At 38.8% G+C, this 144,179-nt stretch overlaps 3 protein-coding genes across 5 annotated transcripts; all 3 read right to left on the reverse strand.

The window, feature by feature from the left end:
* Positions 1-14,343: 14,343 nt before the first annotated feature.
* Positions 14,344-68,000, reverse strand: atp9b (ATPase phospholipid transporting 9B). Of its 3 annotated transcripts, XM_074686777.1 has the most exons (31): positions 67,900-67,973; positions 67,390-67,460; positions 63,999-64,172; positions 59,806-59,956; positions 58,916-59,029; positions 57,330-57,438; positions 56,697-56,755; positions 55,414-55,465; positions 53,159-53,253; positions 50,181-50,261; positions 46,725-46,800; positions 45,298-45,374; positions 39,322-39,482; positions 37,376-37,518; positions 35,558-35,670; positions 33,470-33,718; positions 28,650-28,811; positions 28,005-28,097; positions 25,435-25,518; positions 24,054-24,224; positions 23,854-23,952; positions 23,667-23,756; positions 23,215-23,359; positions 21,888-21,952; positions 21,558-21,713; positions 21,254-21,318; positions 21,006-21,114; positions 19,915-19,972; positions 18,868-19,071; positions 16,427-16,459; positions 14,344-16,041 (listed from the first exon to the last, which is right to left on the reverse strand). In XM_074686777.1, the coding sequence occupies exons 2-31, from the start codon at positions 67,395-67,397 to the stop codon at positions 15,905-15,907; spliced, it is 3,333 nt and encodes a 1,110-aa protein (XP_074542878.1). In that variant the 5' UTR covers positions 67,398-67,460; positions 67,900-67,973; the 3' UTR covers positions 14,344-15,904. The 3 variants fall into 3 exon arrangements, with proteins under 3 accessions (XP_074542878.1, XP_074542876.1, XP_074542877.1); XM_074686775.1 differs by lacking the exon at positions 67,390-67,460 and having other exon boundaries at positions 67,900-68,000; XM_074686776.1 differs by lacking the exons at positions 16,427-16,459; positions 67,390-67,460 and having other exon boundaries at positions 67,900-68,000.
* Positions 68,001-68,850: 850 nt separating this feature from the next.
* Positions 68,851-79,177, reverse strand: sall3b (spalt-like transcription factor 3b). Its single transcript, XM_074687189.1, has 4 exons — positions 78,325-79,177; positions 70,846-73,788; positions 70,413-70,756; positions 68,851-69,673 (listed from the first exon to the last, which is right to left on the reverse strand). The coding sequence occupies exons 1-4, from the start codon at positions 78,404-78,406 to the stop codon at positions 69,281-69,283; spliced, it is 3,762 nt and encodes a 1,253-aa protein (XP_074543290.1). The 5' UTR covers positions 78,407-79,177; the 3' UTR covers positions 68,851-69,280.
* Positions 79,178-133,398: 54,221 nt separating this feature from the next.
* On the reverse strand, positions 133,399-137,592 carry galr1a (galanin receptor 1a). The gene is made up of 3 exons (XM_074686975.1): positions 136,861-137,592; positions 136,537-136,602; positions 133,399-134,485 (listed from the first exon to the last, which is right to left on the reverse strand). Exons 1-3 carry the CDS (start codon positions 137,515-137,517, stop codon positions 134,135-134,137), a joined length of 1,074 nt encoding a protein of 357 aa, XP_074543076.1. The 5' UTR covers positions 137,518-137,592; the 3' UTR covers positions 133,399-134,134.
* Positions 137,593-144,179: the final 6,587 nt, after the last annotated feature.

Consider the following 144,179-nt stretch of genomic DNA (forward strand, 5'->3'; position numbering starts at 1 on the left):
TTATAACCTTAACAATGCCTTTGTTGGAAATAGCCAGATATTAACAGCTAGCTCTTACATTGAAAGGAAAACGGTTCTTGAGAACCTGGGCGCCATTTTTTGCACACAGTGGGACACTTGGGTATTATTTCAGAAATGGGGCGTGAGGCTTAATGGGTATGCACTTAAACCTTTCTTAAATTATCATCATTTATTTTTCCGAAATACATAGAACAGGTATGAGATGGTGTATCTTCTTGATATATTAAACCCTCTTTTTTGTTTGTTGTCTTGTTTGTGTAATTAAAGCTATAATTTAATTTCTTAATAATATCACAATAATTTTTAAAATTAACACTATTAATACAATTATTATTATATTATATTATATTATATTATATTATATTATATTATATTATATTATATTATATTATATTATATTATTATAGATAAAAATGATAATAATAATAGATTGTACTGTTTTTGTGTCATTAATGCTATATCTTATTTTCTCAATAATGGTATAACACTAATTTTTTAATTATTTTTTGTTCTATTTATGTTGTGTCCAATTATATTCAGTACAAACATAATAGATATTAATAATCATAATAAAATTATTATTACTATTATTACTATAATAATAATAATAATAATAATAATAATAATAATAATAATAATATAAATGATAATAGTAATAATAAAGACTTAATGACAATAATCTGACCATTGTTAAAACACATGATTTATAGGAAAAGTCACCCCTTGTATAATGTGTGCAGATAAAGAAACTAGCTATCGAGAAAAAAATCTTTGTACAAGTTGTAAACAAGTTTCATTTTGTTGGAAAAATCAGCATTTTAACATTGGTATCTGCTGGGTTTCCTGAACTTATGGAGCCAGCCTCTAGTGGACACTTGTGGAACTGCAACTCTTAACTTTGTTCGTTTTTGTTTAATGTTTCGTGGACAGTCCCCTTTAATTCACTATGCAGTAAAAGAGGCAGCTTTAGCCTGCACGGCTAATTTCCAGCTGTAGTCCCCGGCCAGTTGTTAAATAGGCAGCCTACAAAGTAATCATTAAAAGTTAAGATACAATTAAATACAAAAGAAAATACATAAAATGTATGGTTATAAAAGGCCTAAAACAAAAGGAAGAGACATACAACTTATCACACAAAATGAGAACAGACATAAAGCAATTCATTCATTAAAAGGCAGGACTGAGACAACAAGGGGTGAGGAAATAAACATGGAGGCCACACTCAAAGCAAGACATTATGTTAAGGCAGGCAACTTAAATTGATTTTTCAATGCTGGAAACCGCTGCTTGGTTGCCTGCCTTGAATTTGTTTTGTCAGCTATAACCACACCCATTGATGATGTCACAGGACACGTTCAACTTTTTTAAAACCAGAAAGGAAATTTAAAAAAATCAGACTCACTTTCCTCCTCACATCTGAGGTTAAGGCTGCTGTACATAGGAAAGTTGTCGGGCAACTTCGATGAGCAGAAGTGAACTGGGCTGAGAGGTTTTACTTTAATCCAACAGGAACATCTTGTTCCCAGGAAACATGTAAGCAGACCCTGTGGCACACTCTTTTGCTCGTCGTTATTGCCAAAGTTCTTCTATTAAATTAAACGGTTTAAGATGGTTTACATGTGAAAATGTGTTTTTGCCATCACAGAGCTGTCATATTCTAACAGGAGAGGGTTCCAGTGCCCACATACAAGTGAGCTCCTGATGATGAGAGCGAACAGCTGCAGCCTCACGAGGACAACACAGACTTGAGACAACGTACTGTACTCTGCATTCTTTATGTTGCAATCTTTTTGGCTTCTGAGTGGCACAATCACATTGTTCATTTAATCAAGCTGTAGATCATCCTGTGTTCGAGAAATACTTTCTTGACCCCACGTTTTTTTGTGCGGGTAGAGTTGCTAAACTCTCCCAAAGTTTAGTTTGAAACATCATCATTTCTAAAACGTGGGAGTGTTGAAGTATCAAAAGCTGGGGATGGTCTCACTTTCACAAAGCCACACTTTTTTTTTTTCACGTCTGCCATCCCGTAAGTCACCTCTGCCAAACTTTGTGAATACTCTTTTCGGTATGACGTGGTTTGGCCACAGCGAGGTGGAAAAGACCTCAACTCGCTTTTCTTTCCACATTTCTAACCCTCAAAATCCAGCGTCTGGCTTTATTTGTGTCTGAACAAAAACACGATGGAACATTTGGACCACGTTGTTAGTTATTCATAAACTGAGAAACAAGCGGCCCAAAATGCTGCCTGCCTTTCCCACTGCTGAATCACCTGTTTGTTTTGGAAAAATGGATCGGAGGGAAAGAGAAAAAAAATATTACTGTAGTTCTTTGTGTTATTGAGGCTGCTCACACACCCCTCTGACCATATGTGCACACTGAACCGCTATTTTATAAAGTGTTTCTTGATGAAGAATAATAAAACATTAAAAAGACTCTCTATGGCCACAAGTTGAGTCAAGCCTGTGACCAGAAATCTGGCTTCAGGAGACATGAAGCAATCAACCTTTACTGGCAACTGAGACGTCTGAAATAACTCAGTTTATGGTGGCCTGAATAGGACGGCAGGATGAAAAGAAAGGCTGTTCAGGCAAAAACGGGCATGTGGTGAGGATGTAATATATCACAATGCTAAAAGACTTCATGAGTAATGTTGCTCTGGCAATTTGTGAGATCTAAAAATAATGTTTTTTGGATCCAGAAAGCTCGAAACGTGGACAAAATGAGAACTACAGATGTACAAATATTCACTGATTGTACTCAGTGTCCATTTTCACCTCTACGCTCAGCAGTATTTTAAGCCTTGTTACTTTAGCTGTGATGCATTAAAGGGGTATTATTGATAAGTTTTGTATCTAAAGTAGGTCACAGCTCTCCCAACAGAAAAATATAATCAGCCTAAAAGGATGGGATGATGTGTTTTAAGAAAAAACAGATAACAGAAAGAGGAGGAAGCTTGATCACTGAGAAGAAAAGAGGCATTGACTGAATGAAAAGTCCATGACCAGGAGAAGTCACTGGCTGTTTGCTGTCTTGGTACCATTAAACAGTAATATAATGGTGAAAAGGCCAATTTTTGGCCTGAAAGAGGAAGCAGAGATAAGAAAATACTTTTTCGACCAGATTTTCAGCTGCGCTTATTTTGCCCATGTTTGTTATTAGAGAATATTCTAAAAGTTAAATTGTGGTCAGAGGATGGCCACACAGTTTGGGGTTAATGTTGCAGCCAATGTTCCACCTCCTTTGCTTTTAACATGATGTTTCTCCATGGTTTTCCTGCATACAGCCACTTTGAGGCAATGTTATTAGGACTACAAACATATAACCAGAGCAACTTCAAGACCAAAACATCCTTTAACCCCAAATGATACAGCATCTTCATGCTGAATCTAAACAGGAAGATCTCTCAAGAGTTCACATGAGATTTGTTGCATTTAAGGCAAATCTTGCCATGTAACATGACAAAAACAATGAGCAAGAGGAATTAAAACCAAGCGACAACCTTCACTTTTGAAAAAGTGAAGCTGCAGTAGAATGAGGAAGTGCCAAAACTGCAGTTCCTTAAGTGTCCAATTGAGGCTGCTTTCCAAAAGAAAACCCTTCAAAACTTAAAGATGCTTTGAGGAGGATCTGTTTTAATTGACCTCCCTCGCCATCTTGTGGCCCGGAGTCTCCCTACACTGCCGTAAATGACTCTTAGTGAGGCGTGTGTTTGTTTTGGAATTAAATGGAGATCAGATCAAAACAAATTTTCTTTTAAGACAACTTTTTACTGGATACAGCGCACCAAGGTAAGGGACTTATAAGTAGAGTTATGTAGCGCTACGGTTTGAAACGCGACATCAAGCAAACGTTGTAGCAGCCGACTAATGTAACCTCATTTTATTGATAGACTCTTAAGTTTGAACTGACCACTGCAGAATAACTGCTGACTGTGGGCTGGAATGAACATTACCACAAACAGTTTAGCCCCTGTGTTACAGAGTGATACAGCCCAAACTAAAGGCTAATTAGCCTTTAGCTCGGGCTATATCACTCTGCGTTTATTGTTCTTCTGCTCTTCTTCACTTTTTCTGTCTGACAGTTAGGCTCCTGTGTCCACCATCACTACAAAATTGATCATAGAAATCATTTTCAGCAGAGAAAAACACAGATCTCTATGTTTTATCTCTTCTCACTTCTAAACTTTGTCACCCAGCATGGTGTTGTCATAGAGACCTAGACGTGCTGTAAATCAATCTGGTCCTGGACGACCCATCCTGAAAGCTAAGAAGTAGCCATTCAAACTAAGCTGTAACCAGCAATGTTGGTGCTGATAATCTCCTTTATAAGTGTGGATTATGATCACTTTCAAGCTCCTCACAGCCCCTTTAAAGAAAAAGCCAAATCATACTGCAGAATTTCACATTTTTACACCCCAGTACAATTTGAGCTGAACACATTCTTGTGTTGGTGCCTCAAGTCCTCGAGGCCCAAAGCCTGAAGACAGATGAGCAACCAGAGAGATATTCAAGTTAGGTTCACAACACCTCCTCTACAGTTAGCTCTAGCGTCCCGGAGCAACTCATCTCGTCCATCTTATTCATCAGCTGAACACCCAAGTTAACAACCCAACCCAACAGACCAAGTTAAGAAACAGGGCTGGTCTGGGATATGGTGTTTAGTGTCTAAACAACTAAGAAATGCCTCTATTGCTAGTCAGCAGTCTGACTAGTTTAACTAGTCAGTTAAACTGATCATCAATATTTTCATTATCTCAGGCCCTGTATTGTAGTCTTCTACAACATACAGAGGTTGTACCTCAGGTTTATGGCTACTGCAGTAATACTAAGATGTTCTACTACCTGGATGTAAACAAGCACAGATGAGATTCTCTTTTAATATTATCAAACCTTTATTTAACCAGGAAAAAGACTAATTGAGATTAAAAATCTTTTTTCTAAGAGTGTCCTGGCCAAGACAGTGGCAGCAAAGTCACATTTCCACCACAGACACAAATACACACTAAAGTCTTTCTGTAGATCATTCCAGCTAGTGGGCGCTGTAAACTTGACTTATAATGAATTTGTATGTATGTTGTATCTGGTTAAACTGGCAGATATGGAGGAACCAGTAACTAGCGCAGACATGTGGATGTTAATATGGAAGGAGGGCTGAAGGCTGGTGGTGCTAGCTCTGCTAAGGTTAGCCAAACTCAGAAATCCAGTGTAACAATGTTTATCTACAGACTTGATCTGTAATCTCATGTTTAGTTATGTGAGATGTGTGGCATGAAACATTGGCTTCAGAACATCTTTACTCTTCATCACAACTGTGCAGGGCAGGGAGGTGACTTTAATTTTAGCAGTGCATCTGTTTTGATGAGCACTGTGCATAATCAAGCACAATCAGCAGCGTGGTGGACGTGACTCACAGGCAGCCACGTTGTATCTGTGCACCAGGCAACAAGACCACAACCTTAACCCCAGCTCTTAGCTGGTTTCTAGATTAGCTGAAGATGAGCTGGAGTCATTCCTGATATGTTAAACTGCTATCTCTGGGCTTCATAACGCCTCTTCAGAAACCAATGGGTGATCTCACTGAGACTATCTCCATGTGTTATAACACAGTTTGTGATTCAAGATCAATAGAAACAAATTTAAAGTGAAGGAGTGTCTGATGAAAGCTTTGGGAGTGAGGCCACATGGACGGAAGTGAATGACTCCACACTTGATCAGTTTTTTTAACACATGTATTTCTCTCCTACTTGATAATGTGTGAACTTTTGCACCTCTGCTGTTTGTTGAATCACGAGTATTAATCTTCTATATTTAGGTTCAGGAGTGAATGTGCTTCTCGTGTTCCTGTTGTTGGGTTTCTCTTGTTGTTATTCAGCCTGTCAGACCAGTATTGACCCCCTAACAGCACCACACCCACCACACCACCGTCCCCGCTCCCTGTTACACTCAGACTTCCTGTCTCCCGTCAATGTTCCCCTTTTTTCTCGGCCGCTCTGACGGAATCCCCTGCTCTGTTTCCTGTTGTGAGCGCATGTTGCTAAGAAACAGCCGGAGGGAGGAGTTCGCAGGAGGCCGGGAGGTTCATTTTCTCTCCCCTAACGGTCCTAAAACTGGAGCACAGCGCTGAGCCGCAGCACCCTGAGGATCACAGCTCTTCACGATCTGTCAGCTGGTGGTCAGGCTGCTCGGGCTCCACGTGCCAGAGGTTGTCTGCGTAAATCAAGAGCGGAGTGAACGTAGCAGCAGGGGAGTGTGGTTACCATAGACCAGTTTGTTGCTGTGGTACACACTGTGGCTGGCCGGTGGAGCAGCTGATCACATGGGGAAGTTTGGGCTTAGATTCATTTAAAAATACACCCTTCAGCTTTTTCTACAACCTCAATAAGTGCACAAAAACCCTGCTTCCTGCTTGGCCTGTCAGGATTCTAATATGCAGAACCACCTGTTCCCTATACGTTATCTCTTACATTAAAGGTCCCATATTATGCAAAAATCACTTTATTAAGTCTTTTAGTGAAATTTGTGGGTCTTTGGCTTTCCTCCCAGCCTACAAAAAGTGATATTCAATGACAAAACCTGCACTCAGTAGTGCTTGTGAATGTAAAATCCTGACCTAAAACAAGCTGATTTTGGGGATTTGCCGACGTCAGCGATTCCCTTTTTTGACCAATCAGGAGCAAGTCTGACCTGATTGGTCCACCAGAGCAGATACCCCTCCCCGCCCATTTACCTCCCTGCTGCTTAAGGGGAGGAGAATGTCAAAGTTAGAGAGCCATCACTGCTCTGTTTTTGACTGTAAACAGTCACATAGTTCCATGCTTAAGCTTCCCATCTCAGAAGAAGACAAGACTAAGCTGCTACAGTTCATTTATCAAGGAAATGTGCCAGCTACACTCAGTAAAGCTGTGCATGTGTGTGTTTGTCACTTCACGGCCGACTGCTTTTCCAACTTTGGACAGTCCAACAGAGGGCTAGCAAATAGACTGGTCCTGAATCCAGGCGCATTACCAACCATCCACCAACAAACTTCAGACCCTGGAAATGTGAGTATTTTAAATGCTGTGTGCTGTGAAGCAGATGTAAGAGCTTTTCCTCAGTGTCCCCCCTGTCTCTGTGTTAGCTTCAGGATGCTAACTTTAGCTGCGGTTAGCCTGTTGTTTTAGCCTGTAATGTTACGGTAAAGGAGCTTCACTGTTTTCTAAACATTGTGCACTCGGAGCTCGTTGCACCGCTCTCAGTGACGCTAAAGAGCGGGACGGTATCAGCGGTGGCTCATTTACATATGAAGGCCACGCCCACTAAATCAGAGCGTTCTGAACAGAGGGGCTATGAGAGCCTGGAAACAATGCTGCTGTGCTTGATTTATTGGCTTTTTGGACCAAAACATGTTACTACCATTTCATGAAGACATCAATGATCCATATTAAACTGCAGAAAAGGAGCAGAATATGGGACCTTAAATAAAAGGAGGCTGTCAGTGTTTTTCAAACTGGACTCACGGATGAGAAGTAGTCTCATCTTCCTCATCCTGTAACTTTACCTCTCTCGGCTGTTTCTTTATTCAGACTTGGAGCTGTGGAATTTTATAACAAGCTCCGTCAGACGGAGAAAGACGGCAAAAGCCACTTAGCTGCTCAGTAACAAGATAGCATAATGGGATAATGGCAGGTTTTTCTCCAGTGTAGAAAAAAACTGAAAAGATGTAAAAGAAAAAATACTAATTCAACATTTAAATGTTCCGTATGTCTAAGATTTCTGCTGCGTAAGTGTTTTCTATCCCATGGCGTTGTTTTTTTGAAGGCCTCCGAATTAGAGCGTGTTTTGTGATATCGCTGATGTTTTGAAAATCTTAAAACTGGAGCGTCCATGTAATTCAGCGGCTCACACAGGAAGAAAATGCTGAAAGTTTATGGTCAAGCAAAGCAGGTTTTACATGTGTGCGTTTTACATATATGAGCTGTGAGCTTCATGTATGTGAACACATTTGACTGTCAAAGCGCCTCAGAGAGAACGAAACAAAGACCACTCACACAATCTCAGTCTGTGCACCAATAAAACATAACTTGTGTCAAACAGAAGGCAGAAAAAAGTGATTTTATTGACTGTTTTGAGGATTTAGATTTGAGCTTGGCCCGTTGTTGAAGCATAAGTTGCATTCATAAGAGTGTTTGTGGTGACATTATGAGGAGAAATCACACTCTGCACTCTATTAATCAAGTGTTTTCCATCAACCAGAGACGCTTGAGACCAACTCTTTAACTCAGTGTGTGTCGAGCTGCTGCCGAGGCATGTCAATAGTTACTGACGCCAAACTAGATGATGACTAAATGTCAAAACCAAGAAGATCCAAAGGACAAGAAAATAAGAGAGCTGGAATAAATATGCAACAGGTGGAGGATAGTGTAAAATAGATCTGAGACACGCTAGAGTTTAACACCTTTCACTATCTAGGACACCATCAGCTATCATTTAGCTTCTGAGAGGTACATCCAATTTTCAAGGCTTCCAGTGCAGCCAGACCAGTGGATGTGCAGTTTGAGAGTGATAAACAGGTAGATGATCAAAACACAGCAACACAAAAACCTATAAAAATGGTTTTGTGAAAAAAGTGTGTTCCAAAGCGGACACTTTTTTTCTTAAAAGATATATTTTTGGGGCTTTTGCTCCTTTATTTTGAGAGGACAGGAGGGAAAGAGACAGACGTGTGGGGAAAGAGGCTGCAAGGGTGCACAACTAAACCACTAGCACAAGCCTGCGCCTGCCACCACTTTTTGTTCATCAGTTGGATCTGAAATTAATTTGAGTGTCTAAAAGTAGAGATGTTCAATAGCATTTTTTTTCAGTATGAGTTCTCCCTCACCAAATACCGATACCACCAGTACTTTTGATAAGATTTAAACTCACAGTGACAGATCGTTTTGATCAAAGACAGCACAGTCACTCTACCAGTGAGTCCAAAATAAAACACAAATAACTCCCCCTGAGTTTACCATTTGTTTTTAATAAATTCACAAAAGTGCAAAATAAAACTAACAAATATCAGAGTTTTGGTATTTTATAAATAAACTGAAGTGCAAAATGAAATAGTTTAACTGTTAACTCTCCCTGATTTATTCATGTTGTCTAGATAGAACCTGCTGGGTTAAACCGCAGCAAGTAGCAGCAACTACCGGTGAAGAGGAATTACTCAATGAGAGATTTTTTTGTCTTAAGTATCAGCTGCTGGTATCGGCAGCCATTACAAGTACCAAGGGATGGGTACCTTTCAAATTTGAAACGATATGGTACCGATGCCCTGGCACCCGGTATCGGTTCTCAATGGTACCAATTTTTGGTACTTTTTGTATTCATGTGGAAAATCTCAACTTTCTTTAATTTAACATATGTAATCTTCAATATATAACCTATCAATGCTGTGTTCATGTCCAGCATGGAAAATCACCTACTCCTCCACTCCCTCACAGACACAGTCGGTCGGTACCTATAAAAGTACCTAATTTGGTGCTCATCCCTACGAGTACTGATACTCTGAAAACAGGCTGGTATCACCCCTATACCCAATAATGATGCCAGTACTCACCCATCCCAATCTAAAAGTTTTGTTTGAACCGTTTTAAAATCTCAAATGTTATCATGTTCCATTGTGGGGGCAACATAAGTGACAGCTGTCACTCTGTTTGAAACTGGCCAATGGAGATGTGTGTTATATGTTTTAGCTTAGGCCCCGCCCACGAGTTACAGCATTTCAATTTTTTTTCCTTTTTTTCTTTTTTAATTTGGCTTTTATGCTTTAAATCAAAGTAGAGAGGACAGTGAACAGAGCAGGAAACAGGGACTCGTGAAGCGGGACCTAGACCACTAGACCAGGGGTGGCCAGCACACAGCTAGCAAGTCGCATGTGTCTCTTTGCCAGACAGTAGCCACGGTTACATGAGGAGTTTTTCGTCTTTCCGAATGGAATCTTTCTGAATGACTTTTCTGAAAACAATAGTAAAATGGAAAGGAATATTCCAATCTCTGGTCTACATGCGCCGCTGTAATCAAACAGAATAGTCAATGGGGCATGCGCAGAAAAACGTAAACATCACGTCATTTATCAAAGATGGAGGACGACAGTTTGTTTATCACAGTTGTTGGGACAGTTGCTACACTTTTATTTTTCTAGTTGCATCTTACGTATTATCCGAGTATATGCTGAAAGAACGCACCCTGACAACTTTCCATTTGAGTGGATACATGATACCCCAATCGGTTTGGGGAAAGGAATATTCCACCCCTGTGAAACCAATGAAATGTCCATTCGGATTGGCATTTTTCTTTTGGAATGAGGTGTATACAAAGGTTAACTTCCTTCTGTTTGAGTAAATAAACCGAATGCAAGCAGAATAATTGGGCCCATGTATATGTGGCTAATATGCGCCGCTTCAAACCATCCATAAAAAATATCATTTTATTGATTTGAGTGGTGGTGTGCAGATCAGTCTAAAATACTAATATTTATTGATACCATTGGAATCAGTATAGTTCAATACTTGTGCATCTGTGTTTTAGAGAAATCCCATTTATTTTTATACATTTAGGCCTGTCATCCACACAAAAACACAGCTTTATGTAAATAAAAACAATGTTTTCTAAAACTCCGGCTAAAGTGAAGATGACAGTCTTTTCAAAAATGAAAGGAGGGGGGTAATTTTTAAAAATACCAGGCTAAAGGGCGTAGATGGTCTAGTGGTCTAGGTCGTGCCACCATGAGGGTCTGAGTCCAGCCTGTGGCCTGTTTCCCACATGGCACTCCCCACTCTTTCCCATTTCCTACTCCATCCACCGTCCTTTCCTATCACATTAAAGGCATGAAAAGCCCAAAACAATACCTTAAAAAAAATAAAATACCAGGCTACGTGTTAACAAGGCACAAGACCACTTCTATGATGTTGCTCTTTGTAGTCGCAGGGTATTTGTTGCAGTTCTTGTTATATAAAAGCTAAAAAACTTTATGAATGTTGTGTTTTATGGTCTTTCAGTTTGCCCTTTACTCCAAATGTCCTGTTGGCTGCTATAACAAGTAACTGTGTGGCATTTATTCATCCGCTCAGTCTGAGGTCTCAAGCCTGACGAAGGCTTTTGAGAAGGTTTTTCTTCATTATTAAGGCTATAGCTGTTTTTAAAGCACTCTAAGGTCGAGTCATAAAAAGATCCATTTATTCTAATCATCTGATTTTTTCCTATAAATTTCTTTACATAGTCAGAGAAGACCCAGACTGATCTCACAGCCGTACACTGTCTCATCATGAAACCATAAATTAACACACAACATGGACATGATCAGGAGATCACTCCAACAAAGGCCGACTGTTCTCCGCTCCAACAATAAATCATTAGTCACATGAGCATTAGCTGCCCCATCAGAGCTCCTCATGCAGCACATTAACTGCAGCTGGTTTGGGAAACACACCGCAAACATCCCCTCTCCACACACACACACAAACACACATACACACACAGACTGTAGGAAGATTTAAATATGATGTTGAGTAACACACAGATTCCCCTCCCTGCTGAGCATGTGCAGCTCTAAAGAGGAAAGGAGCAGATGAAAGAGAACAGCCCTGAACATGTAGAAGCCATCAGACCATCACATCCATCACTGGGTCAGCGTCCTCCGAACAACTTCCTCCGCTGTGGGAGGAATTGATAACACATTGTCTGTCTGCTCAGTTACTGCCTTTGATTACACAGCAGAGCGTATCTCTTTGAACTGTGTTCACTACACGCTGAGCACGCTGAAAATACAATCAGGAGTAAGTGTATGTTGGGCTGTGTCTGTCTCTCTGGACTGAATCCTGCTCTGAGACGTCTTTGGTGTTGGATTCAGATTTGTTGACAAAAAATGGTCCAAACTCAGAAGTGTTTTTGAGTCCTCTTCTTACAAATCACTGTACGCACAGTTTCTTTTTTTTTCTTTTTACAGCTGACCCGTGAGAGACAAACAAGTCTTTAAAACCCACAAAGTCACATATACATTTCAAGCTCCCACCCATTCTCACACAAACACGACTGTTCCTCCTTTTTTTCAATTATTTCTGCCCCTGGTGTTGGCAGGCGACACGTCAACAGACGTATACGTAAAGAACAAAAAACACACGGCACACTGTTTAAGTTGAGTTTGCTTTTGACATTACATTTCTGTTTTAATTTCATCTTTGGTTTCTAATGTGCTCCCTCAAAGCTTGATCCCACAATCCACCAGGCTCAACATGAAGGCGTTTGTGCCTCTTCTGTCAGAGCATGTGTCGTACAGGAGAGGATGCCAGAGGAGATGAAGCTCATAAAACCAGTTTTATCTTTTAAATCTCATCTAAAAGAACAATTTTATGAACAGGCTATAAATTAAACCCTATTGATCCTGATTGTATTGCTTATTTTACCGAACACCTGTTTTTCATCCCTGACTGTTGATGGTATTTTAGTGGCAGCTTACTTACATACAATCCATAGTCTAATTTTAAAGAGGCTGTGAGGAGTTTGAAAGTGATCTTGAAAAAGTCTCCCTTCTAGATATATGTCTGGTCATAATCTAAACTTTATAATGAGATTATCAGTACCAATATTACTGGTTACAGGTTATTTTAAATGGCTACTTCTTAGCTTCCAGTTTGGATCGTCCACGACTGAATTGATATACAGCACATCTAGGTCTCTATGACAACACCACGCCGGCTGATAAAGTTTATTTGTGAGTAGAGATAAAAAACAGAGATCTGTGGTTTTCTCAGCTAAAAACTACTTCTATTACTAATTTTATAGTGATGGTGGACAAAGGAGCCTAACTGTCAGACAGAAAAAAGACAAAAGAGAAGAAGAAAGCTAAGTGAGAGAGTGATACAGCCTGAGCTAAAGGCTAACATAGGGGCTAAGCTGTTTGTGTTAATGTTCATTCCAACCCACAGTCAGCAGTTATTCTGCAGTGGTCTGTTCAAACTCGAGAGTCTATCAATAAAATGAAGAGTGAGGTTATGTTAGCTCTGATTGGTAGATGACTACAGGACATAGCTAACCAGGATTTACTAATGTTACACATGTCTTAGAGCACCGTGCTACCAGCTGTGCAAAGTATAGAAGGCTACTAAACTGCGTACAAACTGACAGTGTTTACTTGTTGTCACGTTAGCCTACAGATACAACGGAGCTGACATGTAGCGGGCTGCTACAACGTTTGCTTGAATGTTTCAAATTGTATCGCTACGTAACTGTACTGTTATGTCCCTTACCTTGGCGTTGTATTCAGTAAAAAGTTTTCCTGAACAAAGAAAATTTGTTTTGATCCGATCTCCATTTAATTCCAAAACAAATACACCCCTCACTAAAACCAATTTGCGACAGTGTTCGGAGACTCCAGGCCACAAGGTGGCAAGGGAGTGCAACCAAAACAGATCCTCCTCATAGTATCTTAAAGTTTTAATGGGTTTTCTTTTGGAAAGCTGTCTCAAGTGAACACATAAGGAACTGCAGTTTTGGTAGTTTTGTGTAATTGTTTTAAAAGTCTCGTTCAAATAAAGTTGTATTTGTATTATCATTAGAGTGGTCTGAGTTATCAGGTTAATACTGTGATGATGTTAGTTTTTGTTTTACTTCTTTTCTTGTTTTTAATTGTTGTTTTGTCTTTTACAGTTCCCTATAGTTAAGCTGTCACAGTAAGATCTGCTCTCCAAAACAAATGCATGCCTTGACTACAGTGGGTGCTAGTGCTTATGGGGAACAGTGTTTTTATCCCAGAAAACCACTTGCTTTTCCAGATAGTCAAAAAACAATTCCTAGGCTTTTCAATCAACAAGTTGGAAGTGATATGTCGTAGTTGTTAAACAGAATTAAAATATCACTAAAGCAGGCAAAGTTTGACCTGCCACCTTCGAGCTTAGCACACAGGTGCACCTATTTAGGCCGCAGTCAGCAGGTGAGCAAACTGCCTGTCAACACTGTTGCTTGACATTTTTAGTATCAACATAAAAACAGTTTGTTTTGAACTGAATTTTTCAGTTTAAATTCACACTAAAAGTCTTGAAGAAAGTTATTGTGCTGTAATCTTTACACATATATAAATGCTCAATAAAAAATCAGATGTGTAATACACTTTACTTCAGGCAAAAATCTGTGAAGGTCAGTATTTTGACTGGATAAAACAGCCTCACTGTTACTGACGCCATGACCTGTTCTGTTAAGGGTTTGGTGTCTGTCTCCATCTAGTGGCCACATGATGAATGACACCATGAAGGGAAAGAGAGTTTCTGTATGAGCATTACTTATAAACAGACATACTGACTCTACGGCGTCTCCTTTCCTTTTATTATTCATTAATCAATAACAACATTATAAATAACAGACATTGTAAGAAATTGCAGTGGAAAGCATGATACAAGGAAAAAAACGACACACACACACAAACACACATACACAGGACAAAGATCCCAACAGAAAACACAGGAATCAACATCTGGAATCCTCTTCATCTAAAAGTTGAAACTCTAAATGCAATTTGCATCAAAATATCAGCCACTCTTTGCCTAATCACTACATCCAACTGCTTTAACTCTCATATAGTGCAGCTACATTTTACAGCACGGTTTCCAACAATCAAACTAACTTTGTTTAGGAATGATCAACCTGAGCTTAACTCAATTTAAGGTAAACTACTTCCCGTTTCCTTCATTGTTTTCTTTATAGATCAGTTTAATCATGGAAAGATTCTTTATTACTGAAGTGAATGATAAAACTCATTCCTCCTTCAAAATAAGAGCTGAATATCAACGTCCCACCTATCAAACTAACAACCTACCTCGACAGGCCCAAGTCACATGGAGGCCCAGAGGAGTCATATTGTCAATAAAGGCCTAGAAATACTCAGCGGGAGAAAGGGATTCAGGGTCCTTCGTGTGACTTTTAAAGTACTTTTACCACCAGAGGAAAGTTTTTTAGACAAAGAACAGCAGGATTCAAGTGTTCAGAAACTCAGATCTAGCAGCAGAGGGAACAAAAACCTCTGATTGTTTGACATCCAGAGCTGAAAGATGCTGCTTCAGTACAATACATCAAAATGAGGCACAAGCTGAGCTGTGAGGTCCTGACAGGAGGACTCGCAGCTGCAGACAGACATCAGAAAACTATGCAGAAAACCCAAGGCCAAAGAGTCTGACGGCAGAGTGAGTACTGATGCTATGGAGTGCTGGTTTTATAATACAGAGATAACATACTGATAGTCGTTTACTGTGTTGTTAAGCAGCAAATGCACATTTTAAAGCAAGTTCCAGCATTTTCTATGTGACTGTCTGAGTAAATGCACATTTAAACACCATGTGTGACAGCAGTATGAAGGCTGTATGTACAGTTTCATCAGACCACATTAAAACACAGATTGTTTTCCCCCCTTTAAGCAAAACTGCTCACAGATGCAGGCCAGCAGCTTTAAATACCCAGAATAAAAAACAACACTTAAAAAAAGTTCACATATAAAAAGTTTAACATCGAAAGTAATGCGTCAGAAGAGTATAAAATGACATATGAAGCTGATTTGTTTAAAACAAATAAAGGCAGATTGACCCTTTTCCAACAAAACGGGGTCCAGTGTCATTGGTGCCATTTTCTCCCCATCCTGTGACTTAATACATCCGTTTGCAGTCTTGTTTTATGTGCTCTGTTTTTTTCAAGTTATCCCAAGTCTCAGTGACAAAATTCAACTTTTTTTTTTACTATTTTCCTCTTTTTTTCTCGATCATTCCAGTGGTTCGTTGACCTCCCCGAAGGTCGTCCTGTCCGTAAAAAAAGTGCTGCAGATAGAAAAAGCTCAGAGAAGCAGGAAACTACAAAAACAACCCCAAGTTTAATCCAAGCACGGCTCACGAGGAGAGTTTGGAGTAGCTCGGAGGTGAAAACTTGCGCTTCAGGTATTTGATGATGTAGAGAGGAAGACAGCTGACCAACGTGATGGCCGACACCTTCCAGAGGAAAGGCCAAGTCGTGATGAAGGACAAGTCTGGAGGAGGAGAAGAAATTATCTTTAGTACACTTTTCTTCATAAGTGGGAGCATTTAGGAAACTCATGCATCAGATGAAACTTCTTTCAGTAGATATATAACAAAAAAGATGACAAGCAGTTGAGAATTTGCAAAATATCAGATTTGTTCGCAACATTTTGCAGTATTTGAATTCATCACATTGTGAAATAAGAAACAAATGGAGCAATGAACGATCAGACACACATGACACAGAGAATCAAGACCTGCAATGCAAAACAAAACACAACTCAAAGGAAAAAGACAAAAAGTTGACACTTTCACATATCACAGACGCAGAAATCACAGGTAAACAAAGACGTTTTGAGGAGAAGGTCGACGTGAACAACCAGGCTGCACACCTACCAAGAAAAGCTCCAAACGACACCCTGCCTATGCCTGTGAGCGACAAACAGACGCAAAAGAAACGCAGCAGAAACTGAGTGAGTGCAGCACAAAGGTTAGCAGTGAACAAAGAGACAGAAACAGAGAAACAGAGAGAGAAAGGGATGAAGCAGTAAAAGCACAGAGGGCTGGAGTAGTGCAGCTGAGGTGCCAAGAAGTGTTACAACAAAGGGAAGACAAAGCAGGTGCAGTGAAGACGACTGGAGTCCCTTGAAGTCCTCAGCGTATCTAACACTGGACTTCAGGAGTGCAACTATCTTTGACCTTCTCTCATCTTAACAAGAAGTGGTCAGAGCTGCAGAGGATCAATACCTCAAAGTAGAGCTGAATCAGTCATTACTCAGGTGGTTTTCTCATCAAACTGTCACAGTTATTTAGAACAGCACCACATATATATGAAACCCCAAAAGATTCATAATTTAAAAAAATAAAAACAATATTTTGAAATAAATACCATTTTGATAAATAACAAAAAAATATGTAACATGACCATTAAATTGTAAAATATGGCATGATATCATGAAATATGTTTTATTATTCTTTAATTTTAAATTATTGTGATTAAATATTTCATAATTATTATTTTAACAATTTCATACTTTTTAAAATGACTTTTTATCTATTTTCCAAGCTTTTATAAAATTAAAAATCAGTACTATCTGATAAAAGCTTAAAAAAATGAATAAAAAGACATAATTTTAAAAAGTATGAAATGTTAAAATAATAATTGTGAAATATTTAGTTATAATAATTTGATATTAAAGAATAATCAAACATATTTCATAAAAAATGCTTTATTTCACAGTTTAATGGCCATATTATATATTTGTCTGTTATTTATCAAAATGGTATTTATTTCAAACTGTTGTTTTCACTTATTTAATTATGAATCTTTCAGGGCTCTATAAATATACTGCTTGTTTTTTAGCTCTATGAATAAGTAATGGGAACTTTTATATTTTCAGATGCTTTTTAAGACTTAAAAAATTGTTGGATTGATCTTCTTAGTGCTGGAGAGTCAAAACAAGAATTTTTTAAATTTTCTTTTCTAGTGTATGTGACACTTAATTATCCTAAAAATCAATTCCTAAAGAAAAAAAACTCAAGAGAACAAGTTTTGTGCCAAAAACAGTGTCCTGCAATAAATTCAATTCTGCCTCAAAGCCCCAGTGAAGAATTTTTAGCCTGTTATAATTCAGACTGAAACTTTAATAGTTTTAACCACTGCCACAGGGTAGGTGAGTTAAAGCTCCTGTAAGGAAATTTTTACTTGTTATAAAACAGACTAAAATAAACACTGATGCTTCCGTATGACCTACTAAAGTAACAAGATCATACGTAAGAAAACATAATTTATACTATTTTTTAATGGATGTAACTACTGTTGCAGGGTAGGTGTCAGATGAAGCAGGTTAAAGCTCCTGTGAGGAGATTTAATCTGGTTATAAAACATACTGAGACTAACTGTTTCACATCTTTATGACCTACAAAAGCAAAATAGATCATCAGCAACGCAACTGAAAATTTCTGTTTTGTAGTTTTTAATAGTCTGTAAGGGGGTAGGTGTCAGACCAGGACGTAAACAGCAATCTAAAGAAAACATTTATATATATATTTTGATCCCAAATACTCATAGTGAGTGTTATTTCTGACTGGTAAAAGAGATCTGGAAAGAAAAAGAAGTACCACCTAGCCCCACAGGGTGGCAGCGAATCAATGTAAACACAAAGTTCCTCAAAGGAGCTTTAAAGCACAGTGCTAAAACAGCCTACTTTTTTTTTTTTTAATAATTAAGGGTGACATTTCCATAGTGGCGTATTGCATTCACCATTTTTTTTTTAAAATCCCTGTTTTTACAACATAACTATCTCATAAAAACAGGATTTTTTTAAATTTATTTTTGAATTTCCTGTTTTCACGAGATACTATCCGATAAAAACAGAAAATATTTATTTTTGGTAGTTATGTCATAAAAACAGGAGTTTTTTTAAGTGAATGCGATACGCCACCGACTTCTCATTACAAACACAAACGACTCATGTATAAGGCAAAAGATAAGAATTATCAATGTATTCCAGAGGGGATTCTGTACAAATTTTAAAGTGGAATTCAAAGAAATAAAAAACAAAACAAAAAAAATCAGAATTACTCATCCTGGGGTCCCTGTAAAACTGAGAGGTCTGTAACGCCACATTATGTAATAACACCCCAATATGTAATAATGTAATTAATTTTCATTTCAATGCGTAATGACGCCGCATTTCGTTGGATGTTTTCCCTTCTTTGTATTTCTCACTTTTCTTGTCCCTTTTTATCTGTCCTAGTTGATTAAAGCTAAAATGCCCCCTAAATTAACTTTGACAGAAACTAGAAAGATATAAAAAAAAAAAATTGACACCTACCGAAGTATTCGTTGAGGAAGGCGAGGGAAGCCAAGTAACACCCGAGGCTGAAGAACTCTGCGACAACCATGAGCCAGTGCCACGTCCGGATGGTGAGCGCCACCATCAAAAGTTCGGTCAGGATAAGCGCTGTGAAGGAGATGGCGACCACGTGCACAAACTCCGACTCAAACAGCACCAGAGCACCGTACATGAGGATACCACCTGGTGGCGCCAGAGGGAGCAAACCGAACAAACGACAGAACCAGAAAAGTCATGTTTTTTGAGTGTGTTTCAATGATTTCCTGCAGGAATGTTTCTTTATGGGATCTTTTTTTAAACGTCTGACAGACTCAGAAGTGACACTGAGTTAAGAATCTGTCTGTCTGGAGACAATCTCTAATTCAATAACTTTATTCATAAGGATCAGATGCACAATGAGCTCCAGTGTCTCATCTTTAAGCATCCAGACATCTTCAGGCACCGCCTTCATCTTGATAACCCTTTAATTCATCATAACTCCACACTAATTGAGCCTAATGGCCTATAACTGATCACATAAGTGCTTTTTCATACTGAACTCATACAGCACATTCCAGAGAGGCAAACTCTGTAATAAATGAAGCCAGATTGGTGCCTAATAAACGTCTTCATGTTTCTTTTTCTCCCCCTCAGACCTGGTTTTGGCCTTTAATTAAAAACCTGGAGCTGTCAGGAAGCCACGCTCGAGCAGGAACATAGATCTTTCTCACACGCTGCATGGCTTAGCGATTACAGAAATATCGATTTACTGGACAGACAAAAGGCTGCATGTAAAAGCAGAGGGCGGTCGGAAACTTAAGATACTGAGAAAGTGACTGTCTGGGAGTTTGAAGGGGCCCGGGGACCCTGGTATTAGACTCAGAAGAAATGATGAAATGGAGGTTGAGGACTTGCTTTGACAGTCTACAGCACATGATGGGTCTTTTGTTACAGATACAGTCTAGTCGAAGGCGCACTGAGTCATTTTAATGAAGTGATGTAATAAAAAACTGGTGAAACATAAATAAGCTCTGGAATGAGTCTTACCTTGATACACACTGATCAAAACCCAAATGAGGAAGGTTTTGAAGGACAATGAACGTCCCTGGAAGAGAAACAGAGTCCAGTTATGAGCAGGTCAAAGTTTCTAGAAAATTTAGAAGTGAAAAAATATGTTGTTCAAAAGAAGTTAAAGGTCTCATGTTATGCAAAAATCACTTAATTAAGTCTTTTAGGGAAATTTGTGGGTCTTTGGCTTTTCTCACAGCCCACAAAATGTGATATTTAATGATAAAACCTGTATTTAGTACTTGTGAATGTAAAATCCTGACCTGAAAGGAGCTGTTTATGGATTTGCCGACATCAGCGATTCTCCACCGAACCCCCTCCCTGCCCACTCCCTTCCCAGCTGCTGCTCCAGCAGCCATCACTGCCATCACTGCTCTGTTTTTGGCTGTAAACAGCCACATAGTTCCATGCACAAGCTTCCCATCTCAGAAGAAGACAAGACTAAGCAGCTAGAGTTCATTTATCAAGGAAATGTGCCAGCTACACTCAGTAAAGTCCGTGCATATGTGTGCTAGTCACTTCACGGCCGACTGCTTTTCCAACTTTGGACAGTACAACAGAGGGCTTGCGAATAGACTGGTCCTGAATCCAGGCGCATTACTAACCATCAGCCAACAAACCTCAGACTCTGGAAATGTGAGTATTCTAAATGCTGTGTGCTGTGGAGCAGATGTAAGAGCTTTTCCTCAGTTTCCCCCCTGTTTCTGTGTTAGCGTCAGGATGCTAACTTTGGCTGCGGTTAGCCTGTTGTTTTAGCCTGTAAAGTTACGGTAAATGAGCTTCCCTGTTTTCTAAACATTGTGTACTCGGAGCTCGTGGCGCCGCTCTCAGTGACGTGGAAGAGCGGGGTTGTATCAGCGGTGGCTCATTTACATATGAAGGCCACGCCCACTAAATCAGAGCGTTCTGAACAGAGGGGCTATGAGAGCCTGGAAACAATGCTGCTGTGCTTGATTTATTGGCTTTTTGGACCAAAACATGTTACTACCATTTCATTAAGACAGCAATGATCCATATTAAACCGCAGAAAAGGAGCAGAATATGGGACCTTTAAAACAGGGGAGCTGTACCTTTGTGAGGTCTTTGTAAAGCTCAGGGTAGAGAAGAGCCATCTCAGGCTTCACGTCTTGGTCCAGAACCAAAGAGAACACAGGAAACATGGTGTACATGGTGGCATACCTTCACACAAAGAAGCAGCGTTAAGAAACATGTTTAAGTGATACAATGAAACTAGAGTTATACTTTAATACTGAAAGAACTGATATGGACTCCTTCCTTTTCAAACAAGACTAACCAGACTTCAAGATGAGGAACTTACCCAACCATGAGGAAACCCTGGTACAGTGGCACAGAGGCAAAGTAAAAGACGGAGGAGAAGACGGCCTGAGGGAGAGGAAACAAAGTGAAACTCCAAGTTATTCCTAAATTTCTTCAGCCACGTTGTGGAAAATTGTCTCTGGTCTCACCACAAAGAAAATGAAAATGATTGAAACCAGGCTTTGAAAACAAAACATCAACAAACTTTATAAGACACAGATGATTGTTAAAAGAAGATTCAGTAAACAAGTTTTCAGTTTGACCAACATAAGATTGTTTACTCAGTGGTTAAATGACTTCAGTACCTGCATGGTGGAGATGATCATTCCTCTGTGCATGACGAACTGACCCAGCGCGGCTGAGCGCTTGTAGCTGTTCCTGCCGTGAACCATGAGCAGGCGGCCGATGTGCTTAAACTGAGTGATGGAGAAGTCTGCAGCCAGGGACGCCTGCTTCCCTTCCTGTGGGTACATCAGAAAGAGATTATAGGAATCACCAAAAACAATAATAAAAGCAAGTTCTCAATCCTTTTATTGATGATAATGCCAGGAGTGAACTGGAGTGGGCCCCCAGTGGGAAAGATTTAGATTTCACATTCACAGATAATATGGAGATTATACTAAGAGGGTCTTTACCTTTCCTTCAATTCCAATCCCGCAGTCTGCAGCCTGGATCATACTGACATCGTTCCCTCCATCACCTGTCACCACAGGAAACATGTACATTGAGAAAACTGCACATAACCGTAGATGGTATTCATGTGGTTTGACACTGTGGCTGGTTCAAAGCTTGTGCTGATTTTCTCAGTGAGCTTTGACTGCCACCTTGTGGACACAGCAGGTATGGTACATAAGTGTGACTCAAAGGATCATTTTTACTTTCAAAACTAACTAAAATTGACTGATGATGACATGCAGAGGTTGCTTTTTAAAGTCTGTATGGCCTTGACTTTAGAATACTACCATGTTGACTTTCTTAAGTTTGTTGACAGAATCGATTTCAATCCAAAATGCACCTTAAATTAATACTTTCCAAATCTAAGAGGAGATTCTTTTCATCTATTTTTTTAGGCTTACAAACCAAATTTGCATCTAACCCTGGGACATAAATACTTCTTTTGAGACTAAGCTTTTAATGAAATGAATAACAACAATTTAATGTCGAAGTAACAGTATGCACATGAATGTTTTGTTGAATTTTCCCTGTTCAAAAATAAAACTCATAAAACTATTAAAATATCTACTTGTAAAATTTCAACAAAAGAAACCACAAGTTTCTCAGAGCTTGTGAAAAATTGTGATTGTATCGGCTATTTTTTACATTCAGCGTATGTTCTCAACTCTTAAAAGTCAACAAACCTATGCGCAATAAAATGAAAAGGCAAAACATCTTAATTTTCTGTGTGGGCTGTTTCTTGTAGGTTTTACATCATGTTGTGTGTTGCTTCACATCATACTCACTTATACTGGATCAAGTTCCCAAAACACTCGCTGTGAATCACCCTGCACTGGTTTTGATCTTAGATAAATATGTTACCAGGTCCTTTCTTCTCCAAAGCTGCATGTTTTTCCACAAAATCTGCATTTTGGTGTCCGAGCCTTTTAGGAGGTAAGGGAATGCAGGTGACAGGTCGACGAACTCCTGATGCCACATCTTTATTTTTTCTTTATTTCTACTTCAACTCTATTTTTTATATTTTTGTAATATTTAGTGTGTCTTGACAATAATTGTACAGAAAGAGTGTGGTTAACTGGAGTCAAATTACTTGTATTCTAGAGATACTCGGCAAATGAATTCTGAAGCTCGTGCCAGCTAATCAGAATGACAGCGTCTACACGAAACCATGAAGCCGGAGTTTTCCAAAATCTTCACTTTGCCGGAGTTTTCAGAAAACATCGGTTTTAGTGTCGTAAAGCTGCACTTTTGTTGTATTTTGAGACATTCTCCTCTGTGGATACACACCTATGGCGCACGTTCTGTTGGCCGTGTGCTGCTGCAGGAGCGTGACGATCTGGGCCTTCTGGGTCGGGGAGCAGCGACAGCAGACCACCGCTGGACACTGACACGCCAGCTCCACAAACTCGTGCTCGTAATACCGCAAACACACCTGCAACACAAACACACACAGACAGAGGATCAATGACTGGATGATAGATGTGAAAACATGACCTGCTCCTCCTGCTTCGCTGTTACAAACAAGTTCAAATTGTTCTACTTTCTGCATAAATGAACAAAATGCTTTTTGATTTACTTCCTCTCCAAATCCTAAAGGAGCTTCTCTGAACTCTTCAGTATTATTTTTGGATGAAAAGTACTTTTTATTCTCTCATTGCATGTTTGGCTTCACCCTCAGCATCATCTGCTGCAGCAGGAAGTGTCACAGTGTTGTGTTTTGTGGTGTTGTGTTGTAGTACCTCTAAGGAGTCTCCAGAGATGACCAGAGCGCAGTCATGTTTCCTTCTGAAGGCGTTCAGCTCCAGATGGGCCTCTCCTCTGTTTGAGACCTGCTCGAGAGGGAGAATATGAAGGGTTTTTATTGTCATGTCTGAAAGAGTAGAGGCTTTATGATTTTACATCAGGGAGACAGAGGAACAAACGCACGGGTTTGAAGACGTGGATGTCTTGGTTTCTGGAGACTAAGTGGGAGCTTTTGGCGATGCATGTGGCCGTCTCAAGTTTGTCTCCTGTCAGCATCCAGATCTGAGCAGAAAACATGAGAAACAACCGTTTTTTTCAAATGCAACAACAACAACAAAAAAAAAAGTTATTATTTTAGATAAGTTTGTATTTCCTTTTCTCACCTTGATGCCAGCATTTCGGAGCAGCTCCAGTGTGGGTCTGACGTCAGCTTGCAGCTGATCCTCCACACCAGTCAGACACAGGAGCTCCATCTCCCTCTCCAGACTCTCCACCACTGCTGCAACCTTCAACGCACGATCATGGATGCTTAGCTTGGCCTGGTTGTAGCGGCTCTGCACAAAAAGAAAGAGGAGGGAAAAGGGAGATGGAAGAGGAGATCATATCAGAATCAGAATGGGGAAGAGGTGATTTAAGTGACTTTGAACGTGGCATGGTTGTTGGTCTGAATATTTCAGAAACTGCTGATCTACTGGGATTTTAACCCACAACCATCTCTGGGTTTACAGAGAATGGTCCCAAAAAGAGAAAATATCCAGTGAGCAGCAGTTCTGTGGGCCAAAATGCCTTGTTGATGCCAGAGGTCAGAGGAGAATGGACAGACTGGTTGGAGCTGATAGAAAGGCAACAGTAACTTAAACAACCACTGGTTACAACCGAGGTCTGCAGAAGAGCATCTCTGAACACACAACACGTCCAACCTTGAGGCAGATGGGCTACAGCAGCAGAAGACCACACCGGGTGACCCTCCTGTCAGCTAAGAACAGGAAACTGAGGCTACAATTCACACAGCAACACCAAAACTGGACAATAGAAGATTGGAAAAACGTTGCCTGGTCTGATGAGTCTGGACTTCTGCTCCACATTCGGATGGTAGGGTCAGAATTTGGCCTCAACAACATGAAAGCATGGATCCATCCTGCCTTGTATCAACGGTTCAGGCTGCTGCTGCTGGTGTAATGGTGTGGGGGATATTTTCTTGGCTCACTTTGGGCCCCTTAGTACCAAGTGAGCATGGTTTAAAGTCCACAGCCTACCTGAGTATTGTTGCTGACCATGTCCATCCCTTTATGAGCACAGTGTACCCATCTTCTGATGGCTACTTCCAGCAGGATAACGCTCCATGTCATAAAGCTGGAATCCTCTCAGACTGGTTTCTTCAACATGACAATGAGTTCCCTGTACTCAAATGTCCTCCACAGTCCCCAGATCTCAATCCAGTAGAGCAGCTTTGGGATGTGGTGGAACGGGAGATTCTCATCATGGATGTTCAGCTGACAAATCTGCAGCAACTGTGTGATGCTATCATGTCAATATGGACCAAACTCTCTGAGGAAAGTTTCCAGGACCTTGTTGAATCTATGCCAAGGATTAAGACAGATCTGAAGGCAAAAGGGGGTCCAACCCAGTACTAGCAAGGTCTACCTAATAAAGTGGCTGCTGAGTGTGGTTTGATATTCATCACAAGACTACTTACTTTAAACATCAAGGGAAGACAAAATGGGAACATTAAGGGCAAAGGGCAGTAAAGAACACAGTTCATACCTCAAAGTCCTGATACTGCTCCTCAGACAGAGACTTCTTGGCCACAACCAGCGTCCTCAGCCCTTCCCTGGCCATGTTTCCGCACTGACACACAGAAAGGAAAGATCAGTAAACTAAGAGACACACACTTTGTTTTGGCTGCTCGTCTTAATCTTTATTTCAAGGCTGAGTTTGAAGATTCTCCATGTTTAAGTGAATGTTTGTTAATTATAATAATACAGTTTAATTACAGGGCAGATCATCTCTTCTATGCGAGCAGCTGCAGTATAAGAACACCATGTTCAGTGCCGTCAATAGCAGCATATTGTTACCAACACCAAAGAAATCAATGGTGAATAACATGGCCTGAGGAGGATTTCAGAGGACACAGTAAAACAAAGGGATGGATGGCAGTTTATTTTTGATATGAAACACCAATGGGGCGGATCTGTCCTGTTGATTGGTTATTGACGAGCAGAGTAACCGTAGCGCCGGCTGATTTGACAGCGGGATATTAGAGCCAACAGGACATCATTAGCACCATTGTTCAAGAATATGACATACTGTAATTACCACAACTTTATGTAGGTCACTAATTAAATCAAACGCTGCCCCCAGTGCTAAATGACTCAATAATGCCAATATAATTATGAACATACGCACACAAGACCTTCAAACACCAGGCCGGCTGCAGATCTCTGCATGAATGTCCTGATTACGAGAGGACGAGACCAGAAATGATCAAAACATGCACTGATGTGGGGACTATACTTTACTCCTTTCATAACAGCAGGAATTTTCCTACTTGTTTTTTTAATATTTAATGAGAAGATTTATGATCTTTCTAAAAGATACTTTAACACAAGATGTTACCACACAGTCCTATAAAACAGAGGATTACTAAAAAAGTTTCTTTTCATTCAGGGGGTTTTGGAACTTCTGAAAAAAAGTGTATTATCTTGTGCAGAAGTTAGAGATCAAATATCTTGTTTGCAAAAGTTTTTTTTACACTGTGAGCACAATGTTATCAACTGCTTTGGTTTATGATTTAATAGCATTATTCTCCGGATATCTGAAGGTGCATCCCATGTTTTGGTCATTTGAGAACATCAAATCTTTTCATTATAAATGTGAAAGTTTAAACTGAGTGAAAGTGTTTTTTATCCATGAGGTATGTTTGAGAGGAGTATCAGATTTATAACAAAACACAATTCATCAGTTCCACTTTAATGTTCCCCTTGTTCACTTTGATGTATTTTAGACACTATTTGATCTCCAAACTATGAAATCTGGGGATTTGCTAGCCCTGTCACTTAGGGATGGGTACCGAATTGGGTACTTTTATAGATAAGCCGCGTTTCCACCAAACAGACCGGTTCGGTTCGTCTCGGTACGGCACATTTTGTGGCATTTCCACTGACTTATCCCGGGACACATCCTCAAATAACCGAGAGGAGCCCATTTTTTGGGACCCTTCCGTATGGGTGCCAGACTGAACTGATCCACTCTCAGAAGGTGGAGCAACACACTGCAGATTGTTCATTGGTTAAAATCACAGAGAGGACGAAATGCTGCATGTCTTCCATCTTTGCTCTTTGTTTACTGTGTCGCGTTTTTCTTCTTTGTTGAATTTATTAGCGGGTTAAGCTGTGTCTCGCTGCTACGGCGTCACGCTATTGTTTAACAGCTGCGGCTTCCGGCTTACACGCCGCTGACCACGAGAGGGCACAGTTCGCTGTGGAAACGCAAACAGGATCAGGCTTAACTGTACTAAACTGTGCCACTTGGTGGAAACACGACCATAGGTACCGACTTAAAATTTGTCAAAAGTACCAGGTACCGAGTCACGTAAAATCGGAACCTGATACCATGTTTAGGTACCTAAATGCATCCTTGAGACTGTGAGGGAGTGGAAAAGGAGGTGATTTTATATAGTAGTTTATATAATACAAACAAATATGTTGAATTGAAAAGAATTTAGATATATTACAAAAATTGATATTTTTTACCACATCAACACACAAAAGTACAGAGAATTGTTTCCATTGAGTACCGATACTGATTGCCAGGTATCAGGAATCGGTACCGTATCGTTTCAAATGTGAAAGGTACCCATCATTACTGTCAATACTATTTTTATATCATTTTGAGACTTCTAAATAAAATTCAATTGAACAAACTGCACCCCATCACGATGAAAGGGCTATGCAATGGAAAAATTTAAACACCGAGACTTTTTTCAGACTGAATCCTGAAAAAGGTTCATGGTTTTTGAACTTAAACGATGGTTTGCATCAATCAAACCAGTGACATGTTAAGAGCAAGAGCAGGGTAACTAGAAGTCTATGTATTTTAACATCTGTATCACCTTCAGTGTTTGATCCTATCCCTCTTTCTTTCATGAAACAGTAAGACAAACCTCTGTATTTATAGCATACTGTATCCTGCCAAAGTTGTGAATTTCAGCCGTTTAACAAAGTGATTGTAAGGATAACAGTGTAGATAACTGATGTTTAAAATCAAGTTTGAATAACATAGAGGAAGTTTTGATGGATCATCAGTATGTTGTATATAACAGACAGATCTCTCACCTCCTCCTCCAGCCAGTCGTTATACTGGACGATGCTTGCCATGGCAACATCAGCACCCTTCATGTAGAAAGTGATGTCTCCTGTTGACTCCTCCTGAAAAAAAACCCAAACATTTGTTGGTTTCCTGTCCACGACTGCAGAAACATTCATTTTTACACAAACATGTTAAAGATGAATGACACAACAGCTTGTTTACATGTCAAAGAACTCAGTTTTATGAGGAGTTTAGTTTAGAATAAAAAGGGAATGATAAAATGATTGATAGCTCTGCTGACCAGTGTGGGTCCTGCTGGGCTGAGTTTCCTGTACTAGCTAAATAAGAGATGAAACAATGAGAGTAAACGTAACCAAATGTAACTAAGCTTTTCATAACGATTTGTTAATTACTTAGCTACAAAGAGCCAGTTCTTTTGGTTTTCACAGTGCAAAATGTGGGAATTTTGGCTTCATTTTTTGTTTAAAAGAAGGAGGTAAAGGCATGTCGCCCATCTATATATACACTCAATATTATCCTCATGGGTTTAACAGCAACAAAAATGAATTCATAAGCACGTTTGTCGTTGAATCATCTGTTTGATAATCTTAAAAGTCCCACACAGGAAGCTGAATCCACACATTATTTTTGTTACACACGAGCTCACACACCCTGACGATGATGCCCATCCTCTTGCTCTCTGAGGTGAAGGGGAAGATCTGCAGGATGTAGAAGGAGAGAATCTGTCCTGAGGGAGTCTTCAGCTGCAGGGAGGTCAGGTCTCTGTTCACCAGGGTCAGACCGACGCTCTCCGTCCAACGCACCAGCTCCACCTGAGGAACACACACGGATAAATCTCTTACTGAAGCAAAGATCACAAACTCTGGGACCAGTCTCCACCTTCAAAATGAAGCCTTTTCTATTCTTTTTTTTGTATATTTACTGTTACCACTCAATCCAAAAACAGTCCCAATCAAAGGCTGCCAGATCCAGAAACTGATGGAATATTAGTGAAGTTTTGGTGTGAAGACAAGTCATGAGAGAGCTCAAGTATCTCCAGAGCTGCTGCGCTCTCCTCCTTCAGCTCCTTATAAGTGTTTTTCTGTTTCTCTTTCCTCTTTCTCTCCTCAGCAGGAACTGCGGCCCCCGAGTGAGCGTTCAGCTGCACACGACTCAATCCTCAATGGGTTCATTTTCAATTTGCTCACTCAAAGCTTGTTATTATACTCTGACCTACAAATTGGAACTTCCTGTTAATACCCCATCATTTCTCCTGCTCCCCCTTTGAGCTCCGTAAAAAGGCCTGCCTGTATTTACTCAACACACATCTGTGTGTCATTATTCTGGTGTGTGTGTGTGTGGGTGTGTGGACACATACACCATGAGCTGTAGATCCCAAACCTTGCTCCTGAATCTATTTTAACAGCTCTTTAGAAAAAACATATAAGCTTTAACCAACTCTGACTCAAATTTATGTGAATATTTACATTTTCTGTCAAGCGCTGGACTGTGCATAGGCTACTTGTGTAAAGCTAAAATCTTACAGCTGATGACTTTAAATGAGTGGATTTATCATGATGTAAAAATGTGAAAGTTTGAAAAACACATTTTAGGACATAAATCGAGATTAAAGTTATGGAAAGCTTCAGAAAGGACAAAAATTAGTGCATAAAAACTGTTTTCTTATCACAGCAGTATGAAGATCTGTTCACCTTGTAGCTGCTGTGATTTTTATTTGCTGGAGATTCAAGAGAAAGACTTTCATCAGGTCTAATTAGAATATTTACAATGCAGTCTTCCTGGATGATGGTGCTTCTGCTCCCCCTCAGCGATACAGCCAATTGAAAATGATGAAGCACCCACTTTCCCGGACATGGCAGTCATTAAGGACTACAGTCAAATGCTCTTGTCTGTTATTACGAGGGTCAAAGGTCACAGGAGGACTCTGTTTGCACCTCGACTGACCAGCAGGTCAGATGACCCCTGTGCTGCCCTCAGCGGCCGGCCCACTTCATCTCCTTAATGACGGCTCATTACATTAGAGAGGCTGAGCGGAGAGCCGAGGCCAAACAAACTATCACTGACAGATGTACAGTGGCCAAGATCTGAGGCAGCACAGTGTGTGTGTGCGTGTGTGTGCGTGTGTGTGTGTGTGAGACAGTGAGGGAGAGAGGTGGATAAAAAGGACAGAGAGAGAACAAAGAATGAAGCAGAAAGGAAAGGGAGAGCTGGAGCAACAATCACAGACCTCTACCTCTCAGCGCCTCGGAGAGAAAATTAAATATTGATCAATTGTGTGAGACAATGTAGAGGGAGGGAGATAGAGCAGAGTGAAGAGGATGATAAATAAATATATACATCGACACAGAGAGGAGGACAGAGAGGCAAAACTGAGAACTCAGATTTATCTTTCCTCTTTTTTTTGATCGTTTTTTTGATCACTAAACCTAGGGATGGGCACCAAATACGGTACTTTCATAGGTACCCACCGAATTCAGTCTGTAGTACCAGATACCAATTCATATAAAATCAAACGGTATCATGTCTAGGTAACTAAAGGCAACCTTGTGACTGTGAGGGAGTGGAAGAGTAGGTGATTTCCAAGCTGGTCGAGAACACAGTTTTATAAGCATTTATATTGAGAAATAAATATGTTAAATTGAAAAATTTTGAGATTTTATTATTAAAATGAGTATTTATTTCAACATATATACAAAACTGTAGGGGTGCACTGATCACAATTTTCTGGCCAATCACCATTCTTTATAAAGCCAGATCTGCCGATACCGATTTTTATTTTTTATTTTTTATAACTGACAGCATATACCTTCAATGTTCCAATCTTATTTTTTTTTTAAATGATTGAGAAATCCCTGTGAAACAGTAAAATCTTTATGTTTTCACCATTGACTGTATATAGAGTGGACAGCGTGGCTTCGCCATTTATCATTGTACGGTTTTGAAGCCAAAACTCCCCCGTCACAGGCGCAGCCATTGAAGCAGACTGTGAGGGATTCTGGGAGAATCTGAGTGGAGCCGGGTGACAAAAATAATAATATTTTTCTTTCTTTCAAAACTTTAATCAGTTCCCGACTCTACCTTCCGACATATTCTACGACCCTCGAAAAAATACACAAGAACGGCAGCTGTCAATCATCATTAAACGTAAAGTAAAACCTTGTTTTTAACCTCTTATAACTAATGAAAACAAAACTTTTCAAAAAAAGAGGACTTGAATACAAGGCAGCCAAATGATATCTTCAAATCATCACAACATTTAGACGTGAGAAACATTTCTATGAGGTGTAATATTTTTTTAAAGTTTGACCATACCCCATCTGGAATGACTGGGGAGCTGGATTTCTTTTTACTTATACTGCGGCCAGCCACCAGGGGGAGCAGTTTTCCTGGCGACCTCACACATTGTTTTACAGTCTTTGGTTTTAACTTAAACAACCAATGAGGTGTTCTGAGTTTTAGGTCTCAGAGCAAAAAGCGCCAAAGGCTGTCTGTCAGACCTTCCCAGAGGTATATAAGATCAGTTTCACATGTAAGGATGGGCCGATCCACAATCCCCCAAAATTAAGGAAATCAGCACCGATCAATTGGTGCATGTCTACACAACGATGCAGAAAAATTGTACCGTATCGTATCAAATGTGAAAGGTACCCATCCCTAGCTGAACCTGGCAGCAAATCAGATACAAAGAAACAAGAAGCTTTGTTTGTCACGTTAACTGTCGTAACCTAAGTATACATTGGAAGATAAAATATCCTTCAATACATTAATTCTCTCTTAGAATTCAGTTCATATCAACTTTTTATGGATTTCCATCTTGTTAAATTCTTGAGTGAGATTAGAAATGATGTAAAATCTCCTCAGCAGCGCCCTCACTCATAAAATCCTCCAGCTGGAGGCCTACATGGAGAAACATCCCGAGGGAGGAATAGACAGCGATGCCTTTGGGGAACATTTCTGAGCTGCATTCCTCATTCAGCAAGGGCTGTAAATCCTCACAGAGCAAATACAGACGATAAAATAGTTTAACCCTCTGAAAAGTTCACGACCTCTGACTTTGTGTCCACTAAATGATCATCACGACAAAGCTGCATTATTTTGGGTGGCCGTTAAAACATTTAGATAGAGATGAAACTGAAGAGAAACACACACTTGGTTTGGTTTGAGATGATTTCCCAGAAGCAGGGGAAGTAGTTTGTGAAATCATCGCTGGATTTTATCCAGGTGAGACACTTAAAGTGACAAAAAGTGAGCAAAGCTTTAAAAAAGAAAAGCACTTGGCAAAACTCATCAGTTTCTGAAGCTTTGATTGTTGTTTCTTGGGGTTTGAGGTTCATCCCTCTGCGCAGGAACATATCATAAACTAGGAAAGCACTCAGAGAGCGCAGACCTCCGCCAAGCATATTGTGATTGTGTCACAACACTTAAGTCTTACTTTAATGTTATACTCCCTTTCAGCAGACTGTCTGCTACAATTTGGTGTTAGTTGCAGGTTTGTATGATAATTTGTTACCTGAAAATTATGATGACCCAGTACATATTTCATATTCAGGATCTTAGTATCCAGAATATTGCCAGGATCTGGATCGTACTTTTACGTCTGTCAGAAATTATGGTGACCTTGTCTTGTGTATTTTTGTAAAGCAATCCAACCATTTATGGTGGAGTTATTTACACATATGGTGAAAACGACCCTATCGCACAATGATTATGAATCCTTTAAAAAAAGTCCTGGATCCAAATGGTGATCTGGATCACCTCAAAAATTTGATCAATTCTTCCTTATCCCATTTTGAACATTTCCTGAAAATTTCATCAAGATCTGTTTGTTACTTTTTGAGTTATGTTGTTCACGGACAAACAGAAAATCTCTCCTAAAAACACAACCTCCTTGGCGGAGGTAAAAAACAAGAAATAATAAATAAACTGGCAAAAAATGAAATACATATATATATATATATATATATATATATATATATATATATATATATATATATATATATATATATATATATATATATATATATATCTTTGAAAAAAGTTCTGAAAACATAAACAAAATTTATGGAAAACCTTTTTAAACATGTAAAATATAATTTTAAGAGCCAAAATCCCAATTTTGAGGATATTCACAGGCGTTTTCAGCAACATGCTCTGTTCTGTAAGAGCATTGAAACCACTCAAGTCTTTTATAAGAAACATCTGATTATAAATCCAATTCTAAATCAAATTAATTTGCCTTTAACTCATGTTCTCTATTATAGATTAAAATCATCTGATAGTCACAGCAAACTATTGAATAGTTCCTGTTCCCCTTAAAACATAAAGAGAGATTCAATAAGTGACTGAATGGTTAGTGAGATGAAATATGTCACATGAACTATTTAATTCTTAATCATTAAATAGTTACTTTAATATTCAAAAATCACAATTACTCGCTGTCTTCTATTTATTTCTGCTGTTCCCTCCTCACCTCATCAGGACTAGAGGCCTGGTAGGTGCGGTTGTCATCGCTGAAGTCCTGGTCGGCCTCTGCAGACTCTGTCTCTCCGTTGACACCAGCATGAGTCTCGTAGACAGGAGTCACGTTGTGGCACAGAGCGATGGCCTTCACTGCCTCGTGGATGCGACTGCTCACGCTCTTTCGGACTTTGGGACCAGACGTTTGGGTCTTTCTGGATGGAGTGGAGCCGCTGGTGCTGCTGGAAGGCTGTGAAGTCCCCTGATGATGAAAATATAGAAACATGAAGTCTGTAATTGGTTTCGGTTTGGATCGCCTTGATTTGGATTCATATAGAGAGCTTCTTTGTTATGCATCTTTTTTGACCTAGAAATTGAACATCAGCTGTTAAATCTCTGCAGTGACACTCTGAGTACAGGATCCGTGCACATATAGACATCTAGATTGCTCCACATGCATCAGATCCAATCTGACACTCTTTTCAGGCTAAATCACACAGCGAGGGATCGCACTGCATTACCATCTTTATCCTGTCGTATCTGGTTTTATGTGTTCCCCTTTCTGACACCAACATCAGTTTAACTGAGTGGTAACAAGCGAGCGGTCGACACGGGTGATTTTCTCCACTGAAGTATTTGATTTTAGTTTATTATTAACCTTCAATCAAACCAGGCGGGAACGAGGAGCGATGAGGAGTACAGTGAGGATGTAAGATGACAATCTTTATGTGGAGTGACAGAAAGATCGATACACATTTCATTAAGTTGTATTGTTGTGTCGTTGAACGCGTTTGGTGTCAGAGCTGTGGGGAGAAGATGTTACTGAATGAAGAGCAGAGATATCAGACGAAAGACATGTGAGAGCTGCTGTGTTTGCTGCTCAAATATCATTTTATCAAGAAGTCGAACAGTAAAATAAACCAGAGATGAGAAAGTGATGCTGCTTCATCACAGAAAGAATGTTTTTGAGCAGATTTTAAATACTGAATACTGAAGTAAATATGTGTGTGTGATTACTTTTTGGTGGCCCAATCACAAAACTGAAAAAAAAACGTACATCTTTTTCTAAATGGAGAGGAACAAATCCAAATTTATTAGCTGATTCCTTGATCTAGCTGTCATAATGTTTCAAATATATAATTAAAAGCTTTTAGTGATAACAGTATCTTGTCAGTGTTGCAGTAAGGAAACAGCAACACAGTCACAATCAGCTGCTCTGCTCTGCTCAGCTTTGACAGCACAGCTCTAAACAGATGAGTCATTTTTCATTAGCTGAGATTACACATCAGGGTGTGAGGCAGATGGTTCGGAGTCGAGCAGCTGTTTGGAGCCGGCTGAGTAAGAACAATATCATTCTGTCAAGACTGCAAGCCAGATCTGAGCCACCCAGTGAGGAAAACACTCGCTTACAGCACGAGGAGGAGGAGGCGCTCAGGGACGCTGCGTGATGAATGAACAACATGGACTTCTTCCTGGAAAACGTAGCCTTTAGTTAAATATAAAAATGGATCAGACTGATCTACAGAGAGGGGAGGGGGGAAGCAGTAAGAAAACACAGAGCGACCTATGATACATATTTGTATCTCAGTGGACCCCACCTCTTTTGGGACAAACTTCAAGATTGTAAGTGGCAGGTTTTACCTTGTCTGTCATTTTTTTCAGCTACATGAAAGACAAGGCAAACTTTCAGTCACATTTCGTTTGCATCTATGATCAGGGTGTTATTACGTGAACAATAAAAATTACAGAATTACAGAAGCTTCCATAAAGAAGCTAGATTGACCTGACTGGCTTTATTTACTTGTCCATTTACTGCATTCATTAAAGTCCAGCAGCATTAAGAAGAAGGTGGACAAGAAATCAGAAACATGTCTGAGTTTAAGTCAATATAAAGCTTCTAAAATGCTCAAAAACTTGAATTTTAAAGCCTCTGAATTGTACGATCTTCTCTGTTTGACCCTGTATCTAAAAGTCTGTTTGGATCACAGTTGCATTATCATCTGGGGGATTTTGTATTCCAAGTTAAGATAATAAGGATTCACATTTTCTTAATATAAGACTAATTTACAAAACACAGTTAAGAAGAGAAAATTAATCTTACAATTGCATATGACTGGATTATGTGGCTCTGGATCTCATCCATGGTGTCGGTGCCGTAAGATACGGTTCCCAGGTGAAGCCGCTTGAAGACCATTTCATTCTGTGTCAGAGTGCCTGCAGATCAGAGGACAGATTATCAATCTTATTTGTCTCATTAGAGCAGAAAGCAACAGTCAAGAGGTTTGAGGTAGATGTTGATAACTTAATCATTGAGGTATCAGGGGATCATAATTATATGGTTTTGTCAGATTCAAAAGGGTTTATTATAACAACTGTATAAAAGTCCAAAACAGAGTGAAAAAAACTGAGCCTTGAAACAGGAACTTGACAGTGAAGTGAACAAAAGGTGTAGATTGGACACTGTTGACAACAGTTTTTCACATGTTGAGCCACATATGAAAGATACGCATGAGCAACTGAGTCATATCAGCCAAAGCACCAAACTGGCTGGCTAATCTGCAGAACTCACTACTTTTTTGTTATAGTTTGTGCGTCTGAAGTCATATTCTGTTCAGTAAGTGAGAACTTCAGACACAAGGGGACTCAAGATGATCTATCTATCATCTTGAGTCATCATCATCATCATGTGCAAAGTGTCAGGTTTTTGAGTCTTTCAGGGGAAAAACATCATGTTTAATATTACTGAAGCGCCACTCAAGTGGTAGCTCATATATATTTGGAGCCGGTTGTTTTATGGCTCATTTGTTGGCCATTGACACCAAACTGGGTGCGTGCAAAGCGATGTTTTTATTGTTTTTTGTTCCCTTTTGTGTCCTGAGATCCTACTTTTAACCATGGTTGCATTGTTTACACATGAGTTCAGCTGTTAGCAGCTCATAGCATGTTGATGCTAACCAGTGCTAGGACCAAAGTTCCCTGCAAGCTGAGGAAAAGGAGGCAAGGACAACGTGCTGGTGCTGCTATCCTGTTCATATATTCTTCAATTTTTGCACTTTACACTTTCTTGTATTGCTGCTGTGACTCTGATTTTCCCTTTAGGGATGAATACAGTACATTCTGTTCTATTTAATTAACAGCCCTGAGTGCAAATGCTTCTCCTTGAATACATCATGGGACCTGCATATTGATTACATGTTTAGACACCTAAAAATAGGATTCAAAAACTATGTTTTCAAAAGAGTGCACTGATTAATGCACATCTGTAGCCAGAATGAGAGCTAAGAGAGAGATTATTGATGATGGTGAGATCCGAGCATCTCACCTTCAAAAAACATCAGGACCAGGAGGTTAACCACTCTGATCTAGAATTGATTGTTAGTTCTTCTCTGTGCTTTACCTCTCAGCCAGGATAAATAGGCTCTGAGAGCTTATCTAATTTTACCTGGATCAGCAGGCGAAGACAAAGAAGCATGTTAGGACCTCTGCAGGAGTTCATCACTCTGACACACTGTGTAGCATTAGCAAAAGCTGCTGCTTGCTATTAGAGATTAAAGAAGGCAAAAACTTCCCCCTTAGCCATCAGGACATTTTTTTTCTTCTTTTCTTTTTCTTTTTATAAACTTATTTAAATGATGATGAACACTCAGTTTGTATGTTTATTGACAAGTTTTTTGAGTTTTTATGACATTTTTATTATGTATACATTTACTACCTTGTTTTGCCACCTCATTGTGTGAGTTCTTGCTGAAGAATATTTCACTTTGTAAATGAAACATTCGGTCCCTTTTCAGGATGTTAGATCTCTTACAAATGTCACAGGGCTTCAGTATTTCCACAAAGAAAAATCCCAAACCTGTAAAACTCTTTAAATACTGCAAGCTGTAATGGATGAATGTGTGCTGGTTGTGTAAACACCCACCAGTCTTGTCGGTCAGCAGGTAGACGAGCCGGCCCAGTTCTTCAGGGATTGTACTGGTCCTCACCACGGTGCCAGGGATGTTTTCATCTTTCATGATCATCCAACCGTAAGCTGACTTCCCCATGTCCAGGTTTACACGCAAACTGTACAGAGGAACAGAAAAGACAGTCTGTCACAGAAAAATCACTAGAACAAGAAAATGCTGCAAAGAAAGATGTTAGGAGGTGCATTTTGTTTCTGCATCAATGCTGTTTGGCATTGGTAGAGAAGATTAGAAAAATTTGTCATGAACTCGACTTTCATACTCAGCTCTGCTGCTCATCCAACAAATACATCTTCCTCATGAGTGCAGCATAATTTAGAAGGGAAATAAACTTTGCAACAATACAAGACTGTAGGGCTGGGATGATATGCTATACTCGTGATACTATTCTATTTCAATTTCTGGGATGCGGATTTAAGTTTACAATTTCTATGATTTTTAGTTTGCTTTTTAACACCAGACCATGCGAAAAAGTTAAATGATGATGGTAATATCTACAGACTATATCAGGAGCCATATTTTCCCATAAAATGTACATTATGTGAGTCAGACAGAAACATTTCACCCTCTGCTGGAGAAAAGTGGTAACTTTTTTCCGATTCCAGTTTATAAACAGAGACTGAAATGAAGAATTTGAATAAAAAAAGAAAGTTTTTTTTGAAAAAGAATCACAATTTTGATATTGTCAAACAAAAACCCAGATAAATGGATTTTTGTTTGTTTTTTCTCCCACCCCTACAAGATTGACTTGAATTTGAATTCATTTGTTTGTTAGGGATGATGCAGTTGACATAGTTCACAACAAAACATGAATCCGATGTGCTGCACAGAGAGTTTATAGTGAGTGATCATTTCTAGGGATAGACCGATTATCAACCGGGCCGATATTTGGCATTTTGAGGCATATCGGCATTGGCATTTTTTTTAAATCAGACGGCCGATAAGAAACAAATATAAAACTGCGTTGTTGTTGCTCTGATGCAGCCACTCCACTGTCTGTAGTCACTACTCAGTCCCCAGCACTGTCCCACCCAGAGTACCATCTGATTGGTTACAAGCAGAGCCATGGCTTGAGTAACAGCAAATCAGCAGTGCAGTTAATGCAGTTACATTGAAATTTTGGAAAACTTTATTTACTGTAGAAAACTTTAGCTATTTATTTTTTTTATATTTCATTTAACTTTATAAAACATGCTGGTAAGCCTGGGAGCTTGTTAATAAACTCATGCTTGAAGGTATTTGAATGAAGTTAAGTGTTAGAGTTTATATTGTTCAAAATTTTGACACCAATATTTTCACTTTGACTGCAAATAAATATCGGCTTCAAATATTGGTTATCGGCATCCTTTACAACAAATAATCGGTATCAGGATCGGCCCCGGAAAAATCCATATCGGTCTATCCTGACTAATTTTCAACTCTTGCCCCTTGTTGGGCCTTTAAAAAACTAGATCATAAAATGTGCATTTACCAGCAATAAAATGGTCACAGCTCAGTTTTGCTTTCAGCCAGCACTTGACCTCAACAGCGAAGGTTTTAAATCTGTGTTCAGTTTGATTTTGGTTGGTAATGAATTCCAAAGTTTTCCCCCTTTAACAGAGAAGGCTGACTGTCCAAATGTGGATCTACGTTTTTGAATGATACAGTTTCCAATCACTGTATTTCTTTTAATTCTGCTGCTGCTGCTGCTGCTGCCTTTGCACAAATTTGGAAAGAGGTTCAGATTGTCAAGAATTGTTATAACAAAGGGATCATATACCAAATGTAAATTTCTTGACTTTCTCTGCTTTGTTTAGTTGCGTAAAGATGAAATGCATCTCTAAACACATAAGCTATTTGTTCAAGTGTAGAGATGATATCAGGAGCCGTCAGCTCAATAAAGAATGAGGTCATCTTAAAATACCTGATGGGGATGATGTACGAGAAAAGGACGACAAATCGGAAAAGGTTCCTGAACCACGGTCCCACAAAACCCTGCAGCGCCACCATGACTACAGACAGAACCACCTGGGCCAGGAACAGGGCCTTGGTGAGGCGGTTCAGCTCCAGGTCAAGTAAGCCAACCTACAGAGACAGGAGATCAGAGGTCAAACTGTAGATGTCAGATTAATCATACAGAGCACTTTCATGTAGAGCAAAGACTTATTTTCATCCATGATTTAAATGTTTTATCTAGACTAGGAAAACTCAAACTTCACAACCTTTTCCTGAAGCCTTACACTTCCTGCACAGGGAGAATAAACCAAAGCCAGTCAAAGACGTTCTTTGCTGCAGGCTTTTATCATGCAAACTATGTTTTTGACGTAAATACTTGTTTTTTATAGTCAACTTCATTATTTGCGTATTGAAGCATTGTCCCTTTAGAGGTCAAAAGGCCTCAAAAATAAATAACGTTCCCATATTGAGATGGAAACAGGACAAAAAAGAGGTCAGAGTTCTCCTTTATTTTTCGAGTGTATCTCCCAGCCAATGGAGCATGTGGGAAAAAGATGTCAAATAAAGAAGCGCCCTTCCCCTCTCTGGCAGCGCTCACAGCGAAGCCCTGTACACAGAGGGCTTTCTTCTGACGCACCACGCTTACAAAAACAGCAGAACATAACATCTCTCCTCCCTCAAATAAAGGAGCTGCTCTGAAAAGGAGGGGAGGGGGGCACGGACGTATAAAAAGCAGCAAAATTCCTCCAGAGCCTAAACCCCCACCAGGCCCATTCCCCTGAGGACTGAGGGAGCAGGGTGAGCAGTGTGACTGATTTATCAGTCGCTGTTAAACTCCCAGTCACAGAGCGGGGAAGGGAAGAGTAAAGGGAGCAAGTGAGTGGGTGGGTGGGTATGTCCCCACCCCGCTGCCTCACTACATGGTTCATGGTTGAGCTATTGAGAAAAATAGGGGGTTTGGGTGGATTAAAATGAAGAAAAATTAAAACAGAGAGCACAGTGCGTGCCTGAAAAGCAAAGGATCCCCTTCTGCTTGAACAATGGCTGCTCTAAATTTTTTCAGCCTTGCCGGGGATCAGATGAAGTCATTATTCATTCAGTCATGGAAGGGGGAGAGAGGGACTCAATTACCTCAACCTAAAGATGCTATCAATGAATAAAAAAGTGCATATTTTACTCCATTCATCTCCTGGCCATTAAAAGTGAAAGGAATGATTCGATCTGCCTGTGTGGCTTGTCTTTTTTTTACTGTGTGTGAAATGTGATGAAGGATTGCAGCCCCAGGACATGAATATTCATCGAGTTAAAACCAAAGAATATCAGGAGCTCAGTCTGGATGAAGTGGACTGTTCAGTGAGAAGCTCAGGAACACAGAACAACTTTGCTTTCAAGCTGAAGTTTTTTTTTTGTTTCAACTTTTGGTTTTCAGCTGTCAGAGCCGGGTCAAGAGCACAGTGATTCAAACCCAACCCCAAAGTAAGTTATCTAAAAAAGAGGTTTATTAAAACACATATGAGGCATACAATTTTACTTTTTCTTTTTTAAGTCATCGATCATAACCAAAAGTTTCTTCCAGATTTATCAAGTCCAAACTCACTCACAGTAACATTTCTCACTGTACTCACTGCTGATCAGGGGTGTCCAAACTTTTGAATATGGAAGTAACGTATGAATGCTCTATTTGTTAAGTAACTTTTGGATGACTGCAGTCCTTAAGTATAATGGCTGGGTATTGCTAAGAATTTCTTGGTTTGATATTGATTTAGTTTTATTTTGATTTAAATGCTTCGATTTTCCATTTTGATGCCCATGTGAACATGTTGTATATCACCTCGTTTTGGAGCAGTGAAACCCAAAACAAAACCCACGTTTCAGTTCTTATCACAGTTTGGGGGTTATGGTTTTCGGTCCAGTTCGGTTTGGTCCAGTTCGGTGTACATTGCTGTTGTTTTAAACACATGTATTTCTACCATAAACCCTAATAACCCACTATTAACAGACAGTTTTTAATCAATTTTATAATGTATAGTCAAGAAAAACCTGAAAGAATGAGGCTGTTTCCCATTTCAAACATCATCAAAGCTGAGTGAAACATTGCTAGTTTCAACATGTCAACTCCTCAGTAAGGAAAGTCTCTATTGGCCGTCCCAGAAGTCACTAAAAGCCACTAAACGACGCTGCTGTCTAATTTGCAGAATAATCCATTTGCATGTTATTGTCATGGACTCTGTGGGAGAGAGAAATAAAGTGGGAGAGAAAGAAAGCAGGTAAATCACAACATCATGAACATGTTTAGAACTACAAATTAACTTTCTTCTGTCCATTCTTGTTTTTTTATGTCTAAATATCAACCCTCCTCCTCTAACTGAGCTGGGGACCGGCAGAAGTGACCATAATGAAACACACGCTTACATGATTTCATCTGCTGTGAGTGAGGAGGACTGTCTGTGTTTTGGATAGGGGAGGGGCTCACGATAGCACACACTGCCCATTGCGGAGATCTAAACACGCTTCGGCGCCAGACTCCAAACTCCAGAAAAGTCACAAGAATTGTGGTCTTAAAAAACCTTGTCAGAGGGTTCTGAAATCTAATCTAAAGTGCTCCCAGACAGCAGAACGACACAATGCCACAGGTACACCCTCTAACTTTGTCTTCTCCTCTCATCATATAAACAACACACGCGCCTCCCTGCAACTGTTACACTGTATCCTTCGCCTCACGTCGCACGTGGGTATGATAGGAGCTCCATACTCACTTCAAACTGAGTAGTAAAACGAAGAAAAAAGAAAACACGAACCGGACAGAGCAAACGCGCCCTGAACCGAGTGAGTGAAACTGAACAGTTCGGTCTTTATTCATAAACCGTTCCATCCCTCCGACCCAAACATCAGACTTTAAAGTTGAAGGAGTAGGCTTTTCGCTGCTTAATGTGGCTGTCATTTTGTTGTTTGGTCTTAGCGTGGCCTTTGTCTATAAAACGTGAAAAACAGGCACAAGCGCCCCCAAGTTGCTAGGGGGTGAATTGATCATGAGGATTTTCTGAATCAATATTGATATGGGTGAGGAAATACTGTGATGCATCAATTTATCAATATTTTTACCATCCCTAACTGATATCAGATGATACGTAAGTGGTCAATTTTCTGTAAGGTGCCACGTAAACATCAGCAAAATCTGCTTCAAACCAAAGAAAATGTTCTCCATTAGGGGGCGATGTGGGGGAAATATGTCAGAATGTTTTATGTCAGGATCAGGATCCAAAGTTAACCATGATTGCTTTGCATTTTCAGATTAGCTTGACCCAAAAACAGCATTTTGATACCAGAATATTTTTCATCCTGCATGCTGTAGACTGCAGACTACATTAAATGTGTGGAAACAAGCTGCAAGATTTATTCCTACAGTTTTATTTTAAGGTGCAAAAAGAGGAAATCATCAGCTTTCACGACTTGTTTAAATCACTTTTAAAGGCCGTCTGTTTCTTCCTCCTGCTGTCTCATTTGAAGCCTCTGAATTGCCTTGTTGCTGAAATGTGCTTGAGCAATAAACCTGCCTTCCCTGGAGTTTGTTGAGATGTTAAGAGTAAAAAAAAGGTAGAAACAGTCAAATCTGACTGAAAATCTCTGCTTCAGTTACACTTTGTCACAGTGAGAGTTTGAGGGACGTGTGAAGAGAGCAGAGTGTCGCTGCTTGGATATGTACTTCAAAGAACAAAGATCTTTATTGGCGAGCAGGCTCCTGTCAAACGACATTGTTCCGTCTCTTCCATCAGACACAGGTCCGTCTAACAATAGTGAGACAAAGAGGGAATCTATGTCTGACGTCCTGTCAGATTGATCAAGTGCAGGCTTTGTCCTGGCCGATGTCACAACAGATTATATGAGGCCAAAACGTTCCTGCGACTTCAGCCTCACTGTATCGACTTTCTCCCTCAATCTCCAGTCTCCATATTGGCACTTCTGACATCATCTCCTTGAAATATTGAATTCCTCTCAACTGTCGAGCTTACACAAAAACAGTGGCCCTCGCCGTTCGACCGGCCACATCAGCGTTCTTAATAAAAGACACCGGTGTCAAAACTGTGCCGCAGGAGGAAGAGGCGATATTGTGCCATGGAGAGCTTTAGTGAAGCAGACAGTTTGAGGTGATAACTTTGTGAGTTGAGTCACAAACATCAGCTCAGTGATCCCTGCCACTATCAGGTGACCCCCGTCTATCTAAGCCAGCAATCTTCAAGGTAAAATCTTATATTTAGACTCAAATTTTCATTAATCTCCTCAATCTGGGGACGAAAACGCTCAATGGGGATTCTGTGGGATTAACTTTCAGCTGAAAATGTCATTTAAATCCTCGGTTAGTTAATTTCCCTTTTGGTTAATTAGCAACCGGCGCTGACCTTTTGCATTGACAGGTCCAACTTTATCTGGAGAGTCAAGGTTAAAAAAGCACCTCGCCGAAGTGATTGATTGGTGATTAGAGGCAGGGGAGGAAGATGGCGTGAGGGGAACCTCGAGCAGTTCTTACTTTCTGAGGTGTTTCTGCAGCTTTAACAGAAACACTTAAATTAATGCCGGCATCATGCGAAGGAATCACATCAATGTTTTGGGGGAAATTTCTAGACTTATTATTAAATTAAAAAAAAAAGATCTCTTTAGCAGCTGGCTAAATACAGAAGTGCTTCCATAAGACTTAAACAAAGCAACTTTATAAAGAGTTCAGAGTCAACTTTTTGATGATTAATGGCTTTTGACCTCATTTAAATTGTGAAATGGAGCAGAAAAGGCTCAGAAAATGTTTAAAAATAGCTCAGAATGCAGGATAACAAATGCTCTAGGATAAAAAAAAAATGTTTGCAGGTCTATAATTTCCATTGCTTGAGTGGCAGCTTTATGCCACAGCTCTTTCTTCGTTCCCCCTTTTCTTCTTAGAATGTTAGTTATCTTTGTATTTGGAGCACACTTTTTATGTCTCATTGTTGGCCAATGACATCAAACTGGTTGAGTTTGCAGTTGTGTTTTTACTTTTTTGCTCCTGTGTCTGGTGTGTCTTTATTGTTTACACATGAGATTTCAGCTGTTTTTAGCCTGTAGCATGTCATTGCTAACTGGTGCTAGGACCAATGTTCCCCGCAAGCTGATGAGAAGGAGACGAGGACGATGTGCTGGAGCTGCAGTGTGAGCTAAGAAGAGATGACATCAACCTGTCTGTCCATGCATTGTTATGGGGAATGTAAGATCAGTCTCCAATAAGCTAGATGAGCTTGTCCTGGGCCCGGTGGAGGTGGGGGCTGACTGGAGAGTTATAGTCAAGCCGTCATCTCTGATTGACAATTTTTTCCACCTGACAATCATTTCATTATTCTGTTTATATATTCCTGATTTTTTCACTGTTTACTTTCTTGAATTGCTGCTGTGATTCTGAATTTCCCTTTGGGGAACAATAGAGTACATTCTATTCTATTCTGTTCTATTTGAAAAGAATCCAAAGTCATAAAAAACAATCCATAAAAGTACAGATCCTGATTCTGCCTTTGAAAACGTCCTGATATATTTTTCCCATATCGCCCCCAAATGTATAATGTTTTCCTGGTCAGAAGCAGAGTTTGTTGATGTTCACACAGCATGTAACACCGCAGAAAACTGACCACTTATCATCTATTATCAAGAGACACCTGAGGGACAGGTGAGGTTTGACTCATAAGTCTGTAATAATGGCACAAGCATGTTTGAACACACTTAGTGAATGATTTTTAACAACGGTAACTAAAAGAAAAAGTTTTACAGTTGCTAAATATGTCAGTCAGAGCTGCAGGCCCTTGATCATTTTCACCAAATCAAATGAAGCCCTCTTTGGAAGAAGTTTGGACACCCCTGCTTTAAGGCTTTGAACAATAACAAAAACCTGACCCTTTTTCCTCTACAAAAAAACCCCAAAAGTATTCACCTTGTTCTTTGCGAACGACGTGTTCAGAACACTTCTGGTCTCTTTGCCGGTGTAGATCACCACCCCGATCACAGTGCCTGCCAAGGAGAGAAACAATGAAAGTAATGCTGCTCATTAACTGTTCCCCCACCCCCATCATCCCACACACACATACACACACTTTCTACAGTGGCATAAACATACGTGCACACACTCATCTTGGTCAAGTGAGATGAACGGCATGAGAGGAAACACAATAAGGCTGAGCTGAGGCAGTTTTGTCTCGTTGCCACTCAAGCCAACAGACAGGAGTTTAATACGTTTAGGCTCTCCGGGCCTTCAGCACCCTATGGAAGCTCATAAAACCTGATCAATACTCTGCCATCTTTATTTGCCAATTCATTACCGTGGCCTTATTACAGAGGATTAATGGGTCATTAATATTAAATGAGCTTAATGGGAAAGCAGAGGCAATAATAAAACTAAATACAGGCCTGGAAATCCCAAAACTATAAAAATGGAAAAGAAAGTTGAAAGCAAAACAAGGAAAGTGTGGAGAGGAAAAGAAGAGCAGCAGCAGAGAGGAGATGAATGTGATGAATCGCTCTCAGTGACTTCAAACTTCAGAAATATTGAGAGAAGTGACAAATGGTGTGTGGCTCAGCATGCAGAGGGGCTTTCATTTGAATATGCGACGACTAATTCACTCGTCACAGCTGGACCGGGGCCTTTAAGAGCAGGAATTCACAGATCTGAGTCTGAAGTGTCCGTCAGGGAGAAGCTTGTAGGGGACAATGACTTTCCCAAGCAGAAGATGATGTAAGGGGTCTAAGTCGAGCTCTTTGTGAAAGTGTGAGTGTGAGTGTTTCTGTGTGTGTGTGTGTGTGTTCTTCTGGTCAAGGTCAGGCCGGAGGGGAGAGCAACACCGCAAATCAATGGTGTAGGCATCACTGGGAGCGTCACAAACACTCTCAACTGACACAACCGTTTCTGTGGGGAATGGCTGAGATGGGGCGAAGGAGGATTACCTCAGCTGTGGGTTTTTCTCAGACTTCTTCAAACAAGCTCACAAGTGGTATCAAATCAAACACCCGAGAGGCTCGATGCCATGAATCCTTACATGAGAGGAGTGGAGTATGACGCTAACCGGGACTATTTAAAACATGAACGGCTGAAAGGAAGTGAAATGAACAAAGGCTTCTCTTTGGATGTGAACCAGAGCTGCCTTCCTCGGTCTTAATGATCTGAGTCACTGCGTCAATGGATCTTGCACTAAAAACACTAAATACACTACACACCTTTAATAAACACTACCTGAATGACTGCGCTTTTACCTCTTGGTCTCATACCTGGGCTGTCTTTGTAGAATCACTGTACCTCATTTGAAAGCAGAAGGAGACTTGAAATAAAAGCTTTATCACCACTAATATTTTTTTATCACCACTTACCAGAAGCGACGACGGTGCTGGCCCAAAGCGTGTTTTCAATACTGAGACTCTCGTTGATCTGTGGATCTGTGTCCTCCTACAGAGACATGAGAAAGGAAAAACACATTATCATTACAGCTACTGAGTGTGCTCCACAGAGAATATAAAGTTTAGAGAATATAGACAAAATATACATCCAAATTTACTCGTCGGATGTTTGTCTTTAAATCTTAAACATTCCTGATAAAAGCTTTCTGCAGAAGCTTTAGTGCAGCCACGCAGAGACCTGAGCTTGAAAAACTACATTGATGTGGAGAATTAATTGCAGCAATTAGCAAACTTTTAATTAGTATTGTTCAGAGTGTCTCTGGAGTAAAAACAGGGTTCCTACAGCTCAAGGCAAATTAAATTTAAGACTTTTTAAGACTTTTTTTAATGACGTTGGAAATCATATTTAAAAACAAGTGGACAACGAACCAGAATTGAAACAAACAAAACTAACAAACAAAAACACCACATGACTTACCTGGGTTAGAGGCAATTTTAACCCAATATTTATTTTACATAAAACATGCCTTTTTACCTTTTTTTAACCCCATTTTTACAACTTTATGCCTATTTTGCCCCCATTCATCTTTTTTGGCCACTATCACAACCATTTTTGGAATTTTTACATGGTTTTTGAAATTTAATTTCAAATTTAATTCTCAATTTTGTTGCCATAATCAATTTTCCTAAGCCACTTTTGTTTTTTTGCCATTTTTCCTCATTTTTTTCTCTCTCCAGGCACCCTAGATAGAACCAAGACATGCGTCTGCTTTAAAAGTTCCTGGTGCAACCACATCACCGTTTTGTTAGTTCCGCTACTGCGATTACGCAATGTTGCCGCAAGACTAAATCAGGAAACTATTTAGAAAAATAGATAAATGTTACTTAATATTTTTTTTACTTCAAACTAACATAAATCTTACCAATGTGTTCAAAATTTTAAGACTTTTGAAATTCAGATTTAAAACATTTTGATGCCAATTTAAACCTTATTTTTAGAATTATGAATTCAATGCCTTTTAAGACTTTTCAAGGATACGCGGGAACCCTGAAATAAGAAAAAAATAAAGAGTTATGGGGTCAAGAGTTTCACTTAGAGGCATAAAAATGGTTTAATACATTTTTATTGACAATCTAAGATTATTTTTAGATCTTTTGATGGAGCTGTCCATTTCTTATTATTTCATTTTTTAGTTAATGTCTCTGTGGTTTTACTTAGGGATGCACTAGATTTCAGTATCAATATCGGTATTAGCCGACGTTGGTCATTTTTTTAACACATCCAGCTGATGTGTAAAAGTGGGCTGATATCTACTCATTAGCTGCCAGCCATTTTTAGAGCATCTTGAACGATCTTTCAAGACCCAAATAATATTGTTTTCTATGACTATGTAAACACCAAAACTACCTAAGAAAAGTGGACTCTCTTCTTTAGCGTCTCTCTTCCTGTTTTTGATCCAAAAAACAAACAAAACATAATTTTTTGATCGCGTTCATCCCAGGCACTACATCCTTTGATCCTCTCCATGATCCGTCTTTTCTCACGATCACGCTGCTCTTTCTCTCTGAACTACCTCGACACATCATCTCATCGTTGTTGGTTTTGTTTTCTTACCGATATTACAAAATTTCCAGGTCAGTGCATCCCTAGTTTGACTGTACGTCTTGTGTGTCCTGTTATTCATGTGTCTATGCCTGTGAATGCATCACTTGAGATGCTTAAACATTCATACAATGACAAACACTTTCTGATTCTGAACAATTGACATGTAACTTAGAGCTCCTCTGAAGATTTTTTTTGTTATTACAAAACTGAGAAAAAATAAACCTAATGGTTTTTTTTGCCCTACAAAATTAATCAAGACCAACGCTGACAAAGTTAATAAGTTTTATGTCTGTGTTTTTTCAGCTTTAAATTATGGCTGGGGGGTAGGTGTCAGACATATTGAGGTAAAGCTTACTCCAGAAGGAACATTTTTATGAGCAAAGGGTAAGAGTGAATGAGCTGTGAGACTTGATAGCCAGATTAAGCTCCTTCTACATATTCAAGAGAAGATAAGCAAGGGGATGATAGTAGTTGCTTAGTCTAACACAGGAGCTTTAAAGCAGCTTTTAAATTTCATTTTTATCAAAATTCAGAGATTAAGTGTTTCATATTTCTGGATGCAGATGCTTAATAAGTGTGTACAAGTTATGCTGTTTTCTTGAGTCACATTCAGCAGTCTTCTCATAGTATGATTGAGTTTAATGTAGTTTTTAACCCTATTTGGCAAAAACACTGAGAAGTAAAATCACAGTTTATTTATTTCCTTTGTTTAGGGCTGAAATTCCCCTGAAAACAAAGATTTCCACTGAACACAGCCGAGGAACATGAGCTTGTCTGAGTGAACACAGCCTGACCTGATTGGCCGAGCTCTGCTGTGCGATTAATTCTCACAAGCACCTGACACAGTAGTGCAGACTGTAGCAATACAGTAGCCCCTTCATCAATACTTTCTCCAGATTTGGCATGGCGATAGAGGCTCCTTTTTAAAGAACAGTATAGAGAGTGCACATAGATGAGATTTCAGAGATAAATAAGCCCCTGGAGAGCCTCTTGTTTCAGCCTGCCCGTTTTACCCCTCTCTTAAATAAAGAGCAAAGCTGAAAACGGCTCGAGTCAGGAGTGCAGAGTCGAGGCTCCAGTTTCGGCTCAAATTGCCTCTCTGATATGATAATTATGATACCTAAGCAGCCACATCCTGTCAATCCACTCAAACATGGGAAGAGGTGCATGAAAAATAAATGGCAGATTGCGGAAAGCTTGACCGCGCTGACATTGGCACCAAACTATCGGTGTTCATAACTGCAGAGAGTCTCCGTGAGGAGCGCAGAAACAAAGCCACCATATCCGTCTTGAGGGAAGGAAAAAAAAAACGCTCATAAATAGGTAAGTTCATTTGCTGCGGATCTGTGGGAACCCATTTTTTTCCCATCCTGCTCGGACTAAAAGCACACGCTATGCAAAGGAAGGCCGCGGAGGATGAATGAGCAGAGGAAGTGCTCCCTCACTAAGCCTGGTGTGTGGCCAAGAGTGAAGACGGGCCACAAAGCCTCCCTTTGTACCGGAGCTCTCCTCTCTGTGGGGGCTGCGCTAATCTGCTATTAATAAAAAAAAAAAAAAAAAAAAAAAGAAAAAAAAAATCACTGAGCAACAACCAAGACGGGATGGATGGAGCTGGAGCAGCGAGAACCTGCCTGTGATGTAAGAGGTACGCCTGCTGGAGATAACAACAGGCCCGGATGGACACACAAGCTCTCATTGTTGCCGCTTGTCAACACACTGCAGTGATACACATCTTTTATGTCAATCCAGCTGCTATAGAGGAAAATCAGCAGGTGTTTGAGATTTATTTAACAGCTTATAAATATGTCAACGAGCTACTGTACCCGGGTGAAGTTTCCCTCAAAACTGTGGATGTCCAGCTGAGGCTTCTGGGCGTAAACGTAGGCGCTGATGGAGAAGAGATCCTAGAAACAGAGAAAAAAAGAGGGAATGTAAACCATTCAGCATACATTAATCCATCTAGAAGGCAAACTCAGGCTGATTTAACTCAATTACAGCAGTTAGATTCTTCTACATTTATTGTACATTATACGTTTAACATCATTTCATTTTGAAGGTTTCAACTTGTAACTTACTTATGCAGCACCAAACTGCATTTAAAGCAACAGAGCTCAAATATTCTATCTTTAAAACTCCTGTAAGGATTTTTTGGATGTTGATGAATCTAACTTTAATTAATACTGGAGACTCTCTGTGACATAAAACAGCAAAAAAAGGGCATCAGAGCCAGGAGTAATATTTTGGATTTAGCTTTTTTATATACAAGTTAGCACTGCCATGAGGCAGGTGTCAGACAAGAGTCACAGCTCGCTTCAGAAACAGAATTTGTTTGACATTTTTCACAGAAAAGATTCTGTTCTCTGTCTAGCTGTTAAATTAATTTATCAGAGGACCCGTCTTGCATGTGTACACAAAAAATAAGCAACTAGAAAAGACCTCCACCAAGCATACTGTGATTGCCACCAACACTTATGTCCTACTTTAATGTTATACTCCCTTTCAGCAGACTGTCTGCTACAATTTGGTGTTAGTTGCAGGTTTGTACAATAATTTGTTACCTGACAGTGTTGAAAATTATGATGACCCAGTACATTTTTCACATTCCGGGTCTTAGTATCCAGAATATTACCAGGATCTGGATCATACTTTTACATCTGTCAGAAATTACGGTGACTTTGTCTTGTGTTGTTTTTCAAAGCAATCCGACCATTTATCCTGGAGTTATATACACATATGGTAAAAACAGCCCTATCTCACAATGATAAAGAATCCTTTGAAAAAATCCTGGATCCAGACAGTGATCCGGATCACCTCCAAATTTAGTCACTACCTTCTTATCTCATTTAGAACATTTCCCAAAAATTTCATCAAGATCCGGACAAACAGACAATCTTCCCACAACATAACCTCTTTGGTGGAGGTAATGAGACAGCAATAGTGACCAAACTGCCTCACAGGAGCTCTAAGTTACAGCCTGGATGTTGTTTTGACTGTACACTTGTCTTGTTTTAGAAGGCGATAAAGGCAAACTTCTTTAGGAACCTGTTTTTTCTTTGAGATTGAAGAGGAAAACGACACAAGAAGAATATTGGGGCCTGTTCCCAGGAACAGCATTTTTGTTTTTGTTCCTTGTGCACTGGCAATGTCTACTTCCTGTTCAAAATCAATGCTTTTACAGCTTATCAGGCATTTTTAGGGTCTTTGTCCAAGGGGAGAGGACACTATTGTTTTGGCTCTGTTTCTTGCTTCTTCTTCTTCTTGTTCCCTCTGGTCATTGAGCTCTAATTTGACCCCCTTAACGTGCTCAAAAACTCACCAAAATTGGCACATCCCTCACAATCGCCATTAAGTTCTGTATTCAACATCCCATAATTTCCTCTCTAGCGCCACCTAGGCACACTAAAATGGCTCTCAATGGCAGTAGGAATGTTGTACAGAGATCAAACCAACGTCCAAATGTTTGTCTCATTGAGACACAAAATTATACACTAACACCACTGACATATATTGAACAGGGAGCCAGCAATTTGCCTTTCAAAATTAAATTTTACCACATTTTTGGGCCTTAAACAATATTTAACCAGTCCAAAGTTGTAAGTGATATCGACTTGAAATTCGCTGAGAAGATAGAGTGGACCCTGCTTTGTCCAGGATTTTGTTATTTTGGAAACGGTTTTCAAATGACGAGCCCTCAAAGTCGGTGAACCCCAGAGAAGCCCTCTCAGCTCCCACCATTAGAATGAATGGGACAGCAGAATCCATCTCTAAGCAAGCTGTCGCATTTGGGCCTCTGGGCAAAAAAGTAAAAGTCATACAGCTTTGAAAATGAACTGGATGGATTCCTGATAAATTTTATAACAAAAATATCTCATTTACGGAGACATGTGGTCAAAATTGTGGCATCTATGAGGAGTTGTTTGTAATACTTCTGTCAATTTTATCCATGAGAGGGCAGCAGTTGGTGATGATGTCACAGACTAAGAGTTCCGTGCAGCTGGTCATGTGACTTAGAGGGGGAAATAAAACAGCGTCATTGGTGTGATACCTCTAAGAGGGTCAGAAAGGGATAAAACTCTGACAGACTTATCAAATGAAATGTATTATTAAATGAGCAGAAATAAACATGAGGAACCTGATTTCATTACTGTAAAAAAAAGTTCCAATTATAAATCCCGAGCCCTCAATCATCCATTTCTCTCTTTGTCCCAACAATTGAGACTGCAGCTTTCAGCCTGTCAAGTACCAAACTCCAGGCCTCTTTTTCACCCCAAGTGGAACAAAATTGATTGTAAATATTAAATTATTCAGGCAGACGGCCTCTGCAGCAGCCAGGCAACCCTCAGTCATGCTCAGATAGTGTTCTCCTGGAGAGAACACGGGCAGAGCGGTTAGAGAGGAGCAGGGAGATTGTTTTACTGAACCCCCACTGGAGAGTAGAGTTGCTGCAGCATTTGACTAAATAACACTCTGTCGAATGATGCATTCAGAGAAATCAATGTGGCCGTTAAACGCAGAAGATGTGTCCAAACAAACCGGATTTATTCGGGGTCTGAGAGCAAACACAGTGGATTAAGGAAACTCTTCTTATCATCACTTCTTTAGAAACTTAATATGGATGCTGAAGTGCAATTGTCAACCGACTGCAGAAACTTTTATTTTCTTATTACATTAAATAGAAACAAAAGGAGGATCACACTCAGCTATAGAAAGCTGCTGTCAGGGTCAGACTGTCCCCATTGGTGATAATAGTAATAAACTAAGTCACAAATACTAGATAAACTCCTTTGTAATGTTTTCATACCCCCACTGCTGGTAGTCTCTGTGTGCAGCCAACAGCAACCTTCAGTTTCCAGTCTGTCTCTCCATCCAGCTGATCTGTTCTGATGAAACATGCACCTGAAAAAAGGAAATAACGATATTATTAGTACAGTTATGGTGTGTGTTGAATGAGGTACTGTCACTGTGCTGTGAACAGTGTGTTTTTATCTCTCTGACTTCCTACATAGAGAGGCCTGAAGTCTAAGAATACAGGATACCATGCTGGAAGTGATGACTCAACTTTCTTTTGATCGATGAAGACAAAGAGGTGGAGCAGAAAAGAAAACAACACACCAACCCGTCCATCAAGTCAGCTCTGCCCTTAATTACTTTAATGTACAACTCTCACCCTGTATTTTATCTTAATGGTTGTAGTGTAACAAAATAACATCCTGCACAGTGTGTAAAAACAAATAAATGAGATTGATATCCAAAACTTGTTCCAAACCAACACTTTTCTTGATTTTGCATTTTTGCATGACACCTAATGGGGATATTTTGGTTTTTGGGGAAAGTCCCGAGTGGACAGTTGAGGAACTGCAGCTCTTTGCACTCCATGCTTATTCCCACATCTTACACAGATGCTGTAGTTACCCAACACTGTAAATTGTCACATGGAAAATATGTCACCATCATAATATAACATCACAGAGGCTAAAAGTTAACAATAGCCAAATTTGCTTAAGTTTGTCGTTTCTGACATTTTCTAAAATTAACAATTTTATAGTAATAATAATAATAATAATAATATTGATAATAATAATAATAATAATAATAATAATAATTATTATTATTATTATTATTATTATTATTATTATTATTATTACTTTTTTATTCAAAACTAAATTACATTAAATAGTGGAAACTTTTTACACATGGCATGATTACAGGACATGTTGAAATGCTAGCTAACTAGCTGGACGAAAATTCTTCAGTTAGGAAACAATCTAATTCTAATTTATCAATGTGTAACATTATTTTGTTCTTTGTCTTTAAATTTTAAAAAGCGCTTTACAAAATTAATATTATTATTATTATTATTATTATTTTTATTGGAATAAAAATGATAACTATAACTGACATCAGAATTTGTTAGCCATTAGAAACAACAAGTTACACCAGACTGAGTGCGGCTGTCAAAGCAAATCTCTGAGTGCTCTTCATAGCTGAAAAAAAAATCAAATTTGTTTAGGAAACATGTTTTTTTTGCTCTCTGAAAGGTGCAAGGTCACTATATGTAAACACAAAAATATCTTAGTTTCATTAATGCGGCACAAAGTCATGAAAATAACTGCTGATTTGGCTTGATTTAATACATATACTGATGAAAAATACTATTAAATGTTTTAAGATTTACAGGTTTGAAGAAAATTTTACCAAAAACACTCGACTGTTTTTTTTAAGTTAACACAGATAAAAATGCTTATTTGATGTAAACTCAGTCAGTGTTTAAAATTAGGAGACTGTGATAAACTAGAGCACATTACAGTGCCGTATCAACAATGCACTAAACTGTACTGTAAATGAGCCTGGAGCATGATGTGGCTGCTGTGACCACAGTGAGGTCCGATAAACGTTGAGCAGTGGTGACCTGTATTGATCCAGGGTAATATTACATATGAAACTGATGGATGAGAGCAAGCCTTTGACAGAGAGGGTAGAGGGCAGCTCTAAACCATCCCTGGAGGGTTAACTATGATGGAAAACATTACACAAGGAGGATGATTCATGCTTTCCTTCTGCTGCCATGGCACGGACACCTCTGAGATGTGTGTGTGTGTGTAAGAGAGGGTAAAAGACAAAGTAAAGACAAAGGTGTGCATGTGTATGTGTGTGTGTGTGTATGTAGAAGGCATTAAGACATCTACAAATCCCTGCCAAGCATATTGGCACATCAGAGATTGATGGAAATGATGTCCTCTGAACATTTCCTCCTGATGCCCCTCAGAACAGAGCCAGATCTGATGCACCTCATTGATTAATTGGAATTTGTATCATCAGTCACGACAAGAATGTGGCATAAATCATATAAATCACACGCCGCATCAATTGGATGATGTCGAGGGACTGGGGGAGCGGGAAAAGTCACATTTCTCACCTAAATGATCTTGACATAGTTTGTGTAAAGTGCCACAGGGCAAATAAAGTTCAACTGTAGGTCTGGCTCTTTCATTATGTTTTTATGTTTATTACGTCTCTGCAGCTCTGATAAAGTCACAGGAACACTAACCAGCTCACCTGTTTTCTCTGATGTTCTCAGGAATATCATGTCTGCAGGAATCCTTTGATTCTACAATAAAACAGAAAGATAAAAACAACAATTGAAACAGTGACATGTTGATGAGCGCTGTCGCAAAAGCACTTTGAATCATCCTGAATAATTGAACAAGGTCAAAACCTTAACCAGAGGGTGAAGGAGAAACTGTATTAAGTTGGCCACTCTCTATTAGCAGCAGGTTTCATTTTGACTGAGGTGAAACCCAACATCCCATGTTTAACAGGTGAGTGAGAGTTTCAGGTATCCAAAGTGTATTCTCAGTTTCACAGTCAAAGCTGTACACGGGTTACTGAGTGAATTCAGTCAGAAAGAAACCGAAACTTAAATTGACTCTTTCCTGCTGTATGGAGAACACTTAATTGTGATGATTGCACAATAACCAATTCAGTAAACTCAAAATACCCCTTTAAATTAGCCAAACTGCAGAATTGTGTGAAGACATTGGGCCTCATTCACAGTGTGTACAAACATCTAAAGCTCAAATCTGAGATTCATCAATATTTTCCAACCTTAATTTATTCTTACAACAAAAAGAACTTCTTCAGAGCATGCGCACACACAACTTTCTCAGCAGTCTTATAACCGTCCACAGAGTCAAATCAAAGTCCAGTGAAGGTTTGAGGAAAGAAAATTCTAATTTTCTTGACAACTGTACTTTGTTGGAATAATCTAATCTATTTGTTTCCAAATTCCATTGGTAGTACTGAGTATTAATTCATGTAAAATCGAACTGTACCATGTTAAGGCAACTAAGCCAATCCTTGTGACTGTGAGGGAGTGAAAGAGTAGGTGATTTTCAACGCTGGACATGAACACAACATTGCAAGTTTATATAATGAGAAGTAAAAGTCAAATTAAAAACCGTTGAGATTTTATTATTAAACAAATCAATATCTGCAATTAAAATACATCATAAACACTCACAAAAGTACTAAATCTTGGTACCACTGAGTACCGATGCCGATTGCCAGGTGCCAGGCATCAGTACCATATAGTTTCAAATGTGAAAGGTACACATCCCTACTTTGGACACCTTCATTTCTTTAAAAGGAAGTATACTTATTTAGAACAAGCTCCAGAAATATTCAGGTTCTTTATTCAAAAATAAGCTCATAAACTGTTTCTGTTATATTAACAGTTGTACCCTCATAGATAAGCATTTAAACTGTTAATATCTGCCAAAACAAACCCTCTGAAGACCTTGTAGGGAAAGAGAAATCTTAAGAAAACATCTCAGTGTTACCTTCTCGACGATGATCAGGTCCCCAACTTGTATATCTGAACTCTTGACTTGGACTTTGCCTGAGGAGAAGAACACGGCTTAATAAAAAACACACATTAATTCAGGAAACAAACTATTACTTCACATTTATATAATGTTGGAGGTTTTAGGGACCTTTTCCAAAGTTATGAAATGAAATCAGGATATTGATTTCCAGCCCTTGAAAATGACCCTGACTCTTCAAACCACAAGCTGCTTTCTGCTACTGCTCCTCTCTTTCTCACTCACCTTCTAACAGATCGATTACCTCCTGTGTGATCATGTAATACCCTTCTGTTTTCACCTCTGCTCTCCAGCACAGACAGCAACAAAGACACTCAAATATATCGCCTCAATATCTGCTGCCACCTCTTCTCTTCTTCTCTGCTTTTAACTGTTAACATGCACATGAGCACAGAGTGACAGAGCTGCTGCCTCTGTGATGTAAAAGATAGCACACATGGGGGTTTCATCACACATTCGACAAAGGGACAGATCATACAGTCCTGAGAAACAAAATCAATGAGATCACAGCACGAAGAACGACTTCTGTCACAAGTGTAGTGTCATAAAGTCAGCAAGAAGTTACCAGCACTGATTTTTTCTCTCACTGACCTCGCACGGTGAGCTTGCTGTAGAGTTGGGAGTTCATGTCTTTGTCTCGTTGGTACCGCCGTACTTCATCCACAGCTTCTCTCACCACAGTAACGGCTAACACGAAACCCTGAGTGACAGGAGGATGCAAAATCAGATCATTTTACTCTGATTTTTAACTAAAATATGCCACCAAAAGGATGGAGAATGTCAGAGGAACTGGAAATATTAATTATAGCAAAAGAGCCATGTCATTTAGTCACCAAGGGCCAGTTGTTCAAAGGTAATCCAATCAGATTTTGGTTATCGGATTGGATTAAATTCTGAAAATGGGTTGTTCAAAAGGGAAAGATTTTCAGTATCAGATTGGATTACATAATCCAATCCTAGTTTGAATCCGGATCGAACCTTTTTAGTAGGATTTGGATCACTTTTATCCAAAATAACAGGATTATCCTGATCCCAACAGTTGGTGGGATTTCAAGGTAGATTTCAAGAAGAAAATGTAGTAAAACTTTACAATAGGTCAAATAAAACAATATTTGTACAATTTAGTGTCGATACTTTGATTTGTATTTTGAACTTGACTTGTTTAACCATCACATTGATCGAGCAGATAAAGTTAGTTAGGTTACCAATGATGCCTTTCAGTACAGTAAAGTAAAAACTAAGAAAAACTGAAAGAGCAGAAGCAGAGATACTGTGACCAAACTGCAATAAACCAGAGAAAAACTTCAGATCCATGTTCTAAAAGCAGAGCTTAAAATGCTGGACTCTCCTTCACAGATAAGGAAGAACCCTGGCCTGAAAAATATATTTTTTTATTTTGCTAACTATTTGGTCTCTTTTTTCCATTTTTTTCAGAAGTTTTCAAAATATACACTTTGTATTTTTTAATGTATATTTGTTATTCATTTCTTGTGGCTGATAAAAAAAAAAATGAAGTGGATGTTTATGTTATTTTGATACCAGATACCGATACCAATACCTGGGCTTTGGGTATCGACCGATACTGATCCTGATCCAATACCAGTGTTAAAAATTAACCTGCACGCCCTATTGTGGGATAAGACTGGTAATGTTTTGAGTAAAAGACAAAAATGAGTACATATGGAATTACTAAAGTTAATATTTATTTATTTAATATTTTTTCAAACTATGAGTGTTTAAATGTTGAACAGCAGTTTGGTTAAAAAAATGTTTCAGAATTTACAGGAATGACTATTTGATTGTGAAGTTTTATACCTTGTAGAGTAAATCATAGTTTAGCCTTCGTGTCAAGTTTGGACCGATCCTTTTCAACTGATACCTGATCCAGCTTTGAGTGGCTGGATCGGGGCTTTGTACCCAATACCAGAATCGGATTGGTGCATCCCTAATATAGATCACTGGTAATCCGGATTTGGTGATCTCAAAAACTGTGTATCTGGATTAGGGTGATCCAATCCAATCTTGCTTTGAAAAACCAGCATAAAACTGAGACGGATAACCAATATCAAGAAATGGGGTTTCCAAATCCAGATTATTTTGATCTGGATTAAATTCTTAAAACAACTGGCCCCAAGACTTAAAAAAAAAACATAGCAGAGTAAATTCAGCAAATTTACCAGAGGGGCCCAGTACGTGTACAAATATCCGATCTTCAGTGACGGCACAAACTGGGAACAGGCCACCACCAGGAAGTAGAGATTGAGGAAGAACTTGAACTGCTGGTAGAGAACCTGAGACGAAAAGAAAAAGAAGAAATCAGGACTCACTGAGGTGAAATAAGAAACATGTTGTTGATTTACATTAACCAAAAGGAATTCAAACACATCCATGGCGCTGATTCTTTAACAACTCTGTGCTTTGCAGATAAAACAAACAGTGAAAGAAGAACTGAGCCGACAACAAAATAAACGACTGAGGATAAAAAGCCAAACTTTCCCTAAACTGCACACCTCTAAGAGCCACCTGTGACTTAGTGAGGGCGCTCTGCTAATAGACCATCCATCAACAGGGATCCTTTGCTATTCCATTCATCTAAGGTCAGATTTTGAATAATGTGCGTAATAATGAGAGTCTAGTGTCTAGTCACAGATTATCAGAGACAAAGGGATCAATGGACGATGCGCTACAGTTAATGAACCTCCTGACCTTTAGGGAGAAACACACACTGCTAAACTCAATTTGTGTGTATTTAATAATTCAAAGTGGAGGGAGAAAAACAGCCGTTTTGCTCACTGTCTGTGGGAATATCTACGTCTCTAATAGACAGTTGACATTTTATGGCCCGGGCCGAAGGCAGGCCTCTTAATCATGGAGGCGTTTGGTTTTTAATAAGTTAGTCTGATAGATGCCCCACAGAGCGGAGTCGTAGATTAAAGACAGAACACTTAACAACCAGATCTGAATTGTTTCACACACTGTTTAAGTTTGAAAAGATCAACATGTTTTGTTGAGCCCTAACACTTGTTGATTCTGCAGCATAAGGTGACTGAAAACTGCTGTTTCTCACCCCAGGCACAAAGGTGAAGACGTTGTACTTCTGGTTTTTGATGGTGTTTTTGGGGAACTTTTCTTCACATTTCTCCGGACAGCCGAGCCACACCGTCCTGGCCTTCAGCTCTTTCTTTCTTCGACACATGTGGTAGAGGCAGTCGCAGCAACTGAGAGAGGAAAGACAGGAGAACACACAAACATACAGTTCACCTGCTGTCAAAACTTCAGGGCTCTAACCGACAATCATAGTCATCATCTTTTAACCTGCAAAACTAATGAAATGCTTTAGAAACTTTATTTTTATTTTTTAATTAAAAATTTTAATAATAATTTTAATTTTTAATCTTTGATTTTTATCTTTATATGACTTTATGAAGATGTATACATTTTATATTTGTATATTTATATATTTTTATTTACAAAAAGCCCTACATAATTCCCCAGCTGGCTTATATAAAGAGTGTTTTGTTGTAGCTGTTTAAGTAGGTTTACGCTTTTTTCTAGTTTTAATAAAATATATATATTAACTTAATTCAATAATGAACAGTTCTGAATGATGCCAACAAAGTAAAGATTTTTCACATTTTAATTTTTTACACTTTGCTCAGAGATTTGTTTTGAACTCCTCTTGTGCTTATGTTGTAAATATTATAGCTTTGCTTTGATTATTGCTGATGATTTATTCTGGATTTGTCTTGTCCTGTAGCTCTTACAGTGTGTGTGAAGATGCTAAAAAGATGATGATACAAGTTGCTCCAAACCTGTTTTCATTTATTTATTTAGTTAGTTATTTAGTTAGTTAGTTAGTTAAATTTACAGACTTTTACGGCTACTAGTTTTTTTATCCCGATGTTTTGATTACAATTTGAAAAGTCCTTCAAAACTGAACAATCCACAAAGTTAACTTTCACTTTACAGTGATTTGATGGTTTTTAAATATCTGAATAATACGACTGAAGAGGTAGCAGGTTTAAAGTATTCAAAAACTGGTGGTTTTCAAAGCATGTGGAGCGGCAAGTATTTCCGCTCCTCGCCACCTGAGGTGCCCACCTCTGTCGCTCCGTGCTTAAAGTCCCTGCTCAATATCGCTCAGCGCTCAACCAAGATTGTGTCTCTGCTCCATACTTGCTCCACGCTCACTCCAAAAGTATATCCATGCATATTTTACATTTCTTTAATTGAAGCCTCAGACTCCAAACAGGTGGGAGGTAATTGGTATTTGTACAAAGATACTGTACTTAAATAGATTTTGGCTTTGATTTGAGCATGCATCAGACTCTTGTTATGAGCAGAAACAAGCAAAAATTGAGCTGCGCTCTTTTCAAAATTTGACCGCTTTGATCCGCTCTTTTTTTTTTTTCTCTTTTTTAATTTTTTTTTATCAGGTATCGTCTCTGAGCTCCTCTGGTGTCGTTAGAGTGAATTACTTCTGATAAAACTTCTTTGACGTGCGTCTTTTGTTGCAGCTCTACAACAGACCTTAGGAGGTTCACTGATACAGACTAGGGATGCACAAAATCTCAGCATCAACATCAGTATCGACCAATGTTAGTTATTTTTTTTAACATATTGATACCAGCTGATGTGTAAAAGTGGGCCGATACTTACTTATTAGCTGCTGGCCATTTTTAGAGCATCTTGAACGAGATTTCAAGACCAAAATAATTTGTTTTCTATCACTATATAAACATCAAGACTACCTGAGAAGAGTGGACTCTCTTCTTTTATGGCTCTCTTTCTGTTTTTGATCCAAAAAAAAGACAAAACAATCTTTTTTTGATTGCGTCCTCTCCATGGACGTCTTTTAAACAGTATCGATATCAGTAAATATCAGTTATCAGCCATAACAGCAATCTTAATATCGGATACCAGTGTTAGCCCAAATTTTCATATCAGAACATCCCTATTAAAGACAAACTTCTTATCAAATCAGAATATGAGACACCTTTCTCCTTGTTTCCAGTTTAATTTGACCTAATGTGAACTTAAACAAGCAAAGAGCGACACTTTACTGAGACTGATGTTTTTATTGGGATGTTTGAAAAGTTCTGAGAGGAGATGGGCGGCAGATTATCCTTCACTTTTTAAAAAGTGTTTGACTTTCCATCAACCTGCTAATGACTACATTGGTGCTTATCAACCATATCTGATATCAAATGCAAACAGAGGTGTAGTGTGTGAGTGTGTGTATGTGTGTGTGTGAATTACAATGGGAGCAGCTTGATGTGATGCTGAGCTGAACTGGCACCTCTAGGGGACCGAGGGGAGAGCGTCGGTGTATACCGTCATGCTGATCGACTTGGCTTTTCCACTTTTTAAGCAAGTTGGCAAAACATGAAACTAAATAAATCAACTTTGGTAAAAAGTCTTGTTTGTGTTGGCCTCCATGTTCTCAGTCCCTGTGCACTCCCGGTCCACTTTCATAAGAGCGATTATTTAAGCAAATGAATGCTATCCAAATAATATGCCATTTGAACAGTCAGGGCTTATTCAGTGTGAATTATTTGTGTTTTATAATCCCACACTAAGCACACATAAAATTACTGGAAAGCATCAAACTGGTCAGCTGTGAAAAATCCGATTTGTTCATTAGTGGGGGGATGGGGAGGGGGATCAATATGTTAACAGGAGGCGCAGCACTAAAAACAAAACAGTGAAACTATACCATGAAATTCCTGCATCAATAAATGTTTCTTTGAGGGAGCAGACGAGCTGCACAAACATTTGTTAATAAATGTTAAATTCCATCGTTCATGCATACACAAACACTCGTCTCGTAGCCGGAGAGAGCTGCATCTTTAGAGGGCAAAACCTGTCAAATTAATCATTAGCTGGATAAACCGCAACGTGCTGTTTGACCTGAAAATCTTTTTGGGCTGATGGTGCGCATCGAGGAACTCGACCAAAAACATGCCCTTATCCTCTCTTTGCACTTCATGCACAGCTACCGGTGCGTTTGAAATCCAAACTGATCATCACGGGCACATTCACTGACGTTATACACATTATACACATTTACAGAATGACAAAACACGGCAACTTTCAGAGCGAATAAAAAGATCCAGGTGGAAGCACAGTAAACTGAAACTACAGGTACAAAACAAGCTGACTTTGAGATTGTGTATTTGTCTACTGAAATTCCTCAATACACAGTTTTTCTTGGATTTTGACAGATAAAATTCAACCAAAAAAAATGGGCTCTTTGAGTTTACAGAATGCTCCAAATCGAACATTGAAGACCAAAACTGTGAGAAATTTTTTTTTTCATTCAAATGTCCATGCAGTGCAGAAAAAATGAAATCTTATCAAAAGTTTTTGTCTTATTTTCAGTAGAAAATGTCTTTTTAGACTTAATCTGAGCCACATTCAGCTGACCAGTCCAGGAAATTGTCTTGTTTCAAGTCGTTTAAAGTAAAAATTGAGGTCTAAGTTGCTTGTAACAAGCTCAAAAAGAATCTGCCAATGGAGCAAGAGAAAAGTTACTTGTGTTAAGACATTATTCTAGTTTCAATCAAATTTACTTGCAAATTTTTCTTGTTCCTTTGGCTGATTTTTTTTGCTTCTTACAAGCAATTCAGACCTCATTTTAATCGTCAAATAACTTGAAACAAGACATTTTTCTGGACTGGTCAGGTAGGGATGGGTACCGAATTAGGTACTTTTATAGGTACCGACAGAATTCTGCCAAAAGTACCGGGAACCGGTTCATGTAAAATCAAAAGGTACCATGTTTAGGTACCTAAATGTATCCTTGTGACTGTGAGGGGGTGGAAGGGTAGCCACTTTTCCATGCTGAACATGAACACAGCATTGCAAGGTTATTTAATGAAGAATAAATATGTGTAGTCAAAAAAATGTATTTTATTACTAAATAAATTGGTAATTTTACCACAGAAACACTAAAAAGTACCGAAAATTGGTACCGCTGAGTACCGGTACCGGGCATCAGTACCGTATCGTTTCAAATGTGAAAGGTACTCATTCCTACGGCCAGGTGAATGTGACTCATACCAAGTGAAATAAGACAATTCTTACTTAAAATAAGACAAAAACACTTGATAAGATTTCAGTTTTTAGCAGTGTGCAGTGACAAATGATGTCTCACTTTGTTTCTCAAAAGTGGCTTCAGCATCATCACACAGATGACCAACATTATTTCATGAACCAGTTAAAAAAAAGGTTGAATAATGCTGTGTTAGTGCAGCATACCTGCCACAGAGGACTTTCCACCCCCCACACAGGAACCAGCCCAGGCCTCTCTGTCTCTGCAGGACTCGAGCTCGGGGTAGCGTCTGGTAGTCACTCTCGTCATTTTCGAAGCCCTCCTCCGACATCATCAGAGGCATCTCATCCAGGTTCGAGGGCTCATCTTCTATCGAGTATCTGCGAGGACAGAGGACAGTCTCTTATCATGAATCCAAACATAAGAGTATGATAAGGTGTGTTAAGTGGGACTCACGTGATGAAGTTTTATGAACTATTATGAGGAACTCCTCTTCCTCAGCTTGTGTGGCCAACTAAGATCATTACGGAGCTGAAGTTTTTTGTCAATGTTTAAGAGAATGCTCTTCATTGGATCAGGTTTACAAAATCCAAAAGCAAAGATTAAAGCTAGTTGGAGTAGTTGGCCCAGTTTCCCTATCACTGAGTCCTGTTAAGAACGTCCCTCTTTCACAATTATAAAGGAACAGAGGAAACGCTCTGGAGAGGCACGTAATGTCTTATTCATGAGGCCACTCCAAAGAATCACAAAGTCTGCAGCCCAGAAAGGAAAACTTACATGGGTCCTAAATACTGGTCTAACTCAAGCTAGTCATGAACAAAACACACACAAAAAAAAGGAAAAATGTCCCAAAATCACAGAGATAAGCAAACTAGGCAATAAATAAACTTAAAGATGCATTTGAAACTAAAAGAAGGGTCTTGAATCAATGTACTGTAATAGTAAACAAGTACAAAATTCCTTCACTGAAACTTAAGAGATCAGACTTGCACAGTCACACTTAAGTCACAACTCATAACACATTTATATGTAAATTTTTATTATATGATCTTCATCCAAATTGTTTAATATTTCATCCATTTCATTTAATGTTTTTATGCTTTTATTGTCTGATTTTACCTTTTTTGGAAAATGTGTGGGTGTTATTATTAACACTATAAGGTTTATTGCAGTATGCTGCAAAAAACTAAAATCTTATCAAGTGTTTTTTGTCTTATTTGAAGTAAAATTTGTCTCGTTATTCTTGATATGAGACACATTCAACTGGTCAGTCCAGAAAAATGTCTTGTTTCAAGTTATTCAAAGACAAAAATGAGGTCTGAATTACTTGTAAGAAGAAAAATAAATCTGCCAATGGAACAAGAGAAAAATGCTCGGAAAATTTGCTTGACACTAGAATAATGTCTTAATACAAGTAACTTTTACTCTTGTTCCATTTGCAGATTTTTTTACTTGTTACAAGCAAAGACCTCATTTTTGTCTCTAAATGACTTAAATTAAGACATTTTTCTGGACGGGTCAGGTGAATACGGCTCATATTAAGTTTAAAAAGGCATTTTCTACTGAAAATAAGAAAAAAAAACTTCACAAGATTTCCGTTTTTTGTTTTTTTGTGTGTAGAAATCAAATACCAAAGCAGCAATTTCCTGAGGATATTTAAGAAGATATGAATTAATGCTTAACATCAAGCGTTCGCCACTTTTAGAGGTGAGTTTTGGGGGAGTCTGAGGACAAGTTCTGGGAAGCTGATGGTCTAGCGGCCAAGGTTGTGCCCCATGAAGTTCACCCTCGAGCGGGTGTTCTGGGTTCAAATCCAGCCCGTTCCCACTTGTCATTCCCCACACTATCCACTGTCATATCTCCTCTATTTACAGATGAACTCCAAAATCTGTTTTCAACCCAGGTTTTGTGTCCATAGTAATAAAGGAAGGAGGGTTCCTACGCTCTGCAATCTGAGGTTCCTTGGTATCTTAAAACCAGCGCAAAGTTATCAGTACACTTCCTATATGTATCCCCTAAAATGCTTCAATTATCAATAATTTGTTGAGTCTGAAAAAATCAACACTGGAAAAAAAAACAAAGCACAGAGATGTTCTTGAGCATGGTTTTATATAATCCTATAGAAAAAGACTCTGCTTGCTAAAAATGGTGCAAGAGTCTGAGAAGGTGATAACTGCAGGTGCTGAGAACTGCTGACTTTTTGCTGATGTATGCTTTGGTGTGTTCTGCAAACAGGCCGAGAATTTTAAAAAGAGGAAGACTGATTTTAAAAAATGACAGGTTTATTTAAAAAAAATAAAAAGAGACCTCAGTGGAGCTGACAACAAGTGCTAATTTATATTTTGATGAAATTTGTGTGCATTGGTCTATTTTTCACTGCACTGAACATTCTTTTTATTATCCTATTAATGCATTTTTTTCTCACAGTGCAAGCAGCTTTAGAATTCAGCATTTTAAATCTGATAAACAAAACTTCATTCTCAGACTGGATTAAGGTTTTAGTAGCTTTAAGTCTAGTTTTTCTTTCGAGCTAATTGCATAATATACAATTCTTGAAAATTCTAATCAGCCTGTATTTCAAACTTTCTTTACAAAGAGATTACTGGAACAGAAAGTGTATTCAGGTTGTGGAAAATAAGATCTTTATTTATGAATCTCTGGAATGCAAGCAGCCAGAGATGTCGGTCTTCGGTACAACATCTTGTAAACATGTGAATAAGCATAAATCTGGCATCAGCTGGGTTAGGAGGTTAAGGTCCAGCATGCACACTGGTTCTCAGTGAGACCAGAGCTGCTCAACATGCGATGTATGTGATGGATGTTTGAGTGGAGAGTCCACCAGATTAAAATTAAGAACCATGGTTGTGATATTGGTGAAGGGGACGATATATAAGGTTGTAGATGACTCAAGATCCATTCTTATAAAAGAAGCAGACTAAAGAAATACAAAAACTGAATATTCAAACCCACAAAAAGTGTCGTTTTCTTTTGTTGGATGTGGTTTTATACCCACTAGTAACACTTTTGCTTTCAACTTCTGCATCCACTCCATTTAAGGATATGTGCCCTGTATGAATCACCAGAAACTTTTCTCTCCTGTTGTCCTTTGTGTACCAATCATTGAGACTTGCCAACAAGAAACGTTAATAGCCGCAGTGTTTCTCGCTATGGAACTCCCACATCAGATTGCATAATAACTCAACTCTTCCACGAATGGAGACGTGGGCTGGTTTGTAAAAAGGTTTGCTGGCTTGCAGGGCAGGTATTGTTGCCAACAAATGCCTTCTGTTCTAGTGGGGAAGCTTTATTATTGTAGCTCTACCGGCTTCAGTCCCTCAGCCGTGTAGCTTACTCAACAGTACGACCTACACAGAGAGGTCAGGGCCCAATTACCTGTCACATGAATTATATTACTGAGAGCAAGAGAGGGGATTACAGAGGCTCTTCTCTTATGTATCTAGGCTCAGACTGACGGTAAAGACACATCGAGACACGCTAATAAAAGTACATGTACTTTCGGCAGGTTAGCAGTTATATGACAAGCATTTGTATAATGTAAACAGTCAGTAACAAACCTACAACTAGCTCTACAAGTACCTGTTCATGGGACTAGTTCACTTCCTTCCCATTCCTGAAAATGAAGCCTTTAAAAGTTCATCCCGTCCAGTCTGTAAAATGAACAAGCTTGTGAATGATGACTACAGCATGCAATAACACTTAATCACATGTGTTGAACTTGTTAGTATGGATGAGCTGTCATGTGACTCTTAATGAAATGACGGAACACAACAGAGTAGGGAATAGATATCTGTTGCTAACGATGAGATTACAAAGTATGTTGGACCGGGTTTGTCAAGAGATATTAATAATCAGACGGAATCCAAAGGAAGACGGTGTTAGTAAACCAAGCAATTGTAAAAAGGAGGAATGAGCAAAGGAGCTGTCAGACTGAGAGAGCTAGTAGCAACGCAAGCTAACAGCCAGAATCCCTTTTAAGAGAAACGAATCTCAGGTAGCAAGCAAGGCGGCGATGTGAAAATATTTCAGACAGGCGGCTGTTTCCTCAGCTCGTAGCCGAAGAAACATCCATACAAGCTCGTCTCGTACCTTGAAAGTCTGGCTGAGTTGTAATATGGGATCCTCTTCGAGTTCTTCCGCACCGGATTTAACGGGATGCTGTCAGCCATCTTGGCTGGGCAGTACACATTCTGACGTCACTTAAAAAACGTTTTGGACTTTTGTTGCATTCACGTGCTGACTCAAGTCTCGTAAATGTGGACTACATCATCAAAATGGTGCTGTAACGCGATCACCATGCTTAATTTGGACTTTATTTGTGTTGTGTTTTCTATTATATCCAAATACCGGTAAACAACGCATAATTAAGCTTCTACATGGTGGATTTCTAAAATGAAATTATATAAAATACGTGTCGGCATGCCGGAAGTATGTCTGATTTGATGCTTTCCAAAGGTCAGCGAAGGCAGCACAGTTAACTGAAATTCACGAGTGCCAAGTGTCGTTAAGGTAAACCTTTTGGCTAGTTTATGAAAAAAGCGTATTTTATTAACCATTAATGCGAATTAATTTAGAGACGTGTCAAGAAGGTGTCGATTAACCGACCTCAAATTTGGAACAAACTGTCCTTGTCTTAAAGAGATAGGGTGGACAACATTTTTCACGATAATGACGGTCAGATAGTAATGTTCCACTTCGTGTGTGGTCACTGAATTGATAATATACTACTGCAACAAATACAGAAATCATAAAAATATCAATCTGCAGCAATAATGTCGATCATAAAGGCATATATATTAAAATATATATATATGTTTTCATTTTATTAGTGTCACAGGGTCATGGTTACGGTCACAAGCCTTCTTGATAAACTGTGAAATTTTTCACTTTTAAAATTTTCCCACCTGGGTATAATACAGTTTTTTTAAATTTTGAAAACACATGTGTTTGAGTTTTTGATGTATTTTTTTTTCATATTCATTACCTTGGCCAAGGCTCTTGTGGAGAAAGTTTATAAATCAAAGCAAACAGAGGGTTTGTTCTTAATTTTATTCAGTCCAACTCATTTTTAAGAAGACAATCTCTCAACATGACATTGCAACTCTTAGTTGTGGGTATTTATGAGCATATTTTGTGCTTTGCACCAGCAGTGTTGGGCAGCTGTCCAGGGGAGATAGCAGACTCTTTGCATTATTGATTTGAACATATGTTCCAGTCCTCACAGCAACCATACGTCAAAGCACCGTAGGAATTTCCAGGTACAAGTTAAACATTTTATGTATAGAAAAAAAAACATTCACAAATGATGGCAAAGTAAAATAGCAAAATGTGAATATCCTACTATTCTCTTCCACTTGATAAAAAGTTCTTTAAGTCTATGTATAATACATAAGGACAAACAAGGTGTTTTACAAATACTTTAATGTCCATAACAGATTGCATATTTATCAAGTCACCATCCAGCTTTTTTTCAATTGATTCCAATTTCTTTGCTGTCGTCAATCAGCATAGAAAAATGTCTATTATTTCCCAGGTCCATGCCTGTCTTGGTCCGACTGGCTATTTGACTTCCTGCAGTGCTCACTCGGTCCATGCCTGCAGTCAGAGGGTGAAGCTGAGAGATGCCTCTATTCTGAATCACTGAGATCTCGTTGTTCTTCGTGGCCAGGCTGTTAGCGATAGCCGTCGCATAGCGGTTCCAAAATCCAGGGTCGACGTTCATTGCTCGAGCTGCCAGGTCCTTCTGAAACATTTCTCCAAACTTCACCGCCTCTCCACCCAGCAGGGCCATGGGGTTCTCCACTGACAGCCGCCGGCCTCTCCTGGCTGGTGCGTTGTTCCACATGTGAGTTCCCATGTGAACCTGAAAATGGCAGGTGAGATGTTACATTTCTGAATGTGCTAATCTTCGGCTGTTCAACAACAATCACCAAAGTTTACACGATTTCAATAAAAATAATTATTGAAGTAAATTTTTACCAAAAGTCAAGCTTCCAAAATGCAGATTTTTTTTTTGCAGGTCAAAATTGAAAATAAAATTGAAATAAAGTTTGTTTTTGGTGTGTTGGTTAGCCCCTTCAAGATGTAAGAAATGGCAACAGAAATTTGATTTTCCTTTTCATATTTTCTGACATCTTACTAGTGACCAAAGTACCACTTTTACTGAGAAAATAAGCATTGGAAAAAAAGTTATAGATAGCTGTTAGCTAATCATCCCCAAAAAAGAAAGTCCTCTGGGTTTCTAAGTGCCAAATTAGCCCTCCCTATTATTTGCACTTTCTTGTATTGGCTAGAGGGTTTTTCCGTTCGTTTGTTTTTATGAAATAGACATGTTCACCAAAAATGGCCACTTAACAAAAGAAGGATGATCTGTTTTCTTCTTTTTGCCTTTAACAAGAAGTGAAACTGTTTTGTTTTCAAATCAGCTTAACTTTTTTTTCTTGATTGTGGTCAGGGGTTTCCCTGTGAAGGCACCGATCACTTTTTATGAAAAAGAGAGTTTAAATGTTTTCCATGTCAGCCTTCTTGCAATAAAATATGTAAAAACAGTCCCATAACGTGTGGTCTTGTCACTAAAAGAAAACAGACAAGAAACTCTTTACCTTCAGATTGCCTTTCGTGGTGAAAGCTCTCCCACAGATGGAGCAGACGAACGGTTTCTCTCCCGTGTGCGTCCGCTCGTGGATCTGTAGGGCACTGGCTGAGGAAAAGTTCTTCCCACAGGCGTTGCAGTTGTGCTGCTTTGGTGTTCGTCGAGGGGGAACGGGGCTGAGCAGGGAGGTCATTCCCGGGCTGCCAGCTGGAGCATAAGTCGGAGGGATGTGGACGCTGAATAGTGGGTGCTGCCCTTCAGAGAGGATGTTTGGTTGACTGTGACCATTCAGCTCGGTTTTTATCATGCCTGACGAGGGGCTGGTCACCAAGTTAGGGATGCTTTGACCTGGAGCTGGGAAGAAAGTGCAGTAGAGATTATTGAAATGTCCAAAACAACAACTCAAGAGGAAGACTGAAGAATCTGACAAACTGCAAACATACCTCTCTCTCTGCTCAGCTGGAACGACATGTTGTAAGAAGTCTCCTCTTTCACACTTGGCTTACTCGCCTGTACTCCCCTCTGCTCTTGGGCTTCTGCAGCTCCTGATGCAGAGGAAGGAGAGTCAGATTGCTCTCTCTTCACTGAGGCTGCCAAAGGCTCCTGGGATTCTGGCCTGATCTTGTCCTCAGCAGGTGATGTGATCATTGTGCTTGGTTGATCTGGAGATGTAGCTGCACGGGGTGAACAGGAGGTTTCTGACATATTTGGGCTATGTCGGCCACAATTCTCCGTCCTTTTCTTAGCGCTGCTGTCATTGATCCCATTTGTTAGCGCTTTTATACCAAAGGAGTGGTTTAGGGTTGCAGTAGAATCAATCATCCTCATTTGGTTCTCAAGAGCAGCTATACTTGAGATGACCGCGGAGGACTTTGGCGGGGAATTGAAATCGGAGATCAAAGGTTTCAAAGGGTTCACACCTTCTTCCATATTGTCTTCCTCCTCTACTTCCTCATCATTTACATCCTCCATTGAAATATCATCAATGAGATCATTGCTATTACTGCTTAGGCTGTCAAAGTTCCTCTCATTCACAAATATTTCGTTGTCCATCTCCTGCAGTTGATCCACCAGGGAAGAGTCTGAAATCTGCCCTACCATGTGCATGCGAATGTGCTGCTGAAGAACAACAGCATTGGTGAACTTTTTCTGGCAAATAGGACACGAGTGTTGCACCTGAACAGGTGGATTCTCTCTGTGAACACCAATGTGAGCCTTCAGGTTGCCTTTGGTAGTGAAGGCCCTGCCGCACACTTTACACTTGAAGGGCCGTTCCCCGGTGTGGATACGGTAGTGCATCTTCAGCGCGCTCTGGCAGCTGAGTACACGGTGACACAGGACGCACTGATTGGGGTCTGTGATCTTTTTGTCGATGTTCTCCACCAGTTGCTGAAGCTTTGAGGTTTCAGATGTTTGCATAGCGTCCAGGAGGCCACTGGTTGGGAATTTTGTCTCATCTGAAGCAGTTGAGACAGGTGGAGAGTTTGAGACCGGGGATGCTGAGGTGATGGGTTCTGGCGTGGTGGCCACGGATGGGATTGTAGTGCTGGTTGCTTCTGTCGCTGGGTTGGCTCTTTGTCTTAAGGAGCAGTTTTGGGGCAAGTGGACTCCCTCTGATTTTAGTATATTGGATGCTTCTGTCTCACGGTTAGATTGTGGAGACTCTGAAACAGGAGAAAAATGAGCCTCACTGCCTCTGCGGTTAGGTGACAAAGATACACATTCAAAGGGAGCTGGCTGGAAGGGAGATTTAATGGATGGGGTTACACTTACAGGGTCACTTGAGCCTCCGATACTTGTAATAGTGGAGGAAAGCGGAAGACCTATAGAGGCTGGCAAAGTTGCTACCACAGGTTTGCTATCCAACCATGAGGAGCCAGGTTTTTCTGGAGGGATGGACATACCGTAGGGAATCCCAGAACTTGTTGGCACATTGTCAAGATATTCTGGCACTGGGTAGGGGTTCATCTGGACATGAGGATACTTTTCTTTGTGCCTCTGGAAGTGCACCTTCAAGTTCCCTTTTGTGGAGAAGCGATTGCCGCAGATGTTGCATTTGAAGGGTCGCTCTCCTGTATGGGAGCGCAGGTGGATCTGCAGAGCGCTGTCGCTGCCAAACACTTTGGCACAGAACCTGCATTTATGCTTAAAGAATGGCTCCTCTGGGCTGGGCTTCGTCTCGAACAAGGACACGTTTGGCATTTTCCCTTTCCTGTGCTTCATCAGGGCTGCAAGAGGGTCAAGTGCATTGGCTGTGGCAGCAATGCTAGCCAAGGGATTGGGGAAGATGACGCTGCTGGGGGGGCTCTGAGGTAGAAATGGTAGGCTGGGGGACGAGCTGAGGAGGCTGCTCTGCCCCAGAGGGAGGGGGCTGGAGGAGCTAAGTGTCTGAGTACTGCTAATGCTGCTGGTGTGTGAGCCTGTGTATGGAGGGAGTAACGCAGAGATGCTGCTGCTGGAGAGAGGTGGGGTTGAATTCTCTGAAGAAGCTGAGGTACATGTCACATCTCTAAAGGCGGATTGTCCAGATACAGTTTGTGGTGGGAGACACTGTGACTTTTCATGTCCAGAAGACATAGAAACAGCAGCCTGTCCGTTGATGGATGAGGGCATTGTACCTGACAGAGGCAGGATGGGAGGAGGGATGATGCCTTGAGAAGGGAAGGGGTTGGGTACCATAGACAGAGACCTCGACACTGGATTGAGAGCCGCCTGTGTGGGTTGCCTGTTCATGACAGCTACCTGGCTGCAGATCTGCTCAATAAGCTGCAGCTGGTGGACCTGTTGTTGCTGCAGAGCCAGCAGGTGCTCCAGGATTACAGGGATGGCTGCTGAAGCTGCCTTCCCTCCAGTACCACAAATATTGATCCCCTGGGAGAACTGGGCCACAGCCACCCTGGTGCTGTGGAGGATTTCTAGCGTCACGTTTGTGCTTGGCATGCTGTAGCTGCCAGCACCCGACATTTGTGGGGAAGTGGCCTCAGCTGTGTCGGGAGGCTGGGGGCTGGAGGTTGTAGTGAAGTCGTCCTGTGGACGGTGTTCCAGCTCCATGGCTTCCTGATCAATCCCTTCCTCTAAATTGTCCAGACTGTCGTTGTCATTCACCAGCGTCTCTCCCAGCTCAAAGCCAGCACCCACTGACTCTACTGCAGACGAGTCGCTGGACACAACACTGGGGACTGGAGAGGGTCCAACAGGAGGTACTTCAGAAACTGGTATCCCGTCATTGTCCTTAACTATCAGCACTAAAGAGTCCTCAGTGCAGGTTTTCTGATGTTTACTCAATTCAGTCCAGGTGAAGAACTCGGCACAGCACTTTTCACAGATGTGTGTTTCCTCACTGCTGCCTCCATCTGTCTCTCCTCTTTCAGTTCCCTCTACACAACCTGAAATTTGAAAACAGACAGATTAAGATTTCAAAAATCAAACGTATTTTGTCCACATCATTTCTCAGGGGTACTTTTTCTTTCAGTGATGTTCAATCGAAACCTCAACACGGAGTCAAGTCATTGAAATTATGTGTTGACAGGCATTTTTCAGACCTCCTTAAATGTATTAAAAAAAAAAAAAAAAAAAAAAGTAAAAACACAAGCATGTCAATCTGCATTGGAGGTTTTTAGCAGAAATAGATTGAAATTGCACGAATGAAAACCAAAGTATCATAGATTTCAAAAGAAAAGTGTGCATTACACGTTGACATTTTTCAAATTAATAAAACAATAATCACTGAAGTTATGGAACCTCTCCATCCTGCTTTCATGCAGATATTGAAGTTATCATTTAGAAAGTTTTTACTTATTGATTTTGTCATTCATTTGTACATTTCAGTTGTCGTTCTTATCTTTTTTTACAATGGGAGTGTATGGTGGTTCGGGATAAAACCAAAAACAATCAGTAAAGAGAGATTTTTTATTTTGCGTTTTGAGCACCAAGTTAAAATTTAGAGATTCATTTAAAAAAAAAAAAACAGCTTTGTAAACAAAGTCAGCCAAACGGTTATGTTACACGTCTGCCTAAAATCTGTTTTTAGGTTAAAGCGCTTCCTCATACACTGCTCAGCATTGCTCTGCCTTGCACACTGTGTTGGTTTACTTGTAAATAACTGGTCAACACATTTTTAAAACACATGGTGAGCAGGTAGAAAAGCAGCCCACACTGTTAGGCCTCTCAGCTAATACTAAATATGCTGATGTTGAAACAAACACGAAGAACATAAGTTGCCTTTTTGAGTTTGTTTTCCATCAGTCTTGAAATTTGGACACTTTTCATAAACTGAGCTGCTGACTCTGATTTAGCAGCACCTTCTCCATGTGACACGAAAACTTTAATGTTGTGAATCACATCCACAAAGGGAGATACACCTCAACAGTTGGTCTGACTTTGTTGTGTTTAAGTGTCTAAATTATTAACAGATTACTCATTTAAGTGCATGATACCTCGATAGTCAGCATGTTTTAACATGCTTCATGTTAATATCAGTGAAGTTTGAAGGAGTTTCCTTTTCAGCTTCAAAAAACAACTGGAAAAATCAACACCAGACATCTTTCTTTTCCTCATCAAGTAGAATTATAAAAAGATATAAAATCACAGTCTTATTTAACCGATCTGTTTAAAACAGCAATAAACACAACACTAAGGCTATTTGAAAATGGGATGTGTAATAGCAGTTTGACCTGGAAACAGTTTTATGTGAAAGTGACGTCACCGCTCACCAAACATTGACTGCTGTTTCTTAATTATATTCCAAATTTTGGGGGTCGTTTTCTTTTAATGTAATTTTAACTATTGGTCTTTTGACTTCCTTTCATAAATTCAATTTATGTTTATTTTCATATTTTCTATTTTTTTACGAAGAGCAAAATTATTTTTTTCTCACCCCTGGCTGTAATACTTTTCCATATTTTACAACATTGTGTTTTGCTGAATGGAAAAAGAAAAGATGAAAACATACACTATTACCTGTAAAAACACTTGCTCATGATCTTTGATTATATTTTTTCTGTGCATCCTGGACAACATTTTAAATGTATTTCTATGATTATTTTATCACTGCTTTTTCTCAGATCCTCCTGACAACGTTATCATCTTTTAACAAGATACCTTAAGTTCTTCATCCACAACACAAAGCGATAAATGGTGTTTAAATCATAATGACAAATACTTATTTGCAGACTACATTAAATTAAGATTTTAAATGAAACATTAAACCGTTAAAAAAAAGAAAAATATCCGGCCATGACTCAGTTTTGTTTTCTTTTGTCCTCTTTCAGCATGTCACTGTGAAATGTCACAGAAACTGTGAAAAGACTTAACACATTAGACCCAGCGCTGCATCTGTTCAGGCTTTGCTCCATTAGGAAACAGCCAGGAATACCAGATGGAAAGATTTGGGGAGATCAATAGTAAATTATTGTTTCATACGCTCAGGCTCTCCTGCACCGATTTCAGGAAGGAGAATTTTTTAAAAACTAAAAGTCAGAAATAAATCAGTTATCAAATTATATTTTAGTGAGAAAGCTTTCTAAGTATTTTAACAAAAAAGATACTTTATGGTGAGTGTTTCTGTGTGTGCGTGTGGGGCCTACATATGTGCTGCACCTTTGTTCCTTAACAGTAAACATGTATGTGTGTGTGTGAATGAGTGTGTTTGTCCTTCTGCATGTCCACACACTGTGTGTAAAGATGTTTTTTGTGTATTTACAAGTCAAAATGTCACAATTGTACTGCTCTTCCACCCAAAAGAGCAGAATCGAGCATCCTCGGACTTCACACTTTCATACTTTTATTCAAGTAACACACACTCAGTGTAATCTCAGTGTTCATTTTCAACAAGTTTGAAGCTGGCGAGAAAACATTTGCATTAAATTATCTTAAATCTGTGAAAATAAAAGCTGAATTTCACTTTTCCAGTTTAGAAGATTGGAGTGTAACCACAGCTGAGTGATTTAAATCTATTTGAAAGTCAAACTGGTCAGTAAATAATCAGAGTCGCTGGCTCACACAGTGGGTGGTCTGAGGATCACCAGGGCGATCCAGCAAACACAGGCGCAAAAAAACTTTTACTGTTGTAGTTCAGGAGTTTGCCTGCACTTTGTATCATTTACCTCCAGGAAAAACAAAGAAAAGATCAGTTTGGATTTGAAGCTGTGGATGTATTTCCAAATATAATAACATTAACAGGAATTTATTTAGAAATGTCAGCCTCACTCAGTCCACCATGTTGGGAGCAGAAAACAGATTTATGTCCGTGTCTTTCTGTGTAGTTTGGCGATGAGTCGAGAAGAGGAAAATCAGACAAGCAAACAGACCCTCGAGCCGGGCGTTGATGCCTCTTTGACTCTGCGTGACCTCCGGGCTGCAGAGGTCTCGGGATCAGATGTACTAATTGTATTATGATCCAGACGTGGAGCACTTGGCCCTCACAGGGTGAGCCCGACAAAGGTTAAGACAGCAGGCTCAATCAAAGCCCTGCTCTGGGTGGTGAAGCCCCCTGCCTGGCTGCAGGACGAGGGGAGGGCCTGTCCTACACTTCACACTCTCACATCCACAAATAATTACACTAAAAGAAAAAAAGTAAAGCCGCAAATCACTTCATGAGAAATATGACAACACAACTGGGATTAATAAATCAGTGCGTGAAACTGGCTAAGCATGTTAGTGGCCTTCGATTGTAATGAAGAACAAGATCATAATATGTTTAAACAAACACAGTATAAAATTATAATTTCATATTTGTTAAAAAAAAAAAGTTAAAATCCAACTTTCAAGCCTACCAAGAGATATAACTTAGCCTTACTTATTTAACATTTTACAAACAAAAGAAACAGCGTATAGGCCAAAATGGATGTGAAATTAATTCAAACACAAATCAAACGTTTAATTTTCAAAAGTTACATTATGGTTAAAAATGTTGTCAAAATTAGTTTTCACTCTGTTGTGAGTTTAAAGGGTTAAACTGACTTTGCTGTTTTTGCTGGACAGGGAGTCATTTTCATTTGATAATAAAAAATATACATTTCTTTAGCACAATGCTTGAGCTGTTGAATCACTTCTTATGCTGACTTTGTGATAACAAACAGGGATAGTTACCAACTATCAGTACGAGTCACATCAATTTAAAGACGATTTTCTTTTGTTTTTCTTTATCATTCTAAACTTATTTGTAGCAAGCAAAGAGGCCATGTTACAGTCAAATCCAGGAGCTCCACAAAGACTACTTTTCTCTTAATAGACACATTTTCTTTTCCACCCACTTCTCATGATTTTGAATTAGTTTTTAATTTAAAAAATGAATTTTCTAAAAGTTTTAGCACCTCATCCCAAAACAGGCTCAAGCACAATCTGAAGAGAAAAGAGCTCCTCACAAAATCGGTTTCACGACATTAAATCTGCAAAGCAGTTGACCACAGGCCTTGACTCCATCTAACACAACAAAAACTTAAAATTTAAATTAATGAAAATGAAATATCCAAATTTCTTTAATTTGTTTTCATCCATGAGATTTTCTGCCTCATACATCCAGAATAAAAATCTTCTAATTGTTCTTTAAATCCAAATTAAAATAAGCCACAGAAAAATATAGTTCTTGCACCAAATGATTCACTTTAAAATATTTTTTTGAATGTCCATAAAAGTATGGTTTTGATTGACTTTAAAATTTCAGACTGAGTTGTTTTAAGATGTTGCAGAAAATATAAGATTCACTCATTCAGAGGAAAGTAAAACGAACCAAACCACTCTGCGTAATCTGTGGAGTTCAACACCTTTTTGGATACTCGAGATTTGTTTTTCAGTATAGTAGTTATTAGTTGAAAAACCTTGTTAAAAACGCACTTTATGATACTTTTGTCCAGTCGGTGTTTTGTTAACAGCAGCTATAGTAAACACAGTAAAAGTCGCTGAAAGCCTGCAGGACCACCTACCATTCGTGCAGAGGAGTCCGCTCCGTGTCGCCTCCTCCTCTGACTTGAGGTGCTTGGGTTTGGCTTGCTTGCGCCGGGACATGTTGCTCTCCGTGTGGGACTCACTGCTGCCTTCCGCCGACTCATCTACGAGCAGCGACTGGGACCCTTCAGAGGCAGCGGGCTCCGTGAAATAAGCGAACTGAGGGTGCTGTCGATGCCCGTGTGCAGATTGCGCATGTCAGTGTGATTGTGATGGAGGAAGGAGAATGCTTTTACGACTCTTGCTGCCCTTCGCTGGGTGATTGGCTGAGGTCCAGCCAGCTCACGCTAGATATGGAAATGAGGGATGGGGTTTAATAATAATTAGTTCACTTCCTGTCCGGTGCGCGGCGACTTTTACGCACAACTCCGAGCAGCTCCAACATGGTTTGGTCCGAAAAGAAGTCCTCAGTGTGGAGCCTCAGGGGTAAAACTTTTACTCATCAAACGCTGCACCTCGATAAAGATGCTTTAGGTTAAAGATTCTGCCTCCTTTCTGAGCTTTTGGCTGAGTTTAAGTCAGAAAAGACGCTTCAGTTTGAGCTGACTTCAGAGGATGGATGCCTCGCTTGAATACGTCGCCTCACACAGAAGGAGAGGTTATCCTTCAACAGCAGGACAGGCTGAAAGTCGAGTCTCCTGAAACTGCGTGAAGTCCACAATCCGCGCGTTGCAAGATCGTTTTCTTGCGTAAAAATGTGGAAACCATCTCAGACGAGGTGCGTAAAAACAAACTTCGTGCGTAAAAATCTCGCTCCGCTCACAGATAGGTCCGATCTTAAACTGCTGGCTGTCGGAAGTGAGACTCCCTGGCTGGTCAGAGGCACCGGCGCTCTCCTTGTTGCCTCCGCCTCCGGCCCATCATTAGATGCCTCTTCAGCCGGCTGCGATAGGCTACTGCCAGGATACCACAGGAGGTGTTGGAGCGCTTGCTTCATTTGTTACGACCTCCCACAATTTGGCGCCATTGTAGACCGAAAATGTCTCTGTGTTTGGAGAGAAATCTTACTTTGAGTGCAGCAGATCAAGGAGCTGTGGATGCTAATCTTTGGGAGATTAGGGGGAAAGAAGCAAACGCTTATGTTTTGAGTTTTTGATCAGCTTTTTGTTTATGGTTGGGAGAAAGCCACAATTCTCTGTTGGTAGTCTTACTTTTCCCTCCAGCTGTCATCTAAAGCTCAGAATGCCAGATATTTAGGGTGTTGGGTGTATAATTAAAGGTTCTAATGTTATTGTTTGACCCACCTCTTCCTCACGCTGCAGCTATTTCAAAGCAGAGAGAAGAATGAGGCATACTTCACCAAAGCTGTAATCCCTCCTTCACCAGGCTTTGTCCCAAAACTTGTAATTATGTGGTATTAAAAGATGCAGCTGGGGGAGGACAGAATCAGCTGTTGATAATTGCAAGTACTACACAACAGCCTGGTATTGATCGGCATGTCTCCTATTCCCCTGCTATGGAGAGATAAGGAGGCCCCCGCTCCTGCTGGAATATAATTTCTTCTGACCTATCAGGTTGCTACTGACTTATGATGAATAGCCAGAGTGGCCTTATCTGGAAACTCGACCCTCCTTGATTCGTTATTGATTCTTTTTAACCAGCGTCGGCGCACAGAATCAAACCAGCAGCTACTTGACCATGATCCCTTCCAGATTCTAACTTGGCCTACACCAACGCAGACCGCTCTCCAGTCTGAAGCACCACTTCGATCTGATTATTGTGTACATCTGTTACAGGGAGAAGGTGTTAGTATGTACTGTTTATTTGGATGAGGGTTGGAGATTTGTCCTTTGGTGACAGCTTGAGTTACATAAATCATAAAGATAAAGATGCCTTAAGTAAATTAACTTGCAAAACTTCACCTAGATAAACTTGAAGCTGCTTCATTGTGACAGAAATCTTTCATAAAAACGTTCACGTTAAATCTTAAACTGTTTTGAGCGTTCATTTTGACGAAGAAGAGTCCAAAAGCTATGTTTACTTTTTAATAAATGTTTGTTTTTCTTTTGCTCTCCACTGCTTAATTGAAAAAATGACCACTGGAAGTAAGTGAAATTCATCTACGGATCATCAATTTCTCACTGTTTTTCTCCTTCCTGTGGAGGCCCAGTGGATCTGAGGGTACGTTTGTTGATGTCTGTCTGAATTCTTTCTCTAACAATCGTAAACTTTTGAACCACTTTTTTCAAGATTTTCAGACAAAATATGTAAATACTTTCTGCTTGAAGGTAATACTGAAACATGGGGAACTGCTAAGTCACTGGTATTCATCCTCTCAGGGGCGTAACTACAATTAGGCAAACACAGGCAGTTGCCTGGGGCCCCAAGGTTCCCAGGGCCCCCCAAAGCATCTCTTAAAAACTGATTTATGAAGTTCTCTTCAAATGAAAGCATTTTTTTTTTCTAAATCTTATAAAGACGTGCTTCAAAATACATCAAAAGGCTCAATCTTTAATGATCGTTTTGGGTACTCCCCCTCCCTTCTTATTCAATGGGCTATTCCATGTTACAACACATCTGAAAATTTGATTCAGGAAGAAAGTGGTAAAAAAACACTTTTTCCCCATTTTTTTTTTTATTTTCAACCAAGTCGGAAATAAAAACAATGTTGCTCTGAGATCTGAGCTAAACATATAAGACTTTTAGGATTTTAAAGGACTTTATCTAGCCCAGGAAACAGGATAATTTTCCCAAAATCAAACTTTTTGAGCTGGTGATAAACATTATTGTACAAAATCTCTTTTTTGGATACATAACTAACTGGACAGGGGGTCAAATAAAAATACATTAACTTTAAAATAATAGTACCAAAAAGTATTGTAACTGTAAATATCACCTCTTTCTGTAGATTTTTTTCCAGTTTCATGTTGTGCTTGATACATATTTTACATATTTTTTCTTCACTAAATTATTATTTTTTTCAATATTTACCTATTGTAATGTTTTTCACTTCATACTTTCTTGTTTGTTACTGTTACTCTGTAAATTCTCCACTGTGGGACAAATAAGCTGTCAATTGATCATAAAAGATTTCAAATCCAGGACAAAGTGGACTAAACTATGTATTCACTTTTTTCAAAATCAAACTAAAGTACAGAACTTGAGGAAATGCATTTAGCTGCGTTAAGTTACCGTGTACAAGATTAGCACTGTCTCATGCCTTGATTCTCTGAAAGAGACAGTGGACCCAGGGAAGGCCAGTCTAGTTCTGAGGAAGATGAGTTACAAGGACATGGAGGGCCCCATTGACTAGGTTTGCCTTGGGCCCCCAAACGACTAAATATGCCCCTGCATCCTCTGTTCATAGTCCCCGGAGGGTTACCACTAATTGTTGACATTTGTTCAAAATCTCAGCTATTCAATTAAATTTATTCAGATATTTTACTGAAAGGATTTTATTAATCTACTTTTTACTTAAAATTCTCCAGAGTTATAGGCATGTATCCACATGGGACCAGGAACATCTGTTTCACATTTTGTAGATGTTTATCCAACACGTATTAGGATATTATGACCATCAATCATTTGTTGCTCAATTCTGAAATTCAGGGGTCATCAGAGTCATTGGTTTTTAATCCTCTGGGGATCAAGAAAATAAAAAATTTCACTGAAAATGACTAAAAATCTTCTACATTGGAAAAACAGCCATTTGCAAAATCACATAAAGACCATTTGTCAGTTTAATACACAAACAAAGACGGATGATGTCATTTTATCTAACAGACTCAACCTGTCACTTTTTATTTTGACTGCCTTGCACGGTGCCAACTCCTTCAAATGCTCTTTTTTAAAAAGACTTTGCGCTAACTCAGTGTTCATACAGGACACAGTAGTTAACGCCTAAATGAGATGATGGTTTAATCAGATTTTCAGCAGACTGTCTTTTCTAAAAGATTTTTTCAATTACTGTTAAAAAAAATTAAACCTCAAAATGTAAACTGTATGACGTTACTTATTCCACCAATGATAAGTGAACAATAATGGGAATTAGTTGTGCTGTCCCTTTAAAGTGTATATTACTGACTTGGCAACATACTAAGTGGGTAAGGGAACAGAAATTTCCCACATGAAAAGCGCCACAGGCCGTAGCCCCAGATGTATTTACGACCCTGCAGAGCCTCTGCTTCACCTGATTTACCTTTCACTGAAACTGACAGCATCATAACATTTTTCTGTTGAAAATATCTCTCCTTCAGGGGCTTCAGGGTGGCCTCACACCTTCTCTCACCCTTCCACAGAATAGATCTGAAAGAATTACACTCACTCAGGCTTTGTTTCCACATATAATCACACAAAAGGATTTCTCTTGAAAATGATCATAAATCACAGGCCGGATCAATACGCCCGGCCCTGGCTGCACTAGCCTGATAACACAATCAATACGGGGTATTTGGATTTTAATTAATACATGACAGCACCCGGGACCTGAAACAGTGAAATATGACCTCAGTCCCTTTTGAAATACGTCCCGCAGAACATCACACGCCACAGCTCATCAGATGTCGATGTGATCTACCTGACCGGCTGAAGACAGGGAGAGCTGAGAGACAGAGAGGAGGAGGAGGAGGAGGAAGAGGAACAAGAGAGCTGACGTGGATTTGTACAGGAATCAGGATAAATGAGACAAAGAACCACTCAAGCATCTCTTTGAGGCAGTGTTTAGGAGAGCTGATTTGAGCTAATGCTAACATTAGCAAGATAACAACTAAAACTACTGGTAGTCACCTTCTTGGGAACGTGACTTTGGTTATAAACTTTTGGACATCGAAATAGTAACAGGATGTGGAATATATATATATATATATATATATATATATATATATATATATATATATATATATGTATATATATATTTTTTTTCGTGGTTCTCGATTTACGCTGTTTTGACTTTGAGACACCATAAATATATTTACAAAGAAAATAAAGAAGGTTTTAAAGTTACGCTCTATTAGTGAGCTCCTAGTAGTTTTTGACATGAAGGTGCTTATGAATACACAGCTACACAGTGCTACGCGGTCATCAGCATAGTCCACTTTGTCTCAAGTCGCGTCATGGTGTAGATTGTCTATTTCATTATATTCATATTCTATTTGAATTGAAATTTCTATGTTAATTGTCTATACTGTTTTCCAATGAATATTAAGTATAATACATGTAATTGGATGGTTATTTAGAGATTTAGGGGGTATTTGGGTTAAAAATCCAACTTACGGGGAATTTCGGGTTACGTTGAGTCTTAGAAACAGACTTGTTCATTACTGGAGGACCGACTGTATATATGCACACACGTATAAAAAACTATATATGTTGTAGTACAATTTAAAATGTTGGGGGCCTGGCAAATTCATTTTAATTCATCATTCTGGAGCTTTACTATCAATTTGTTGAATCTTTTGAACTTTAAAACACTTAACTTTCAAGATATCTTTAAGGATTTTTCAATTAAAGTTAGAATATTATCAACTTTAGGCTCTTTAAAAAAAAGAAAAGTGGAGTTATAAAAATGTATCCTCAAATTCCCATCAAATATATACTGTATAAAAATCTGACTGACACTTTTCCACAAATTACACGTATAAATCTGCCTGTGCTTTCTTTTACGTTAAACTGAGAACAAGAAAATTACTAGGATTCATCTTCCAAGGACCACAAACGTTTGTAAGAGCGAAATTGTTGCAACTCATCCGGAGGGGACCACAAAGTTTTGATCTTTTCCTTCTCAACATAAATGAGATATTTAAACACAATATGACCTGCTAAAAGGTGATACTAAAAAAGCTTTGTCATTGATATACAGCCTCTTTTGATCGTCCAATAAGGATTAAAACCATTTAATACCAACGAGTAAACAGACCTACGAACATTAAAATTTCAGGTCAAAGTATTGAAATTTGTTAGGATAAGAATAGAGTAACTCATAATTCACCATGCCAAGTTATTGCAATAAAACCCATGGACAAAAGAAATATCAGTTAAAACTTTGCAGATAAAAAATGAAGGTCAGCAGAGTTGTTGACATTTGTCCCCATAACTAAACAAATTCAGAACAAGTCGTCTAAGAGCTCTTTGGATCTTTCAGTTCCAGATTTGACAAATTGGGGATCAACAAAGCTCATGTCATTTGTCCTCATTCATTGGGTGGCAGTAGCTCAGTCTGTAGGGACTTGGCTTAGGGATCGGAGGGTTGCTGGTTGAAGCCCCGTTGAGGACCGAAATTGGATTTGGGCTGATACCTGAGGAGGTGTTAGCTTATATTCTTGAGCACTGTCGGGTGCCCTTGAGCAAGGCACCAAACCACCAACTGCTCAGCTGCGCGCTGAAGGTGCAGCACCATTACTCTGTCCTCGATCAGTTCATGTTTCTGTGCAGAAGTGCTGTTTGTGCATGTGTGTGTATATATAGCATGTCAGAGTGTAAAAACAGAATTACCCCTAAGGGGATTAATAAAAAAATGTAAATGTAAATGTAATGTAAATCGTAATAATGAACCTACTTGTTCAACCCTATGGGTACCAGGAATTTTTTCTTAATTATTTTTTCTTAGTTATCAAAAAATTTACTGGAAACAAATAAAGTCAGTCTACTCCAAGTTCTCCCCAAGTTGTCCCCAGTGGATCATGAATACTCATTCAAACTCAGTACAAGTTATCTTAAAGTTCTGGAGATGTTTCAGGAAAAATAGAAAAATTTGGGGATCAATTAAGCCCAAGGCCTTCGTCCTCTGGAAACCAAGAACATCTCTGCAAACTGTGAGCAGTTATGATCATATTCTCATCTAAATTCAAGTGATGGACTGACCCACAGTCACGACCAGGAGCCACACTACCTTCATGAGTTAAAACAAGAGCTCGTCCCGTTTCACGTTCCTGCAGAGACCAACAATCGTCACAGCCCATACGGAAGCTCAGACAGCCCCAATATCCAAAACCTTCACTCAGCAGTTATTGCAGCTGAATGGGAGCAGGTCCTTCATCCCAAAACACAAAGCAAACGGCGAATAGACCAAAAAGAAATCAAAAGTGAACAAAGAGGGATTGAACAGAGAGCGCAGGGTGATAGACAGCAGCGAGACAGGGCTGTTAGGTTATGTAGACTGAGGCCCAAGCGGCCGGGAAATTTCTGATCGCTTTAATTCACTACACCCAACTTGGCTCTCTGCTTTTATCTAACACTGTGTTTCTGTATTGATTTTTTCTCTTTATCTTCCAGGCCGGATAAGAGGACAGAGAAGTGCGCGAGTGAGAGTGAATGGAGAACTTTCCTGAAGATTGCTGCTATTCTCCGGCTTATTGCCTCCTGTCCTTCATGGTTTCACATGACGTCCCGGGTGTCAGGATCGCCTTCAGGCTGGAAATGAGAGAGCTGATGATACGAGCGGACTGGGATCAAAAAGAAGGAAATTGGTAAAAGTGGAAAGAAACAAACATGAAATGAAAACATCTCTGAAAGTTCGCTGCTGCCGAATGAGTGGAAATATTTCCAGAATCTGTCCTGCGGGGGATTCAGGAAGCAAGAGCGCAGATTAAAACACCTCTTCCTCTGCTGCTGTGTTTTTTTTTTACACATAAAAGCTTTATAATGATGTGTTGACGTCCAAGTTTACTTGACAACAAGCTAACGGCAAAAAGAAGCAGCAAATTTCAGGAAAAATAGGGGGAAATTATTCCTTCTCACAAACTTGCGTGCCAGTTACAACAATGGGTGTAATAAAACAGGAGTTAATTACAACCTGTGTGCAAATAACATCTAAGGCTGGAGGAGAAAAACAGAGAGGACTTTAACGTAGAAGTCTCCTGTTTTCAGAAGATCCTTTACTATCTCAAACAGAATCAAAACCCAAATTACAAGAAGCTCTGAAAGCTTCTGGAAACAAAGAGGTGACACTCATGAATGCAGCAGCAGGACGCCGCCTTCTTATCCCCAGAAACAATTAGACAGCAGAATTGTTTCGAATAAGAATGGACGGTTTCAGGACAAAGTGAGAGTAAGGAGTCTTTTCAGATGTGGATGACAAAGAAGACTTCCCACAGGTCGCCTGTTGTTTCACTGTTAGCATTAACAGAATCAGATAAATGGTGACACATAACCCGGTTGTCAGTTAAGATATCTCTGAAGATGTTCATGATTTTTTAAGGGGAATTAAATCGTCATAACGCAAAACTTTTCCCACTGAATCTCCTTAAAGTTGAATTTTCATACCCTATTATGACTCCTTGCAAAACGATTTAACAGTCATTAAATTTTCAAAGTGCTACAGTTAAACGTTTTGTTTTTGCTGATTAATTCAATCAATGGAGATTTAGCATGATTGCTAACACTCGTGAACAATGGAGGATATGAAAAAAGAGCTTCTTTTCTACATTAAGACAAACAGATAAAGAGAAATCAGGGAAGGTGTGACTTTCTCATGAGTGGGACAAAAGGTTAGGAAGACAAAAGATGAATTAATTCTTAAATTACTGGAGTGAGGTTGTAAATTTTTTAGGGATAGAGTCACAGGAGAAGACCGCGGCTTGAAATTTTAGTTACAACTTTATCCTCATAATTTTGCAACTTGTTGACTGTAAAAGTTTCTTCAAGCTGGTGAAATCACAACTTATTTCTTATTCTAGCTCAATGTGACCCTAATCCTCTGTTGTACATGAAAAATACAAAACAATACCACAAATTTCTTTTTCAAAAAGTGAGTGCTGAAAAGTTTTTTTCCAAACCAAAAAGCAACAAGCGCTCCCGTTTCTGTAGATGAGATTTTGAACAATTTGAAAGATCAGTTCAAAGCGCCTTAAAAGTCCCTAAAAAGATCCTAAAAGACGTTAAAAATATTATTAAAACCCTTCGTGAATCCTTAAAGTAGTATGTATCTTCCTTTGAACTGTAGTTTTATAACGCCATTTTTCATTTGAGATGATCTTTCTTTTTTAAAAGACATGAAAGGGATTGTTTTTGTACTTTTTACATACATAACAAAACTTTCCCCACTGAATCTCCTTAAAGTTGAGTTTTTTTATAACTTACTTCCTGCAAAAAGAGTGAAACCATCATTAACTTCCTGGTTCAAATCTTTGAGGTGCTACAGTGAAACGTTTTATTTTTGCTGATCAATTCCATCAATGAAGATTTAGCATGATTGCTAACATTTGTGAACAGTGGAGGATATGACAAACGGACAAAGAGAAATCAGTGAACATGTGACTTTCTCATGAGCAGGGCAAAGGGTTAGGAAGACAAAAGATGTAGGTTTTGAGAATTCATTCTTAAATTATTGGAGTGATGTTGAATTTTTTTAGGGAAAGAGTCACAGGAAAAAACAGCGGCTTTAAATTTTGTAAAATTACGACTTTATCCTCAAATTTTGCAACTTGTTGATTGTAAAAGTTTCTTTAAGCTGGTAAAATTACAGCTTATTTCTTTGTTGTAACTTAGTGTGGCTCTAATCCTCTGTTGTACATGAAACCTACAAGACAAAACAACAACAAACAAAAAAGACGGAGTGCTATGGGTCTAGTTAAAATCTTTGTTGAAGCAATGAAAGGGAATACCAACAAGAAACTGATTTCCAAGATCTATTCATTTTTACAAATTGAGCAGGTTTTTCAACAATGTATGTCAAACTAAGATGGGAGAAAGACGCAAACATAAAATCAACAGAGGAGGACTGGCCTCACATATGTAAAACACAATCCACCACCTCCAGATCAAATCTTTGGAGAGAATCAACCTGAAAGAACATCCTGAGATTTTTTATAACTCCTAGATAGGGCTGGACAATTAATCAGATTTTAATTGTGATTTCAATTTTGCCATCTGACAATCATAAAAACAATATAATTGAAGAAAAACAATTAATATGCCACACAGTGTAGATGTATGCAAGTTCCTGTGCTTCATAGCTCTTCTGTGTTCCATGTGCAGCCACAGCGAGTGTGTGTGACTTATGTGTATCAATAATACTGTATGTGCCACTTGCTGGTTCTTTAAAGTTGTGTTTAAATCAGTACTGAAGTTTTTGAATAAATGAATAATTGTGTATATTAATTGTGGTTTCAATATCACTTAAAATAATCGGGAGTCTTATTTTTACCATAATCGCCCAGCCCTACTCCTAGAATAAAAGAGTCACAGAGTAACAACCCTGAGCACGCTCAGTGCTGGAGAATGTGTGGTTGTGTCTCAGCTGCTCATTTTCACATATTTTGGGAATGTCCCAAAGTTTCTGTTTATTGGATTGATGTAACAAATGCAATCAGATCAATAATACCGTAAGCTTAGAACTCGACTTCAGCTTTTTTGTCTATTCCTGGGTAACCTTCCAGCAGGACTTAAAAAACAAGCCAGATATTTACTACAAATGCTACTGGCTAGTAGTAAAAAAGCCATTACAAGAAAGTGGCTGAATAAAGAACTCCCAACTCTTACTGAATGGAAACAATAGTCCAAAAAATTAACTGTATGGAACAACTAGCCTTCTCTCTAAGACAAGCGACTGGAAGAGGTGGATTGTATCTGAAAAATTGGAAAACCTATAGTATATAGTAGAGTATGTAATGACATAGTTTTGTTTAGTTTTTTGTCTTCTTTATTTTGTTTCTAGCCTTTCATTGTAACAAACAACCATCTTTCTTCCCACATTGTAAATCCCTGAACTGATACGACCCTTGAGGATTTTAAAATCATTCGTGGACACTAAAGGTATATATGTATAAATATATATATATGTATATATGTATAATTTTTGTTAGGCTCATGCTTCCATCTGTTACAGTATGGTATGATATCATGGAAAAAACAAACTGCCACTTACTCATGATGACCCCTGTCTGTCTTAAGTTGTCTGTTGTATAACGGCTATAAAATAACAATAAAAAAATAAAAAAATAAAGTTAAAAAAAAAATAAAAAAAGACAGAGTGCTGAAAAGTTTTTTCCAATCCAAAAAGCAAGAAGCACTCCCATATCTTTAGATCTTTAGATAAGACTTTTACTGATCAGCTCAAAGTGCCTTTAAAGTCTTTAAAAAGATCCCCAAAAGACTTTAAATACAAAAACATGAACAAAACCCTTTGTGAATCTTTACAGTAGTATATATCTTCCTTTTAACTGTAGTTTTTTATCATCCATTGTCATTTGAGATAATTTTTCTTTTTTTTAAATACATGTAAGGGATTGTTTTTGTACTTTTTACATACATAACAAACATTGTTACGAGGTACCAAGCCAAAAAAAAATGCTTAACACTCTAATACTTTGCCCATTTTTTAAAAAAGAGCTGCTTTGTCATTGGTTTAAACTCCGAACAACATTCCTCTGAGTTTGACCTTTTACTTCTCTTAAGCTTTGTAAGTTAAATCCAGCGTTAAAGTCACGAATTAAGGCGACTCCAGATTGTACAGTAAAGATCCGAATGTGGCACAAACACGTACTAAAACAGTGAGAGGAGCCCTGCAGGCATCTGGGACACGTCAGAGCAACATATGTGAAGATTTTTAAGCCTCCTGGTCCAGCGTGTCTCTCAGCAGGAGACACACAGAGGACAGAATAATGATTAGGAAAGTCATCCTGAAGCCCACCAGGAGAAACGCAGAGTCCTCGTAACTGCGAGCAAAAGGCCTTAAACTGCGTTTAACCACAGCTGCCACATCAGCAGAGCGAGGAGCAGGAGAGAGAAGACAGAGGAGCCATACATGAGTATTCATCTTAAAGAAACTCCTTAAACATGAATGATGAGGTTAAGCTTACTCTGTGTGAAGCTTCAGATCCGTGTGAAATGTGAGGTTAAAGCTCACAGACGAATAAAGGTGTTGTTGTCCCCGGCCCAGTAAAAGAGTTAAAGGCCTGTCGCTGTCTGCACACAATGAAAGGAGGCAAGAAAAAACAGAAACTAAAAAGAGGCCAGACTGATTTTTATGTGAATGTTGACTAAGAATGGTCTCCATCTGTGTAAACCCACTCAAACAGTGACTTCCTGTGAGTAACAGTCTGAAGCCTGGAGCGAATCACTGATATTTATCATGCAGGATGGCACACATTCCCAGGCTCTCCCTGCGACTGCTGCTGCTGCTGCTTTACCAGGCTGGCTGGCTGGGGCCTGCTGCTGAGAGAGACTAAGCAGTGACTGTAGGTAGGATTATTTTTATTTGAATAACCCACAGCCACACTGCGAAGGCTTTTAAGGCTTTTGGTTTCAGTCGCTAAAGCTCAAATTCTAAAGATTATCAAACTTTTACTTTGTCCAAATCAGGAAGGGACAGTTTCTTGAGCTCTATTTCTGCTGAACTTAGTGACAATGAAAGAAAAAAGGAGGAATATGTGTGTAAACAGTGTATATAATGAATTCCTTTAACCTATAGCATTCCTATATTCAGTTGATGAACTGATTTGTGTCTGCTCAATCTGTGTGAAACATGATCTTCTCCTTTTTTGTTAGGACTTGATGTTATTACAAATGTAATGCATTTTATTGTACTTAATTTTTTTTTTTAAGGTTGCCTATTGACAACTGGCCGGGGACTGCAGCTGGAAATTAGCTGCAAAGGCTAAAACTGCCTCTTTTACTTTGTACAGTACATTAAAGAGGACTGTCCACGAAATTATAAACAAATACAAATACAAATAAAGCACAAAATCTTAGGTTGTTCATTGCTTATTGTTGATAACACTGTGAAAAAGTTACTTTAAATCCTTTGTTGTTTACAGTAATATACCAAAAAGGCTTTTCCTAGTAGGTTATTGCAGATATTAAGGTAAAACAGTGTTGTGATTACAAAAATAAATGACTAAATTAAATACGGTGTCTTATATAATCAAACTGCATGTGTTATGATATAATACACACACAATCTCACTAGTGATTAAATGAAAAAAAATCATCAAGCTAAATTCAAAATATGCACAGATCAAAAATATTTTAATCAATGCACAGAATATTTGAAAATTTGTCGTTTAAAAAATTATATTAAATGAAAAAATCCTTCCTTAATCTGAGTGAAAAATGTGTTAAACCTTAAGTTTAATGCATATACACTGATGCAATTTACTGCATGTAATCCAGGGGGTGGATTCACAATCTAGCTTATTTATACCATTTTAAAAAAGTGTGAGATCGTCATTTGTAGAGCTCAGTGTTGTGTGATTTTCAGCTGCACGTAACAACTCTTACTGAAGGTTTCCTAAACGTTACAGTATTTAAAGAAATCCCAGCAGACGTGGAGTCATAGACAAACGCCTCGGCTTCAAAGTCACGGTGAATACCAAACTTATTCAGTCAGAATCAACCAGATAAATGGGGCCAGATAAAGATAAATTGGGACTTAAAAACTCACCAGCTCCTGTTAAGTTTGACCCAAAGGTTTGGAATTTTACACGGACAAAGCTGACATGATGTGAAAGGTTTGTGGAGATTTTAATGGGTGAATTACTAAATATGGCTTCCGGATTGCTCCTCAAAGATGACTAAAGGATATTTTTAAAGCACTGAGCAGTTGGGTTGAACTCCATAAGCTTGGGCCCATTCTCACAAGCTGCAGCACAAGTTTCTATTTTGTCTGTGACACTGTTTTGATAAATCAGTTGAGATAAATGTTATCTGAGGTAACTTTCTTCCTCTTCTTTAAAGATCAGATGCTTCACTGCCCTCTTAACATACTTCTCCTGTATGTCAGTGGCAGTAAACGCACCCTGCAGAGCTTTCAGCCGCCATCACGCTCAGCCGTCACCCGGCTCCCCGTCGTATTAATGATGCAATAAAAGGCCGTACAGGAGGAGCAGGTTACGGGTAATTGCAAAGTCATGCTCCATAAGGCCGGCTTGGTTTATTTGATTAACCTCCAGTGACAGGTCAGATGTTGGGAATATGTTTTTCACCCAGATGATCACGGGTCATTTATGACCTCCTGCTGATGGATAATCAATAACTGGACGCCACAGACGGCCCAATGGATGACAAAATCTGTCAACAGGGTTGTGTTTGTGTTATGTCTGGTCCAACAGGCCGAGAAGTGCACTAATATCATAATACGGCTGAGGAGGGACAACGGTTTATGACTGAGCTGGAGGAAAGAAAGAAAGAAAGAAAGAAAGAAAGAAAGAAAGAAAGAAAGAAAGAAAGAAAGAAAGAAAGAAAGAAAGAAAGAAAGAAAGAAAGAAAGAAAACAGAAGCATAAGAACAGTAAGTAGGGAGATCATGTGAAAAGAAAGGAGATAGCATAAAAAAAGGAAGAAATACAGAAAAAAAATAGAGAAATGAAGAAAGTTTAGGATAAAAAAGATAGTTAAACAAAGAAAAGGAAAAAGAGAAAAGAAAAAAGAAATTAAAGAACCAGGAAGAAAGATAAAAATGAGAGATAGAAAGACTACATTAGTAAGGAAAAAGAAAAGAAAAATGAAGAAAGAGAAAAGAAAAAATAAACAATAAGATAGGGAAAGAAAAGGGAAGGAAGAAAAAATAAGAGAAAGAAAAGAAAAAAGAAGGTGAGGAAAAAAGGAAACCAAAGAAAAAAAACAAAAGATTAGAAAAGATAGAGATAAGGAAAGAAAGAAAGAAAGAAAGAAAGAAAGAAAGAAAGAAAGAAAGAAAGAAAGAAAGAAAGAAAGAAAGAAAGAAAGAAGAGAAAAATAATGGGAGAAAAAGGAAAAATCAAGGAAGAAAAAAATAAAAAAGGAAGAAAGAGAAAAAGAAAGAGAGAAAGAAAGAAAGAAAAATAAAGGGAGAAAAGAGAATGACAAAGGAAAAAAAAGTAAAAAGGAAGATAAAGAAAAAAGTAAGCGAGAAGAAAAAGAAAGAAAGAAAGAAAGAAAGAAAGACAAGGCGAAAGAAAGAAATTATCAAAATTAATAAGTGGGGAAAAAGAAAGAAAAAAGTAGAGAAAGAAGAAAAAGAAAGACTGGAAACAAAGAAAGTTAAAAACAGAAAAAAGTGAAAGGAACAAAAAAAGGAAAGAAACCAAGAAAAAGAGAGATGAGAAGAAAAAAAGCGTGGGGGGAACAGAGAAAATTAGGTGAAAAGATTGAGTGAAAAAGAAAAAAAAGGAAAAAAATACAGCATGTCAGAGTGAGAAAGACTGAAATAGAGAGGAAAAAAGAAAGAACAAAGGAAGAACAAACAAAAAGAGAGAGAAAAACAGATCTCTTACTAACTCCACTTAAAGCCAGTAAATATTTCTCTTCTACCTGACTCGTTTGTTCTCTCACAGCCACAATAAAGCCAGTGGTGCCACAAAATGGCAGCATGTGCGTCAAACAATCCGTTCAAAGAGAGTCGAAGAGGAGGAGGAGGAGGAGGAGGAGGAGGAGGAGGAGGAGGGGTTGGAGAAAGAGGGAGAAACAAATGTCATGCAAAGCTAACAGTAAAAAGAGTTGAATCCACTTTACAACAGTTTAACATCCTGGGCAGAGCTTTACCAACCGACTCCCTCACGTCCGGCCGCTCTCTGCTGCCTCCCTCGCGCTCGGCTGCATTCTTCAACCACCACCGCTTTGAGCTTCACAAGGCTGTAAACAAACACTAGTTTGCATTTCCTGTAGTCTAGACACAACCGAGGCAGAGCTGCAGAAAAGCTTGAACAGAAGAAGAAAAATGTTTCAGCGCTGTAAAGAAACGGTAAAGATGAAAACTTTTTAGAGTCAGTCTCTGATTTTATTCATGAAGTCAGTTAAAGCTCCTGCGAGGGGTTTCTGACTGGTTATGAAATAGCTTGAAACTGGCTGTGATGTCTATTTAAGAGCTACAAAAATAAACTAGATCATCAAAATGAAGAGTAAAAGTGTCTCTGTTGTGATTTTTAATTCCTGTTAACACTGGGATATAGGATCTATTTCAGTGTAAAGAGCAAACAGGTGAGATGTCTAGATTTTTCCGTTTAGTAAACACAACCTGAACTTACTCAATAAAATCAGCAGAGATGTGAGAGTTACTATTTTGTCCACAGGGGGCGCCAGAATTACCACAAACAGAAAGTTCCTTAAAGGAGCTCAAGATGCCGTTCACACAACAACGGTTTCAGGGTGACACAAAAGTATTGTTGCGTTTCGGCCTTGTATTTACACAGAAACAGGGCAACAGTACCGTTGCTCAATCTGTTGAATCTTCTGACTGTCTTTCAACAAAATGAGCATCTGTTGCTCCACTTCTGCACTTAGTATTTGCCATTACACCAGATGATCGGCCAAACTCTGCTTCGGTGGAGATCTACCAAATGCCGCTTCTGGACGAGACAGTTATAGCGCCAACAACAGGCCTGTTGTGAACACTACAGCGTTTTCAGTCCCTCAGCGGAAATGAAATGTTGTTGTGTAAATGGGGCCTTAAAGGAGAGCTACTACACTAATTTTCACCTTTCATCGTGTCAGTCTGGGAAACCTTTTGAGTAGATTTACAAGATTTGCAACACACACGCAAAATTATATTTATCTTAACCTAGCGTTCCATGAAATCCATTATTCCTACTTGATACAGCCTCGGTCTGGAGTGTTAAGTTTTAGCTGTTTTTCCAGTGCTACAAAGTTAAAGGTGGCTCATGGATTCATGCAGTCATAAAATAACTCACCTTTATAGATGAGATTTCTGAGGCTAGCCCTTAGCGCCCATGCTAGCTCCACATTATACATTAGCTATTGTTACATTACCTGCTGTTATAATTAGGGATGGGTACCTTTCACATTTGAAACAATACGGTACCGATGCCCGGTACGTGGAAAACAGTACCGGTACTCAACGGTACCAATTTTTGATACTTTTTTGTGTTTATGTGGTAAAAATATAAATTTGTTTAGTAATAAATGTTTTTTTTCCAACTACAGGTATTTATTCTTCATTCAATCACTTTGCAATGCTGTGTTCATGTCCAGCATGGAAAATCACCTACTCTTCTACTCCCTCCAGTCACAAGGATGCATTTAGATATCTAAACATGGTACCTTTTGATTTTACATGAATCGGTACCCAGTACTTTTGACAGAATTAGGTCGGTACCTTTAAAAGTTAGGGATGTCCCGATATTACATTTTCACTTCCGATACGATACCGATACTGCAGCATTGAGTATTGGCCGATACCGATATTAATCCGATCAGCATTGAACATGCATACTTTGGTATTTATTTTGTAGTATGTCTGTCATGTTAGAAAAGGCTTGATTCAGTGATTTTATTCAAACAGAGAACAGCAGTCAGCAACAGTAGGTATGAGGAAAAACTGACCCATCTATTATTAACCAACAGGTAACAGAAATTTTAACATTAAACATAAAATATACTAGTAATTGAATAAAATAAAGAATAAATTAGAAGACCCAGAAAATAACCTAAATAAATCAAATAAAAACAGCAGGAGCGGAGTCTGGAATGGACTGCTTATATCGGAGATTTTAGATGCATTCCGACAGATACCGATATTTGTTTTTTTTGCTGATATTGGACCGATATCCGATATTAATATCGGACTGGGACACCTCTATTAAAAGTACCTAATTAGATTCCCATCCCTAGTTATAATGTAACTTACTGCTTCTGAGCCTTTGTTAAAGGTCTTTATAGATAGAAACGCCTCAGATTTCAGCAACAGCTGAGACTCAAATCCAGCTTGTTTGGGCCTTTGTTTACAAAGAAGTGATCAGGAGAGTAGGAAACAAGAAAAGTTGTGGCTGCTGCTTACATAAAAACTACCCAATGTTTTTTGGAAAAGAAAATCAAAAGAACACTTACCAGCAACTTTTTTTGGGGGAAATACAAAAAATAAAAGTCAGAGTGCAGAGAGGAAGGAAGGAGTGGGTGCCATTTAACGTAGTCCTAATAAGTCAGCAGAGCCAGATGTCATGTTTTTGTAAAGGCCAGGGATTGCACCAACACTCGTGTATCTTAGGGTTTCACGCTTGGACAATCAAATTTGTCATAATATTTGTGAGTATCTAAATATGGACCAACTAAAAAGAGAGAACATCAAAACTAAACTGCAGCGAGTGATTCACGCGATATAGCAGAGACAATAAAAAAGTGATGTTTTTATCTGCTTGTGGAACAGACGGTTGAGAAGAAAAAACTGAAACTTCTTAAAATGTCCTTCGCTAATGAAGACCGTAACGTGAGTCTGAAAGCTCTGAAAACAGCGAGCACGTGGCTCCTCTTTAAATTATTCATCCACACTTACTCACACGTCTGTTTACAAAGTAAAGCATCTACACCTTACATCACCCCCACTTTGTTTCTTCTTTCTTCAACAAACCACACAAACCTGCTGTTTAACAATGATTTAGCTGCTGAATGCATCACACTTTGTCCTGATCCTGACATACTCCCCTGGCTGCTGCAGAAACAGTCGTGTGTTCAGCAGCGCAGCCAAACGAGAGCGAATCAAAGAGCCTTCAGAGAGACGATCATTGATTTAATCACATCATCAGCTGCAGCTTCTCCAGGGCCAAAGTATCTGATCCATAAACATCCAAACAGAATCACAGCGACGCCTGCAATCATCGCTAAACGGAGATCAGGAGGAGGCGTTCAGGATATCAGCTTCTATCACGCTCACATGTGTTATGAAGTGTCTCAGGATCGATCAGGGATAACAACCGCGTGTCCATCGACCGCATCACACATAACTTTATCGACAAGGGAATTACAGACATAATTGTTCCTCTGTCGTCCAACTCTAACATCACTGTTCTTCTGTGTGTTCATGTGTGTGTGTGAGCTTTCGCTCTGCTGAACCAATGAAAGTCAAGCAGCAAACTGTTTAAAAAAGCACAATTTTATACATTTAAAGGAGCAGTCCGTATATTTGAAAAGTATCTATAGGTCAGAATTCCAACCTTTGGTGATGTAGAAAGTTTTAAAAAAGGGGGAAAAAATGAAATGCCTACTTTGGAGCAAGTGTTCAATGTGGCCCTTTTGGGCTACCGTAGAGACATGGAAAAGAGTGCAGCAGAGTCCCATTCTGTTGATAGACACAAAGAGCTTATTTATATGGTTTGAAAGAACAACATCTCTGGTTTTCAGGTGATTAACATAAGTAAATAAAGGTCTTTATGCTTGTTGAAAAAAAAATTGAAAATAAAAAGTAGGATCAGCTTATGATGATGCTTCGTGGATACAAGATGATCTGAAATGCATTCATTCAGTCTGAGTTTGTGGCGACTCAAGAGACAATCAGGAAATTGTGGTAAATGGATACCGAGGGAACCGAACATTGCGTTTTCATTCAGAAAAAGCAGATTTTTATCTTTCTGACTTTTTCTCATAACTCTGTGATAACTATCTCAGAAAAACAAATGATGATTTCCTTAAGTGACTTCACTTCCTTCCAGACTTTTTGCTCTTATCAAAGCTGAAAAATCATAGAACTAAAAGAAGTTCTGAGTCTCATCTTGAGACAGTTTTTCTGTATCTAGTTTCTTTGTTGACAGACAGTTTTGTGCTTCTTAAGACTCGTTTTCTCAGTTAAAGAAACTGAGGAGCTAAATGTTAATACTGCCTCCAGGTTACAGTTAGCACGAGAAATTAGCTGCTGGAACTTCAGAATTCAACTGAAGAACTGTTGTTGAGGACGGTGTCACTTTCTACTTCTGCAAATTGCAAAATTTCAAAAGGAAATAAGCAAAATGGAAAATATTTAATACAAAAGCACAACCTTATACAGTATTCCAGAAGAAGGGCTGCAGGATGCTGGGAGAAACCAACACTGTGATGTCTTTTAATGCAAAAAATTATACTACAATATACAACTAGAGCACTCAGAGGGCGCAGACCTCCACCAAGAATATTTGCACAACACTTTAGTCCTACTTTTATGTTATACTCCTTTTCAGCAGACTGTTGCAGGTTTGTACGATAATTTGTTTCCTGACAGTGTTGAAAATTATGATGACCCAGTACATATTTCATATTCCAGATCTTAGTATCCAGAATATTTCTAGAATCTTGATCGTACTTTTACATCTGTCAGAAATTATGGTGACCTTGTCTTGTATTGTTTTGCAAAGCAATCCGACCATTTATTATAGAGTTATAAACACATACGGTGAAAACAGCCCTATCTCACAATGATGAAGAATCCTTTAAAAAAAATCCTGGACCCAGACGGTGATCCAGATCACCTCCAAAATTGAATCACTTCTTCCTTATCCCATTTTAAACATTTCCTGAAAATTTAATCAAGATCCGTTTGTTGCTTTTTGAGTTATGTTGTTCACAGACAAACAGACAAACTCTCCCAAAAACATAACCTTCTTGGCGGAGGTAAAAAAAAATCTGAGAGATTCACCAGAAAGATACAGCAAATGTTTTTTTAAATCAACATATCAGGCATGAAAAATATGAGAAAAAGATGAAACATGATGGAAACACAAGAGTGCATTTTTTCATATAACAATCAAGTGTCTATGTCTAGATCTGTTTTTCTTTACACCTTGTGTTTGCAGCATGATCCTCTAAATTTCAAAATAAAAGCAAGATCAAAGCAGTTTCTGCTTTTTTTAACATTTAACAGTAGCAAAGATTATTTTAAGGATTAATAACAGTTAGGCTGAACTTCAACCATATTTAACTTGAGTTTTAAGAGTCAAACTACTTTATTGAGGCAGCTAAAGCAGCTTCCTCACAACACACAACTGACTGAGTGAGACAGATTTAATTGTTTAATTCCCTTTTATTTTTAACACAGTTAATTCAGACTATTTTGATTTTTCTAATACAAAAATGATAAAACCACAGTTTGTAGAGCAGCTGTCGCTGAGAGTTGAATTTCTCACTGGTTTTTCAGGACGTGTCAAAAGAGCAAAAAGACATTTTTCAAACAAGCTTCCCTCTCCTCTTGATATCTGCAGAAAAGACTTCTCCTGTTGCTCCTCCTGGGTGAAAAGTACAGGCCTGGGAAAGCTTTGGGTTATTATTGGATGTCCACTCTAAAAGTATTCCCAAACAATCCGATGTTGTGCTCTAATAGAAACCTGTGAATGCTTCTCAGGGGTTAGAGGACAAAGCTACGGCGGGGCTGTACATCTGTGAGTGCAGAAACAAAGCTTTGTTTGTGAGCCTCAATCACTTGTGCTCATGAAAGCAGACACTTAGTTGAAAAACTTTCTTTTTCTTTCAGGGGAGGGGGGGAGAAACACTCTAAACCTACATCCTGGTATAAATTTGCAAAACGCAATACAGGCCTGATTGTGTGTGGAGCGGACGCAGGATGCATACAAATAGAATCCCCTCTGAAATGTCCCCGGCCCTGCATGGCTCAGTGGCTAATGTACAATAAATCAACAAAAGGGGGCTTTAATGGCAGCGACGCTCAGGTCCAGGGTGCTGTTATTTTATCTTTTTTACAGTATTTAATTGGAAGTTTTCCCTGAAACATTACACCGCGCTTTTAAAATGACTTTGCCCAAATCTAAGAGGAGATTGATAAGAATTTCTCCCCCCTCCTTCCCTCTTCTCTTCAACTTTTCTCCCCCTCCTTTACGTCTTTCAGGAGAGAGCAAGTTTTTGCCGAGGGGAGACTAAAGTTACAAGTGTGTGGCATTTCGTTGAGGGGGAATGAAATCGGAGGCTTGGAGGGACGGATAAGGCCAGGCTGGGAAAAAGGGAAGTTGGCAGTGGTAGCGGGTCAACAGCGCGCCTCCGAGCCGTACCCACTGCACCAGGTGTCCACTTAATTCAAATGATACTATTATTCATAGACAGAGGAAGAGTATTGAAACGACCCCCCCTGCTCCCTCCTCCTCCTCCCCCATCCAAATCATTTGCAACTGAATACAGATATAATCCTGGAAATATAAGTCTCCATTAAGGCTATCCCATTTAGCAAACAAGGCTCCCATTGTGCAACATGTTGTGTGTATAAATCACCGTCTGAGAGAGACAGAGAGGGAGAGGACCAGGGAAAGAGTAAAACATCGAGTCTGAGATTCGAGAATGTCACTCAGTCACACATGACAATCAGGAGTGTGTTTAACTTTCTGATTTTATGCTGCTGTGCAACCTCTTTTCAGGCGAGGTTTGTTCTTCATTCGTTCATTTACAGACAAAGAGGGCGAGAGGAAAACAGAAAAAGAGCAGCTCAGCATCTGTGAATCCTTAGGAAAGGGAAACACTTTTAAATAAATCTAAATACAACATGTTAAAGATTTAAATCTGAGGTGGATATCTGTTTTTTCCTCTCATAGGATAACTTACTTTCTAATTGTCGTGAACTGAACCCTTTCTTCTCTCTGGTGTTAAAATCTTTTACTCTAAAAAGTGTAAGACTTTTAAAATCAACAAAACTATCACAATCTCAAGGCTTTTCATGACAAGACAGACAAATCAAACAACATCCTTTAAGAGACCCTGGGTGCCAAAAACCCTGGAGCTCCTTGGAAAAATAAGATAAAAAATAAAAATAGCATCTTTTTCTACATCAAGAAAAAGATCCTCCTGATCTGATATTATCAGTCACACTGTCTAAAGTGAATGTTTTACTGGTAAATGAAATGGGATCACGTCCAGACGAATAAAACTGGAGAAAAACATACAAAAGGCCACACACACTAAATTTCCCACTTTGACTCCTGTACGTAACACACAGCGTGTATCACAGTCAAGACTTTCACTACAGCCTCTGAGACAAACACTCAGGATATTAAGGTTTTTGAGAAGCTGGAGACGCAAAAACTCAAAGAATTCTGAACAAACTCAGGAGAAAAATTCAGCAAAGGACACACAAAAATGAGTGTTGTGAAATTAAAAAGATTTTTTTTTATGACCAAAAAGTTTCACTTTGTACGTTTTTGGTGCTGTCATCAATCACTCCCTTTAAACAGAATTTGTAAATATTTTATGAACATATTCACAGCAGAGCGTACAAGTTTGAAAGGTTTTTTTTTTTTTTTTTCCACAATTTTCCCCCTCGTTTTATTGGTGAATGGTGGGGCACTTTTAAGGCCTTAATTGGCTCCCAATGTAAGTCAATGTATTAGGGATGCACGATATTGGATTTTTGCCGATATCCGATATGCCGATATATGGAAACCCCTTTTGGCCGATACCGATAATCACAAGTTTGTTTGTTTTTTTTTTAAGAAAGCTAAGTCTATCCTATACTGGAATTTATATGTTACTCTTATTGTGACGGTCTTATCTGTTTAAGAAACACACATAAAACAAGACAAAAACATTTGATTTTACCATAAATAAGAAATGTATTTTTGTTTATTGTTTTTTCAAACTCAAGACATTCATTATTGAAATACAGAAAAATAATTTCGTTAGATCACATGAACTTTAAATGTACAATGCATTTTTAAACATAACCAAGTTGCATTTGATTATTTTAGAGCTACTGTAACAACCAGAGCTCTGCAGTGCAAATAAATGAAGTGCCACATTTTATTTAAGGAGCTTATTTCTCAGATGGAAAATAATAATAATCCTAACTGAATAGCACCTTATCGGCTGTGCATATTGGCAGAAATTTTCATATCTGCCGATACCGATAAACGTGTTTTTAAGCTTTTATCAGCCGATACTGACATTGTGCCGATAATATCGTGCATCCCTACAATAAAAGGAACAAAAGTTAAATTTTAGTTATATTTTTGTCCCCTTGAGTATCAAAATAAAATTTAAGCTTTCAGCAGTTTTTGTTTATTTTTTCTTAAGTTTTTTTTTGTTTTGTTTTGGGTTTTTTTTAATTTGGTATAGAGAAATTGGGGGAGCAGAAAGGAAGGCCAAGACTCCAGCTAGCAACCACTACAGCTGGAACTACAGCCTCTGTACATGGGGCCCACACTAAACCTGCTAGGCTAACGGTGTCTCAGCAATGAAGAAATTTTTAAATTTTTTTCCAAATGAAAAAAAAAAGAATTGTATTATCATATTTCTTATTAAATTCAATGTTTCCAGTGTGTGTGATGGAGTACAATATTCACAAAAGACGCAAAACTCTGAATTAAACCAAACTGAGCCACACACTGAAGCTCAAATGCATCATAATAGAAGTGTTTAAAATAAATTTACAGCATTAGTGTGAATTTATCTTAATGAATTAGACAGAAAATGTCTGTTAACTTGTTTTTATTCTCTCACATCATGGTTCCATTCCACCTGTTGAATTTAGGCCTCAGTGTAACAATCAGGTTTTTACATTATTTTGATGAAGTCATGAGAAGCTGAAGAAAAGACTTTCTGATGCCAGTTTGAGAGCAACAGAAAAAACATCTTGATTAATTTTGATCAAACAGATATAGTGTTAAATGTAAAGTTTAAGGATATAAAATGTAGAAAATTTGCCTTTGTTTTTTTCTGTGTTATAAAACCTTGAAGGGATTTTTCTCTGTAGTCTTTTTCTGTGGATGACAGTCTGAAAAACAGGGTCAGCGTCTGTAAAGATCCACTTCACACAATCAATACATCCCCCACACACAGAACTGGTTTAAAGAGAGGCCTTAATCAGTTTTTTATAACATCACATACAGTAATAATATGAGCCAAAGCAGATAACAAAACCAGTCTGAGGAGCACCAGCTCTCCTGGCTCTTGTGTTTTGCTCGTTACAGCGCAGACAGCTGGACTCAGTGGATCAATGTAATCCTGGAACGTCTGATGGAGCGGTTCAATCACACCAAACAAAGACTACAGCGATGTGTCCCCCTCGCACAGAGACTCAGAGGTGAAAGGAGGGACTACTATATAAAAGCAGACAATATCCAGCTCCTGATTACTTTTCTGCTCTGATTTCAGCCACCACAGAAGAAGAGTTTCGCGGAGGGACAGATAAACGGATGCCTGAACTAAACACACACACAGGAAGGTGACTCAGTGCCTCCTCCTGTGCTGAGAGACAAACCATGAAGTGAGGGGTCACATGGTGAATATTTTAACACTTAGCACACAAATTATTCATACAAAACAAAAATAAATGCATGCTTGAGTCCATGCTTCACTAAAAGTTATGTGGGATGTATGTAGCAGTTAAAAACCCGATGTGATTTTTAAACTAACACAAAGCAGAGATAAGCGGAATAGAAATTGAGCCTTTACATCTGAGAGTGCTTGTTTTGTGGTTAAACCGGCCTTTATTTCCCCCGTGTCTCATGTATGGGACACTCTTCATCTGTATGAAAAGCATCAACACTTTAACCAGAGCTTAAAATGTTTCTAACTAAAGCCTTTTCATCTTAAATCTGCATTTTCAAGGATCGTTTCCGAGGACTGTAGCATTTCCTTTTTGATATGATGAACCAAATTTTTAATTCCATGTTTTTGTCCCTTTCCCCAAACCATAGTCAAGCTGCCGCAGTGTCTTCCTGCTTCATTTTGACGTCATGACGGAAATATCAGGATCAGTACTTGTCCCAAATGGCTGAGTGGGAAATCTTCACTTTGCACTGTTTTCAGCTGCAACCCAGAGGTGCTCTTCTGGATGCAGCGCACTGATTGGTCAGTCAGATCAGTGTCACCAACATGTGTCTGCAAATAGCGCAAAACCACTCTTGAAGTTAGAAAATATTAAATGCCAGGTCTGGCAGATTAAAAAAAATGGACATCATCTTGCTCGGCTTGAAGTGAGGTCGCCACAAAAACTGCTCCATCTGGTGGCTGGCTGCAGTATAGGTAAAAAAAAATCTGTCTCTCCAGTCATTCCAGATGGGCTGTGGTCAAACTTTAAACAATTAACACACCTCATAGAAATGTTCCTTACGTCTGATTGTTGTGGTGATTTGAAGATTTAATTTGGCTTCCTTGTATTCAAGTCCTCTTTTTTCTGAAAAAGTTCATTTTCATTAGTTATAAGAGGTTGAAAACAAGGTTTTACGTCACGTTTAACAATAATTGACAGCTGTCTTTCTCGTGTATTTTTGGGGGGGATTGTGAAATATATCGGGGTAGAGTCAAGAAGTGATTAGACTCTCCAAAGAAAAAAAAACTATTATTTTTGTCACCTGGCTCCACTTTGGATTCCAATGACGGTGCCTGTGATGGGCGTATTTTGGCTTCAAAACTGTACAATGGTAAATGGTGGAGCCACGCTGTACAGTCAATGGTCTGGCCTCATACGCACTTAATGGTAGCCTAGCTTACATGACGTTTCTAGCGGCAGTTTCTTGTAGAATGGGCATCCTTTGTGGCTAGTAAAATTACAAATGAAGCATAACTCATATAAATGTTGATATAAACCCCTTACAAAAATGAAATATCCCTTTAACCTCCTAAGAGCTGAGTTTTTGTCTGGTGTGCAATTTTTAATTCACCTTGCTATTTGAGATCAGTAAGACCTAATAAGTTTGTCTTATGAGTTCTGTATTAGTCTTTGATTTCACCAAAAGATGATGTAGGCAGTGTCCCTAAATGTGGCTAATTGTTCAAAGTTAAAAAAAAATGTGTATCATGGGTCTGAAAGGCAGGAATGTAATGTCTAATTATGTGGATGCTGGATCTTAAGAGGTTAAAAAAAAGAACAAGTTGAATGCTGTTTTCTTTACAGCAAAATATTAAAGATCAATCAAGTCAAAATTTCAAAAGTTGCTCTTGGTCAGGAAGCCACTTGCCTTGCACTCAAAGTGTCTTTCACTCTCTACTCCCCACATTTCCTACCTCTATTCATTTATTCATAAATAAATAACTCTTTTCCTGTTTTGTACTTGTATTATCTTAATTTAATTTTAAGGTATGTTTCTTTACATAAAATAATTACCTTTGTGGTGAATGTCAACTTAACTAATGTTAAGGTTGAAAAGACTCTTTTCATAAATAAAGGTCTTTATCAGTCATTCATCAGATATCTTTTTGATTCTTCTCTCATTTATCTCTAAAAGCAAAAACTTAAAAATGAGATAATTACCAGGTAAATGTAAAAGTTTATTTCATGTCTAGATTATCTTGTAGTGATAACAAATCTCTATATTCCTCATTCAGTTTTTCCTTTTCATTATCACTTCTCTAGACAGCCCCTGTCTCCGCGCTGAAGTTCCCATGACCCGTCACAATACAGTGATGATGTATTCAAGCAGTGATGTATGAAATTCAGGCAAATAAAAACCTTTGTCCTCCCACACTGGCTAATTATTTGACAGATTGGAGCCCTGTTGTGTGTGGATACTGTGAAGGAGCCCTCCGCCGCCCATCCCCCACCCAATAAAGAGGCCACTTGCCTAAAAAAAAAAAAAAAATTCCTCTATAGCCACCCTTTTCTATTCTTTGTTAGAAGATTACATTTTTTCACCACATTTTGGAATGACAAAATGGGGGAGAACTGTGGGTTTTTTGGAGGGGGACCCTGTGTGCTCAGGCACTGACAGAGGGGGTCGGGACAGCAGTCAGTGGCAGTTTAAAAAGATTTTCTCAAGCAGAAATATTTAATCTTCTCAGGGAAAATAAAGCAGAGAAAAAACAGAGGACAAAAAGAAGCTAATCATCCACAGGTTCCCCCCCCCCTCCAAGTCTCCCCTGATCCCTCCCTCCACATAGTTATCTGTAAAAAACAAAAAACAAGAGAGAAAGATTATGTAAGATTGAGAGAATAAATCTGCATGTATAATTATGAAGCATACATGTTCCCACATTTGTGCGCTGTTTCTCCAGATTTTTTGATGACTTTTCTTTTGTGTCAACGTTACACTGAGACAGATTACAGCTCTAAAAGTGCCAAGAAAAGTAAAGCAAACAGTGATTTAATTCTTACACTTTCTTTAAACTAAATATCCCTTAAATGCTGCCTTAAGTTTTTTCCTTTTCCCCCTGATTCTCCACGTACCCCTCTCGAAACAGGACAAAGCAGAAACTCTCTGGGCAGACTTCTATAAACAGCTAATTAGCAAAGCTGGAAGCTTCCAATTACTTTTTAAGCGTGTTTTGTTTGTTGCATTAGTAAACGTAGGGGTTTAATTTTATGCACTGGTTTGCAGGTGCAAGGCCGCTGAAAAAAAAAAAAAAAAAAAAACATTCATGGGAAAAGAGACACCTGCAAACTGATTTCAAAACACACATAAATCTCACATAAAAGAAAAGTATCTACGTTATTTTTCCACAGCCTGGTTGTTTTGCTGCACAACTAACAAGCAGTAGCTGAAGTTCATCAGGAAGCTGTTTGCTAACTGCTATCAAATAACAAAAGAAGAAGAACACTCCAGTGTCAGGTACTTGAGAAAAAAAACATAGTTGTGTATGAATCTGACACATCAATTAAGCTTTGATTTCTATTACAAATATAAAAAAAATAGCTTAACAGACCTTCAGTAAGTGAAAGAACTAATTTGTTTTTTAATAATTGTAAAAAGTTACTCTCTTGATAAGCTTTAATAGCAAAAACATGGTCAATGATCTACTTATCTTTGGGTTAATCCAATAGATGCTATTCAACGAGGCAAATTAGCAAACATGCTAATTAGCAGGTACTGTTTGTTGAGTCTAATTACAAGTTACATCTAAGTTCCATTCAAACTTTGCTATTTTTAATAACTTAACGGTATGTCTGAGCGTCATAAGCTAAGCAGAACCACAAACACAAGCTTTAAAATAAGCTAACGTCTCATACAGTTAGCCACAGCTAGCTATTGATGTACAAATAGCATTTCTGTAAATCAAATACCACATTTCTTCCTCTTCCACTCACCTTAAGAACTTTTTAGCTCTTCGCTCATCCATATGCCTAAGGCCCCGTTTACACAATGTTTCATCTGAAAACGCTAAAACGCAGAGAAAAAAAAATCTGCGTTTACACGAAAAGGGATTGAAAACGCTGTAGTAAGCATGCCAGGCCTGTAGGTGGCACTTTAACTGTCTTATCCACAAGCCCCTTTTGCACATTTTTATATAAAGACAGTCAGCAGATTCAGCAGCACAAGCACAACATGGTAGTCAGCGATGATAGTAAAAACAATACTGTTGTACTGTTGTATGCGCTCAGCAATGGTGTCGGCAGCGTTTCAGGAAAATCCCACTCTGGAGGCTGTTTTCAAAAGTTTGCAGCCAAAAAGCTGTTTCTGTGTAAACGAGAGGCTGAAATGCTACAAGAGTTTTGCGTTTCTCTCCAAAACCATTGTCATGTAAACAGCCCTGAAGTGGAGTGCTGAGGTGGGGGAAAGCACCCCTTCCCTCTCTCATTTGCACACATGAAAAGCCAAGGCAGGGAGAGCAGCAGCAAAGATCCCCTGGAGAACAGCAAGCCTCAGTAGAAATACGTATTTGTTTGCTGGGGTAGCAGAAAGATTTTGCTGTTTGCCAGTTGTATGTGTAGCTATAAAAGCTGAGCTGTCAGCTGAGGGGGCTGGAGTTAAGAGCAGCTGATGTTCTGTCTGCCAAGCTCAGCTTCTTCGCCTGCTCTGAACTACCATTTTACTCAAAGAGTGGATACAGCAAATCTCTTTAAACCAACTTTTATGCATCCATAATCTCGGTGAGCTGTTTTAGCTGGTACGCTAGCAATGTAGGTCAACCTATAATGCTAGCATAGCCTTGCTACGTAGCCAAAAAGGTTACTAGCATTGATACAGTCAGTAACTATAAGAGTAGAAAAGGGTTTTCAGGGACAGAATAAAAGGCTTTGTTAATAAAGTTTGTCTTCTTAGTGTTTTTAATGGTTTTATTTTGAAAGGTGCTAGCTAGTTTACTAGCCTAAATGAGGAAAGTGTGACCCTTGCTTTAACATTAATAATGAAAAAACAAACATAGTTGTGACATTTTATGATGTCATGTGACTTTGAATACTTATCAAAATTCATGTTTTTGTTTATATTTACCCACTCATCACATTACTATCCTCCTCCTGGTTAAATGCCTCATAATAGATCATGAGGATCTGTTTTTGTGTTGTATGCCTTGTGTGTTTAAAGATGTTGTTGAGCCAGAACAAAATCTGACATCATCATACATCACACGCTCTCTGTGACTAATATCACAAGCTCCAGCTTTGGACACAACCTTGATGTTGTGCTCCTGAAGCTACCAGAGTTTATCCTCTTGGCATCTGGCTGCGAGGTAGAGGGGAGCGAGAGAAAGCATCTGTGGGGTCTCGTCCTCCCCCGTCGTAGAGCTGGGGCTGAAGAAACCCTTGGCACAGACCCAGAGAAGAGGTGGCTGGAGTATTAACCGCACAACTTCCCCGATGTGGAAGGTTAAAACCCTTTCACAGTTTGCTCCCTCCCTCCCTCAGCAGCAGCAGCTCACAACATATGCTCTTTAAAAACATATGGTCAGCAACAAATCTTCAATTCTTCAAACAATAAAACAAAAAATACTCAGAATCAAAAGCGAGGAACAATGATACTTCTCTTTTAAAATAAAGACGATTAGCGGCTCTAATGCCAGGCTGTGGTGATTTATCACACACATATTGTCCCAATTAGCACGATTATGGCGATGGCTCAGGCTGCTTGACCTTCTGGTACCATCCTCATTTGTTCCATGTCAACAAAAACACAGCTCCTAAATCACTGCTCCTCACTCCCTGCTCGATGTAACGCTCACTATTTAAACCTGTGAGCTCAAAGACTTGGAAAAGAGACACACTTAAGAGTGAACTTTCTAGAGTGTGATCCAGTCCAACAGCAGAAAGTGGACGAAAACATGTAAAAGATGTAACTATTCAGAAAAGGGGCAGAAAAAAATCTCTCCAGAAGAATTTTACTGTCCAGAAATTAAAAATATGTAAAGTTGTGTTCAGATTTGTATGAATTGTCTTGTGTTTTGTTGAGAAAGGCTTGTTTGACTTTAAAATCGTAGATATCCAGTTTAAAAAACTAAAATATTAAAATAGAAACAATGACTTCTTTCAATCAGATGCTTTCAAAGTGCTAGATTGGATCAAAAGCTGGAACTCGGGAGGACAACAGAACAATCAGCAGTCAGACCAAAGAAAAACAACTATTAGTAAATGCAGGAACAAGGCAAAAGTTCAACATGAATAAATCCAAATATGAGAATAAAAGTGATGAAACAGATTTATCTTTAAGAGCAGGGAAGCAACAACTCAAAGGAAAAGCAGAGATAAGTAAAGAATATAAGAAATGAAGGGAAATGGGAGGATTATCAGCAGACAACCCTCACATCAGAGGCAATGAGAACATTAAAAAGGGAGGAATAGTAAGAAAAATACATGATAAATCTTTTAAAAAATAAAGAGAAGCTGATGAGTAAAGCAGAAGAAGACTTAAGAAGTCAAATAAATGACTAAACAAATACTTTCAAATGACTCAAAATGCAATTCTATCAAATTGAGTTAAGAAAGGGTTAGAAAGGGATTAAAAAGATGTCACTCCTGTTCCTCACCTCATCACCTCAGACGTGATATTATTTTTTATTTGGACCAAAGAGGCCTAAAATTTAACATCTTAATTTTGTTCAAGATAAATGCCAGAAATGGGAAACGCCAGTGACCTTTGGTTTTTCAATAAAATGTCATTCTGGAAAATATCTTCAGAGTAATTTAATCTACTTACCAATATAATCTTTTTACTATCAGTTTACTACAGGTTAGAGAGAGGTTTAAACATTTGAAATTAAAACAGAGTTATTATGGAATAGATTTAAAACAAAAGAAGGAAAAGTATCTCCATCAATACAAAAAAAATAAAGAAAAAGAAAAAAGTAAGGAGAAAAAAAGATGTAATAATGAGAAAAGAAAAAAAAACATTAACTAAAAATAGGGTTGGGTACCTTTCCCATTTGAAACGATACAGTAACGAAACCCGGTTCTTGGCAATCAATACCAGTACTAAAGGGTACCAATCTTTGGTACTTTTTTGTGTTTATGTGGAAAAAAAAATATCAAGTATAAAGTTTTTTCAATTTAACAAATTTATTCTTCATTACAACTATACAATGCTGTGTCCATGTCCAGCATGGGAAATTGCCTACTCTTCCACTCTCACAGTCACAAGGATGCATTTAGGTACCTAAACATGGTACCTTTTGATTTTACATGAATCAGTACTCGGTACTTTTGACAGAATTCAGTCCGTACCTATAAAAGTAGCTAATTCGGTACCCATCCTTAACTAAAAAGTGGTTTGGAATTCAATTCCAAATGGACACTGAAATGTAGATAGCTCTGAAGTTATGCAAAAAAGTTTGTAGTTCCAAATTAGATACATATGGTGGTGGCTTTTTACATAAAACATAGACTGGAAAGGGGATAGTAAACATTCTTTAATAATAAAAGAAGTACAAGTTACCGAGACCAAATGGCAGTGGATTAAAAAAAATCAAAACAAAGAACATACAGAACGGGGAATAAAAGAAGAAAAAAGGAAAGTTAAATTCAAAAAGTGAGGGTAAAACAAAGGAAAAATTGATTTATATGTGGTGTTACAAATAGAAAACATAGGTAAACTCAGAGACAACAGAAAGTTCACCCCAAAGTTTTCAGGAGAAAACAAACTAAGATTGTGTTTAAAGGAGACATTGAATTAAAGGAGATAATGTGGGGGTATTTGCTTATAGAGCTTGTGTGGCTCTGATTTTTCTGTGGACTGCAGAATCAGATCAAGATCAGCCCGGACAATGACGCTCCTCAGGCCCGCCCCCGCATGGAAATGGATCTGTGTTTTGTTTTGGCTAATGGCTGATGTGTCAGCTCGTATGTCTGTGTCACACCACTGGCCAAGGCGGCCTCCCCACACAGCTTTTTGGGTGTGAGTGTGTTGGTAACAGAGAGTTTAGAGTCGGGCGATTTTAGGGGGGGTCAGGCTTCGAAGGGAGCACATGGAAATGAGACCCATTCATCGCCCTCCCCGTAACCCCCCCGATTGGCATATGGCATGGCATTGTCCTTGGCCGCTGAGCCAGAAGTGATGCAATTTGTTGGCATGTCCTGTCATTTCACAAACTACCCATCCCATTGAGGCCTCCAGAAAACAACAACAGAAGACATGGAAGGGCAGCCAACAGCTCAGCTCCTGTGGACACTCTGCCAAACTCACTCAAGAGGGAAATGAAAAATAACTCTGTCTCAAGCTCTTAAACATTCAGCCGTTTACTTTCAGGCTTTACATCTGAACAATGTGATTAAGATGTGCCTGAAATGTTTGAGAAGTTTTAAAATAGTGTGAGGATTTAAGAAAGTTGAGGTTTTCATTGGTGCTTTCATCGTGGCGTCCCCTCTTATGTCTTTGCTGATTTTGTCCTCAAGCTGCATTTTGTAACTTATTTTACTTTTTGCTGTCATTTGGAAGGAAGTAACGCCAAGAGAACTGAAACTCCCTGTAATGACCAACACGGAGATATGCCACCTTCTACATATCAACAGATGGGACATGGGTCAATCACTGAGATCATAATGGAGTTTAAATAAGGTCTCCTAAATGACAGCTTCTTTCATTAAAGCTAGTTTTTATCATGCAGATTAATGCCTGAGTATGCATGTTTTGAAGAAGTTTGCCTTTAATTAGTTATTTCATGGTTTTAAAGGGGTAAAATCACCATGACTAACAGCTCTGTTGATGGATGTGGCACTTTATTTACAAATACATTTTTGCCGGTAAAAGTTTAAACAATATATCGTTTACCTCTTGTCATGAAATGATGGTGATTCCTAAAGTCTGATTGTGGTTTAATTACCTCCACCAAGGAGGTTATGTTTTGGGGAGTTTATTTGTCTGTGAACAACATAACTCAAAAACTAACCAACAGATCTTGATGAAATTTTCAGGAAATGTTTAAAATGGGATAAGGAAGAAGTAATTAAATTTTGGAGGTGATCCGAATCACCTTCTGGATCCAGGATTTTCTTTAAAGGATTCTTTATCATTGTGAGATAGGGCTGTTTTCACCATATGTGTAGATAACTCCACCATAAATGGTCGGATTGCTTTGCAAAACAATACAAGACAAGGTGTCACCATAATTTCTGACAGATACAAAACTACGATCCAGATCCTGGCAATATTCTGGATACTAAGATCCAGAATATGAAATATGAACAGGGTCATCTTAATTTTCAACACTGTCAGGTAACAAAGTATTGTACAAACCTGCAACTAACACCAAATTGTAACAGACAGTCTGCTGAAAGGGAGTATAACATTAAAGTAGGACTAAAGTGTTGTGCCACAATCACATGCTTGGCGGAGGTCTGTGCTCTCTGAGTGCTTTTCTAGTTGTAACTGTGATATGTTTGAAAGAAATTGATCAAAAATTTGAGAACAGACACATTTTAAAGAATGAAGCACATTGTCATCATTATGTGAGAACAGGGAGAAAATGTATTATCCCAACTTTAATGGGCAAGAGTGGATAAAAATATCTAAGAGTTAAACATTTTCTACAGTTTTTATTGGTACTTGGTTGTAATACAGTACTCCGGCCAGACGGAGGTGGCGGTGCTTCTGAAAGCTTTTTGCTAAACCACATTAAACAGCCAAGTGCCCAATGGCATTTATCTCCGCAGTCTATAGCTGTGTCCCAATTCAGGGTCTGCAGCCTACGAAGGCTGAATTTGAAGGCCGATTACATTACAACCGTGCATCAAAGGCTATTCCGTTTCAAAGGCTCCTCCAAATGCGGCCGATAAATCCGGCCTCCTTTTCAGGTGCCACGAAGGATGGATTCGGTGAATCCTTTGTGGCCTCACAGATCCCAAGAGCCATTGCGCATGACCGCCGAAAGTGATGGACATGGCCAAACTCCATAAGAAGTCCTGATTTATCCAGATGTGAAGGATTTCTGGCAACAACTTTGTGATTGTATTTCTAAAACATCAAAGAATATTTCTTTTTGCGGTGTAAAAATGTGTTGTTTGGGCTTTTTTCAAGTAATATACTGAGGAAAAAAAATCTTTATAAATCTTTTCATTATTATATAAAAATATGTTCATAAATGCAAAGTTTTGGTCAATGTGTGTTTGAAAAGTAATGTAAGCCTGACAGGTGAGGGCGGCGCTGTGTGATGTCGAGGGTGACAAACAGAAAATGCTTTGTAGACCAGACTGTCTCAATTCAGTTCGGCCTTTGCTGTCTATGCAGGCTACAAAGACCTGGTTCACGCTTCAGCCGACGGAGGCTGCAGCCCCTGAATTGAGACACAGCCTATACGTTTAAGTGGCAACCTCCAGCTGAAAACTGCAGTTCCTCAAGTGTCCACTTGAGGGTGGCTGTAGGAGAACTGGAAATAACATACACATTCATACATCTAATTTTTAAGATTTCAAGATTAAGACTTGAGCCCAATTGATCCGATTGACAAGCAGGTAAACTATAAATGTTAGCTGTTAGCAAAGAGATGTGTTGATCATCTACCTACGGTTAATGCTCTCGACAAGCAAACATTTCACTCACTGTGAATCTCTGCTGGTTTAAGACACCAATATTTGTATTACAAGTGGCACTGAGCTATGTAGGCCAAATAAATTTGAGGAAAATGTTACAAAGACTTTTAAGAAATGTAAGTTCTGGCAGTGGTTGAAGTCAGTGTAAGTTTTTTGTATGACTAAAGTAAAAGTTGTATCCCACCCAAATAAAAATGAAAATATTCAGTCACAGTCATGATCAGAGGATAATAAAAAGGAAAATCTTTTCTTTTGTGATCTAAGCTAAGGCTTGACCCCAAGCTGTCCAATGTTTAATTAACTCTCTCAGACTTGACGGGGGGAGGAGGTAAAATCTTCAAAGAATATGACCAGTGCTTTGTGAAACATCAAATCCAGCTCTAGATCCTATTGTGCAGAGTTTGCTCATAGTTGACCTCACCTTCTGTTGGGATATCCTGTTGAAAGACTCGGCCGGCTCGGACCGCCAACACAAAGAGGATTTCCCTCCAGGGAAACTCTGAGCCATCAGTGGGAGATGCTGCTGCTGCTGCTGTCATGTGTCTGATCTGTTACTCTTAAAGACCCCGGCCTGAAAAGAGAGATTTGTTGTTGTTTTTTCTTTTTGTATGTTTGGCTGAAAATCTGTCAGCCCCATGCGGAGCCTCCTTTTGTTGCTGCTGAAGTGACAGACAACTTCGATTAGTCTTTTCTGACACCAAATGTTCCTCTTATTGGATCTGTTAAAAAAAAAATCTACATTTAGGAACAACATGAATTAAAGAGATGTTGTTTGTTTCGTACACAGAGTTTTTCTATGGATTCAAAAACATATCTGCTGCCTCCTGAGGTGATGATTAAGTCACTAAATGCTGGCAGCTTGAATGCTAAAGACTTACAATGACATAACTACTCCTTCATCTCAGTTTACAGTAGGATCATCTCTCATGTACAGTGAATTCTTGTCTCATTATGTGATGTCTGAGTGGATCCTTGAAAACAGATACGAGTTGGATTGTATCACTGAGCATATTGTCTGGGAAGTAGCAGGATTAGGAACGGCCTACGTATTTACACCTTTTTGATGATTTACAATTTAGAGCTGAGGGAAATATTAGCATTTTAGAGCTTCCTTAAAGCTCATGTTAGGATTATTTTTGGCGTTATGAACAACCCAAACTTTTTACTCATTTTTCTTTGAGACCTATGAAAGCAAACAAGAGCATCTGCAATAACAAAGTAACATCTGCATCTGATAAAATAGTCTGTAATCATTGTGGGACCTAACTAGACTAAAAATATAAAGAGGAAAACAACTTAGAGGTGGCTAAATGTGACAGGTATTTACATGTAAATACAAAAACTAAACTAAAGTCACTGCCCAATTTAACACTGGAATGGTGTCCTTTCTGAGTCCCAATTGATGTCTCTGAATGACTCAGCTATGGGGACTCAAACCCGGCACCATCCATCATCTCAACTGACCAAATAAAGAGCTCAAAGGTTAAAGCAGGGGCAGAGGGGTGTGTAGAGGGATCACTGCTGGTTAAAGTTGAAGTGACGCCTCCCACTGGGAGTCCAGCGAGCAGAGCTGTTCCCCCCAACAGCTGAGTCACACTCCGAGCGTCAGGGTGTCACTTTCAGGGCCGACGGCTTTGAATGTGATCCCTTCTTTCCTGTAATTGTTCGGGGTTATTATTTTCTGTTTTATCTGGGGTTTTTTTGTTGTTGTTGTTTTGTTTGTTTTTAGTTTTTTTAGTCTGAACAAAGTTCTAATAATTGAAACATATTCACAGCCTGATAATAAATGAGAGGTTTTAGTGTGAATGGTTTATTTCTTTGTACAAATACAGAGTGAATGAATCTGGTCTAAAGTTATTAAGAACAGAGGTGTAAAGTAACTAAGTAAAAATACTTCATTACCTTACTTAAGTAAAAATGTTGGGTATCTATACGTTACTTAAGTGATTATTTTTTAGCCGACTTTTAACTTAAATTCCTTATGTTTTCAGGCAAATATCTGTACTTTCTATTCTGCATGTTTTGAAAATAGCCAGGCTAATTATGTTTCATTCCAGCTTGTCATCGTTCAAAAAACACACACCAAAAAACGTGAAAACCTATCCTGAAATCGCTGAAATTGCACTATTTTTCCCCCCTAAAGTTAATTTTACTTTTATACTTTAAGTCGTTTTAAAACCACCTATACTTAATTAAAAAGCTTGAGCTGATACTTCAACTTCTACAAAAGTCTTTTTAAACCCTAGCATCTAAACTTCTACTTGAGAAATGAATGTGAACACTTATGACACCTCTGATTAAGACTAAGTTCTGCCTATATTTGCATAATTAGGGTTTGAATGACAGGTGGGTGTGTTGTAGCCCTAGTCTCGTTGAACCTAGCTACAGACGGATGACGATAAATCAGGTCATTCTGAAATATTTAACACCAGCCTAAACCTTCATTTGTTTGGCAAATTAAAAAACAGACAAGTAATCAAATAATTCCTGCAGACAATGCAGGCAGTGTCATTTGTGTGGCTGCTGTGGAGCATGTTAACATTGTTTTCCCCTTCGACTGTATAAAATTAAAACGTAGTCTTTATGATGTCATCCATCTGTTTCTGAAACAGAGTTTTGAGGCACACTGTTGACTGCAGACCCATTGGAAGCTTGAGCTTCTTCTCAGACAAACTAGCCATGTCCTTATATGGTCAAAAGGTAAAAGTCTAATAACTTCAAAAATAATGAGCAATGTGCAGATAGAGACTGGAGGTTTTTTAGATACAAGACATTTTTGAGCAAGGTTGCAAACACTGTTATTTTTGCTGTAAAAAATGGCTATTTTAAATTGGTGTGTATGTGGTTTCTAGTTTTTTTGCAGCTAGCCTCAAGTGAACACTTGAAGAATTGCAGTTTTTAGCACTTGAGATAACCTTACATAATAATGGGCTAGCGTAAAATTAAAAAAAACTTCTGAGGGCGCAGATCCCACTGTGCAATGTGACGTTGAAATGAAATATATTGAACGTAATTTTTGACGTCCAAATCAGGTCTCCTAAAGGTGCAGAACAAAAGTTTTTATTATGTCTTTTTCGGACATCCTATGGAGGTCAGATTAACGTCTAAAAAAGGTCTGAATGCTTGGATCCATTTTGAACGTCTCATTGACATCTAGATTTGGTCTGCAAATGACGTCCAAATGCTGAACGTCATTACAATGTCCAAAAATGGTCAGATTTAGATGTCAAAATTTGTACCCATTTTGCTCTGACGTCTAGATGTGGTCTTCGACGGACCAACCCAATATTGACGTGATCTGCATGGCTCTCTGACGTCCGATGTTTGGAGGGATGGCCTAGCGGTCTAGACAGCGCCCCCCATAGGTTCGTCCTCAAGCGGGTAACCTAGGTGGCCCGTGGCCTGTTTCCCACATGTCACTTCCCACTCTCAGCCTGTTTCCATCTCTATCCACTGCCCTACTCTCTCTACGATTAAAGGCATGAAAAGACCCAAAAAATAACTTTAAAAAAAAACCTCTGACATAACGATTGAACATGTATCAACATTTGCATTCGCTGCTGGAGAAACAATATCTGTCGACCTCTATGGTCCCGTCCACTGTCATCCTCATAAAGTGCAGGTCGTCTTTCTTCATCAATTAGAAAATGCGTTGGCATCGTGGGCGGAGGTTTGAGTAATTCTGATGATGTCATGGATGCAACCCTCAGTTTACAAATCAAAATAAAATCATAAATCATCTCACAGATGTCTCCCTCATTGGATTAACACTGCGCCCATATGGCTCGCTGTAGAATATCAATCAGCAGAATATGTCTGCTCCCGCACAGCGGCGGCCTTCATGGCGAACACGCAGTAATACATAAAGTCCTCAGGTTTTACACTCTGAAAATGTCTGTTGATATTGTCATGCTGCCAGAGTAGTTATTTTCATCACCACAGACTGCCATCTTTTATTTGTTTATCCCATCACAATGTTGGCCACAGCTTCTGTTTTTTTTTTTTTTGACACTTCCTCTATTTGCCTCCATTTTTTATTTTTATGACAATCCAATTTGCAGAAATTTGCATTTCCTGTAAAGTGCAGCTCTTAGCAGTGAAGACTCTGAAGGCAGCACGGGGTTATGATAATTTCACACACAATAAGAGCGCTGTTAACACAAGCAGGCCGCAGTGCTCCCTCTCTGCATATCAAAAACACAACCGTTTATGCACCAAACATCTGAACTCATCTCATCTGAAGACTCATCCGGCCATTATAGTTCCAGAAAAAAGATCTCCGATATCATGCAAAATATAATTAAGGGATACCAGGCTGCAGATATGAGCGCCAATTATGAGCGCCGTGTTTCAAGTTCACTCCATTGATTCCAGTGTTGTTCCCTTTTAATAACATTTCTTTTATGTGGATGATGCATTAGTCTGTGGGTCTCATTTACATTCACGTCTAAAGCTCCTCCAATGACATAACAAACCTTTGAAGTAGCTGAATATGATTTATTCATTGTTAGTTTGCTGTTTTTTTAAAAGCAAGGTTCTGTCAACAATTTAAAGGAAATCTTTGTAAAGGGAATCTGACAGAAGCTCGGTGCAAACATCCAACTAACTGACAAAAAGACATCTTACTTTTTCTGACTTATGCACCTACAAATCAGGGTACAGTAAAATTGGGCCTTAAGACACATCTCAGCATCTTTTTGTTTTGTTTCACTTTTTTTTCATGTATCAAAAATTGTGATTTTTGTACTGGTGCGATCCTTTCACCACTGTAAAATGCTGAGAAAAAATTAAAGCGTACTACCAAGTGCAACCTCAATTCCATTGAAGGTTACAACTCTGTGTAAAATGTTAATTGGTACCAATATTGATGATTTGGGAATCAAAACTCAACACTGAAAAGAAAAGAATGCAGTGAAACTTTTGAAAATTATATGCTCATTTAACTTGATTCCAGTACCATGTTTTACAAAACTTGGGGCAGGAACCCTAAACCAATGAAGGAGTCTATACAAGAGGAAATAAAAACGTTGGATGAACAACTCCTATCCAAAAAAGTTCATCTGTAAAAGATTTTTTAACATTACTGAGTATGAAAAGATCATTCTAGAAAGGTTGAGTCTCTCAAAAGATGAGGAGGACGCTCACAACTCTGTGAGAGACCGTGTGAGTAAAAAGTTCAAAATTTCAGAGTGATGTTCCTCGCTGTAAACTAGAAATAGTATTTCATAGATTTAATTGCCTAGATCAAGGAGTCCCCAAACTTTTCAGCCTGCAACCTCAAAAATTGCAGCTTCAGATATTATACGCCATTCCAAAAATGGACAAAACTTAAACTGAAAAAAAAAAGAAAAAGATTTTTAAGTGAGTTTTACTTCTGTATCTATTGATCAAGATTAGTTTGGATCTTCTTTTTCTTAAAAAGCATATAATCTTAACCTTTAGTTAAATATATTTTTATCTGTTTTAACTTAATTATATATCTTGTTTACTGCACTGATTCTTTTAGTTTTTTAATTTGTTCTCATAGTTTTAGTTTTACATAATTTTATCCTTTACTGTTTTAGTCTTTTAATTTTTTTTATCTTATCTGTTTCTTTAAATTTGGTTGTTTTATTTTCTTATTTTGAGTTTAACATTTTAATAATCAGATTGTGTTCACCTAGTGCACTTGGGATGTGGGTTAGTGGGTGTGCGTCAATGGGGGGTTGTCGGGTCACTTATGACTATCATTATTATTATTTCTTATTTACTATTTGTTTTCTTTTGTCAAACACTTTGTGTTGCCACTTTTGTGTATTAAAAGTGCTCTATAAATAAAGTTTGATTGATTGCGTTTAATTAGAAATAGACTAACTACGGGCACAAACTGTTTTTCCTGATTTAACTTGCAACTGATACCATTGTTACCCTGGTTTCATCAGTGGGTCTCCTAAACTGAAAGAAATGAAGAAAACAGATAAAACATAACTTTTTTGCATTTTTTCATTTAATAAGCTAACCCTTGTGTTTTCTTTTATTTTTTATCACAGATGAAAATGCAACTGAAACTGTTTTTTGAATACCCCCATACATTTTTTGTACCCCCTCCAGTGGGTCCTGACCTCACTTTGGGAACCACCGATCTTGATCAAATATATTTAAATATTCATATAATAATAATTTTTGGGGAGCTGGAAGTAGGAGATAGAGATGACAAGAAGCGTGGTAGATCTAGCAACCACTGGGCTATATTGGCTCTTTCCCCGCTGAGCTAAACTGGCGCCCATGGGCCTTGTGGTTAAGGCTTCAAAACACCATAAGAAAGGCCACAAGGCAGATAGAATGGATGAAAAAATGGAAAGTACAATTTGATTCATTTAATACCATTAGAAGCTTCTTTTTATGATCTAATCAAAATATAGTTTAAAATATTTGTAGCAACCAATTCTTATATACATAATGTGAAAAAAGTATTTAAATAATTTAGAATTGCTGTCACTTAAAAAAAAGATATGCACTTCAGCTTTGGGATGAAGCTAAAGGACTCGTTTCAATGACATGAATGAGGCGTTTGTTGTCCATATTTACAATGAGTTATTTATGTATACAGTTACACACTCTAATTGGGTGTGCACATAAGATGCAGAATTAATAACTCAATACTCAACAGGGGCTACCATTCACTTTCCATCTGAATCCACTGGTGAACCCTCGCTGGTTTGAAGTTGAATGATTGATGTGTGTATATGCCTCATTGTCGATTGAGTGTAGTCTGGTGGGTGCTTGAAAATGCATTAACCTACAAACCAAGGGAGGAATAAGCGAGTGAGGGCTCATGTAAAACCAGTGGAGCTGTTAAAAGGCCTGAACCGAGCGCTCTGTTTATGAGTGTCTCCACTTCATCCTAATGTAGCTTTTAGATGATGCTAATAGATCACAGGCCATTGTGATCAGACAAGGTAATGGACCTTTGTCACAGCTTGCTGAGTATGGCTTCAGGGCTGCACACACACAAACACACACACACACACACAGAAACACATCTGCATACAAAAGAAACACACATAAACAGACAAGCTTGTGTAAACACACTCTTAACCCTGTCCACACACATACACACACGCGCGCACATTTAAACAATGACCCTAATTAATAACGATTAGTCCTCTCTCAAACACACTCACAAAATGTGCAAATGGAACAATAAATACTGCTCTTAAACGTGGCTTTTACAAGTGAGCTGAAACAATCTCCACTAATCATTAGTAAACATCGTCTCGATTTGTCATTATCGCTCTGCGAGGCGTGGAGAGGAGGATAAACCAGGTCAGGTCTGGCACTGAGTGTAGCTCGTCAAAGTTAAAGTGGGAATTAAACAGTTGTAAAAGTTCAAATGCAAACTCAGAGCAGAGAAAGAGAAAATCTGTTCGTCTATCTTCAGCACAGAAGAACTGAGAACATTTACTCAGTACTACACTCTTCTGATTCAGTGTTATACACCTTAAATGTGTATCTTCCACTCAGTCCTATTACTAGTGGTGTTTTACAGATCAATATTAGAAATAAGTTTGATACCACATATCATAGATTAAGCCAATCCAATGTAAACAGTAGGCCTAGTTTATGAGATCTCCAAACCAGCCACATGCATATCATACAATAACACCACACAGGATCAGTGAGTACAAGAGTAAACAATGTCAAATTAGTTCATCAAATGTAGCTAACGTTAGCAGAGCTAGCACCACAAGCTCCAGTCTAGTGTCTGCATGTCAGATCAATCAGAAACAGCCTCCATACACCTTTATCTCCCCATCTTCCAAACAAGAGTACTGAGAAATTTCACTTTGCAACACAACTCAATTTGTAGTCTGTGCTTATTTACATCCAGGTAGTACAGCACTATAGCATTATGGCAGTTAACCCAAGCTGTAGCCCCAACTAGCTTAGAAGATACGAACATTTCACTACCTAACTCCTTGAATGATTATTCTAAACTGGTTTTAAAATAGATTTCAATTATTTTCTTAAGGCCTTCTGATAAGTGACGAAAGCAAACAAGACAATTAACAACTTAATTTTGTGTCAGAAACGGCTGCCCTAAGGTAGGTTTAAGAAAAACAGCGTGACACAAAAAAAAAATATTTTCCGCATCCCAGATTCTTTTGCAGGTAATATGCTTGACTATTAAGAATCGAGTAAGGTGATTTTTTTATTTTCTCGTCTAAGATGGTAATTTATCCTCTGGGTTAGATTTGCGAAATGATGAGGGTAACTGCATTGTCCACAGGGGGCGCCAAAATCAGCACAAACCAAAAGGTTTCTCCCAGACGGTTTAAGCACATGAAAAAGGGGAGTAATTTTGACATAACCACAAAATACATCTTCAGACCAAATATATTGTGAGTATAATTTTGAGGGGAAATGTGTACATGTTGTGATTCACCATGAAAATGCACTATTTTTCATGTGAACCTGTTTTTTCAGAAAAAAGTAATCTGATTTTACAGACAAAAAATAAGAATTTCACTCTCGTCTGTTCATTGTTCATTTCTAGGAGCTAATGCAAAGGAAAAATGCCACCTGTTTCCACAATTTGGGTTTTTGTTTCTCAAATTTCTAAGATAAAGTTGAGAGAGTGGAAAAAGTTCAGACCTTAAAAATAAAAGCACAGAGATAGAAATTAGGGATGCAGGGATGTATCGGTATCAATATCGGTATCGGCCGACGTTGGCCAATTTATTTCAACGTATCTGTATTGGCGATAGTGCTGCACGATTTGGGGAAAAGGTGCGATTTGCGATTAGGTGGACAATATTGCGATTGCAATTGTGCTTGCGATTTAATAAAAAAAGTTGTGTCATGATGAGTCTACAGACTTGCTTGGTAATCATGGAGAAAAATCTGAATTGCATGTGCTGACATTGCGATTGCGATTGCGATTGCGATAATCGTGCAGCCCTAATCAGCGATGTGTAAAAGTGGGCCCATATTTACTCATTGTCCGTCAGCCATTCTCAGAGCATCTTGAATGATCTATCAAGACTCAATTAACATAGTTTTCTATGACTATGTAAACACTTAAACTACCTCAGAAGAGTGGACAAGGAAAACAGGTTTGAAAATAAACGGAGACATTGAAAAAATCAGTTTGCATAATTTTCATTATGTTTACAATTTGATCATCACAGATCTTTTTTGTTTCTTTTTATCAATACTGATATCAGCAAATATCCGTTATCAGACATAACAGCAAAATTAATATTGGATATCGGTATTGGACAAAATTTTCATATCAATGCATCCATGATAAATTGACTGGTTTCTGGTTTAATTTTCAGTAAACATCATACTTTTGTGTTTCCGTATTGTTTCATCTGATTGTTTAAGCCGCTTATAGGTTATGGGTAGGTACCACCTTTATTTCACCTGTGTTTGCGCTATGCATCTGAGTATTTTAATAGTATTTTCATCACATTTTTGCAGAAATTAAGTTGTTATATCTAAAACTTAAAAATGACATTATTTTTGGACCTGTGTCAAGATATCACTATCAAAAAATCTGCTTAATTCCCTCCACTGTTGGAAAGACTCCACAGAGAAATGACTTGGAGCATGCTGATGAAACTTTTAAGTTTAACCTGAAATGGTTGAAGCATTAGAGATAACATCAACTGTTCATGTCCCTAAATTGTAAAAGCACTGGTTTGATCCAAATCCTATCCGCTGTGTGACTTTATGTGCCACTCTAAAATAATCTGTTGTCTTTCCCCCAAAATCATGTCCTCCATCAGTGAGCCGACCATCAGAGCATCACTTCTGACAAACAGCTTATTGTTTCAGCCCGCAGAGACCGAGAGGGAGAGGAGAGGGGTGATTGTGGCGATAATAGGGGACATAAAAAAATAATGATTAGCCTACTATGTAAATGGCAATTAAAGGACACTAAGTGCTGCAGGCGCTGTCCTTGTGTTTCACGGTTGGTTTTGATAGGAACACACCCAGCTGCTGAGAGCCGCTGGCCTCTGACACTCATTTGTCAAAATGAGGCAGAGGGGGAAAATTCTGGCACTTTACTTTAAATCAATTAAGTATAATGGGAAAGTGATCAGTGATTAGTCCGCAGCCCAGTATGTAACCTACATGTAACAACAGGCTGCAAAACAGCTGCATTCAAACTGTACTTTGTTTGTAACTTTTGAGTCCACTCATCACATCTTGAAGGAAACACTGATAAATGATGGACAGAGTGCTGCGTGAAGCTGCTGAAAATGAGCACCATTAGTTTTACTTTAACTCAGAGCGCGCTCAGTGGAATCGACTGGGAGGAGACTGTGGGTGAACTTCTTGTTGTTACAGGTGAAGAGGAGGAGAGCAAAGAAAAAGGGTGGTAAAAGGGCAACAGAGGCGCAGAAGTCAGAGATTTGAAGTGATTTGTCTCTTCATGTAGAAGAGGCAAAGTGGAAATGATTTGCATAGGAGCACACTGCCCTCTAGTGAGAGTTTGCATTCAAAACCTCTGAAATGAGAGGAAAAGGGGCCTACACACATCACACATAACCTTTTCCTTTTTGTAATATTGTTTTAGTTTTGATGACACTTGATTTAATTTTTAAAAAATTAAGATTAATTAGCGCTTTTGTAATTGATTAATCGCATTTAATCACATTTTCTTCTCCATAATATTCATTCTATTCAATGGCATATCAATATTTGACTAGAGCAATAAGTCAGCAGAAATGATTTGGTTACCATAAAAAAGGAGACTCAATCCGCAATGTCTTTTTGACATTCAGGGTATTTAAAGAGATTTTAAGTGTACTAATATTTATGAAGTGTAGAAGAAAAGACAACACAGAACATATTATGAAATGAGCCAGTCACTGTCCAGTCCAGTATCAGGTTTCAATGATTAAATGGTCATTAGACAAGCTGATTCAAAGAATAGTCAACTGAGATGGGCATTATTGATATAATAAGAAGATGTTGACCTGGCAAAAGAGTAGGACGAGTTCAGTAACTCTGGTTGCACATATGGTCACTTACATCTGCCAATATGGGTCATTCTACCAAAAAACCAACATGTTTTTTGTTTTGTTTTGGGTTTTCTTTTTGGCACGCATCTGTTGCTTTTATTGAACTGTTTTTCGTGAAGGACTGACAGTTCTAAAACACTCATTGTTGTATTGTTTATGTATAAATTTAAGATTTTGTCAGAATAACAACCTAAATTGGATTTAAATAGGTCACAGATGTCACAGAAATTAGCCATCTAGAGAGACATTTTTGGATCATTTAAGTTTCTTTTTTCTGATGAAACAACTCCAGGCCAGAAATACACTTTAGAAACTCAGGCTGGATTTATCAAAATAAACTTTCCTTATATTGGACAAAAGACTTTTTACTGTTTACGTGCTAGCTTTTAAATGGGATCTTTTAGACAGAATTCTTCGTTCAAAGCTTACCTGTGTTCAACTGAACGCGTTTGGCATCTTCCCCTGCTGTTTACCATACAGTGTTTATATGTGACGTCATCAACTCAAGCTCGACCATGATGGAGGCACTGTCACAACAGAACAGAACTGAGCTCATGAGTTTTCTATGGATTATTTTATGTAGGAGTATTGTCGCACAAAATGGTAATTTATTGCTTTTTTATGAACTAATTAGTCATACTGAGAAAACACAATTCAATTTAATTATTACAGTTTGGGTAAACTCCATCAGGATTTACAAGGCAATAATCTGTCATTAATCTCAACATTTGGGTCTGTCCACAGCATTTCCCATCAGGTGCATCATGTCCTCTGTCCATAGCATCTTAAAAAAAACACTTCAGTTAACGCAAATATATTGTGATAAAGTTCATAAGTAAAACTCAGTGACATCTTTTAAAGTGCCAGAAGTGAGTCTCTCCCAAAATAACATCATTAATTCAGTAGACCCCCTCTCCTATAAAAAATATAATATCAACATCTATGTTTTCATACCTTTAAGTAGATGATGCTACCTCCTCATACGGGTCCCTCCTGCTTCTAGGCGTAATTTTTCAAAAATCTCTCTTTTTTTCTTGCTGGCTGAGTCCTTAATTTGATGTTTTTAGTGTGCTCCGTGCGTTTTCCGCATTTCTCGGCGGATAAAACATCTTAAAATCATACGTTATCGCGCACTTCTATCTCCGTCCATTCAGTGTTTACGTTCGTCTACCTCCAATGTGGCCTCACATCCGGGTAACTGCTCAAATCGTGACGCCCGCGAAAATTCGAGATCGCACGAGAATATACATTTGCACCGCGAAAAACCGTCGTCACGTGAAAACCGTTGCTAAATCTGAACAGAAGAACTCGAACGCAACACGCCGTGATTACTTCACGGACCGCACGGACTGGCTAGTCTGTGCTACTTAGCCAGTAAGTTAGCTCTGAACTTAGCTACAGTGTTAGGCAGATTGATTTTAATTTTGTTGTTGTTTTGTCAGTAACAGTATATAAAGGGTTAAGATTACCAAAACAAAAATAGCAATGAAGGAAGTTTATCATTGTCTAGTGGCATTACTTTGTGTTTTCCTTTTTCTTAGAGCCACAAAAAGTCCACTCATCATTACCTCAGTTGGAGGCAGCCTGTTTCCATGCAGATGAAAACAAACCATGTTCAGACACAACTCCAAGGGTAAGGTTTATTGTTTTACTGTATGTTTTTGTGTGAAAAACAACTTTTAATCTGCAGCAAGAGAGTCTTCTTGGCTACACTATCCTCTACCTGCCCTCACTCTTGACCCCTGGGTTGGATAGGAAAGTGGTCTTTGTTTCCAGCAGTGCACAGGGACCAGTAATAGAGTGGACTGGACTCCTCATACAGCTTCCCTCTGGTGATCCCACTGTGGACAAGAGCTGCTATGTGGATGTGGAGTCACAGTTCATTTAATTTTTTCTCTGCTGTGATGAGATCTCAGCTGTTATCTGATGAAATTGAACAACCATTACTAAGCGAATAAAGCTCTTTTGAGCGCTCCCTAACAGAAATCAAGCACGTCCCTCTCTTTGTCTGCCGTTTTGAATTCATTGGCCCACTCTCGACAAGATGATAGGAATAATCTCACCAAGTGAGATTGACAGTTCATTTCAGAAATCAATATTTACAATTTACTTCTTTCAAAGTTCATTCTGGGAGAGGGCTCCATATTATCCACCTCCCAAATAAGCTGATCATATCTCCGCCAGCCCTGGAATGAGTTTCCTCCCCAAAATGTGTCGTTTTTTTCTCTCTCCTCCTCCCGCGCTCTCCCTCTCAGAAATCAATGTCTGCGTTTGTGCGCTTTAATCTGGCCTCTGATGACAGTAAATCTTTATCTGTTTCTGGGCGAGCAGCAGTGAGCGGCTGACACCATTTCCCATCAGAACAAAGAGGCAAGCCTGTGTGGACTCTGGGAGATACATGGGGCTCTAATGTGGCTGGACATGTTTCAGCAGGGCCATTAATCAGAGAGGCTGACAGCCAGACCTGCTGTGGTTGTCGTCAGCACAGAGAGCTGCACCTTTTCATCGGACACACTCGGAAATCTGAGGAGTCCAGAGCAGGTGGATAGAGATCAAACCTCACGGCCTGTGACTTGTGTCACAACTGAGAATGATACTATTTCTTTCTTAAAACCTGTGAAGTCTCCTGGAGTTTCAACCCAAAGAAATGTCCCTTTAAGTCCCCAGAATTTAAAGTATATATAGAAAGAAAGGAGTCAGCACTCTTTGGATTCTGTTTATCTGCCATGCTTTTTGTCACATCAGGCCAAGGTCTGACAGAAGGGGAAAGGCAAAGCCTGCAAAACCTAAAAGAAGTAATGGTGTTTTCAATGCAGCCATACAAAAATGCAGTTTGTAGTTTAAAAGATTGAATGCAAAGAAAGCAATCAGGAAACTAAGAATGCAAAATCAGATGAAAAAGGAGAGTAGAAATACAAAAGAAAATGAAAGTGTAATATGTAAAGTCGCATTATTCCATCAAAAGCTTAACATTTTTTCTGGTTTTATCTCTTGATTTGTCTTATTTGTGATTCTATAATGTATATGTTGTGCCCATAATAAGTGCTAACAAAGCAGCGTCATGGTGGGAAGGTAAAGCCATGCAGCAAACTGTATGTTATATAGCTTTTATATAGAGGTCGACCGATATGGTTTTTTTGGGGGCCGATGCCGATGCTTTCCAAATTTGTGCAGCCGATGCCGATATGCATACCCAATTTTCCAATTTGATATTCAGGCCGATTGTTAAATAAATATATATTTATCACATTTTTGTGAAATGCAGCAATTTCTGAGCAACTAAAAGAAATCTATTACAACAAGTCATGTCCAGTCCTCTGAACATTTATTCAGCTTTCACAACAATGAAATATTTTGTCTGAGTAAACACACAATGTAACAAGCAGTAGTAAACATTCACACTCTTCTTAAAATGTCAAAAAAGAAATTTAAACTTATCAATATAATTTGAACAAAAGTATGTAATGTATCCAAGTGGTTCCACAAGTTTGAGGTGCTCATCTTTTTTGTGCCTGATCAAAAGTTGCGTCATTTTATACAACGGATCAAAAATCGGCTTTTTAAAAGAAAATACGGCCGATGGCCGATAGAGACAAATGTCCAAAAATCGGCCGGCCGATATATCGATATATAACCCACTGTTGCAAAGACCTGACTCTTGCCAAGAGGTGTCTTTGTCTTGGAGAGCAGATCTTTTTTATTTTTTAATTTTTGCACTCCTTTTCTTTGTCATATGACAACTTTCTGCAGAATGCAAAGTGATGAGGTGATGTATTTACCGTAAATGGATTTACGTACTCCCAAGAAAGTCTGACCTGTCCATGTTTACTGGAAATGGCAGTTAGAAATATTGAATTTTGCCACTGATTAGGCAAATGGATGGAAGTGAGACTATTTCAAGATCACTGAGAAAGCCTTTAAAGTAAAGACTTGTTTCTAAAGCCCTTGAACACCAGACGTGTATTTTTTGCGTGAATATTTTGCACATTATTTAGTTTTTTCAAACCTACTGTTATTCAATGTAAGCTTTCACACCAGCAACGTTCTTTTGCTGAGTGAAGTAGTGTCTTATTCTTTCGAGATCCGAGGTTGATTTTTCTAAGTTTCCCTTGCGACGAGTACACAGCCGACCAATCAAAACACTCATTGTTGACAAGTCACATACCAAAACATTCAATATTGAATGTGTTCGTGTCCTAGCACCCGGTTCTTTTCAGAAAAAGACATAAAAACTACAAAGACAACAATTACAAAGACACCACTTGGAGGAGGATAGCTGCAGATTAAATATGACGCCTCCAAATTTTTGCACTTTTGTGCTGTTTGTTTGTGTTGCGTTTGGTGTGCAAAGGCTTTAATTCAGGTATTGACTGTTTCTTCATATTCATGGGCAGAAAACTGCCATGATGACTTCTTGTAGGTCTGCGTTTTAAAGCCTCTGGAGAATTTGTCTTTATTTCACTCTTATCAAAGAGCATAATTTGTATTATAAACCCTTTTTTTAACTCTACTTGATGCCTTTATTTTTTGGTTGAACTGAAAAGAGCAGCAGTGTCTTAGTCTAAAGAGAAAAGTTTTGAGCCCAAAATAAACAGAAAAACCTGAAATAATCTTCAGAGAAAACCCAGAACCCTCCAGTGAGGAAATGATTCATCACATCCTCTGTGTTAATAACACTACCTCCAGCGTGAACAGAATGGATGAGAGTAATATTTACTATACAGCAGATTTATGACGTCTCCCATCAAACACAACAAGGCTGAAGTCCCTCCTGCTCCATTCACCGTGGCTCCTCTGGGAGTTATGGGCTGGTAATCTATTGTTAAACAGCTTTTATAGTGATGGATGAAAGAGGCCTGCAACCTACACACAATCAATTCATATCTAATTAGCCCGTATTATTTATGACACTTTGAACAGGCAGGGTGGGAGTCCCAGGGGAGGGATAGAGACCTCAGCTGCCACAGGGGGAAATGAGAAATGGGAGAGGTTATCAGGCCGTGCTATTGATTAGCATAGATGATCTACAAATGAATTTCCCATCGCTGGGGGAGAAATCAAAGCTGGGTTAGACGGCACAGGCGATAGAATAATACAACAAAGTTTCAGGAGAAGCTAAAATTAAAAGAGAGAAAATTGAGTATTTATGAAATTTAAATGCTTCTTGGCAGCTAGAGATCAGATTACACAATCAATGAAAGAAAAACAAAGAAGTCACAAACTGATTTAATAGATTGAATTAGAGGAAAGTAAAGAGGGAAAAGTTGAAGTGTTAAACGAAGAAGAAAAAGATTAGACAACAGATAACAAATACAACAAAATTAACAGCATAATAGAAAAGAAAGAAAGACAGAAAAGGCATGAAGTTTCATAGAAGGAAGGAAAAAAAGGAAAAATAAATCTAAAAAGGGAAGGAGGTAAAGTAGAAAAGGAAGCAGAAAACATCTTGGAAAAAAAGATGAAGCCTGAATACTTGTTGGTGTCTGCCACCTGCTGGTCATGTGTGGGTTTTACAGTTTTCAACCAAAAAGGAAAACCTTTTCTCTCTTCCTGTTGTGCTTTTGTGTACTGAGTGCTTTGGTTTTCTTTGTGTTAATTCCGAGAAAAGATTGAAAGGAGGGAAATGTCAGGCTTTCATTGATTTCATATCCAAACCTCCACCTTTTAAGCCCTCCTTAAGCAACACAACTGAAACAACTGATCAAACGACCATATTTTTGGTCTGCTCTGTTTCATGCCAAGCACACAAGTCAGCAGCAGCATTTTCCAGAAATGTACAGTCCTTATTGTGAACAACTCTGGTATAAGAGAATTGAAAATGAAGGCCTGAAGGCCAGCTGAGGCAAGGTGATGAGAGCTGGCTGGGAGGAACGGAGGAAGAAGTCCTGTCAGAGCCCAGTTTGTAACAGTGACCCACAGTGTAACAACAACCTGAAATGTAATTTAAAGAAAGGCAATTAAACCTGAAGTCGTAACAAGATGCTGAGCCCAAAATGTAATAACTTTTTGACTTTTTTGTTGTTTCATTGTAGATTTAATTACATTTTTTTGTGATTGCATTTCAGGCTCAGCACTTTGGTTACATTATTGACCAGTTATTAGATTTCTGGTTTTATTGCGTTTTGGGTGGTTGTTACAGGTCAGGATCTAGCAGGGCTAGGTCGTGCAGGGTCATGTCAACATATTATAAGATCTGTGCTTTGCAGCTAAAAGGAGAAGTCTCTCCACTTCCTGTAAAGAGCAGGGTTATGCTCAGGATGCTTCAGTGCTTCATTAAGGCTCCTTTTCAAGCCAGCCCCCAAAATCCTGTATTTGGAAAATATTAAAGTGAGTTAAACTTAAAGTTAAACTATGTAAAAATGTCATTAACACAGATTTTTTTATTTATTATTATTATTATTATTATTATTATTATTATTATTATTATTATTATTATTATTATTATTATTATCATTATTATTATTATTATTATTATTATTATTATTAATTCATTATTTTTTATTATCTAATATTATTATTATTATTATTGTTAATTTTTAAATTTTATTTTTGTTAAAGGCCTTAAAATTTCACTTTCGGATCATTTCAAAGTACATGTCTTAATATCTAAATTCCTGAAATAAGATTTACAAACAACAGCCCCTTTAAGATAAGACAGGATAAGATAAGACACTTTTATTCTTCCTACAACAGGAAATTTTACAGCAGACAAGAAAGTGTATGGTCAAAACATAACAATAAGAATATATCAAATGGAATAACATAGAGAAATATATATGATTTATGATCTTTAATATAGATAAATCGGCCTTTTGCAGCTTTTCCTCTAAGGTATCCATGGTGGTGAACATTTGGGAGGTTTATACAGACATGAATCAAGCCCATAACTCTTGAATAATCTCATATTTAGGCGAACTTGGACTCTCCTTTGCTTATAAAATCAGTTTTTACATGTTGTGTCCCTGTTTGAGGTCAGAGCAGCCTGTCACACACAACAGAGAATATTAAATGAAATCCATTTTAAGAGACAATACCTGTTATGTAGGACACCTGCACCACAGGAGACACAATCCTGCTGCTTATCTTCATTTCATACAAGAAGTCCCCCCCACGCTTTGCATGAAATACTAATACTCAAATGCAGATCCTGTTTTGCTTTTTCTGAGGCAGCATGGAGTGAATGAAAATCTATTTTCCTCTATGTAATAATGACTGCAGGGGGGGAAACATCGCAGAGAGAAACAGGCAGGCTGAATTACCTTTTTGTTAAAGTCATTTTATTTCAAACCCGCCTTGGGGATAAACAGGATACAGTACGTTATCTGAGTGATCACGGGAGGTAAAGCAGCCACACACTGCTGCGGTGAAAGTGATTACACAAGAACACACCGTGCTGCTCATGTAATGCAGTGTGCAAGAACGACCGAGTACATAATGTGTTTGTAGGAGCGTTTATTACCCTCATTGTATAAGTCATTATTTACAGACATACTGTACACTTACTGTGGAAATCAGTTTTTCTGTGCAGGAGAAATCAGAGCTTATGGTGGATTTGAAGTATGGATTTGTTAGGCCTCAGTTTTCTCCGAACATGACTACTGAAGCTAAAGTGAATCCCAGTTCCAGACTCATATTATTTCCCCATTTATTTATAGTTCAGGGACTGAACATGTTTTCTGCAACATCATTTAAAAGCTGCAATTCAATTTATCTCATATATTGAATGTAAACAAATGTAGAGCCAGTGAATATGCATAGATACCACAACATCAAACAGTCACTGAAGGCTCCTTAAGCCTCCTCTGATTGAAAAATGGTGTCTTTGCACATCTTATTCTCTGCCAAGGTAAATCTCAGTGTTGTCCTTAACTCAGTTTTAATTTCACGGTTTAGAAAGTGATTGCAAAACTCTGCAGGAAAAAGACCACAAATCAAATTACAGATCACATATTTCCCATATGTTTGATAAAAACTACAGATCTCTGAATGTTTAACACTGAGGATATAATATTTGGTTTTATGTAACTAATAAAAACATCAACATGGCTGATTATCCTGGCAGATTTGAAGTCACAGATCCAGCATATTTGTGAATAAGTCTTAAATAAGTGAAATGAATGGACTGGTAGAGGGAAAATAATATTAAGTATAATAAAAAACAGCCTTCTTTTTTGTTCCCCCTGGCTTTACTTTCATTTCCGTGCTGTGCTAGAGAACAGTTTCCATGACACCGGCTGGATACACCTTTGTCTTTGCCTTAAATGTCTCTATTTATTCCTCAGGAAACCTTGAAGCACAGCTAGTTTTCTTCTCTTGTTTCCACAAACATAATCATAGAAAGAGATGCAATAATCAGACATTTCAAAGAGTGTTTCTTTTCAGGACATTCGCTTGTTTCATGTTTCAAAGTTGTTGTTTTTTTTAACCCAATAAGAATGAGTCCACAAGAGGGCGCTTGGAAGAAGTTTCTCCTGCCTCAGATTATGGCACACATCAGCTTTTTAATTTGCTGGAAGTCTAGAAGAAAAATGACATTTGAATAGAAATTAAAGCAACTTTTTGCTTGGGTTGGATTGAAATTAAATACCAAGACCTGGGCTCTGTTTTCTGTCCATGTTTCTTTTGCTTTGGTAATAATGCTCTTATCTACAAATGATATAGCACAAAAAAAAAAAAAAAAGAGAGCAGATATAACTATTCTCCAATTCTGAACCGTCAAAAAAAGACCCACAGTAATAGTCTTAAAACTTCTGCAAGGATTTTTCTTTCAACATCTGAAATTCATTTTGATCCCTTTTCAGGGGCAACAAAATCAAACAAGACAACAAATTCATTATATCTATGAACTATTTTTTTGAAGTCTAGACTCGCTGCCACAGGAAAGGTGTTGTACAAAGTGTTACAGCAAAGATTTCCAAAGAGTGATACAATAATCTGTTAAAATAAAGTACAATAAGATTCATTTATAAATGTGCATGATATTTTACAAGTGCTGAGCAGTACCACAGGGAGGCGCTAAAGTCAACACAAACTTCAAAGCCCTTTGAGAAGCTTTAACGGAATATTCAAAATAACCGGAACCTCTTTTCTCTGCTTACTGATGTAATGGCACAGACTGTGTTTAAGAAATAAACATCGTATTTTGATGCCTAATCAAACTTTATTAACAATATTTTTCAAAACTAGAACACTGTCACACTGTCCCCAAATCAAACTTTCTTTAACACCAACAAACACTTTTTTACAAGTTGCAGTCACAAATGAATTTGTAGCCTGGCAACAGTGGAGAAGGCTTCCTGAGTGCTGGCGAGGTCCTAAAGATGCAGTAGTTGAAATGATGGTTTTCAAATACTCCAGGTTGAGATAGCCGTAACGAGAGATGATGTAAAAGCCATCAGATGTTCAATAAAAGGTCTGAAAATGTGAACAATCGTCCCTTCTTCATCACTTTATGTGAAATAATCAGTTCTGACAGTAGCGCAAATATCAACAAATTTACTGGCCCCAAAATTCCAGAGGCGTGGCCCCTCCTCACAGATGATTCCCAGCAGCAACATCAAAGCTTCTTAGTGACCTGAGGGTCCTGGCCTTTAAAGTTCACACTGATGTTTGATGGTGCCACCTCCACCTTGCTGCGGAGGTCCCTGGTATCGTTCACGGGACACTTGCTGGGCATCTGACACCAGAACACCTGCTTGTAGGAATTCCTGAAGTTCTCCGACAGGAAGGCGTAGATGATGGGGTTGACGGAGGAGTTGCTGTAGGCCAGGCAGTGAGCCACCATCCTGAAGGCGAAGGAGGCCTGGTTCAGGGGGAAGGAACCAAACTCCACCCACAGATGGACGATATGGTGAGGCAGCCAGGAGAGGCAGAAGACCACCACCACCACCAAGACAGTCTGAGCCGTCTGTGGAGGAGGAAATAAGCAGGGATCTCATAGGTCATGTGATCAGGTATAACATTAACAGGTCAAACAATAACAGACAGACATAGACACAATGAAGTCATTCCTGTCGTTTCCTTTTCAACTGACCGAATTTAGCTCTTGAGCAGTATTTCACCATAAGCTAAAAAATGGTGCACTACTGTTTTGGCAGCTTTAGTCTTGAATTTTGGCGCTTTATAGAAAAAACTGGAGTTGAGAATGGAGCTATTAGGGAGTAAAAAAAGGGCTTGCATTAAAATTTACTATCTAGCTTTCTCAGCAATTGTAGATTCTTTTTAAGGTGCCAATGAAACAACTCAAGACTTCAAACTATCCACATACATCCTCAAGAAAACTCTTAACAGGAGTAGTAAACCAGGTAAGGAGCTGGCTCATTTCCGTTTTGATTTAAATCGTTGAACAAACTGAAAGCTACATCTCGATGGGTGCTGACCATAGGCTGTAAAAAAAATGGACGTCGTCATCTTGCTCGGCTCGAAGTGAGGTCGCCATGAAAACTGCTCCCCCTGGTGGCTGGCTGCAGAATAGGTCAAAAAATCTGACTCTCCAGTCATTCCAGATGGGCTGTGGTCAAACTTTAAAAAATGAATACACCTGGTAGAAATGTTTCTCACATTCAACTGTTGTGGTGATTTGAAAATATCATTTGACTGCCTTGTATTCAAGTCCTCTTTTTTCTGAAGAGTTTTGTTTCCTGTAGTTATAAGAGGTTAGAAACAAGGTTTTACGTCACGTTTAACAATGATTGACAGCTGCCACTTTTGTGTACTTTTTTCGGAAATTAAAAAATGTGTCGGGAGGTAGATTTAGGAAGTGATTAGACTCTCGAAAGAAAAAAAAAAAGATCATTTTTGTCACCCGGCTCCACTCAGATTCTCCCAGAATCCCTCACAGTCTCTACTGCCCAGACTCTGGCTGCAAAATTGCTACCAATGGCTACGTCTGTGATGGGGTATTTTGGCTTCAAAACCATACAACGGTAGATGGTGGTGCCACGCTGTCTGTGGTGCTGAAGTATTATGTTAGCAGAGCAAAAGTATGCACAGAAGCAATCTGGCTGGTGGAGCCACAGGACGAAACTTCCATTGAATTTACTGATTGAACATAAAAGCTCACTCAGGTGGGTGCAGTCCAGAAGAAAACATTTTGATTTGAAGCTAGTTTAATTTCTCTGGTGCCAGTACTAGTTACTTTTTCCCCTCCTCTACTCTGTTAATCCGGTGCAGTAGCTTAAATTTGTCAACCCAGCTGTCAGTCGCGTATCTTTTTAACATCCAAAAACAACCAAAATGAAAACTTTTCAGGAAAATGAAGATAAAAATGGTGAAATATCAACATGTATTCCTCTTTTATAGTTTCACCCATCATGACCTAGGTAGGGCTCATGACATATACTGCTGCCTGTCAGTAGGGGGAGCTCCAAATGATTTGGCTACACAGTCTGTGAACACATGCAGCGCTCATTTCCAACTAATTTTTGATTCCCCCTGCTGGTTTGAAGAAATTATTAAGTAGTACCCATTATTTCAGGCATGAAAGAAAAAAAAAAACAGGGCGGTTACACCCACCTCTTACATGAGCAACCTGCTCCTATCATTAAGACACTTTTCACTGTGAGGCAGAAGATGTGCAACCAAGGGCTGGTACAATTATATCAGGATTGTCCTTTATTTTTTATTCATTGATAATTAAATTAAATTGAAAAACACATATATTTTCTCACAATTTAAGGTGTCACCTTCAAATATGCTCTGATTGCCACTAGCAATTAACAGAATATGTCTTTTTTTTCATAAACGAGGGAAAAAAGCAACAAATCCACACATTTAAGAAGCTGCTGCCTGCATGTCTGAGGCACATTTTCTTGAGTAATGGAAGAAAGATTGTTATTGTAACATGATATTTTTTAATTTTCTAAGTCTAATTTCTTGAAAGTAGTGCATTACGTATTTTTAATGCTCGTGCACCATAACACAGACTGACTGAGAGGCGTAAAATAACCATCCACCAACCTTCTTTTTGGAGAGCTCGGACTTTTTGGAGACATTCTTCAGCTTTTTGTGCAGATGTTTTAAAACCTGTAAGTTTAAAAGGATGATACGTGAAATTAATACAGAAGAATAGCAAGACTATTAAGTTTAAACTAATAATTAAGTTATCATAATTTTTATGCACATCTGCTGTTCGCACCAATAACAATAAAATCCACTGCGGATAGAAAGTTGCTGTTTTACGCAACATGAGCAAAGAAAACATTAAAAAAAATGTTTTATGTAACATTTTCATTATTTCTGTAGCTTTACGCGCGAGCCTTCACCTGATCCGCGCGCACCCACCTTTGCATAGCAGACCGAAATCAAACATAGAGGCAGGAGGTATCCGAACACAAAGGTGCACACCACGTAGACCTTCCTCTGCTGGTCTGGCCAGACCTCCCAGCAGAACGTGTTGTTGTCCTCCCTCTCCACGATGCCCTGGTAGTGCGCAACCGGCGCAGCCATCACCAGAGACAGGATCCAGATCAGGACCACTCCGAGCAGCGCGTGCCTCCTCACGCGAATCGAAGAGGATTTCCTGGCGTGGACGATGGCCACATACCGGTCCACGGACATGGCAGACAGAGTGAAGATGCTGACCAGCATGGACACGGTGAAGAAGTAGTGGATGAACTTGCAGATGAAGGCTCCCAGCACCCACGTGGGCAGCATGTAGATGGTGGACTGGAAGGGCACGCAGAAGAGGAGGTAGGACAGGTCAGCCACGCTCAGGTTCAGGATGAAGATGTTCGTGGTGCTCCTCGGTTGTCCCGGTTTGCTGCGCGCCAGCACCGTAATCACTAAAGTGTTTCCAAGCACTCCGAGGATGAAGATAAGTCCGAATATGAGGAGAGACACAAAGTTATCCACACCCATCCCCAGAACTATGTGTTTACCCTGCAGCCTCACAGTGCTGCTGTTAGAGGACAAACTTTGGTTCTCTATTTCTAGCTCCATCTTTTTCCTCTAGTGAAGAAAAGCTGCATACTGGTGTATCAGAAACATGTTCACACACGCAGCTCAGACTGAGGACAGGTCTTCTTCTGACTGAGTGAAGGTTGGATGAAGCTCTGCCTCCGTTCCCTGCCTTCAGAGGCAACGTCACATCAATGAATCCACCAATACCTTTTCAGTGTTTCCAATGACCTGCACACATTAAGATGAGGACTTAAAGCATCATATCGATGAAATAAATCATTAAACTATCCCATTTTAACTCCAGATGTATCCACTTTGAACTGAATTAATGTAAAACTTTGGATATGTATTTGTCCATACAGAGTGTTTACTGTCTGTGCAGAACAAATACCTAACATAACAAAAGTATTAACTTTAATAAACAACAATAACAAAAAAAGAAATCCAACCAAGATACTGAATTTAAAAAATGCAGCAAAATAAAAGCATTAAAACCTAATAAACAAGGATTATGCATGTTCACTGATTTAATGTATGTTTTTATGTAAAATTAAATATTTTAAGAGATTTTTTATTTAATTTTGATAATTTTGTCTGGTATCCAGTGAAAAAATAGAAATCCATTGTCCAAAACTATTAGAATATTGACTAAGATCAATCAAGAACAGTTTTAAGCAACAAAATAATGTCCAGCTTCTTAATCAAATGTTCACTCATACACTCAAAAATTGGTTTATTCAATTTAATTATTTCTATTTTATTTATTATTTTTTAATCAAAGAAAAAATATATCAATTAATTATTTCATGTTGACTGTTTTTTTGTCAATTTGCTGATATTTATGCATAATGCGCATGTAATTTCTTTTAATCAAAGTTGTTTTTTTTTTTAAGTTATCCAATGTTTTTTTTATGTTAACTATGTTTACTGCCAATTAACTGCACACAAAAATAAATATTTATACTGTTATCAAGAGGTCTTTCATTTACACAATCTGCCAAGTCACTGTTGGGGCTGGTTTGGGCTAGTTTCCTTGGGCTAGTCGCTTATTTCTATTACGAGATTTGGCAGCCCCCAGATAGCTGTGAGGTTTAGATCAGACCAATCGAGCACAGTAATATCATGGTCAGCTAAACGATTGGTGGTAGTTTTGGCGCTTTGGGCAGGTGCCAAGTCTTGCTGGGAAAGAAATTATGGGTCACCGCAAAGCTTGTCAGTATATGTTGGCACTTTACTAAGTGCTCTTTTGTCTCTTGATAGACTGTTGCATAGTAAAAATAACACTTATAAAACACAATGGATGGACACCAACAGTTGACAGACTACAGAAAGCTCATACTGGACTGTGCCTGGACCCTCCAGGCTCCAGGCTTGTGACTTTCAATTGAAATGCTTTTATCTGAAAAGAGGATTTTGGACCACTGAGCAGTAGTTCAGAACTTTTTTCTCCTTTATCTCTTATGATGCATTTCACGTTGTCCCTGGTTGAGTGGTGGCTTGGTGTTAGGTATGCAACTCTAGTGGCCTCTCTCTGTTCCTTCATGTACCTGTGATTCAAATTTTACTTTCTGTCATTAAGGATCTCATGTTCATGAGTGTGACCACCTTAATTTTTTTCAGATTCCTCTTGACATTTTGTGTTATTGGCCCTTCAAATTTCAGAAAAGTGCGTCAACCAGAAGAGAGGAGTGAATGTGATGTGACATCTGAGAGTTATTTTCAGTGGCTTTGGCCCTTGAACTCTGAGGGTTGATAGTGTGACAAAATGGTTTCTGGCCAATCTGTCCCTCTCGTGTGTTCTCACAGTTAAAGTGAAAGTGTTTGTCAGTGACATCTGTGGCTGGTGAGATGATGACGCTGGTGAAACTGTTAAGATTGGAGATGTAAGGTCACTCTGAAGAGCAGAAGAGAAAAAAAGTAGAGATGAAGAAGCAAATTGTTTTCATGATTTTTCAATCTGGACAGAGTGGTAGAAAGATGAGCTGGCTGCTGGACCATTGTCTTCGATAAAGCAGATTTTTCTACAGATTTTCTTAATGTTGAAGAACTTCCTCTAAATAAAACATTTCACTGAGTAAAGGTATAAACAGAGGTAGACACTCTCGGCTGGATCCCTTTCTTTCTGTGTTTTTCTCATTGCCATTGATCGTCCTCCCCTCTCCGTCTGTGTTATTGATCTGCTGTGACCGGGGCTGGACACCGCTGTATTATCATTATGAAGCATGTGAGTCCCAGCAGAGCTGTGTTGAGAGATCTGCTCTGAGGATAACCATCTGGAAATGATGACGGGGATGATGCACACACCATGTAACCCGAGCGCAGACGCTGATGTTATCTGGAGGTTTACTTGTCCTCAGATGATTGTGCACACTTGATGCTTTTATTGTTTAAAAGCCTTGTTAATTTTTCCTCTGGTGTTAATCAGGTAAAATTAAACACAGCAGCTCCTCTTCATACTTGATGAAGAAGATGAAGCTGATTATGATGGTGCTGATGATGTCCATTAGCCTGTTTGTGGCCAAATCTTCCACTTAGACTTGCTGAAAATTAATAACCCTCATTATGTTACTTTTGTAAACCACAGGAGTTATTATACTCCTGCCAGCGTGGTATTTGTTTAGTAATTGGTTTCTTGGTTAAGGTCCTGAAGCAACCTGATGTTTCCATGGCGACCCTCACCTCTGTAAACCCAAATGTTATCCCTCTTTCTCGTGATGAGGAGGAGAAAGAGTCGGGACACTGAAACACATTATTCCTTACAGGGGGTGATGTGTTTCTGAGAATAATGTCCTTGAAGCTGTCCATGGTGATGAATTATTTCAGCACCATGGACAGCTCATTAGTCAGATTATCAGCCTGTGGTTCTGTAACATACATTTTCTGTTTGCTACAATTTCTCTGAACCCTAGAGAAATCCCAATCGATCCCTGAGCTCACCGGTTTGTCACTGTGATACAGCGCCCAGGAGCCGACTTTCCCCAGCGTCCAGTTTAGCCAGAGATACAAGACTCCCTACTGAGATCCACTTCCTGTGTGCTGACATTATTTGCAGCCCTATTGGCAACCTGAGGAGTGAGAATGGAGTCAAAGCGAAAGGATGACATCTTAGACCTGGTTCTTACTTGTTTTATTTCTCTTCAAAGACATAAAGCAAAGCCAATTTCTCCACTTCCCAGGGTTTGTGTTCAACCACTGCACCCTTAACACAGACTGCTCCCCTGCCAGGCACAGAGTCGCTGTATATAAAAAATAATCTGCTGTCAGTGTTCTACCCATGTGATGCTCTGCTAGGCTAACACTACTTTATTTCACTAAGTCTAGCCTTTAAAAGAAGTTTGATCTGCATATAATGGCTTTAACATCTTAACTCCCATTGATGATGTTTGAAGTCTTCCTCTCAGTATGCTCCACTGAGTCAATGTAGCCTCCCCTCTGAGACTGTAAATCTGATTTATGACACTCTGTAGTAGACTCCACAGCTCTTTCTCTAAGGTGGTTTGCTCTTTAGCCCTGTTTTGACACCGACCTGTTGTTACCATGACAATGAGTGATGAGAGGAGAGTAGCAGCACATCTCAACCCTCATACTTCCAAACAAACACGCCCTGCCAGCTAAAAGGCTGCAGGACTGAGGCTGAGAAATGGACCAGTGTGTGAATCATCAATAACAGATGTCAGGGTTTGTTATTACTGACTCTGGAGCCTTTAACTTCTGAATATTTTTATTTTGTTCTTCAATACCAAAAGGACCTATCCAGATTAACTCGGCTACATATTGTTCAAGTGTAACTGATTCTTAAGATGAGGTATTGTGCTACTTTAAGGCTTTATGCTGTCCCTCTGGTACCCCTGGCTAGAAATAAATAAAAATATCCCCAACTTTTCTTTCTTTTCTTAAGGCTCCACCCTTCCCAAACCTTTTCCCCCTGATTTGCGCCCTCTGGGGGCCATAGTAATACTGATGATGGTAATGATAAAGGATACTGCCAGTGATGAAGATAACCACAATAATGAAATTAATGATGCTGGTTATGATAAAGATGAAACTGCTACTGATAATGATGATGGCAATGGTGATAGTGGTCCTGATGGTGGTGGTGGTGATGATGATAATGATGATGAAATGGTAATGACCATAATGATTATGGTGATTTTGATTATGACAATAGGAATGATGATGATGATAAAGATGATAATGGTTCAGAGGCTGCTGGCTGCTGCTAGTGATGATGATGATGATGATGATGAGGATGATGAGGATGATGATGATGATGATGATGAGGTTGATGATGATGATGATGGGGATGATGATGGTCCCAAGGCTGCTGCTGATGATAGTGATGATGACATTAAAGATACTGATGATGGTGGTGATGATGATGATGAAGATGATTAAGATGATTTAGATGATAATGGTTCAGAGGCTACTGCTGCTGCTGCTTGTAATGATGATTATAATGACCATGACAATGATAATGATGATGATGATGATGATGAGGGTCCAGAGGCTGCTGCTGAAAATGATGACATTGAAAACTGATAATGATGATGATAATAATGCTGCTGCTGCTGCTGCTGCTGCTGCTGCTGATGATGATGATGATGATGATGATGATGATGATGATGATGATGATGATGAGAAAATAAGGCTAAGATGATAAAGATTAGGGTCATCATGGTCCAGAGGCTGCTGCTTATGATGATGACGATGATGATGATGATGATTATAACGATGGTGATGATGATGATTATGATGATGATGATGTAAACTGTAATGATAATTATAGTGGTTCTGATTATGACAATGAAAATGATGATAAAGATGATGATGGTCCAGAGGCTGCTGCTGATGATGATGATGATGACATTGAAAATGATGAAGATGATGATGATGATGATGATGATGATGATGATGATGATGATGATGATGATGATGATGACATTGAAAATGATGATGATGATGATAAAAATACTTCAGATGATGTTAAGAATGAGTAAGGTGAAGATGGTTCAGAGGCTGCTGATGATGAGGATGATGATTTTTCTGGTGATCATGATGACATTGTCAATGATGATGATGATGATGATGATGATGATGATGATGATGATGATTATGATGATGATTATGATTATGATGATGATGATGTAAACTGTACTGATAATTATAGTTATTCTGATTATAACAATGACAATGATGATGAAGATGATGATGGTCCAGAGGCTGCTGTTGATGATGATCATGATGAGGATAAAAATACTTAAGATGATGTTAAGAATGAGTAAGGTGAAGATGGTTCAGAGGCTGCTGCTGATGATGAGGATGATGATATTTCTGGTGATCATGATGACATTGACAATGAGAATAATGATGATGATGAAAATGATTCAGAGGATGTTAATGAGGCTGGTAATGATGATTTTGATAATGATGTTTATGGTGATCGTGATGATAATGAAAGTGAGACTGATGGTAATGAAATAATAAAGATGACAATGATAACAGTGCTGATGACAATTGTGATGATTGTGAATATGATAAAGACAATGAAGATGATGACAATGAAGGTGATGATTTTGTTTATAACTTTGCTGATTACAATAATGATGGTGTGATACAATAGGCCAAAATAGTCACACATGGGTAAGAACTTTTGTTATTGTTTTGTATTGTAACTTAAATTACCACTGAAAACAAAAGAAAAGTTGACTGTATGATAAATTTTCTGATCAGAAAGTTAAGCTTTAGATTTTAACTAGCTATATTTAAATGTTCAACACAAAGTTGACAATACTGCAAACAAAAGAAAAATGTGGATCAGAAATCTTCAATACCTGAAAAGAAAACTTTCCGTCCATGGACAAGAAGTGAACAGAAAAAAAATAATACAGAGAAATTGAAAACAAAATTGGTGCACAGAAAGCTCTAGAGTTTAGTGTTTCTTATTAACCTCTACCCCAGTATTCCCACAACTGTTCAACTTTAATTATGTCCTTTCCTGAGGTGGAAACATCTTCAGTCAGACCTTAAGAATAAGTGGTACTGCCCCCGTTTAAAGTCATACTCCTCCACCTTCTCTAGACACCTGTGTGATAATTGTTCTGAGGCAGCAAGTTGATTAAGAGAATGAGGAAAACATTGATGCTGAGGAGGCCTTCTAATTTTTAATCAGACTCTATACCTGTAAAGTCTGTTGAAAATACATTAAAAAGTTACATCCTTGCAGGGTGCAGTACCTGACACCACCAGTAGAGGGAGTGAGGGAGGTTTGCCTCTACTCAGTCAATGCAGTGCTGTCTCCAAATATTTCTCACTGCACAAAAAAGGACAGTATTTGTTGCACTCCTAGGATTTTCTTCTACTTTACGCCTCAGCAGCCCAAACAGAAAGTGGAAAGTAAAGGAAAAAAAGTGGTTTGGGGTTTTCTTAGCAGCCTTAACTGGGTAGACTCTGTAGGGAAGCATAAAACTAAAGGAGTTGGAGTCATTCGAAGTCTGAAATGAAAGACTTTGCAGCAGATTATCTATGGTCTAGTTGTTTTAGCTCAGCTGACTTTTTGGTAGATTTTCTTTTATTGAAAATTTAAATTCTTTCTACACAGATGTCAATAAAGGTCAGCTGCTGTAAATGTCAAACACAGCTGAAGAGTCCCTCATTTTAAAAAGCAGCAGTGTGTTCTTCGAGGTCAGACGAGACAGAGTGAA

This window comes from Halichoeres trimaculatus, unplaced genomic scaffold, assembly GCF_033239565.1.
Source record: "Halichoeres trimaculatus isolate MK-OKI-2021-1 unplaced genomic scaffold, fHalTri1.1 fHalTri1_scaffold_14, whole genome shotgun sequence".
Taxonomy (NCBI): Eukaryota; Metazoa; Chordata; class Actinopteri; order Labriformes; family Labridae; genus Halichoeres; species Halichoeres trimaculatus.

Bases quoted from the DNA above. Each gene is read 5' to 3' on its own strand.
- atp9b (XM_074686775.1), bottom strand. From the start codon at position 67,979: ATGGCTGACAGCATCCCGTTAAATCCGGTGCGGAAGAACTCGAAGAGG. The intron at 50,262-53,158 runs GTATGAAAACAT...CTCTGTTTCTAG, and splicing joins AGAGACTACCAGCAGTGGGG to GATCTCTTCTCCATCAGCGC. The intron at 19,973-21,005 runs GTACAGCTCCCC...TTTCTCTTCCAG, and splicing joins TTTACAAAGACCTCACAAAG to GGACGTTCATTGTCCTTCAA.
- sall3b (XM_074687189.1), bottom strand. From the start codon at position 78,406: ATGTCCCGGCGCAAGCAAGCCAAACCCAAGCACCTCAAGTCAGAGGAG. The intron at 70,757-70,845 runs GTATGTTTGCAG...CTTTCTTCCCAG, and splicing joins CCAGCTGAGCAGAGAGAGAG to CTCCAGGTCAAAGCATCCCT. The intron at 69,674-70,412 runs GTAAAGAGTTTC...TGCCATTTTCAG, and splicing joins CCACGAAAGGCAATCTGAAG to GTTCACATGGGAACTCACAT.
- galr1a (XM_074686975.1), bottom strand. From the start codon at position 137,517: ATGGAGCTAGAAATAGAGAACCAAAGTTTGTCCTCTAACAGCAGCACT. The intron at 136,603-136,860 runs GTGGGTGCGCGC...TTAAACTTACAG, and splicing joins TTTCGGTCTGCTATGCAAAG to GTTTTAAAACATCTGCACAA. The intron at 134,486-136,536 runs GTTGGTGGATGG...CCTCCTCCACAG, and splicing joins CCGAGCTCTCCAAAAAGAAG to ACGGCTCAGACTGTCTTGGT.